Consider the following 144179-nt stretch of genomic DNA (forward strand, 5'->3'; position numbering starts at 1 on the left):
ATCAGAGACCTGCTTTTATTGATCCAACTTCTGTTGATGAGAGATACAAGCTTTTGAGCTTATACAGAGCTCTCCTAGGTGGATGGTGTGAGGCTTCAATAAATGAAGGTTAAAAAGTGCAGAAAGTTTTTTTTATAGCCAGTCAACAGAACATGTGGACACAGATCTCATGACATCCTAACTCCCAGTTCTGTGCACAATCCTGTGGGCAAAGGAGTAGGAGTAAGACCCTTTTTATCAGACACTATATTTCACTGAATCATTTGGAAAGTGATTCTGATTAGTATGGAGCAAATTAGAGGACTAAAGAATTACAGCCTGATTCTGCCACCTATCTCACATTACATTTGGAGCTAGGGATACAATCACCAGGTCATGTAGATACAGTCTTGATAGCTTTCATCAAGATAGCACACTAAAAATAGTAGAGTAGTGTTATGGGATGGATAAGCCCCACACAGGGGAACCAAGTATCTCTGGGCCCAGAAGTCCCTGCCCAGGCACACCTGCTAGGAATGCTCACAGTGGATGCAAACTTCAAACTCACAGTGTCCCTGGTCAGTCAGGGCAGACAAAAGAATGGAGCAGTCCTCCACTGTTAGCTCCTGCAGAGAGGCTGCAGGAGTTCCACACTTCCTAGATAAGACCCCACTGCCAAACTGCTGAAGGCCCTGTGGAAACCAGGGATGGCAGGTCCAGATTCATGGAGAAGAGCCTCTAGACCACAGACAGGGAGAACCCCACCTCCTTGTGGGTGCATAAGAAGTTCCTGTTGTCACTTTGGAGTGGCAGAGGCCATGATAGAAAGTGACCCAGGGAGCAGACTTGGTGGTGGTTGGCCACAGTCTGGATACCCAGTCTGCCAGTCAAAGGGCCCTGGGTTGGAACCCTGTCAGGCAGGGAGGTCCCGGGTTCCCTTACCACCAGCCCCACAGGCTTTCACCACTGGGCGATATCATCGCAGACTCTCTCTGCAGGGCAATACTACTTAGCTCAGATACCGAACCCCCTTACAAGTAGCCATGTTGAATAGTATTAAATAGTAGGTCAGGTGAGCCATAGCACATGCTAGCCGCCCCAAGTATGTACCCATTTGGTACAGGCAGATTTATACTAGGGATGACTAGTCCATGCTGCTGCTGCCCATGCTACCACAGCTACACACTACTATTTTTAGCACACTAGCTTGATGAGAGCTAGCACGAGTATGTCTATGTAAGCTGGGAATCACATCCCTACCACCAAGTGTAGACATATGCAATGAGTAATCCCTTACTTAGTACATAGTCCATTAAGTAGTATTATGCATATTTTTACAAATATGTAAACTGAAACACAGAGGGATTAAATGGTTTGTCCAAGATCACTCCACAGATAGAAATGATGAGCTCTGACTCAGTCTCCTGCTCTTACTATTATTATTTATTTATATTACAGCTGTGTCTAGAAACTAACTTTGATCAGAGCCCCATTCCACTTGGCACTGTACAGAGTGAGAGACAGTCCCTGCCTCAAAGACCTTACACTCTCAATAAGCACATGAACTCATTTGAAAAACAGCTTCTATGGCAAAAGATAGCACAGTGTACACAGTATAAAAACTGCATGTCGTGACTAGAAGGAGCCAAAACACATACTGAATGTTTAGCATGTATTGTAAATTGTGAGGTATCTCACCTGAGAATGATGTGTTCCTGTTGCAAGTACTTCAGAATGGTGGATTGCACGAGCTCAGAGCATGTACTACAACTTTTTTTATCGCAGAGCTCTGCATGTGCTTTGTTTAATCCGAGATTTATTATGCAGAGGAGTAATATAGAATTGTTGAGTAATGAATAATGAATAGAGGACTGACACCATTTTGTAACAATGATAGAAAATAGTCAGGATGTGTTTATGTAAATTAGGAATTCTAGAGAACTCATCATCATGTGTAGTCAGCAGCCATGAGTAGGCATCAAACCCGAAGGTAGCGGAAGGATAACATACGCTGAATTAATAAAACAAACATATTTCTTGTATCCTAGGTGACCAAGTTCATTTTTGCTAATCTTCTGTATTTGCTAATAAACTGAACCTATCTAGCACCAAGTGTTTTGGGTGTGGAAGAGCTTGATATCGATACCGGATGGGAAATGTATTCGTGATGGTGCTTCCTGAAGCAGTGTGTTGAAATGGATCATGAGGGAGAGTCTCAGAGTGGAGTGTGAAGAGTACTGTTTGTGTGCTGGAGCTACAGTATGATACATATACATTCAGCTAAAACAAAAATGATTTTTAATGATCTTATTCTGACATTTGTGGACAAATGCAGTTGTTGCTGTATTTTTAAATGTAATTTTTAGAGCAAGGCAACTCTCAAAATATTTGCCATTTATTCAAGAAATTCCCTCTTTGAATAAATATTTTTTGCCTGTGTTTACACTCCTTTACAGTTTGCTTTCCATAAATATGCTAGTGATCTATTTACTGGCTGAGGTGTTTGCAGAAACAGAATTTTAAGTGAATATTAGAGTGTTCATGGAATCAAAATCTTGGACTTTATAAAAATTAGTACTCTCACAAGAAATCAGATTCAAAGAGCTAGGTTCATCCAATCACAAAGAGAAATAATACCATGTGGCCTCTGTATCTGCTCACCAAGACAATTCACATTTCAAACTTTGAACAATTAATATTTGCATTAAAGTGTTCATGAACAACCTGCAAATCAAGAAGTACTCACAGAAATTCTTCAGTAAATCAGACTGGAAAATGAATGCATTAGAGGAAATTGTAATCTGACCCCAGATTATTTGTGAACAGAAAGCAATCAAAATATACATTACCAATCCTTTTTTCATCTCTAGCCATTTTTATGTATCGAAGAACAGGTGCAACAGTTGCATCACAGTCTAGAAAAAAATAACTAACGCCCCAATTCTGCAAAAATTTAAGACTTAAGCTTAATTCCCTGCCTATGAGTAGTCTCATTGTCCCCTTATCATTCATTATTTGTATTTTGGCAACACCTATACATTCCAATCAAGGATAAGGGCCCCACTGTGCTTGGCAGTGTTCAAACACAGCACAAAAAGATGTTCACTGCCCCAAAGAACTTTTGATGTTGAGAGACAACAGGTTGATGCAATAATAGACTGGAAGAGCCCAAGGAAACAATAAGGCTTCAATTGAACTACTCAGTGTGTAAAGTTAAGCAAATGCATAAGCCTTTGTGGGATCAGGTCCTAAACTACCTATACTTACCAGGAGCTACGTTGAATTTTGCCTACCGTTTAGCTGAGTTTATATTTCAGATAAGGTCAGGAGGACTTCTTCTTTTATAAAATGCAGCCCTGGCAGAGAAAGTACAATTTATACCTTATGCATTAACAAATAAAATATAATTAAATGGGGAAAATAAACAATTTTCCTTACCATATGGCATGTGAATACTCTGATACAACCACTGCAGAGGCCCTAAAATGTGTTGTTGCTGGGTCCTTTAAAGTGAATTGCAAAAACAGTGAAATGATTGACTTTAATCTTTTTCACAAAGCCAAATTGGAAAATTTGTGTTAGTGTAACTTCAAATGATAATTTGTAATGAACTATATTTATAAACTGTCTCATTTCAGTGTCACTGATGGTAGGGTATTTTTGTAGTTAATCTGACTTGTAGACCCATTCTGCATCTAAAGGCAAGTGGTTGGTAATTTTGGGACAACCACAAAAAGAAGGGTTCCTCGTCACACATATGACTGATCCCTGCAATATGTCTTGACCTATCAAAAGTAAAAATGAGGTCAGCATTGCAGGTAGGTCTAAAACTCTTCAGAATATTCTTAAAAGCTTAAAAGAATAGGTTTTTTTCATATCCAATACTTTTTCAGAATAATCTGCATTTGATGTAGCCTAACATACAATACAAAAATATGAACAACGTAATAGTGAAACTTAGTCGATGAAAACTCGATGTGAAATCTTAAGTTCTGCCAGCACTTGAGAAACTAATTAAAATGTCCCTTTTAGCAATTTAGGACTATAATATGAGAACAAAGTAAAGAATTAGCACGACAAATAAAAATCCTCTAAATAAAAAAACCTGATTTTAATCAAAATTTTCATCCATCTCTTTGCAAAGGATGACAAAATACACTTTTTAAAAATGATGTATAAAGATGTTCTGAAAGGGTGCTTTAAGTTCGGAATTTTTGTTTTGCTGATTTCTGACTTTAGATATGCAGGTTTTTCTTTTCTGGAAGACTTTACATTAAACCGAAGACCACAAATACTAAAGAAGTGAAACCTGAGGGGAGAGGGTTTTTTTTTTTATTCAGGCTCCATAAAATTTTGCTTTTTGTTAACATCTACCTCTCTAAAATAATAAGGAGCAATTATTACCCCTCCCTCTTCAAGTAAGAACAACAACAACAAAACCTCCCAGTATACATTGGAGTCATCCAAGAAGTAATCCAAAAAGACAAAAAAAGAAAAAAAAAGAGAGACAAGATATGACATTTGTGACATATCGAAGGAAAACACAAGTAGAAGAAAAGTTAGTTATATTTCATTATAATGTGTTTATTTTTAGTTAACTGTTTCGGTAACCTCCAACACAATTGATAGCACTTATAGTGGTGGGAAACCTAAGCCCCAGTTCTATCGCATGCACAAAGACCCATGCAGTTGAATGGTGCCCCATTGAATTCAATGGAGTTTTGTGTGAGCACTGGGGTCTGCACAGGCAGGACAACTTGCTCGACTGGAGCCTAGTCATACATCATTCTCTCACAAAATGTAATGTAGTTAAAAATAACTTTTTCCAAGTATCTGTCAAGTTCAAGGATTTCATCTCAAACCCGTTAATAATATCACTTCACTAACAACCACGGTGTAAATGGGTCCATTATAAATTGCAAGATTTTTGATATTTAATAAGAAAAAAATGCCCTAATTGGCACTCTATTAGCCTGCCCTCTTATGCACACTATCTAGTTCGAGTTCGGGGTGTTAAGACATTTTTACTCCGAACAGCCTGAATTGGAGGTTACAGGACTAGAATGGTCTCCACTCCAGGACATACACTGAATCCTAAGAGTACTTTCAAATTCTAAATTAGTTTCTTTCTTTCAAACAAAGTCAGTCTACTGGCTCTATACAGTAATAACTTTGACTCTATAGAGTAAGAACATTTCTTTTAACACTTTCTCTCATTCTTGCTTTCTTACTGACACTTTTTTCTTTTAAAATATCTAATTAAACTTGAAGCAATCCTGTTATTTACTCTTGTGAAAATGCTTGCAGTCTTTCTTTCACTGGGCTTAGTCATAGGTTGGGTATAAGGCACTGAAGGGTATAAATGATTATTTCTTGATCATATATACTGTAAGGTAATTTGCTGAAATGGTTAATCAAAGGCACTCTAGGGTGACACTTAATTCAAATAAAAAGTGATGTGATAAAGATAAGAGAATTTGAAGTGACTGTCAGAAAGGAGAATAGTCTTGTGGATCAGTTCTACCCTACCACTATGATATATAAATCAAGTATGACATCTAAAGCATAAAAGACACAGATAAATCATGCAATCAAGAATGCTAAAAACAAGACACAATGGACTGTGAATGCCAAGTTTTTCTTTTGGAAAGATGATAAATATAAGGGCATGGCTACACTTGCAGACGTAGAGCACTGTGAGTTCAACCAGCCCTCGGAGAGCACGGTATGGAAAGCGCTGCAGTGTGTCCACACTGTCAGCTGCAAGTGCACTGGCGTGGCCACATTTGCGGCACTTGCAGTGGCATTGGGAGCGGTACATTATGAGCAGCTATCCCACAATGCACCTCTTCCCATTCTGGCGCTGTGGCTTGTGGGAAGGGCTGGAGGGTGCGGGGCATTCTGTGTCCTGTCCCAAAGCCCCATGATGCATCACTTCGCATCCCAGCAATCCCTGTGCTTCCGTCCACATTTGGTGTCATCTTTCAACGTTTTTTGTACTGTGCTTTCTGTCTTACCTTTTGTTCTGCTAGAATGGGTTCCGAAGTGCTGAGGAATATGCTGATGGGTCTTGCCAGCATGTCCCGAATGGCAGTCGAGTTACTTCTTCAGCTACAAACTGACAGTGAGAAGTCCGACGATGATGTTGACTCGCGTAACGCATATGACATAAGATTGCTTGTGGTATTCATGGACATGCTCACCACTGTGGAACGCTGCTTTTGGGCTCGGAAAACAAGCACCGAGTGGTGGAACCCATTGTCGTGCACGTCTGGGATGTCAGGCAATGGCTGCAGAACTTACGGATGAGAAAAGCCACTTTCATGGAACTGTGTGATAAGCTCGCCCCCACCCTGCGGCGCAAGGACATGAGATTGAGAGCTGCCTTGCCGGTGGAGAAGAGGGTGGCTATTGCAATCTGGAAGCTGGCAACTTCAGACAGCTACCCATCGGTCGCTACCCAGTTTGGAGTGGGAAAGTCGACCGTTGGAATTGTGTTGATGCAAGTTTGCAGGGCCATTAAATGCATCCTGCTCAGAAGAACCGTGGCTCTGGGTAACATGCATGACATTGTGGCTAGCTTTGCACAAATGGGTTTCCCTAACTGTGGAGGGATGATAGATTGGGATGCATATTCCAATTCTGGCACCAGCCCACCTAGCCTCCGAGTACTCGAAAGTGGTATTTCTCTGTGGTTCTCCAGGCGCTTGTGGATCACCGTGGGCATTTCATTGACATTAAAGCAGGCTGTCCTGGAAAGGTTCATGACGCACGCATCTTTCAGAACACTGGCCTGTTCAAGAAGCTGCAAGCTGGGACTTTTTTCCCAGACCAGAAGATCACCATAGGGGAAGTCGAACTGCCCATTGTGATCCTTGGAGACCCCGCTTACCCTTTAATGCCGTGGCTCATGAAACCCTACACAGGGAGCCTTGACAGCAGCAAGGAGCAGTTCAACAACAGGCTGAGTCGGTACAGAATGACTGTGGAGTGTGCTTTTGGCAGTTTAAAGGGCCACTGGCACTCTCTGTTTGGGAAGCTGGACCTGACCAATGACAACATCCGTTATATCCGTGTGTTGCACCCTCCATAACATCTGTGAAGGGAAGGGTGAAAGATTCACTCTGGCATGGAACTCGGAGGTTCAACACCTGGAGGCTGAATTTGAACAGCCAGAGAGAAGGCTTATTAGAGGGGCCCAGCGCAGGGCTGCAAGGATGAGGGATGCCTTGAGGGAGCAATTCGAGGCTGAAAGCCACCAGTAATGTTTGGTGCCCTGCACGGGAGTGAAGAGCAGTGGTTCCAATGTTGTTAGGAATCTGTGTTTGCTACACTGACTTGCAGTGCCTGTTGCTTTCCTGGGCTAAAGTATCTTTTACTTAATGCAGTAATAAAGAATGTTTTCAAAGCCAAAAAAGCCATTTATTTAAAAGAAAATTCATTTATTGAAAAGAGACACAACTGCTTGGGAAACAGAAGGGGCAAGGGCGTTGGGTGGGGAATGTTCCATCACAGATTTGCGTATGTCCTGTTCTCATATTCAGCCTTCCTGTCTGGAGTGCTGCGCAATGAGTGCTGCGCTTCAGGCTGGCTAAAATGCATGGTGATGGGGGTTGAGTGCAGCAGGTCAGGGTTGTAGTTGGCGGGGCTGGGTGGTGAAGCTACAGGTGGTGGCGATAAGACCCCGGCTGTTGGGGAAAGTGGGTTTGAGGTGACATGGGGGCACAAGGGAAAGAGTTTTGGAACAAGGGCTGTGGGGGGGAGGGAGGGGTGGGCGTGGAAGTGCTCTGCCTGCATGGCTACGACCTGGATCGAGTCCTCCTGGTGTTCCATAATTCGTATCAGCTGCTCCGTGTTTTGGTGCCGGCGCTCCACATTCTGCTGGCGGAACCTCCTTTCACTCTCCCTCTCCCTCCACTCCTGCGCTTTTTGATTTGCATGAAGGGACTGCTGCATTACTTCATGCAGCATGTCTTCTTTGCTTCTACGTGGCCTCTTCCTAATTCTTTGGAGTCTTTCGGCCGGTGATAACACGGACGGCTGAGATCTCAAGGTTGCATCTGTAAAGGCAAAATGCAGCACTTAACAGAGGCAGCATTGTTCACACCAGACAGAGCAATGATTCACCCGTACTTAAAGGCAAGCACAGTCTAAACAACAGCAGAATTTGCCCATCCCAAAGCGAGCATACATAACCCACAAGAGCCCCAAAATGGTGAGTAAGCACAGGGTCAAGGGGGACTGATTGTTTCAGTGCAGTACTGTCCTCTGGGGTTCTGTGCCTTGGGGAGAGCCAACAGCTGCAGGGGACCCCTATACTGAACACTGTCCCCACATTTTCCACAGGAGTTTGTCCTGGAAGATATCTCGCTGCTGAGGATCACCTGGGAAGCAAAGGAGAGTCTTCTACTACAATGCGGCTTCCACCCTGTCCCATATGCAGCTTGCCTGTGTGCAGCAATGGTCCCCGCACCCCTCAAGGCACAGTGGCATGGACATGTTAGCCTGACTGGGACAAGGAGCACAGTAGCACTCCCAAGCTCATTGCACAGCTTCTGCATGAGACCTTTGAAGAGATCACTGAGGCCGATTACCAAGATGTGAGAGAGCACATCAATGCCCTATTCCGCATCTAGGCATGCATGCAGCCCTAACCCTCCTCGCCCCAAGACCCCGCACCGAATAACTTTCTTCCCCAAATAAAAGCCGCTTACTGGGCACGTCCTCTGGTGTTTGTCCTTCCTCAAGCACTGACCACTGCGACTGGCTACCTTCCTCCTGGCTTGAGAACAGCTGCTGGCTGCATGCATCTAGGGGTGCTGGGGGTGTCTTCCTCCTCCTCAGCACCCTCGCTCCCGCTTTCCTCCTCCTCCTCCTCCTGTCTTGTTGATCTGGGCTCTGAAGTGTCATGGTGGTCCTCAGAGTGGAGGTGGGGTCGCCCCCAAATATTGCGTCCAGCTCTTTGTAGAAACGGCAGGTCATGGGGGCAGCACCGGAGCGGTGGTTTGCCTCGCAGGCTTTGCGGTAGGCATTCTGCAACTCCTTCACTTTAACCTTGCACTGCAATGCGTCCTGGTCATGGTCGCTTTCCATCATGTCCCTTGATATCTGCCCAAAGATATAATAATTCCTACAGCTGGAGTGCAGCTGGGACTGGACAGCTTCCTCCCCGCAAACACTGTTGAGGTCCACCTCGGCATTGCTCCATACTGGAGATCGCTTGGCGCATGGAGGCATGATCACCTGGAAAGGTGTGCTGAGAGCACTCCACACCTCGCTGAGCAAACAGGTCAGGGATTTTCAAAATTCCCAGAGAATTTAAAGGGCAGGTCTGATGGTTGGTCACCTGAGGGCAGGGCAGTAGAGTTCAAAGTGATGACCAGAGTGGCTAGAACAGGCATTGTGGGACACTTCTGGAGGCCAATCAGAGCGCACTAACAGACTAGGGTGTCCACACTGGTGCCAGGGAGCACCAAGCGTTATGCCTCTTGTGGTGGTGAATTACCAGGAGCGCTCGAGCCGCAGAGTCAAGGCGCTCTACATGCCTTGCCAGTGTGGATGCATCGTGAGTTAGGGTGCCCGGGGCTGCTTTACTGCACTCTAACTCGCAAGTGTAGCCATACCCTAAGTCACTAAATTGAGTTAAAATGAATGGTATTTTTAATAATATACAGTATTAGGAGTTGTGTTTTTATTATGTGTACTTAATCCAAATAAAACACAGTTATATACTCTATCATAACACAAACTAATATTGTATTGTAATACACATTCTAAAATAGAGATGTATGATCAAATTACTTGGGTTTGTCATAATTATGCTATAATATTTTATATGCCTCAGGTTACACTTATAGATCTTGCCTATGCATCATACAGCCTTGATGTAGATCAAGTAGAATTGTTGAAGCAGACAGTATTTATCCTGGCTTGATTAATACTGGGTTTAATAAGGGAACACGTTTTGCTGATGGCCATACAATGCTTCTCAAACTAACAGCAGTTAATTGTTTCAGATTCATACTTGCAAGTTTATTCCGAAAATATTCTGCTGAAAGCTCATAGGGATAGCTTGGAGACAGTTGTGAATTAATGTGTTGGTGTTAAAGATTCTCATTGAGTTCATGTAAGTTGCAGTTATCTTTTGGACTTACATTCTTGACTGCCAGCTTTTCCCATTTGTTCCATCATTATTTAGCTAACATCGATATTTCCACCACTTTTACAGGATGGAAAGGTCATCAACTTTTGAAACTGCTCATTTTAACATGGGATTTTGTTCCCTATCTTGTTGGTAGTATCACATTGCCCTGGCTGCCAAGGCAAGGTGTGGCACTGTGAATGAGCCCTGCCTTTCTTTCCCCACAACTCAGCATCAATAAATTCTCTTGCACAGCTCAAGGGTAATGAGAAGCCAAAACAAATTAATCAAATATGTGTCGTTTAATGAATACCCAGGGAAGAAACATTTGGAATTACAGTTCAAAGACCATTACTTCAAGAGCCTGTTCAGAGCTCCCAAACTCAGAATCCAGAACAAAAGCTTGTGCATGGTCAGGCTAGTCTCCTGGAGCTGGAGAGAGATAATCCCCTCTTGCAAGATGTTCAGCTTCTAGTCTTCATGTGGTACCTGTCCATTCCAACAGTATGAATTCATGAAATGGATGTAGGTAATTTCTAGATCCTTCCTTCAGCCAGCATTCATGTTTCACATGTTACAGAGAACTATAGACTCATCTCAAGACATTTACATCAATATCTTGTGACTATTACTATTCTTGAAATTTGGTCTTGTCAGCATCATGCCTGGTATAAATGACCATCCTTGTGTCCGCAAAAAGAAAAGGAGTACTTGTGGCACCTTAGAGACTAACCAATTTATTTGAGCATGAGCTTTCGTGAGCTACAGCTCACTTCATCGGATGCATACCGTGGAAACTGCAGCAGACTTTATATATACACAGAAAATATGAAACAATACCTCCTCCCACCCCACTGTCCTGCTGGTAATAGCTTATCTAAAGTGATCATCAGGTTAGGCCATTTCCAGCACAAATCCAGGTTTTCTCACCCTCCACCCCCCCACACAAATTCACTCTCCTGCTGATCTTCTTTATGTAGGCATTGTAGGGTATGTCTAAACTGCAACTAAAGAACCACAGCATGGCCGCAACTGGTCTGGGTCAGCTGACTCAGGCTTGGGGGGGTTGGGCTGTGGGGCTAAAAAATTGCAGTGTAAATATGTAGGTCTCAGAGTCACGACTTTAGCCTGAGCCTGAATATTTACACTGCAATAAGTGCTGGCTCTGAGACCTGCATAGTTACACTGCAATTTTTTAGCCCTACAGCCTGAGCCCTGCAAGCTCAAGTCAATTGACCCAGGACTCTAAGACACAGTGCTGCAAATTTTTTATTGGTGTATAGACATACATGTAGACTGATATGATTCTCAACACTAGAAATGGAAAGTAAGACACTAAAAAAAAAGTCTTATTAATGACGTGAAATACTCCACTTTAGGTGGGTTTTTTAACAGAGAAATAATACTCCTCCATCTTTTATATTTCTCTGTCCAGTTTGATTCTGTGTTCTAAAGAGAAAGTATTGTTAATTGTCTCTCAATCTGGGTCGAGGGAATGCATTACTAAAGAGAGCAGCTAGCAAAGATACTTGATTCTTACTTCTTTATTATTTCAATCTCCTTCTCTTCGCTCTTTCTGTGGTCTTTCTATGGGAACAACATAGTTCAGGTTTCTATTAATTAATGGAAACATTCACTTCATCTTTTGCAGTGATAATTTCTATGTTTTTAATGTGTCTTCTTGTAGGTATGTGTAGAGCCAAATTGTGATTTGCTTTGCTATGAAATTATATATCTAACTGATAAATGATTGTAGTGAATATCTAACTTTTTTAACTATAATATGTGACAGTCTTGTTTCTTGCAATTTTCTTCTGCTCCATTTTTTTTCATTGATTGAATACCCTCTTTTTGGTTACAAATAAGAAAAAACTTTGTAACTACTGTTAAGCAATGTACAAACTGCCAAAATAAGTTGTGGAATTGCCATCATGGGAGATATATGGAGTGAGGATGTCGGCAACCCCAATGTGTTAGGGATAATGAAAACAATTCTACCCCAAGACTGGGGGCTAGGTTAGATGAACCACAAGAGGTCACTCACAACCAAAATGAGCCAACGACAATCAGCTCTTCCTTCCACGTGTAACTTTTAGCTGTTTCTTTGTGGTTTATTTCTAGTTTTTCTGCAGCATCGCTCAATCGCTAAAAGCATATATCACAACAATCTTATTTTAATATAACAATATTACTGGAAAGTTTTGGCAGAATAGCTCGTACTATGTTTGGAATACCAGTTGGTAAAATGCCCAAGAATTTAAGCCTCAGTTCAGCAAGGTGGTTAGTTATGTGCCTAACTTTAAGCACATGAATAATCCTAATGATTTTAATTGGAACACTCATGTGCCTACAATTAGGCATGTGCTTAAGTGCCTTGCTGAATCAGGGCTACAATCTAACCCAGATTCAGAATCAGTCTGGAGACCTCTTCATTATGTGGTAAAGTAAAGACAACAATAGAGTCTAAGAAGTTATCATTACCCCTGCGATAAACATGGTTGACTGTCTGCTTAAAAGCAGAGACAGAGGCAATTTAATTTGATAAAGCATCATTCCGAATTTTAAAATACACGTATGCTGCTATTGCTGTGAAAACCTCAGCATATTTTCAGTACTAATGAAACCCAAACAAGGATAATTCTGCTTCATCAGGCAACGTGCTGATTTGTAGAATGGACTGTAGGGTAAGTATGACAGCATAAAAACAAACCATTTTTGCTATTGTAAACATCAGTATGGTCCTCATATATGGCATTATGAGTCCAAACTAAAAAGTCATTCATAACCAAGAATGCAATTTCATCAACCTTCTGCTTTAATGTGATCCAATCATTTTAGCTGTACCAAAGTTCTTGTCAGAAATGATGTTAGTGCTCTTTCATTCTGCTCGGTAATTCATTATAGTTAGCAGCCTCATCTCTCTGCTTTCCTGAGAGAAATTTTCTCATGAAATTCATACCTTTGAAGAGAAGTTTTTTTTTTCCTTACTGTTTTTTTAATGTTACTGGCAGGAGTCAGTTCCAGACTCATAAGAGTCCAACAGACTGGTCGGTTGTATTGAAACCTAAGTATTCCCCAAAGAATATAATATATTGTGCCTTTCTTTCTGATCTCACACTGGTGTAGCTGCGTTGACTTCCAGGCTGTTAGTCCTGATCCCGAGTGGCATGAAATTAGAATCTCTTGACTGTGAAATTCACCAATTCCTTCAATAACAATTAAATCCACTGACAATACACTGGCTTATTCGCTTTTATACAAAATGCTCCAATTAATAGCAAACCACAGCATTTTGTAAGGGGAAGATCAATAGATGGCAGGATACAGAAACCATGTCAAGGAAACAGTTTCCAATTCATTACTAAAATGATTTTACACTGTGATATGGAATTGGTGATTCAACCTTGACAATACAAAATACTTATCTGTGACATTACAAATGAAAATGTCATGGGTCACAAATGAAATTATAATATTTTCAATTAAGTTCCTCAAAAGTCTTTCTCCATAGGCCCATGCTACCAGAAAATACTGATGATCTGTTGGTAAAAGTGTAGCGCTGTCAAGGTGGATTCATGTTTAATTTCTGGTCCTTGTGTTTGGCTTAAAACTGCAGACAACGCTACTGCACTGAGGTCTTGTCAGGGATTTGACCTGATTCCCACCATTGGTAGCCTTAATTGATCCTGGGCTATAATCTAACCCAGGATCAGCTATGCTGGTACAAATAGCAATTGTTTTCTCACTGTATTGGTGCAGCTACACCAGTGGCTTGTCACACTCTGGCTAATTAAGCTATTATCACTTTTTCTTGATCTAAAAGATTGTAGCTGTAGCATGGGGTCATAACTGTGAGAGTGAGAGGGCAGAGCAAAATTATGGCTATTCATGGATTTCCCCACTTCCCAAGGTGCGGCGGGGCGGGGGGGGGAATACCAGATACCAAGACTTCTGTAAGACATTTGGCTTGGTACCTCATGATATTTTGATTAAGAAACTAGAAAGATACAAAATCAACATAGCCAATTTTTAATCCATGTAATGTGTGCTAACTGATAGGTCTCAAAGTAATTATAAAAGGTGAATCATCACTGAACAGTTGTGTTTCTAGTAAGATCGTGCAGGGATAAGTTCTTGTTCCTATGTGTGACCTGGTGTGCTTGGGGCAGCCCTTTCTGAAAATGCCAAGGTCAGGACAGGCTACAAAAGGAAGAGCAAATACTCCCAAAACTGGTGGTTAACACTGAAGTTAAACTCACCAGTCACAAACTGCTCCTGATCCTCCACACTGGTTATCAAGAAGCTAAAAAAAACAATCACCCAGTCCCCTATATTGCATTCCCGTTCTCTGGCTCCCAATCAGCACCTAGATCCAGTACAATGAGAAGTTATTTAAAAATCCGATGAAGTGAGCTGTAGCTCATGAAAGCTCATGCTCAAATAAATTGGTTAGTCTCTAAGGCGCCACAAGTACTCCTTTTCTTTTTTAAAAATTCTGCTTACTATACAAAATGTTCTTCTGACCCCCAAAGGGTCAGCCACATTATCAGGTCAATATTAGTTTGGATTTTACCCAAAATACCATGCTGCTAGCCAATCCTTTAATGTCTAAAACTAAAGGTTTATTATAAAGACAAAAGAAAGAACAAGAAGAGAGTTGTTAAATGGTAAAACACTCAGATATGGACTTTGAAGTCTCTCTGTGTATCAGGTTCTTAGCAGCATTGGTGAGTTTGCTGGCTTGAAAGTCCCTCTGGAATACATCTACAGCTTGGATGGGTCATTCAGTCCTTTGTTCAGAGCTTTGTTTGTAGAAAAGTTACTCCAGAGGTAGGAAGCAGAAATGAAGACTAAATGGAGATTATGCAGCTGTCCTTTATATTCCTTTTGTCATGTGGCTTGTATTTCCTTTGTCCCAAACACAAGCTGCCCAGCACATGGCATGGAAAAGCATTAGATTTCTCTGTCCACGGGCATATCACGTGCCTTGCTGAATCATAAGGTGTATCCCCTGGTTCCTTTCAGTGGGTTCATTGTACAGTTGATGACCCTTGATGTGCCATCAAACAGGCTAGGCAGTGCTGATGCCAATCTGTCTGGGGGTGTCACTCAGAAACACAGCACAAGTTCTGAAATACAGATGTACAATACATATCTATAACTCATAATACAAAGGTGATAAAACATATAAACAAGATCATCATACTTGGCCAATCATAACATTTTCACAGATACCTTACATGGCATATCTGGTCAGATTCCTTGCAATTTTATAATACGGTATCAACAATATCATAAATTGTCTCCCAGATTCCATACAGCGTCACACTATGCTATTTAACATTTTTTTTATCAATGGCCTTGAAGAAAACATAAAATCACCATTGATAAATTTTCATATGACACAAGATTAGGGGAATGGTAAATGATGAAGGAAACAGGCCACTGATACAGAGCTATCTGGATCACTTAGTAAGCTAGGCACAAGCAATATGTGTTTCAGTACAGCCAAATGTAAAGTCATTCATCTAGTAACAAAGAGTGCAGGCCACATTTTCAGGATGGAGGACTCTATATAGGGAAGTAATGACTCTCAAAAGTATTTGGGGAACCTGGTGGATAATCAGAGGTGCATGATCTCCCAGTGTAATGCTCTGGCCAAAAGGGTGAATACATTCCTTAGATACATAAACAGGGGAATACTGAGGAGGAGTAATTTGGCACTGATATGACCTCTGCTTGAATACGGTACCTAGTTTTGGTGTCCACAATTCAAGAAGGGGATGTTGAAAAATTGGAGAGGGTTCAGTTAAGAACCACGGGAATGACTTAAGTACTATAAAACATGCCTTATAGTGAAAGACTCATGGAGTTCAATCGATTTAGCTTACCTAACAGAAGATTAAGGGGTAAAGATACAGATTAATGCGGCTACCCCTCTAATAATTAAGGGGTAAATTGATCAAAGTTTATAAGTACCTGCATGGTGAAAAAAAAATTGATAATAGAGGGTCCTTCAAACTAGTAGACAAAGGTATCATAAAATTCAGTAGAAGTTAGACAAATTCAGACTAGAAATAAGGCACAATTTTATAACAGTGAAGATAACTAACCATTGGAACAATTTATCAAGGGTTGGGGTGGATTCTTCATCAATGGCCATTACAAAATCAAGATGGATTTTTTTTTTTAAAGATATGTTCTAATTCAAACAGGAATTAATTACGGGAAATTCTATGGACTGTTTTATGCAGGAGATCAGAGTAGATCACAGTGATCCCTTCTTACCTTAGAATAATTGAATTTTTGTGTAATAGATTCTTTTCATTTTCAAGTACAAATTAATGTATGAATAAAGTTATAGAATAACAGGGGTTTAGGTAACTTTTCATTTCCAAGGTGCATCAGCAAAGGTGCTTAGGTACGAATGCAGTGTCGCTCACAGCGGCAATATTTCTAGTTTTGGTCAGTGCTATTAATACTCTATTAATTCAATTATTTTTAAAATAGTTGGTCATGTAACAGTGCTTCATCATACCCTTGGTGCAGTAGCCTTTTTCCAAATTAATATTGGGTATATTAATTCTGTGAAGATTCTCTTTCTGAATTTTTGTACATCCAATTGTCCAGGAAGCTAAACCCCCTCATATGAGATGAGATGGATACTATTGCTCCTTTTTTAACCAAGCAGCTGGTCAAAGTTCAAGGCTTTGGGGCCATTCCAACTGGAAGTAGAAATGGATGGAGTCTGGTATTTTCTTTGCTGCGATCTTGTTTATTTACAAAGAGATTACAAGTCCTGCTTTTCTGAAGAAACCAAGTACAAAAGGAGCAGTTTCTCAACTTACAACCCCAATCCTCTTTAGTCAACAGACCAAAAAGCACTCTCTAATTTTTTCATGGGTCACATTGTCCTTACAGGTTGCTAGTTACCCATCTGCCTTTTCCCCGCTCTGCCTCTGTCTCTGTTCTTGTTTGTTCTCGGTTTCTGTATGTTCTGCCAACACACACACACAAAACCACAGATAGTACTGAGCAAAACTCCACCCAATCCAAACTCCTGGATGGGTTCACAACCATCTTAGGGTTAGCCTTAGGTGGGGGAGCTTCTCATTAACTCACCATGAGAGTCACATTAATTAAAGGATGCATTCACAACCTATCTCAAAGAGATTTGTGATCTAAGTAGTCACCAGTACCTCTCAGTGTAACAATCCCTGTAAAAATCACCATATCACCATGTTCTACAATGCCCTAAATAGGTTATCTGGCTGTTCAGCTATATTTTAAAACCACACAGAGCCCAGAATGATTGAGATTTATAATGGATTTTGGGGGAGGGGTTGTTTTTGTTTTGTTTTATTTAAATAAGGTGATAAATAACAATGACTAACAAGATATGTCTGAATGGATTATAGGAAAGTGGCATTACTCTTTTTATCTATGTGCTACAGACAAGTCTGCCATCCCCAAATAAGCTTTTATTTGGTAAAACCTTTTTGGAGAGAGATAGAGACATATGATCTAATACACTGCATGTACTTTCATCTAATTGAAAATAAGCCTTTGGAAATGAGCTCCTTGGCATTTTAGCAGGGATTACATTTGCCTACATCTTTCAGATCTTCATTTCAGAGATTGACAGCAATGAATCGCACACTGATACAAATCTTTAAGTTCATCACTCAGTTCTCTGTATTATTGTCATTTTACAGGCAAAAGCAATATCCTCCTCAAAGCAGTCTAATAGCATTGATTTCAGCATTGTGTTGTTGATTGTTATTTCAGAATTTCTCAGTTATCTCTTTGAAGCTAGCAGCCAGTGCAGATCATTTGAATGTTTCATGTGATAACCTTTACCTAACATCAATTTCAAAAATATGTTTTGTGAATTCTTAAGTGAAATCCCTCTTCTTCTTCCTGAAACACTTCTCGTGTAAATAAGGCATTTGTTGCAATAATCTTTCTGACAATGATCATGATACACGATATCAGAAGTGAAAGTATTCTCAGATGTTTGCAGATACTATAGATATGGAAGTAATCCAAAGATGCAGAAAGCCGTTAGCCGGGCAACAGAAGGATGACAAGCATTAGCCAAAAAAAAAAAGGAGAGAGAGATTAAAGCCCTTCAGCCCTGCATCCCAAAAGCAAATTATAATGGAATGAGAAGGCAGCAATGATTAAATACAGAGCATAATCTACATAACCACCATTATGTTCACACTCTGGTTTTCCTCTATAGAAAGGACAGAATTCCATTTTATTGGGAATTTGCAGAGTTTCCAGGAAAATGCCCTTGATGTTGTGCTGATTTATATTTGCTACCTGACATCTAAAACAGGCACCACTGGTACTAGAAAATCTGTCTACTCCACTGACAGACCTGATGTTGACCCATGCACCCCTAAAATTAGATGGCACTAACTGAGGCCAGTCTCTTTATGTTTACTTCCTATGGAGCAACTGTATTTTAAAGCTGCCCTGCCCTCGTGGAACACCTGGGTAAGGCAGGTGATGGCACTATCATGTAACGGACTCTGTTGATGTAATGGGCTTAAATTTACATCCCTTGTGCCAACAGAGATGATTTGAGTCCACTGCCTTTCACTTATATTTTGCAGTTTCTTAAGGAGTTCTCCTGTAGTTTATCTGTTGAGTGTGGTGTAGACACATGAAACATTCATAATAACCTCACATTTCCTGCAGTATCTTCACTATAGTCAACCTGATTCTGATATTATTTCTGCCAATTGAACTTTGGTATAATTGTGTTGACTTCAGCAAGGTTACTCTTTATTTAGGCTGAAGGGCAGGGCTAGTACTGTGTCTGTGTGGTGGGGGGAGGGGTCTCCTGCAAAACTTGGGAATTTTTATGGTTGTTAGATGCCCAATTCCAGTTGAATTTTGATAGGATTTGGGTGCCTAGCTCTCTTAGGCTTCTTTGAAATCCCAGCTCAGTGAACAGTTTTGCATGTTTTCAGTGTTTTTACCTGACCTGGGCAAAGCATGCAGGAAATTTACCCACATTTCACTCATGAACATATTATCAACCTTGATTCTGCATAGCTATGCTGATTGGACTATTCATATGTAAATAGTTCTCTTGAGATACACCTTTTAAAAGTATGGTACAGATCATTTTTAAGTGGAAGCTATAAAAAGAGTAACTGAAAAAGAATAACACAGATTCTAAAACTGCTTTTCTACAGTAGGGATTGAAAGATTTGGCACTAAATTCAAATTTAGCAATATTCATACTACTTACTGTTAGAGAATTATTTTTCTTATTAGTTAACAGTGAGATTCAAGTACTGTTAAATTCCCAGTGTTACTCTGAAGTGGCAGAGCTTCCTGTCTTGAAACTATAGTAGCCCAAATTCACACAAACTACAACCAGATGTGTTCTAATTAGTCTACTGGTGGTTACACAATGGCCATGAACTGCTTTGTAGGTGCAATTGAAATTTAAATAACGTAGGGGAATAAAATCCCAATTTCACTTAAAAATAAGTAAAATGTTTTAAAATCTATGCCTTAGCCTAGTGGACTAGAAGTAGGTGAAATGATATTAAAGATATGGGTCAGATCTTCAGCTAATGTACATTGACAGAGCTTCAATTACTGTAATGAAGCTATGCTAAGAATCTAGTCCTGTTTATGTTATTTTTGTCAATAAAGGAAAATTGCAATCTGAGTTCTACTGTTTGCTCTTAAAGACAGTCTGCTGGTTTAAGAAAAAGTATGTTATAATAGCCAGTTCTACAGTTGAAAACTGCACGGGTAATGTGTTTGTTGTTCTATTTATTTATTGCCCTGCTCCTGCAATTACTAGCATGTGCTCTGTACATGATCTTAACAATGTTAATTGACAGACGAACTATGGTTTGTCAGTAAATTGATTCATTATTTATTATTTATATTATTACTAAGGAACACAAGGTTATTTTTAGCTTTAGAAAAAACTCCACCCAGCCAGACTGAATTTCCTTCCCTGATAACAATGAATCGGTCCCATCAGCAATTTGTCAATTTGATGAGTTAAGCTGATACTTGCAGAACAACTGGAGAGGTAGTATGCTTAAGAATGGGAAATAGTGAAACCTCCTGAGGAATCAAGACTGTCTAGCTCAGATAGGGGCAGGGCTAGACAGATCTTTTTGGGGGAAGAAAAGTGATCTCCCTTTTTATGGTAATCAGCTCTGTCCCCTGTCACTTGGAAAAACAGATTGGGTGAGTGTAAGAAGCTCCCCTCTTTCGCTGAACGTCATGAGGCTGGATGTCTCACAGGAGAGGTCAGAGCCAGGATTTGCTCTCTGAACAAATAAAATCTTTGTTTATCTTCTGTAGCTGTAGCTAAATTAAGGATACTTCTTATCTGATTTAATTTTTGAGAAGAGCTAATCGAGATCTTTATTTCTGACTCCAAACCTTCATACTTTGATTTAAATCAATTTTATCTCTCTTTTTTTTTTAAATAAATCTTGTTTAAGAAATTCTACTGTTGTGAGGAGTGTTTTACGAACCCTCCAACCTGAAAGGAGAAATCCTTAAGGTAATGAGCTTATGGGAGCTACATTACCTGCCAAGTCTCAGTCAAAAAGCTAGGGAGAAGCCAACAGGACAATGGAGAAGACATGAATTTAAGGGTGGTTGAGTCACAGTTATCTACTGAGAAAAATGGCTGTTAGGCTTTAGAATGAAGGATTGGACTCAAAATGGCACCCAGATTTTCAGTCTCCAAACTAGTGTAATAAATTGTAAAGATGTAAATTAGTAGATTATTTAAAAATTTCTGAGGGACCCCAAAACAAGAAGTCTCTCTTTCTCTATCTCTCCCCTCTCTCCACCCTCAAACCAGCATATTTATTTAGAGATTCTGAATTTTATATCCATCACAAAGATGGGTAAACTGATATTAAACTTGAACAAATATAAAACAAGGAATCATTACAAATGTCTCATTTGAAAAGGATAACTTGCTTTAGCTACCTGTAAATTGCAAATGAGTAAAGGGCGGAAGACTATGAGGGCGCCTTCAAAAAACATCAGCAAATAGAAGTAAAAATTTCCTAGTGATAAACTGAAGAATATTCATTAAATAAGAGTTAACCAATTCAACCTTAGCCCAGTTTTTTCTCCACCAGCCTGCAAAATGTTATGATCTAATTTATTAGAAGCACTGCTGAAGGCCTGAGAGACTAAAATAGACAAACAACCAGAACTGGGCAGCATCAGTAAATCTCTAAAAACCATGACTAATGTAATCTGAGTACAATAGGATAAAAAATAAACAAACTCTGAAGCCGGAGAGAAACTCCCCATAAAGATTATCATTTAGACTGATGCAATTGATAAAACTTTGTTCAAGTTTCTTAGATAAAGTCAAAATTAAGAAAGCACTATAATTGCTTATGAAGTGACCCAGAATCCAGTGTTGGTCCTCATTTACACAGTAGGAAAGAAAAATTCCCTCTCCTGAAGGAATTACTGAGTGAGGTTCTGGCTGTGTGCAGGAGGTCAAACTAGATGATCTTAGGGATTCCTTTGGCATGGTAGTGGAAGTATTTAAAATGTATGAGGCTTGAAGACAAATCTGAGACTGCCTGTTGTTGCCAGTGTCTGGCATGAATGGACAGCTTCAGCACTTCTCTCATATTGCGGAAGGCAGTTGTCTTATAAGGGCTGAGTGGCATATAAAAAATAAAGTAGAAACAATTTAACTATGCAAGTAGCTAGAAGTGCTAAGGAAGTCCTTACATGAGAATGGGCTATTGTCCGGTTGGCAAAGAGTTTTCTTACTTGTGGTTTGTTAGGGAGGATCTGCTCCTTGATATGTACTTGGGCCTTCAGTGAAGCAGGATTAATGGGGCCAGGATCCTAAGTGAGAACATGAAGGAGGAGTGCAACTTTATGGGGGTCCCAGAGAAGGAGTAGTGCTATGGGGAGATGAAACACTGATCGTTATTTGTGAGCCAAAATCCCTGGTCCCATTGATTATAACAGAACCAGACTTTGGTCCCATATAGAAATACTATCACTTTTGATATATACACATTGGTTATTTAGGATAATGATGGAGATAATAGAGCTGTGGATGATGGAAGGATAGTAGCTGAGGCTGAAGAGAAGTGATGAGTGGAAACAGCTAGCTTGAATGGCTTAACTGCTCATTTTCTTGCATTTGTAAAGTTCGTGTAATGAGCTATGGAGTCAAAATTAATAACTATTTTGTGGGGGAGTATTGTAAATATTTTTCATAGATGTACAGTTAATGGAGATGCATGAATAAAACTGAGGGCAAAACTTGGCCAATAGTTGTTCAGCATTGTTTAGTGATCCATACATGTGAATGCTACACAAATATCTTCTCTAGTCAATTTACCGGCAAATATATTAAAAACATGGATTCCTTAGAAGCTGTGATTATGAATCCTTCATTATACAGGGCTTGATTTGAAATACTACGTAGGTGAGAATAAGGTCAGGCAAGATTTGCTAATTTTTTTAAAAGGCCACTTTGAAAGGATTTATAATCAGGAGTATGCATAAAAATACAGTTAAAATTGAGACTGCTATAAACCATGAGCGTGTGATTTTGTTAATGATAATAGATGCTGCAGTATTGCAGATTTTTATACCTAAAAAGCACATGTGAAATATTCCTGAGATAAGCAATAGTGAAAAGAGAACACTTTGGGTTAAAAAAATTGTCCTGAGAATTTTAGACAATACTAAATAGTTAAATTGCTTTCTATTGCAATGATACCATCTCCATAATAATGATACCATCTCCACTGCAGTTTAAATAGAAATTCCACACTTTTTTTTGTCTTATAGTGTTTCAAGATCGTTCCATAAGAGATGATAAATATATTCCAAAAGAACAAAAGCAAAGATCCAATAACTTGCATAAATGTGATATCAGCAATACTGAAATCCTTTTTTCATATCCCTTTTGACAATGACTACCAAAATGAGTGTCTCTGTTGTCACTTTATAAGATGATAGAAATAAGGTTTCCTTTGGGTAGGTAATCTGGATAGAGCACTGGAGTGAGACTAAGGTTTTCTGAGTTCTAATCCTGGCTCTGACCTGGTCAGTGTTTTTAGACAATCACCCCCCCGCCCTATGTTTCAGTTTCCCCCTCTGTAAAATGGGGATAATGGTCCTGATTTCCTTTGTAAAGTGCTCTGAGATCTAGGGCTGAAAAGCACGTATCAGAGCTAGGTATTTTTGTTGTTGTCCCACCATTTTAAACACACACAGAGCATTACAATACCTGAGAAAACAACCAGTTTACAGAACTGAAAAACTTTGAGTGGTATGGTTTTCGTGAATAACAAACTGTAGCTTTCAGAGTGGTAGCCGTGTTAGTCTTTATCAGCAAAAACAACGAGGAGTCCTTGTGGCACCTTCGTGGGCTAAAACCAGTGGGTTTTAGCCCACGAAAGCTTATGCCCAAATAAATTTGTTAATCCGTAGTTTGTGTTGAGAGGAAAATGGTGATGTGTATAAAATGTTGGTGATGCTAAAACAAAGTGGCAGAAAGTGGTTAAAAACTCAAGACCCAGAAAGTTCTCTGTTATATGTTGTATATATATAAGTAAGCGGAGTAGTAGATTGTGTAAGAGCTCAGAGTAGTACATTGTTAGGGAAATAAAAAGTCACAAGAGCTTGTCTCTTCACTGACCTGTGGTAAAATTGAGTTTTCTCCTGCCTGGTTTGGAAATACACAATTCAGAAAAGTAATTCCAGCAGTATTTACAGATGTCAGCCATCTGACTTTCTGCCATTAGTCATCTCAAAAATAGGCTTCTGCCATTTACTGATGGACTTGGTATTGACACTAACAGCTTGCCACACAAGCCCCAATCCTGGTTATGCTGAATGCCTGCAGCTCCCACTGATATGAATGGGAAAGACAAGGATTCTGTAACTTACAGTAGAGAGCTCAACCTTTACTATGCTTTGTACCGATATTTCATTACAGACATTTTATAAAATGACACTTAAATAAAAGATGAGCTGAGCATAGTCTTCCACCAAAACATACAACATAATTGGGGCGAATGTCATATTTAGATAAATACACTATATAAAACAATAGATAAGAGTTACCCAGAAAGTGTTCAAAACAAAAATTAAAAAAATAAAGAACAATGATAGGCCTAATTAGAGTTAAAATCTCTAAAAAAGAGAGAGAAGGAGGGAGAAATAGGTAATCATTTAAGAATAAAAGGTGGGGGGGGGAGAAAAGAGCCAAATGGTTAAGGAGTAATTGGGTTGGGTAAATAAATTTAATAATAATAAAAGTTAGCAAGCCCTGTTGTCCCAGGGCAGCACTGACTAACACTGCCTGATCCTACAAAGCATACTGGTAGGACATATCACCTGTAGCCACATGAAGCCCCACTGAAGTCCTTTCCTCTGACACACCTCTTTATATATTGCCTTTGGCAGTGGTTTCAAATTGCATCCTGTAAATGCAAGGAAATGTGGTCTGCACGATTGTGAAAGAGAGGTGAAAATCTCTCTCAACAAGAGATCCACACTCTAAAAATCTGAGTAAGCCAAGTCTATGTTCTTAGTGTCGTAAATTCTGCAGAGAAAGGTGTGTCCTTACATGTTTTTATATGTCCACAAAGTGCTTAGAACAGGACACATTTGGGCAATGTATAAATAATACAAAATATTATACTAATGTAGCGAATGAAGCTAGGGTTACCATATTTGAACATTCAAAAAAGAGGACACTCTATGGGGGGGGGTGGTATTTGCTTCCGACCCCCCGGTCCCGCCCCAACTCCACCCCTTCCCTGCCCCCATTCCAACCCCTTCCCAAAGTCCCTGCCCCAACTCCTCCCCCTCGGACTTCTTCCCCAAATCCCGGCCCTCGGCCCGCCTCCTCCCCTGAGCACGCCGCATGCCCCCTCTTCCCCCCTCCCTCCCAGCTGCGCGAAACAGCTGTTTCGCGGTGAAAGTGCTGGGAGCTAGGGGGGAAAAGCGGGCACTCTCTCGAGTGATCAACATTCACTCTCTTTCTTGAATGATCAACTATTCTTTGGGGAAAAATAATAATGGCAAAATCCCAGACTTTTTTAGATATTTAAAAATTCCTCCCAGGTGGCGATTTAAGAACCAAAAAGCCAGACATGTCCGGGAAAATACGGACGTACGGTAACTCTAACGAAGCTGACGTGGAAGGTTCAGAAGCAGTTTATACAGTACATTCAGAGGTGAAGTTCTAAAAGGATTTGTAATGGAATGTAACTTTTGACTTTCACTGTTAGGTCACAGGTTCACTGGATCCCATCTAGGTTTATCCATAAATTAATCCGTAAGTTACTGTCTGACGCTTGCTGGCCTCCGTGAAACCAGTTGATGGTCTCTGTCTACTGCTTACTAGACAGTGCTCAAAGCACAGAAATTACTGCTACAACAGGCATTAAATTGAATGTTTGTTAGTAGTCTCAGTCGAGAACGCACCCAAAGATTAGAGGCATAAGACTTAATTAATTTCTCATCCCAAGAGGTTGTCATAAGTTACCCATGCTGTACCTGTTCAGTGGATAAATAGAGGACTTGAAAATCCTGTGTTGTCTTTCTAGCTCTTTTTGTGAGCACTCAACTCCTAAAAGCTCCACACACTCATTTGTCTAAACATACTTGAAAAGAAACACTAGAGAAAGGCTCTTTGAATCGCTTGAAAGTCTTTGGTACCCCTGTTGTTTCTTTTGTGTCCATGTGACCATTTGTCTCTAACTCAGAGATGTGCAACATTATGAAAAATCAACCATTAAAGAAAATTTTGGAGAAATGCATTTTTATGTTAATTGTTTGTTTAGGGATTTTATACTTGAGAGATTTTGAAACATTTTGCTAATGCAGTGCTCAGCTCATTTCCCAGTGTTTACATCTGCAGCTCTCTGATAAACCATGAAGGAACATTCTCATTTCACAAATGTTCAGTTGGTAACATTTAGAAACAAGTAATCATGTGAAGTTTGTTCAGATGGCTAGCAATGACACAGTCTCAAAAAAACAATCTTCCCAACTGGTTTCGAATCATTTCTAAAAGTATAATTAAAATAGGTGCGCTGCAACACTAAAGTAATCTTATTTGACATCCTATAACTACTCAGCTGCTCAGGAGTGTTTTAGATATTGGGGTTTTTTTGTTTTGTTTTTGTTTTTTGAAGGCTCACCCTGTTTTTTCAGTAATGCTATTTTTAACAGAAAATAAAATTAAATTTTTTATGAGCTTACCTGTCGAAGATTTATCTTGATGAATGTGAGTAACTCCCATTAGTGTCTGTTTGTGCAATCCTATAATCCTCTTGCATGCAAAAATTCCTTAAAGAGTACTGCATACATTGCAACAGCAGCAGAAGTGGATCCTAGCTACTTAATCGAACCTATTTATGAATTTCTAGAATATCCTACACCAGTGGTTCTCAAACATTATTTTTTTGGTGGACCACTTGAAAATTGCTTAGGGTCTCGGTGGACCACTTAATGGTCATTCCAAATGTTGTTTGTACCATTAGCTAACTATTGTAAAGTGCTTTAGATAAATCGCTATATAAAAATGTAATAATTAACTTTTTTTGATCTACAAATAAAAGTACACTACTCATATTTTAATAGCAGTAGGCTTACCTTTCTAATGCAATGGATGTGCCCTCTCTCCCACACTGCGGCAGCCCCGAGCTGGGGCTGGGAAGGAGCGGGGTCTCTCCCCCGCCACAGCAGCCACAGAGCTGAGGCTGGGAAGGAGGGCTGTTTCTCCCCAGCAGCCACAGCCCTGGAGCTGGGGAAAGTTGCCTCTTTCTCTGGCTTCCGCAGCCCTGCACATCCCAAATTTCCCCCACCCCCTCTTCTTACCCCACTGCCCCCTCCCGCCTATCCCCTATTCCCCCCAAGGCCACCACCTCACCTTCCATGCATGTCTTCGCCAGCGTCCAGGAACCTAATTAGTGGAGCCACACCTGCATGGCTCCACTAATCAGGTGGGTGGCTCTTCATTCTCTCATGTGCAGCCACCCAGGTGCACACCTGAGAGGAAACTATCCACGGACCACATGAGTGGAGCTTGGGGACTATTGGTGGTCCATGGACCACAGTTTGAGAAACACTATAGCGTCTTAGTACTGTATGGCTGAGATTCTGTGCACTGCAATCTGAGGTGTCATTTACCCATACTAGACTGGCTAAAAACAGCAGTGTAGATGTGGTGGCACAGGCTTTAGTGCAGGCTATACAAGCGTGCGGACCCTGGTACTTAGTCACATCACGAGCCAACACGGGAACCCTTGACTCCGCATCTACATTGCTCTTTTTAACTGTGCAAGAGCAAGCAAAGCTAGTGTGCATGCTTCAATCACAACTTGAGTAGCACGGTAGACCTCGTGTAACAGGGGCCTATCTCCGCCCCCGTCCTCTTCTCTGCAGAAATCACACAGACTCCACCAGCTGTGCTCGTAGTGCCACTTTATTGCAATTTCCCTTCACCAATATCATCATATCCCCCCATGCACCTGCTCAGGTAGCCCAGTTTCTCTCCCCTTTCCCACCCGCTCCCCGCTCTGCCTTCCTGTGCCTCTTTTATCAGCCCTGGGCTAATGCGGCCAATGCAGTTTTTATCCCATCCAGCCCACCAGCCTAATTAGGTCATTACCTCCAATCAGCTTCCCCTGGGCACTAATTCACCTCTAAGTGATCAGGGTGCAGAGTCACCTACTTGCTCCCCGCAGTCTGTCACACCTACTTTCAGAGCTTGCAGCACGTGCAGCATTTAGGTAGCTTTAAGCCACTTTCCTGTCTTTCCAATCCTGAGCTATTCCCCTGGCTTAATTTAAACGGCACTGAAAGCCTGTCTAAGTAACAGGACCCCTCCTAATCCCTCCCAATAGAAGTTCTGCACATGTTTTGAGAAAAGAATGGAAGACAGCTTTCCCAAACATTTCAACACCCACAATAACCATTGTCTTCATACACTGTGAGCCTAATTCTGTCCTCAGATACATGCGTGCAATACATCACCTTTGTATGGGAATGCAGACCTGGCGTATAACCCTGATCCAGCAAAGCACTTAAGCACATGCATGTGATTATTCACATTGGAACAAGGGGATTCTTTGTGTGCTTGAAGTTAAATGTGTTTAATTGTCCAGCTGGATTCGGGTTTATCTGAATAAAGGGATTACTCTAACTGGCCCATGAAGTTTTGGAATCACACGGACACCAAATTATATTAATTGGAAAGCATTATAGAAAAATACTCCTTCTCCTTTGCTTATTGAAGGCACTTTTCTTTCAGCTTGCTGCCCTTCAGGACTCCAGGACTATCAGGCATCCTGGTACATCTGAGCAATCTAACAGTATAATATTAACTATATATTATGACAATTTCTGAGTGCTGTGATCAGGGGTCCAAATCTTCCCTGGTTCAACTTTAATCAATGCTGTTACACCAGGGTTAAGCTTGGCTCAAAAAGCAGGCTATTTTCTTTGTATGTTATTAAAAAAAACAAACTGTATGCAATCTGGGCAGGAACTGTCTTCATTTTGTGTTATGTACCACCCTAAGCACATTGGCAGCACTCAACAAATAATAACAGAAGAGAAATTAGTGGACGTGGACCCAGGATTAAACACCTAGTCTGTTTACAATCTGTACAGTTAGTAGAGAATATAGCTTTGAACAAAGATGAGTATAAAGGAATGCTGCACAGCATAAGTACGGTATATTACCTTTATAAGCATACGGTAAAAAGTGGTGAGTAAGACAGAAAGTGAAGGAGAAATAGATTCTTCATCAAGGCCACGTTACTCCTGGCTGATACTAGAATGAGAAGTAAGCCAAATATAGTATGACTTCCTGTCATCAACTATGTTTCCAACTCTCACAGCATTTGATGCTTTATTTAACCCCCCAACTCCTGCAAACAGTTGATTATGTGAGGATCTCAGTTCTCATTTTAAACCCCTTTGTGGTTGCAGAGAAAAGCCCAAACATTTGACCCAAGTGCACTCTGAAGGCCTCAGAAACCAAATTCATTTATTTTTTTTAAAAAAGTCATGATATTTTAAGTCATTCTTATGTCTTTGGCGGGGCCTGGTTCACAATTCTTGAACATCTGGGGCTGGCAATACTGTCCCAGCCTCTTCAAAAGAAAATAAGTGGTGGTGTAGATGGCTCTTGTTGTTTCAGTGTAGGGTGTTTTTGCAGCTATATTTATATTGGCAGACATAATGGTACTTCTGTCATATTTTCTTTAGCGGTTTTTTCCCCTCTACATTTTCATCCAGTCCATTCACACACTCCCTCAGCTATATTAATATTTCACTCTTGTGTCAGTGAGGCCTTATGGTTTCTTTATGCAAGTAATGTTCAGATCAACATCTGTTTCAACATGCTGTGTTTCAGCTTTGCTCTTCCACTCCATCTCTATGTGAACCACTTCGTATGGTTTAAAAGTAGGTTTATGCTTCTGGGAGAAAAAAAATGCTTTCTTCTAGTAAAAGTGGTCCTTTGGGTTTAATCCAGCAAAGGTCTCAGTAAAGTTAACAGTTGAACAAATTCAGCTTGGTTAGGAACCTAGGAAATGAGTAATTCTGTCTTTGTGTTCGCTATGGAAATAAAATAGTGTGCTGTGTATGCATACTTGTGTTACAAAGCAGGGACCCCAATATTCCTCTCTATGTGATTTTAGCATGAACAATTGTACATGGGGCACTCTTTACCTCTATATGTGTGTAACCCTTCTGCCCGTCAGAGTTGGCAGCAACAAGGGCCGGGTTCAATATCTAGGGGATCCATTCCAATAACACAATGCAAACCGGCTCGAGCCCCCACCCAGTGACCTGGGACAAATATATACCACCCCCGCTGGGCGCCTCCAAGAGGCAATACTTCCCCTCTCGCAAGCACATAGCCTGAGTGTAGCAAAAGCCTTTTAATAACAGAGAGAAACAATGTGGCATTATGTTGGGGAAACACCACCAACAGGATTCATAACACAACCCATGAGCAAAAAAAACCCACCCCAGGCAAATTGGGGCATGCCCTTTTCCCTTTGGTTCTTGAGTCCAGCAACCCCAAATCACCCAAGGTCCCAAAAGTCCAATGCCCCAAAAGTCTCTGTCCCTGGTCAGGGCAGCCCCAGAGTTCGAAAGTTTATCTGCGGAGCTTTACCTCCCAACCTGGGTGGAAATGGGACGGGGGTAAGAGGCACCTTACATGATCTGAAGCTGACCGCCCCACAGCTCCATAGCAGCGCTCCGCTCCGCCAGCCGCCCCACAAACTCCTTCACTCCGCTGCGCTCCGCTCCGCCAGCCGCCCCACGAACTCCTTCGCTCCGCCAGCCGCCCCACGAACTCCTTCGCTCAGCTGCGCTCCGCTCCGCCAGCCGCCCCACGAACTCCTTCGCTCCGCTCCGCGACCCACAAGCAGCTCCTGCCATCCACACACTGCTCCGCGTTGAACTGCTTCACCAGCCGTGCCGCAAACTGCTCCACAATATATCTTCAGGCTCCCCCACTACTTAACACAACACTCAGTGATTTCAGCTCTTAGGTGAATTCAGCTTGTAGTAGGGGAGCCCCAGTGCTGGTGCACTGTCAGCCCAAAGTGAGCTCAGCAGCCTATAACTAGACTTCTAATGAAATCAAAATTAGCTCTGATATTCCACAGTGGAGAGAGGAGGAAGTGCAATTAGCATGTAAGGCCCTCACCAAGGGGCCCATGCCACCAAGTATTAATACTTGTCCCCAGCCTCTCTCTATTCACACAGTTTTGGAACCCATGACCCTTGCCTAGCGAGTGCTACTTAGTTGATGGTGAATCCCTCCATCATAACAAAAGGCCACGTACAGTTCCAAGAACAGTTCCCATAATCAGGGTAATAACAATTTATTCTTCCTGCCCCAATAACAGAGACGCTGGGGATCCCACAGCAGCCAAAGTGACCATTTGAGCAGCTATGGTCTCATTCTAGGCGTGGTGGGTGTGCCTATGCAAATGACATCGGCCCCTGAAGTTCTTTTCCACAACTTGCCACACCTCACCACCAGATGTCAGGGTGGAGCTCATCCTGACACTGCTTACATGTGTTGGTCACTCCTTTACCTATATATGTGTGTGTGTGTGTGTGTATTAATTAACTCATTTTAAAATATAAGTTGCCTATCAGTTGGCTGTCGGGAAATAAAAACAACAGCAGGCCTGTGGCCAATCCTCCCCTCAGCAACAGAACAGCCATTCAGCAGAAGACATAATAACAAAACATTCCTTCTCAATTCTCACCAAACTGCTCCAGTCCAACACCTCTATAGACCACTAACCTCACCGCATTCCAGCACCAAAATGTAGTGTTTGCAGTGTGTCCAGAAGGTCAACAACATTCTGGTGTGTCAGATCACGGTGAGGAGCAAATTCCAATGCCAAGATGCCATCCAGCATTTTCTTCTCATGTAAACTGAGGGGCTAGGCACTTTGACTGATCACAACTTGGGCAGCTTCAAATGGGGACAGAGAAAAGCAACAGGAAAAAATAGGACTCTGGAGTCAGTGGACTGGATGCATCCAATGAAGTGAGCTGTAGCTCACGAAAGCTTGTGCTCAAATAAATTGGTTAGTCTCTAAGGTGCCACAAGTACTCCTTTTCTTTTGGCGAATACAGACTAACACGGCTGCTACTCTGTAACCTGTGTAAGGTTGCTGCTTCCATAACATGTTATTAACAACTCCCTGCACTCAAGCTCAGACTATCCAATTAGAATTTGTTGTGTTGGTGGGTTTTTTGTTGTTGTTGTTTTCCTTTTTTGATCTAACTGATTTGTAACTTGATATTTTGCTGGGGATAGCTGGTGGATGGTATTTCTCCAAACTGCAAAGAACCAATTTCTCTCCAGCTCACTTCCACATTTTCATTTAAGTGTATCCGAAAGAAATCTCTTACATAAAAATTGCTTGTTTTCCTTTCTTGCTCCTAGACTCTCAAATACTAACTGTCCAAGACCAACAGACTTGAGTGCAAATTTTGGTTTACAATATTTCATGTCCAACAGTGAATACTAATCTTTGACTATTTTTAACTTTTTTTGCAGGGGGCATCCATAGTGCTGTCACTAAACTTAAAAGACTGTTTTGGATTTATGTTGGTGGTATGTGTCTAGTCAGACATACTCTATAATGTTTGTTTGCTGTTAGAAAATTTGACAACATTCTGAAAATTAATATGGTAGAGAAACAAGACAAGAAAGAAAGGGACAAGAGGGGACACACCTTAAAACTTAGTCTTTTAAAATGTCTGCACATCTGGGAATACAAAAGCCCTAGGATCAGAGCTTTAGCTGGACTCTTTAGAGGGGTTCAGTATAGTTTGCTGCCTATTAAACAGGAACCTCGGGCCAAAATAAGATCCTGAATAAGAAACAAACATTTGAAGGTTCACATGTTCCAGTTCTTGAACGTTTTATGAAATTCAAATAATCTGTTATTTCCATCTATTTATTCAGTATTTGGATTTTCTTTTTTCCATTCTCTAACATAAGCCTCAAACACTTTTCATCTGTTTGACACAAGCTACCAGTGCTGATGATTATTCATTTGTGCTAGATGATAGTGATAGTAATGAAATGTTGACAATACCTTCGGGTAATGCTTTCAAAAGTGCTTTTTAATAAACTGTGGTTTCAGCAGTTGGAAAATAATTAAGAAGTAATTTTGAAAGCAAACAGAAATCTTGAGCACATAGTCAAGCCATTAAAATGCACTCTCAGAAATTATTATATTCACAAACTAAAAAAAAGCTACATTTGAATAAGGTTATTGTTATCACAAACTAAGAAAAGCAAGAACTTTACTGTTAAAACACTAACTACTCATATGTCTCCTCAATGCATAACCATCATCGATCAAACAATTAAGGATCACTATGGCGGTGCTTAGTGTTCTATGGATGTGAAGATGTAAGTTCCATTTTTTCCTTAACTGAGCATTTTCTTTCTTTATGAGTTTGTACTATAACCGCAGTGACATTTAAAAAGGGGGGTGGAGTTGTGTCTTTGTAGTGTGTTGCATATCTTTGAAATGTATAGAACATATAGAACCCCTGTCCCTCTTAGTTAATATAATGGCTCAAATTCAGAAGTCACACGTTAATATAAGTTACACTTCAGTAAGTAAGATGATATAATCTTCCTGAACCTTTCTCTTGGTTGCTTTTTCTGCTTCAACTAAATCCTTGTTCTCTATCAGTGTGTGAATTACACCAGTTTACATTCAATAGATGAGGTTCTCTCAAATGTTTGCACCATCAGGAACCTGCAACAGGGCCTATAATATCAGAAAGTCTGTTTGGAGACTGTCTGGAGAGGTTAGAGTGGTATGGCAGACAATCCTTGGAAATCATCAAATGCTGAAAGTATACCTATGACCCAAAGACTTCTTGGCAAAGGGTCCCCTGTTCTTTGCAAAAATTCTCACCTCAGACTCTGAAAAACTCATAAGAACATAAGAATGGCCCTACTGGGTCAGACCAAAGGTCCATCTAGCCCAATACCCCGACTTCCAACAGTGGCCAGTGCCAGGTGCCCCAGAGGGAATGAATAGAATGGGTAAATAACAAGTGATCCATACCCTGTCGCTTATTCCCAGTGTCTGGCAAACAGAGGCTAGGGACTCATTCCTGCCCATCCTGGCTAATAGCCATGATGTACCTATCCTCCATGAATTTATCTAGTTCTTTTTTGAACCCTGTTATGGTCTTGATGTTCACACCATCCTCTGGCAAGGAGTTCCATAGGTTGACTGTGTGTTGTGTGAAGAAATACTTCTTTTTATTTGTTTTAAACCTGCTGCCTATTAATTTCATTTGGTGACCCCTAGTTCTTGTGTTATGAAAAGTAGTAAACAACACTTCCTTATCTACTTTCTCTACACCTACAGTCATGATTTTGTAGACCTCAATCATCTCTCCCCTTGGCCATCTCTTTTCCAATCTGAAAAACCCCAGTCTTATTAACTCTCCTCCTACGTAAACCGTTCAATACCCCTAATAATTTTTGTTGGCCTTTTCTGAACCTCTTCCAATTCCAATATATCTTTTTTTGAGATGGGGTGACCATCTGCACACAGTATTCAAAATGTGGGCATACCATGGATTTATATAGAGGCAACATGATATTTTCTGTCCTATTATCGATCCCTTTCTTAATTATTCCCAGCATTCTGTTCACTTTTTTGACTGCTGCTGCACATTGAGTGAATGTTTTCAGAGAACTATCCACAATGATTTCAAGATCTCTTTCTTGAGTAGTAACAGCTAATTTAGACCCCATCATTTTATATGTATAGTTGGGATTATGCTTTCCAATGTTCATTACTTTGCATTTATCAGCATTCAATTTCATCTGCCATTTTGTTGCCCAGTCACCCAGTTCTGAGAGATCCTTTTGTAGCTCTTTGCAGTCTGCCTGGGTCTTAACTATCTTTAGTAATTTTGTATCATCTGCAACTTTTGCCCCCTCACTATTTACCTCTTTTTCTAGATCATTTATGCATATGTTGAATAGGACTGGTCCCAGCAGAGACCCCTGGGGGACACCACTATTTACCTCTCTCCATTCTGAAAACAGACCATTTATGCTACTCTTTGTTTCCTATCTTTTGACCAGTTACCAATCCATGAGAGCACCTTCCCTCTTATCCCAGGGCAGCTTACTTTGCATAAGAGCCTTTGTGAGGGACCTTGTAAAAGGCTGTCAAAAATCTAAGTACACTATATCCATTGGATCCCCTTGGTCCACATGCTTGTTGACCCGCTCACTACATCAGTCACGTCTTACAGGATATTTGTGTATAAAGAGTTACTCGTAAGGTATCTATAGAAAGCTCATAACTTGTCAAGACTCATAATCATTTTGAAATATATGTACGGATAACATTTAAGGAATAATGTATTTATACTGAAAGTATGATTTATGGACTTGGAGTAAAAATTAATCACTGGGTAATGTGTCTCAGTGATGACCATTCAAGCAAAAGGGAGTTGTTTCCCCTCCCTAGCCGGCTGACAAGGTAATGCAAGGTTCTATATATCTCTATAGAAGGATTGGAACAACTTGGAAGTGAAAAGGAACATTATAACAGGTAGGAGATTTCCCTGACTATGAATAAAGACAAAAGACTGTTTCAGTATAACAATAGTATAGGGGAAAGTACTCTGTATCCATTCACTGAGGCAACCCCTTAAGGAGCAGGTTGGGGGCTTTTATGAACGATTGGATCCTGGTTCTTGTGAAACCAGCCAGTTCTGCAATGGACTGAACTTTGAGGGATAGGCCTACTTTGTTAGATATTGGAAAGGTAACAGTTGGTAAGGGTTTGCATTTTATGATTTTATTTTGTATTGTAACCAGTGGTTTCATCATGTTCTTTCACTTCTAGTTAAATATTTATTCTCTCCTAAACAAAACTACTTTTGTTTTATTATAACTGCTCACAAGTTCTGTGTGGTTTACAGGAGAGGTAGTTTAAGTAAAACTGATAAACTGGGGCACTCTGCAGCTTTGGGTGCAGAGGATCTGCAATTTCTATGAGTAGCTAGTATCAGGGGCTGGATATCACAGGGAATGATTCAAAGGGACTCAGGATTGGGATGCACTTATTGTTAACCTGCAAAGTGCAGTTAGGGCTGGCATACCCCAGAGGAGAGTACTTGATAGGCTGAAAGGCTGGTGGTGTCAGGGAGCTGACACACCCAACTACCACAAGAAAGACTCCATCTCACTGGAAGCTGGGTATAATAAAGTGACTCCCAGTCCTGGATGCCCCAGAAACCATCATAATTCCATTTCTGAAAAGAAAAGATGAAATAGCCTCCAACTCTGGGCCTGCTCCTTTTTTTAACATGTATGGGTCAAGATAAGTTTAAAGATACGAGGTCAGATTCTTCATTTTATTACACCAGTTTCACACCATTGAAGTCAACACAGTCAGACTGCCATAAAAATGATGTGACACAATGGAGTATCAGGCCTACGTACTGCTTCTGTGTATGTCTGTGTGTGTAGATAGATAGATAGATAAAGAGATAAATTGATAGATGTCATGAGTATATAGCCATGGAAATACTTCAGACTCAATGTATAGTATAATTAGTGTGTTCTGTTGAATTTTTACTGCATATTACTAAATCAATAAAATGCTATTAAAATACAGGTTATGCCCAGTTCATGTGCCAATATACAAGGATATTGCTTGTTAAAAATTCAGAGTTTGAAATGCCCACAGTCAAAACTTAATAATAAAAATCAATGGCATAACCAATCATAAACCATGTCCATTGTGACTGCTGCTTAGAATAACATTGATTGTAAAACCACATCTAACCAATGAGATGTATCATGATAAAAAGAGTGATTAATAGATATTAGAAAGGAGAAATAGAAGCAAAAACTATTTGTGAACATTCATCCTCCAGAAACAGGTATCTGAGCCTTTCTTGATAATAATATTCAAAGCTCCAAATGGCACAACACTCCTGGAATCTCCTGTGGCTGCTGGTCATCCATATTTGGACACTTTCAGTGAATAATATTCTGGAAATCTAGAAGAGGATGATCCTGATCATGTTTAATAATATTACAGATGTATAGGCACATATTATCTGCAATTAATTCATGCCAACAAAGACACCACCAACTGCAAAGTGAGAAGTGGTCTTAATTCCACTGTTGTCAAAGGGAATGGAGAGTCCTCAGCACACTGCAAGAGACATCTTGCAGGATTAGACCTGTCATAAATATAAAGGGAAGAGGTTAAGAAGCTCTGATACAGTACTATAAAATCCTTTTACCTGTAAAGGGTTAAGAAGCTCAAGTAATCTGGCTGGCACCTGACCAAAATGACCAATAAGGGGACAGGATACTTTCAAATCTGGGGCGGGGGTGGGGGGTAGGCTTTGTCTGTCTGTCTGTGTGATGCCTCTGCTGGGGACAGATCAAGAAAGCAAGCAATCCAACTCCTATAGACTTAATAAGTAATCTAGCTAGTAAATGCATTAGATTTTCTTTTGTTTTTGGCTTGTGGAATTCTCTGTGCTGAAGGGAATGTGTATCCCTGTTTTTGTGTCTTTTTGTAACTTAAGGTTTTGCCTTGAGGGATTCTCTATGTTTTGAATCTGACTTCCTGTAAGATTATCTTCCATTCTAATATTACAGAGTTGTTCTTTTATCTTTTTTGTTCTTCTAATAAAGTTCTGTTTTTTTAAGAATCTGATTGGGTTTTTAGGGTCCTAAAAACCCAAGGCTGGTCTGTGCTCATCTTGTTTATTCTCAAACCTCCCCAGGAAAGGGGGTGTAAGGCATGGGGGGATATTTTGGGGGAAGACGTCTCCAAGTGGTCTCTTCCCCAATTCTTTGTTAAATCACTTGGTGGTGGCAGCATACTGAATACCAGATATGAGGAATTTTGTGTCTTGGAGAAGTTTTAACCTAAACTGGTAGAAATAAGCTTAGGGGGTCTTTCATGCGAGTCCCCAGATCTGTACCCCAGAGTTCAGAGTGGGGAAGGGAATCCTGACAAGACCCGTAAGTCATCTGAGTCTGAAAATGTTAGGCATTTATCCCAGTGTGTCTTGGGAAAAAGTGCACTTTTTATGGTTTTTATTAGATGATTTTGTTGGAATTAATGAGGTTAAGAAACAGTAAAACAGCTTCAGTTCTCAAGCTACTAAAAAGACATATAACTGGTCCCAGGAGTGAGACAGGGAGAGGGAGTGAATGAAACTGTTGTTTAATCACTAAGATCTATGGAGTGGTTCTTTTAGTCATTTGTAATTTTAGTCATTTAGGTAATTTCTTTAAACCTGCAGGGGTTACGACAGGAATTAATCTAATTAGATATTTGTCATTATGTTTCCTAGTCATTCAGCAGCTGGAAAACTGGACTGGAAGCTAGTCCACAAATAACATGGGTATTTTATTATAGTTTATCCTACTGAAAAAAAAAACCATTGATGTTTCTTAGGCATGGTATACACTTAAGTTTTATCAGCATAGCTGTGTCAGTCAGGGGGTGATTTTGTGCTGACATAGGTATGGCCAGGAAAAAGATCTAGTGTAGACACAGTTATATCTATATCTATATAAAACTGCTTATACCAGAATAGTTTATGCTGGTTCCCCAAAACACTTTATAATGCTAGAACTATCCCTACACTGGGAGGGTTTTGCCAGTTTAACACTACCAGCATAGTTAAACTGGCAAAACTTTCTAGTGTTGATCTGCTCTTAGAATGGATATTTTTGCTTCCTGGCTATATAGAAATGGTATACAGTATTTTGTTTGTAGGATGCCTCAGAATACAGTATTTTATTTATCTAACAATCATACTGCAACCAAGTCAGAGCTCCATTGTGCTATACACTGCACAAATGTATAGGAAATGATAATGCTTGTCCCAATGTGGTTCCAGTCTCAGAGACAAGCCATAACCAGTGGATGAGACAAAGAATAAGATATAAAGGGGTGGGACATGGAAGATGGGGTAATAAAAATGATAGGATGCTATAGCACAGGCTCTCTGTGTTTGCAATTCTTAGCCTATCCTTGTAAGTAATCCTATTCTGCGTATCACCTCTCGACACTTGGCATTGGGACCATACCATAAACCATATCATCAGGACTAAGTTCAGACAGGAGCTGGGGATGGGAGACAGGGACTGTCTGTGCAAGGTGCATTGGGAGTAAACCGGGAAGAGGAGGATGGGACTGGAAGCAAACGTTGGGGAAAGTCTGGGGTCTCCTAACCTCAGGTCTGTTATTCTCTTGATCTTCATGAATCTATGCTGAATTTTTCAGTACAAAAGTGATCACTTTTCGAGGGCAGTAATATAAGAAGAAATTTAAATCAAAATATTAGCAACTGTCATAAATATAAAGGGAAGGGTAAACCCCTTTGAAATCCCTCCTGGCCAGGGGAAAGCTCCTCTCACCTGTAAAGGGTTAAGAAGCTAAAGGTAACCTCGCTGGCACCTGACCAAAATGACCAATGAGGAGACAAGATACTTTCAAAAGCTGGGAGGAGGGAGAGAAACAAAGGGTCTGTGTCTGTCTGTATGCTGGGTCTTGGCCAGGGATAGACCAGGAATGGAGTCTTAGAACTTTTAGTAAGTAATCTAGCTAGGTATGTGTTAGATTATGATTTCTTTAAATGGCTGAGAAAAGAATTGTGCTGAATAGAATAACTATTTCTGTCTGTGTATCTTTTTTCAAAAAAAGAAAAGGAGTCCTTGTGGCACCTTAGAGACTAACCAATTTATTTGAGCATGAGCTCACGAAAGCTCATGCTCAAATAAATTGGTTAGTCTCTAAGGTGCCACAAGGATTCCTTTTCTTTTTGCGAATACAGACTAACACGGCTGTTACTCTGAAACCTGTATCTTTTTTGTAACTTAAGGTTTTGCCTAGAGGGGTTCTCTATGTTTTTGAATCTAATTACCCTGTAAGATATCTACCATCCTGATTTTACAGGGGGGATTTCTTTATTTCTATTTACTTCTATTTTTTATTAAAAGTCTTCTTGTAAAAAACTGAATGCTTTTTCATTGTTCTCAGATCCAAGGGTTTGGGTCTGTGGTCACCTATGCAAATTGGTGAGGCTTTTTATCCAACATTTCCCAGGAAAGGGGGGGTGCAAGTGTTGGGAGGATTATTCATTGTTCTTAAGATCCAAGGGTCTGGGTCTGTAGTCACCTAGGCAAATTGGTGAGGCTTTTTACCAAACCTTGTCCAGGAAGTGGGGTGCAAGGTTTTGGGAAGTATTTTGGGGGGAAGGACGCGTCCAAACAGCTCTTCCCCAGTAACCAGTATTAGTTTGGTGGTGGTAGCGGCCAGTCCAAGGACAACGGGTGGAATGTTTTGTACCTTGGGGAAGTTTTGACCTAAGCTGGTAAAGATAAGCTTAGGAGGTTTTTCATGCAGGTCCCCACATCTGTACCCTAGAGTTCAGAGTGGGGGAGGAACCTTGACAGCAACTATTTCTTTTCCTGAGATGTATGAATCTCACTGCTTTATTGGGAACCATGCATGCACAGCCAAGAGGAAAATTTGACTCTGTAGATGTATAGAAATAAATTCTTATTCAGAGAGCAAATCTGCATCAAATTCAATGGATACAATTGCCAAAAGAATTAGTTGGGTGAACGATTGTAATACAAAGGGAGAAATATGGTACAGTACGTTATTTTTTGAGTTGAACTTCTTCCTAATACATAATGGGTGAAACCCTGGCCCCATTGAAATCAATGATAAAATTCTCATTGACTTTATTAGAGCCAGAATTTCACACAGTGTTTCAAATTTTTCCCTGTTGTATCTCCCATTAACTTCAGAGGAGCTGCACATTTGGTGCAGTATTTTCATGAAGAATTATATTTTCTTATAAAAGAAATAAGCATCTGAAGCATCAAGTTTTAAATATTTTTAAATGCAATACACTACATATAAAAGCTTTGTGTACTCTTGTCCTTATCTCTTTTATTAAATTAAAAGCAATTTAGTTTATTTGTTTTTAAAAAAAAGTATTTTGTGCTGATTCATTGGTTTTGCTATCTGTCATGCATTAAAATCCAAATCAGTTCACAGCCTTTCTATATTTTACTTTGGTGAATAATTTACGAATGCTAATCTTTGTACAGTATAAGAAAAGGCAAAGCCAGTGTAATAGACAGGTCTGTCCAAGTATTGGAATAATCTGCAAAAGAGAAACATAACCAACCATGTACAATATTTCAAACTGAACACATGGCAAGATGAATTTAATGCCAGACCTTTTATTCACTAAGGGTCCAATTTAATAAAATATATATGCCCAGCATCTTCATGGTGAAATCCTGTGCTGACAGAGCTGTGAACATGATATTTTCCATCATTTCTGCATGCACCTCCACATATGTTTCTTATTGACTCAAATGCAAAGTAAAAAGAAAAGGAGTACTTGTGGCACCTTACATCGGATGCATACTGTGGATGTATTTTCCAAAGTATGCATCCGATGAAGTGAGCTGTAGCTCACGAAAGCTTATGCTCAAATCAATTGGTTAGTCTCTAAGGTGCCACAAGTCCTCCTTTCCTTTTTGCGAATACAGACTAACACGGCTGTTACTCTGAAATGCAAAGTAAAGGCCCTAACTGCATGTGCAGAACAGAAACCAAATAGCATCCCCAAACAATGTCTTAAGAACCCCACAGCTATTCCCTGTGTCTTTAATTCAATCTCTTCTCTGTGTTTTTTTATAAAAGTTGTTGCAAAATTACTAGAGGAAAATGGTTTCAGAGTGGTAGCCGTGTTAGTCTGTATCAGTAAAAACAATGAGGAGTCCTTGTGGCACCTTAGAGACTAACACATTTGTTAGTCTCTAAGGTGCCACAAGGACTCCTCATTGTTTTTAGAGGAAAATGAGCATAAAGTTGATTAGTCTTTCAAAATACTGATATAAAAACCACTTAAGCTATAGCAGTTGCATAAATATATGTTTTATCTGCTGAGATTGGAACGATGCATGTGTGTTTCTATATTTGGGCCAAGTTCATCTCTCAGACAAAATGTACCTAGCTTCCATTGTAGGTAGTTTAATTTTTTCAGTACAGTAATCAGTAATTACTTCCGCAGTAATCAGTTGGAAGTGTGTGGATGGGTAATCACATGTCAACTGTTGCAGTTTTTTTGTTTGAATTTTTGGAAATATACCCACGTCTCATAATCAGAATATGATAAACATTTAGTAATACATTATATCCATGTATATATAAATAACTGTCTGTGTATGGAGATATATATATATAATTTATTACAAAAAATCTATGCCAGTATCTTTAGACAATATTAGTTACATTGTTGTTTTTAACTATACAGAGGTGTGTGTGTGTGTGTGTGTATATATATATGTGTGTGTATATACACATTACATGTGTATGTAGATTTATATGTATATTTATATGTACACACATAAGTAAAACAATGCAACCAATGTATTTTAAATACACTGACATACATTTTTAGTCTCAGAATTGCAACACCATTTTACTTAGGCAATGGGGTCTTAAGGGAAGCAGCTGTCTCTTTGTTATGTAGTTTACAGTGCTAAGCACAATAAAACTCTGCCATCTAGGAACTACTGTGATATAAATACTAAAAATCTTCCAATAAAATGTTATAAACGCTTATGACTCAATAAAGGTTTCTAGATGGATTGTTGGGAGATGGTGCACAATTCAAATATTAATTACTGGATACATGTTCACTAGCAGTCTCTGATTCACCTCATGTTTCTTGACAATGTTCATCCTAGGGGCTATCCCTGCAACTTGGCTACTCCCTCTGTGGTCTTAAGTTGTTCTAACAGCTCCAGCAGCTGCATCCCTTGTGCCTGAGGACCTCTGGCTGCTACATCACGGCTACCTCTTGAATAGAGCTCAGCAAATAATTGATTTTTTCATTTTGGTGGCCAACCTGAAAAATCTGGGGCTGGGGAGAGAGAAATGTTAATTTTGAACTGAAATGGAATGTTTTCTGTTTTCTCACTAAAAAAAAACAAAAATTGTTTGGGTCAAATGAAGCATTTTGAAGGTTAAATCAAAACAGCATTTTATTTTGAAAGTGTCATTTTGACATTAGATGTCGAAACAGTTCATTTTCAAAATGATGAAACAATACGATTTGACGTTTTTTGGGGGGAAACAGTCAGTTTTTTTCATCTGAAACTATTAGCCAAATTCAACCCAAATTCATGAAAAGTTTCAGTGCCACAAAAATGCATTTCAGTGAATTTACTATTAATTAAAAATCTCAACCAACACCAGCAGTTCTGGAACTAGGGGTGTTGGAGTGCAGCAGCACCCCCATGGCTTAAAGTGGTTTACATCCTATACAGGGTTTACAGTTTTGTTCAGTGGCTTTCATCACACCCTCTAGAAAAGTTGTTCCCACGCCATTGTCCTGCACACTACAAAGCAGAGTTCTTGTACTTTAAGGAGGTCATTTAATTCCCACTAAGAGACAAGAAGTCAAACCTTGAAAATGCTGTTAATGCATTCACTGTACTTGATTCAGTGGTAGGGCACTGAGATCACAAAAAATATATGCAATATAGTACTAAAGAGAAAATTGATCGACAATGGGCTATAACATTGTGTGTTCCATTCCTTTTTCTTAACAAAGTCCTTGTCAGTTGCCAATAATCATATCAAAACTTTTTGCACCTACAGACATTGACAATAAATACTCCTGGCCTAGGAATGAGCGACCTTTTTCAGAGGTAACAAGGTAAAGGTGTGTGATTCAAAGGGTTGCAATCCTGCATCTTAAGGAAAAGTCCTACAGAATTTAAAAGAAAGTCATACTCTTTCTATCGGTGTTTTGGTTTTGTTTTGATTTAACTATTCTATAGAATTGAATAGAGAATTCGATCCATTTCAGAAGATGCTTTATTGTTCTCTAGTGTATATTGTAGGTTTTCGCAAAAAGAAAAGGAGTACTTGTGGCACCTTAGAGACTAACCAATTTATTTGAGCATAAGCTTTTGTGAGCTACAGCTCACTTCATCGGTTAGTCTCTAAGGTGCCACAAGTACTCCTTTTCTTTTTGTGAATACAGACTAACACGGCTGTTACTCTGAAACCTGTCATTGTAGGTTTTGAAAAGTGATTTCTCTAGGAGTCTATTCATAGTCACATGTACTAAAGCCTTCTAAATTATTTTACTGCATTAAACAGTCAGTTATACCATTTTCTTAATTGAGGTAGTGAATGCATAAATTGCCACATGTCACAAGCAGAATAATCCTTGAGAGGCCTCTTTCTGACTATCTTACTTATAATATGATGTAGCTAAACAACACTATAATTTGTGATCATCATCATGCATTAAGTATGGTACTTTCTGGGACAGATAGCGGCATTTATTTTTTTTAAAAACAGCATAGTTACAGTTTTTTACTTTACCTTTTCTGTAGCAAATTCTGATACTATCTTCTGGGCCAATTATTGAAGCATTATGGGGTAATTCAACTGGCAATTATTTTAGTTGTCTTTAGGTAAACATCCAACTGGTGAACGTTGATAGAAATAGAAAAATACATTTGTTCCATCTGTGCTCAGTCCCTTTCCTGTGTGCTGTCTGCAGATGTTCTAGCAAATGAGTTCACTGGAAAGAAAGTTTGTGGAAACAACAAATTTTGAGCACATTCACCAAAAGCAAATGTAAACTTGAAAATGGGTATTCACACCAGTATGCTGAATTGAAGACGTATGATGGAGTAGTCTAATATTAGAAACACTACTATGAAGCATATGTATTCAATTAAAACTAACCAACCTACCTCATATCTTGAATATCAGATGCTCAATTAAACTGAATAATTGATAAATTTTGAGGAAATAATAATCTACACACAGACAACTTGCAAAGTTATCTAAATAAATCTTTGGCTATGAATTATCCATTCAGGTATACCATTGCTAAAATTCAGAATACTCTATTAAAGTTAAAAACAAACATAAACTTCTATAAAATATATGTTAATATCTCTTTAACATTCTCTTTGAAGTCATGCTATACAAAGGAAATAGATTTAAAGAGGTATTTTTTTATTGGCTAAACAAAGATGATATTTTAACATACCAGACAAATAGAATGCAAGATTTTATCTTTATGTTAAATATATTTGGACATCTCTGAACATTTTTATACCATACTACTCCTGCCTAAAACCTAAATATGAAATGTGGGCTTTTCATTTATTATAAATGAGCCTTCCCATGTATGGCTAGAGATTGAAGGCTCATCTTTTCGAAGTTGCTTTTCTCCTGTCCTTATGTCTTACTCTTGTTCTAGGTCTCACTCATTTGCTGTGCAGAGGTTATTTTGTATGTTTATGTACTGGCTGCTAGGGTACTCTGTATTAAGCTAGATGTTTTGTCCATTAAACATTCTGAATTTGAGATATCACCTGTGAGTAAATGTAAATTTTGTGGCCTCCTATAAAGTGGATTTTAAAGTTTGGATTCCTTTTTGTTATCCTTTCTGTTTTCATTTCTATCCAACTTAAGATCCCTGTTACTGGTGCAAAGTCAGTCTTATATTAGCCAGCTATCTGCCCCGTATTCTAGTGAAATCAGTAAAGATATCAGTTACCCCTGATCCTAAGTGTTTCTTCTCCACTCTCATGAAGTGTTTTCCATACAACCTACTCATGGACTTTGCCCTTCCTTGGGTTCGACAACTCTTTGCTCTCCTAAACAGCTTCAGCTTTACTTCTCTGGCTTCTCCTTCTGGTTCAGTGCTGTCTGTTTCAGGGTTCAGGGTTCTTTCCTTGGCTCCCTCATCTTTTTCAGATAGACAGTCTTTGGGTGATCTCCTTTGCACTCATGGCTTCTACTGCTGTCTTCATACTAATTACTCCCATACGACTGGTTGAAAAACACAAACATTTTTTGACAGTAATTTGAAAAGCACCTCTTCTACCCTCCTTCATCACTCTTGATATCACTCATACACTAATGATCTATGATAATACTATCCCTGCAGCTTTTCTCTTGCTCTCTCCTTCCCCTCCCATATCCAGGCTGTCATTAAATGGTATAATTTATTTTCATGCAACTCTAAAATATACCTCTTATTTTCTAATTCTATGGGTAAGATAGTTGTTTTTTGGTCACCTGCCTATAACCCCTTTGAGGACTGCAATCACCTCCTTTGTTTTTCCCACCAACTCCAGGTTATCTAAACACCACAGCCAAAACATCATGCTTTCCCATGGCTTTTTGGGCTATGTCACTCCCCCTCTTTGAATCCCTCTTCTGGCCTCCTTCCACATCAGAGTTCAAGTTGCTGCTGAGCCTCTCTAAACAGAGGACAATTGTGGTGCCTGGGCCTCTTTATGTATATAAATATGCTCATAAAGTGCATGCTCGTATGACAAAGTGGATTTGAAACAGAACTAAAAACACGACTCGTTTCACACTAGCTGTCAGTAGCCCTCAGATGCCAATGACTTTCAGCCATCATTGATCTGAGGCATACAATTTTCCAACTTACATATTTTTGGGATAAAATTTTGGACCTATTAATATCACATCAAAACTTAATTAACTTCAATGAAAGCAGGATTTGGTCTTTCACTTATTAGTATCTTCTGTTTTATTTTATTAAATGCATAAGTAAGAGTCAGGTATTTACATTGGTAAAATGTTGACTGACTTCTTTTTAAAATAAACTTAAAACAGTGGTTCTATCTCTGTTGACCTTGCTTGGAGCGTCAATTGATGGAAAACAGTGGCTTGTTCTATCTCTGTATTTTCCCCTCCTCCATAGAATTTGCCTTATCCCTCTCAATAACAGGGACATTTATACTGTCATTTATATGAAATGTTTTGTGAAAACCATGTTCTGTAACACCTCATCATTGCTGAAGTTTTAACCTTACATCACACTAATGAACAGTTTGCAGTTAAGGATGTGCACTTAGGGTCTGATACAAAGCTTATTGAAGTCAATGGAAAAACTCCTATTGACTTAAATAGGATTTGGATTAAGCCTTTGACGTGCAGAGATGTGCATATCATTTATTGCCGGAGCTGCAATGGATAAAGAAACCACCAAATGCTTAAGGTCATCATCTGAAAATAAATAACTAGTACCCTATCCAGTGTGCTTTTAATTATATCTGATCAGATAGAACACTATAGCATAATGGTTAATAATAATAATAATTGGTTAGTCTCTAAGGTGCCACAAGTACTCCTTTTCTTTTTGTGAAGACAGACTAACACGGCTGTTACTCTGAAACCTATAGTATAATGGCACAGCAAAGCTGTGGGTTTGTATTTTTTGTGTTACAGCAGCACTAGTTATACTTTGTTGAGAATACTCCTGGATTCTTATTTGTGAAATACAAAAAAGGTGAGACAATCCTGTTCACTTTTCTAATACAAGTAGTCCTGTTGATAACAGGGCCACCTTTCATTACCTCCTACCTTATTACAGCTCCGCAATATGTTGGGCTGTGCTTTCATATATGAGAAAAGGCCTTCTTGATACATGTGGATTATTTAGTCTGCTCATTTTAGGTGACATAACTATGTCTCTTAAATGCTGTATAATTATCACCACTGTCAATTTGTGATGCTCCGTAGCATAAGTAAGCACAGTAACATGGGAAAGAGAAAGGCCAGAGCTACCTAGATAAAGTTCTACTACCGATTATTTTTTACCTGAAGTTTCCAGAGAATCCAACTTAATGACCATGACCCAGTAAACTTAATGACCATGACCGAGTAAAGTGCTGAAACAGAAGAGAATTTCTCACTGACCCCTTTGGAAATAAGCAATTTCATTAGTTTGTGGGATACCCAGCAATTGCAATTATGATTATTACTGTACTAGCCTGAGTAATCTGTAATTTGCTTCCTGGAGACAAAACAACCAAAGTCATTATTTTATACAGTATCATGAATCTGAAACTGATTGATTGGAAGTGGCCACTTGGCTTGCACGTGTACCTAGTTTGTGTGCAGTTGTTCTAATTGCACAAATATATCAGATGCACGTGTTCATGCATATGTTGTCTGATAGTTTGAAAGACAGAGCCATCAGTGTTTCAATATACCTCCTACACCTGTGTTAACAAGTAAATGTTTTCAGCCCTTTTTAGTGACAAAACTATGATATTATTTATTAGTTGTAATTACACACAGTGCTTGAATCAGACATCTCTACTATAATGACTCGTGATAAGATAATGCAATCTATGTTAAAAGTTGTCACAGTTAGAGGGCATGCTGTGTTCTAGACCTCTTTGCAGTCATCTCGAGTGCACTCCTCAGGTGACAGACTTGGTTTCCTGCACATGTCTCAAAGGTGGCACCCCATAGTTAACCCTCTCTTGAACTAAATCTCTGGTTTGGAGCCGTCTGTTTCTCACGAGAGGCCCAAGCAGGCACCTGCTTCTCTCTGGGAGCCTCTGGCCTATGGTGATTTAAAATAACCACAAAACTGCTTTTTCAAAACAAATGTGTTTTATTCATCCAAGGGTACACAATAATCAGAAAAAAAGGGTTAAAATAACAAAAGTCTATATGCAGATTGTCTCATCTAAAATGTATCCTTTCCTTGGAAGTTTTTGTTAAGTTCCACCAGTCAGGTCCCCTACTACTGGACCAGAGGATGTAGACTATGCTGCTGCTTTCTCTCACTGTGTCTCTTTCAGAATCTTTGCTCCAGCAGCTGCTGCCCGCTCTACTGCCTCCCACCCACCCCACTTCCTTTCTAGATCAGGTGTTTTAATGGTGTAGTTTTCCTTTATTCCTAGGCGTGGGCCTGGGCAAAAATAAACCTGCTAGCATGGTTAGAGCCATGCACCTGGGCATTTCCCATTTAATACCTTCCTCACTGTTTTCTTAAGGATCCTGAGTAATCTCTATGGAGGTACCTTATATCTGTTGTTATTTCATTTCCTGCATGATCCCTCCTACCAGCCTCCTTTGATTTAACTCCATGCAGTCATAAAGAATAATATCAAGCAGGTAAACTGACACACATATGATATTCCTAATTGTATCTCCTTCAATCGCCACAAAAATATGTACTCAGTGTACAACTGGTGATTAAAATTTATTCAGTTTTAAAAGTATGATGTGTTAAGAGCAGAACCATGGCATTCTTCTGTAAAGTATTATTAACATTAATTTTCTTCATTAATTTGGTAGTGTCCATATTGTTAATGATACTTGGAATTTAATTTCTCATATTTCAGTCATGTCAGTCTGAAATAATTTTTCTAACAAACACTTATGGATATATAGAATATACGCAAAATCCACCCAATATTGTCTTGTAAGAAACAGCAGTCTTTTGAAGCTTTTTCCATTCTGAGAGATGAATATAAATAAAACCCCCAGATCTGAGCATTCTCCAGCATGAGGAGTCAATGTTCAGACCAAAACTTAACCTTCCCAACACTGGGGTATTTCAGCTTTCTTTGACATAGAGTGATAGTCATAACACTAAACTTATATAACACTTTTGTCCACACATCTGAAAATGCTTTACAAAAGATGGTAAGAATCGTTATTCATATTTTATAGATGGGGAGACTGAAGCATAGATCATAATAGTGAATTACCAAATTCTCACAACTCAATGACAGAGCTGGGTGTGGAACCCAAGTTCCTTGGCCCCAGGCTAGTGCTCAAGCCAATTCACCATGCTGTCTCCAAAAAGAGTTAGGAGTGACCTGCAAAGTCTGATCTCAAACTGTTTCTGTATAAAGTTTAATTCCAGGTTCTTGGTTTGAGTGAAATTTTGTAATTTGTTTTAATATTTACGTTTCAAATTACATTTGTTTTAGTTATCCTGGGAACTACATAATTCAGATATATTTTTTATTCCTTTGTGTTCACAATTTGTATTCCTCTTACTATTTGGAAAAAAAATAGAGAAAAAATAGTCCAGATTGGATATTTCACAGATTTAACAATAGCATTAATTGAGCAATATAATCTATACAGAAATACAGTACAGGAATATGCCATAACTCTTTCAACTATTATCAAGGGTCATCAATGTATAAAAATAAATGCCCTTAGGAGAATACAGCAAAACCCCATTCAAAATCAAACATCTTATGATTTTGAGATTTTTATAACCATAGTTTCTCAGGCAAATAATATTTGAAGAAGATCAGAAATAAAGATTATTTTATTCAATCTAAATTCAAAAGCAATTGAGTTGAAATGAGCTTGGAAAAGATAACATAAAAAGAATTAAAAGACTGATCATTAAACCCATTTTGTATCCCTACATGTCAGCAGTTGGAGATCTACCATTACGAACATGGACAACAAATAGTGTCATTTACTACTACATGATGCCATTGTACATATCTCATTAGCGTCAAAGAGCAGTTCATGTCAATTTAGGGCATACATGTCTGCAGATATTCTCATTTAGGAACAAAACAGAATCAAATGGAATCAGAACATAACTGAAAAAGTCGGCTCCGGATCACAATCATTTAGCATATTGCAGAAATGGGAGATATACTGTGATAGAATTTCGCTTGTGGTGATTGCGTAAATACCACACAAGATATAAGTGATTGGCAAGGTAAAAGGTTTCCTGAAAGGGCTTTATATTTTCTTTATGTGTTGGTGTTTTTGCTTCTGTTTTGTTTTAATTATTTCAAATTGAATCAACTTGAGGCTGTCAGTGGAAGGAGAACCATGGCTAGGGTTCATGGCTGACACAGATATTTGCAGGGGTGACTCACCTTATCTTACCCTCATCTAGCTTTCATATTTTACTCTCCTTATTTAGCAGCTGTTTTTTATTAATTATTATTTTTAATGTACAAACTCAAGTTTTCTCCTTATAAGCTCTTGAGAGCTTAGTGAATGTTACTTGAAGATCAGATGCATTCTCTTTATGTGTGAAATACATTTAGAGCAAGATACGCTCTCTCCTCTTCCCCGCCCGCACTGCCTCTGCTCTCTTTCATATTATTATTCTGTCAGCTTGAGCTCTGTTAGGGGGCTTGAATAGAGTTCTTAGATTGTTATTTTTGTTTTGTATTCTCAGACAGGTCTCATGAAAGGGGTCAAGCTGTTTGTGACAAGGCTCTATTAACATTGTACTCTTGGAAGTTTTAGGCTGACATATTCCTTTGCATGTATACAGAATCGTGTCTCCATTTCTCACATTAAAACTCAATAAGATATATATGATCAAGATAAAAATAAAATAGGTGGGTTATTTTGCTAGGGTTTTAATAAATCTAATCATTTTAAAGGTTGTCTTAATTGTATACAATACATAGTCTTTCATTTATACACATTGGTTGGATTTAACCTAAAATTTGCTTTGCAGCTGCATGAGAGCTTCAGGAAACTGCTGCTGTGGATGTGCCTGGAATACAAGAGGGAGCTACTTTGTTATGAAAATTGCCCTAGGGCCATGGTCAAGATGTTCTGCCTGAGAAAATAAGCTGTCCAGAGGAACTCTCACTGCACCATTTTAGGTAATGTTTCTTCTTTGCGACTATGGAGATCATTCTTGGACAATGTTCAGGTGATATTGCCTGGAAAAATACCAAAAAGTAAAAACAGCATAAAATCTGTGTACTATATTTGTATCAGAAAGCTGTTGAGAGCTTTGGCTATGCTGCATGACCTACATTTATGCTTAGCTGACTGTTAAATTTACATTGATTTATTTTGGTTTTCTAGAGGTGTTATAATAGGTACATATATATGGCTAGACCTCACAAATCTTTTTTCCACAAGTAGTCCCACTGAAGTCAATGGAACAACTTATATAAGCAAACTGAAGGATCTGGCTCTATGGGTTTCGGTTTGATGAGTGTGCTTTTTCCAGAGTTATCACTTCACAGGTACATGAGTAGTTCTATTGAAGTTAAGAAGGAGCTTTGTGGAATTGGAGCCATAATGCATACTAGTATCTGTCTTCTGCAAACATTCAGTGTGATTTATAGGAAGTAAAGAATGCAATATCTTTCTGAAATTACAGGAAAATGAAATGTAATTACCTAAATTGGAATTTGCCCAGAAACTGAGGTTAGTACTGTAGCCTGGAAGAAAGTGCCTTAGGATTTTTTTCTAAAAATTGGTCAGGACTTTGGTACTCTATTTTAGATGAGACATAAAATCAAACATCCAATTTTGATTTAAAAGTTGTCAGTGATGGAGAATCTACCACATACCTTGGTAAATTTTCCAGTGGTTAAATTATTAACTGTTAATATTTTATGACTTATTTCCAGTCTTAATTTGTCTATCTTCAACTTCCAGCCATTGGACCACATTATACCATTCTACGCTAGAGTGAAGACCCCAGTATCACATTTTTGTTCCTCATGTAGGAACCTATAGACTATGACAAAGTCACCCCTTGACCATCTCTTGTTAGGATAAATAGACTGAGCTCCTTGAGTCTATCACTATAAGGCAGGTTTTCTAAACCTGTAATAATTCTCATAGCACTTCTCTGAAACCTCTCCATTTTTTTCAACACCCTTCTTGAATTGTGGACACCAGAACTGTACATGATTCCAGCAGCGGTTGCAACAGTGCCAAACCCAGAGGTAAAATAACCTATCCACTCCTACTCAAGAGTCCACTGTTTATCATCCCACAATCCCTTTTTGGCCACAGTGTCATGCTGGGAGCTCACGTTCAGCTAAGTATCCACCACGACCCCCACATTTTTCCCAGAATCTCTGCTGCCCTGGAGAGACTCTCCAATCCTTTAAGTGTGGCCTACTTTCTTTGTTTCTAAATGTATACATTTACATTTAGCAGTATTAAAACACATATTGTTTGCTCGCATCCAGTTTACCAAGTGATCCAGATCGCTCTATATCAGTTACCATCCTTTCATTCTTTACTACTCCCCTGATTTTTGTGTTGTCTGCAAAATTTATCAGTGATGATTTTATGTTTTCTTCCATGTCATTGATAAAAATGTTAAATATCATAGGTGCAAGAACAAATCCTTATGGGACCCCCATTAAAAAACACTCCATGCCCCCCTTTTTACCCAAACAATTTCCTTTCATGTCCCAGCACATTTTATTAGTTTTGCTCAGAGGTTTCAAAGTGGTTTGGGACCTCTAAACCCATCTAAACCATGGCCCACAATCTGAAACTTCCTGCTGTGAAATCAAATACACAGAAACCATTTGATGGAGTATTGGTAGAGCTTGTCAGTGCCTCTGATCAGGAGAGTAAGGTACCAGGATTTCTTAGAGAAGCAATTTCTAGAAGCCTCTTCAAGGAATCATCTCCTGATGTGTCAAGTATCAGGGGGTAGCCGTGTTAATCTGTATCCACAAAAACAACAAGGAGTCTGGTGGCACCTTAAAGGCTAACAGATTTATTTGGGCATAAGCTTTCATGGGTAAAACACCACTTCTTCAGATGCATGGAGTGAAAATTACAAATGCAGGTATTCTATAATGACACATGAAGGGAAGGGAGTTACCTCACAAGTGGAGAACCGGTGTTGACAGGGCCAATTATTCCACCTCCACGAGAGGCGGAAACTATGTCATCGGGAAAGCGTCTCCAGTCAACATAGAGCAGGTGTGGACAGCGCGTAGGTTGCTGAAACTTGAGTCGCTCAGGGTGATGTCTTTTTTCACACCCATCAGTGACACAAATTAGATAAATTTAAGTGGTAGTGTAGATCTGCCCTGAGAAAATAATATACCCGGAAGGTTTTTTATTGTTGTTCTTTTTCAAAGACAAAACAAATCTTATTTGTATTCCATGTTTTTTTTTTTTTACTATCTGTCAGGCCCTTAAGATACTGATTTATGTATAATTGCTGAGTAACATGATATGACCCAATGAACTCTGAAGTAATTAGAATTACTCTGGAAATTTCCCTGCATTTTCCCAGTTGCTAGCCTAAAAATTCACTAGAACAGATTTCCTAACATCAGCAAAGAAAGACTGCTTTAATCATTTTAAATTTTCATTTCTTATTACAAGGATTTAGTTTGTGCTATATAGCCTATCACTGTAATCCTTGCCATAAGAAATGAAAACATAAAATATTTAAAAATAGTCTCTTTGTTCCTGTTAGGAATCTGTTCAATAGATATTCCAAGGTCACAAAAGTAGTTAGATAGCTTTGTGACCCTGTCATATCTATTGAATATCTGTGTCTAAAGAGTTCATGAAGCCGACATCCTGTGGTAGTTCAAAATACATCACTAAAGGCCCTACGTGAGCTGGTCAGAAAAACTTTATCGGAACTATTTTCTGTCAGAAAATGCAGTTCCATCAAAATCGAAATGCTTTGCAAAGTTGTATTTATTTCATCAACATTTCACTTTAGAATAAAAACGGAGGAAAACACATACAATAATGTCAAAAATCCCGTCAACATTTTTTGAATGAAACATTTCATGTTTTTATTTTAAAACTGTTCAGTTCAAATATTTTCTTAAGTTGAAACTAAACTAAATTTCAAAATTCTTCACAAAATGGGATTATCATTCTCTGGCCAGCTCTAGGCCCTATCAAATCAAAAATAGGTGTCACCCTTTGTGGAATTTGAGCCCAGAAAATAGTAAAGGTATTCTCAATAAGTAATGGCCAAATGTATCCAAAAGTAAGGCTGAATCTGATGTACAATGTCAATTACAAATTAATTAAACTTATATGCAATAGCTCTGCACAAGTTTTCTGTTGTTGGATGGGAGGCTGGAAAGAATCTGAGCTCCTCACAAGCCACCAATCCAATGGCAGACACTGAGAGCTAGATTCACAAAGAGATTTAAGTGCCTACGTCTAAAATTTAGATCCTCGAAAACCCTGCTTAGCTGCTGCCTTACATAGCAGGCACCTACATTTCCTAGGTGCCTAAATTTCTGCTTGTGCACAAGCGTGAAGCCACCAAAATCCAGATGCTGTCAAGCTGCTTGGTACTTAAAACCTGCTGAGATTTGTGTCACAAACTAGGCATTCTCCCACCTATCTTGCCTGTGGGGCCTGATCCTTTAGGTGTGCTCTAAGGCAGCCTCTGAACATGTTTCTCAGATAGGGCCCTGCACAAAATAAAGTGGAGGAGGAAGTAGCAGAAAGGGTACTAGGCCAAATCCTCATTTAGATGCCTAACAAGCACAGACATTCAAATCAATGGGAGCTACGTTTGAAGATCTGAGCCCTAGTAGGATTTTCAAAAGCACTTATTCCCCTGACTCCCATTTAAATCAAATTAAAGAGCCCCCTATCACCAGAATTCTTCTCCCCATGCAGGTACATATAGACTACTCAAGTCACGTTTTAACATTCTAACATTCAAGTCACATTTTAACATGCGGGAAGCGGCGCTTGCCGAGGGACATACTGGCCGCCGCTTCCCGCAGCCCCCATTGGCCTGCAGCGGCGAACCGTGGCCAGTGGGACCTGCGATCAGCCGAACTTGCGGATGCAGCAGGTAAACAAACCGGCCCGGCCCGCCAGGGGCTTTCCCTGAACAAGCAGCGTCACAAGTTTGGGAATCATAGAATCATAGAATCATAGAATATCAGGGTTGGAAGGGACCCCTGAAGGTCATCTAGTCCAACCCCCTGCTCGAAGCAGGACCAATTCCCAGTTAAATCATCCCAGCCAGGGCTTTGTCAAGCCTGACCTTAAAAACTTCCAAGGAAGGAGATTCCACCACCTCCCTAGGCAACGCATTCCAGTGTTTCACCACCCTCTTAGTGAAAAAGTTTTTCCTAATATCCAATCTAAACCTCCCCCACTGCAACTTGAAGCCATTACTCCTCGTTCTGTCATCTGCTACCATTGAGAACAGTCTAGAGCCATCCTCTTTGGAACCCCCTTTCAGGTAGTTGAAAGCAGCTATCAAATCCCCCCTCATTCTTCTCTTCTGCAGGCTAAATAATCCCAGCTCCCTCAGCCTCTCCTCATAAGTCATGTGTTCTAGACCCCTAATCATTTTTGTTGCCCTTCGCTGGACTCTCTCCAATTTATCCACATCCTTCTTGTAGTGTGGGGCCCAAAACTGGACACAGTACTCCAGATGAGGCCTCACCAATGTCGAATAGAGGGGGACGATCACGTCCCTCGATCTGCTCGCTATGCCCCTACGTATACATCCCAAAATGCCATTGGCCTTCTTGGCAACAAGGGCACACTGCTGACTCATATCCAGCTTCTCGTCCACTGTCACCCCTAGGTCCTTTTCCGCAGAACTGCTGCCTAGCCATTCGGTCCCTAGTCTGTAGCGGTGCATTGGATTCTTCCGTCCTAAGTGCAGGACCCTGCACTTATCCTTATTGAACCTCATCAGATTTCTTTTGGCCCAATCCTCCAATTTGTCTAGGTCCTTCTGTATCCTATCCCTCCCCTCCAGCGTATCTACCACTCCTCCCAGTTTAGTATCGTCCGCAAATTTGCTGAGAGTGCAATCCACACCATCCTCCAGATCATTTATGAAGATATTGAACAAAACCGGCCCCAGGACCGACCCCTGGGGCACTCCACTTGACACCGGCTGCCAACTAGACATGGAGCCATTGATCACTACCCGTTGAGCCCGACAATCTAGCCAGCTTTCTACCCACCCTATAGTGCATTCATCCAGCCCATACTTCCTTAACTTGCTGACAAGAATACTGTGGGAGACCGTGTCAAAAGCTTTGCTAAAGTCAAGAAACAATACATCCACTGCTTTCCCTTCATCCACAGAACCAGTAATCTCATGATAAAAGGCGATTAGATTAGTCAGGCATGACCTTCCCTTGGTGAATCCATGCTGGCTGTTCCTGATCACTTTCCTTTCATGCAAGTACTTCAAGATTGATTCTTTGAGGACCTGCTCCATGATTTTTCCAGGGACTGAGGTGAGGCTGACTGGCCTGTAGTTCCCAGGATCCTCCTTCTTCCCTTTTTTAAAGATTGGCACTACATTAGCCTTTTTCCAGTCATCCGGGACTTCCCCGGTTTGCCACGAGTTTTCAAAGATAATGGCCAATGGCTCTGCAATCACAGCCGCCAATTCCTTCAGCACTCTCGGATGCAACTCGTCCGGCCCCATGGACTTGTGCACGTCCAGCTTTTCTAAATAGTCCCTAACCACCTCTATCTCCACAGAGGGCTGGCCATCTCTTCCCCATTTTGTGATGCCCAGCGTAGCAGTCTGGGAGCTGTCCTTGTTAGTGAAAACAGAGGCAAAAAAAGCATTGAGTACATTAGCTTTTTCCACATCCTCTGTCACTAGGGAAACACTGGTTTAAAGGGAAAAACAATAATTGTGTTACTCCTTTTTGACCCAAGCAGAAAGCCAAAGTTTGGAGCCCTGCAGCTTGTTTCCATTCGAGGGAGAAATTGATGATGGAGTTAGGGGTGTTTTATGTCATTTTGTTTATTTACAAAGAATGTACAAATTCCTCTTCCCCGAACACAGTTACACAGGAAGACTCAAACGGGAGTTTGTTTCTTTGCTCAGAGCTCCAAGCCACTTTCAGCCATCACTTGGCCAGAAAGCTCTCCCCTTAGGCTTTTCTCAGGGTCACACTGTCTGTGCTTGGTGAGGCTGGGTCTGTCTTTCTACTCTCACTCACACACACACACACACACACACACACACACACACACACACACACACACACACACACACACACACTACTCAAAACAATACCTAGCAAAGCTCCTCCACCTACATAATTGGAATTCCTGAGTAGCTTCACAAGTGCCTCTGTTTTGGTGCCTGTGTTATTGTTTGTTCCTGTCAAGGTTCTTTCTCCACTCTGAACTCTAGGGTACAGATGTGGGGACCTGCATGAAAGACCCCCTAAGCTTATTTTTACCAGCTTAGGTTAAAACTTCCCCAAGGTACAAACTTTTATCTATATATATATGTATATTTTATATACCCCAAAATATCCGCCCAAGCCCTACACCCCCTTTCCTGGGGAAGGCTTGATAAAAATCCTCACCAATTTGCATAGGTTAACACAGACCCAAACCCTTGGATCTTAAGAACAATGAAAAAGCAATCAGGTTCTTAAAAGAGAATTTTAATTAAAGAAAAAGTAAAAGAATCACCTCTGTAAAATCAGGAAGGGAAATACCTTACAGAGTAGTCAGATTCAAAACATAGAGAATCCCTCTAGGCAAAACCTTAGGTTACAAAAAGACACAAAAACAGGAATATACATTCCATTCAGCGCAACTTATTTTATCAGCCATTTAAACAAAACAGAATCTAACGCATATCTAGCTAAATTGCTTACTAACTCTTTACAGGAGTTCTGACCTGCATTCCTGCTCTGGTCCCGGCAAAAGCATCACACAGACAGACAGACCCTTTGTCCCCCCCCCTCCAGTTTTGAAAGTAACTTGTCTCCTCATTGGTCATTTTGGTCAGGTGCCAGCGAGGTTATCCTAGCTTCTTAACCCTTTACAAGTGAAAGGCTTTTGCCTCTGGCCAGGACGGATTTTATAGTTCTGTATACAGAAAGGTGGTTTCCCTTCCCTTTACATTTATGACAGTTCCATTTATCCCAAATGAAGGGCAGCTGTGACACTCACTAGTCTCAAAGATGTTCTACCCAACCTACAACCACAGAAATTATTTAATGTATAGTTTAGCATCTTTTAATGTGGTAACAAGGATGGGAGCCAACAGCTTATGACCCAACAGCTCTCCAGGGACCATCAGGAAGCAGTCTATGTAACACATTTTGAGAGTGGAAATATGAGTGAAATCAGTCTATCTCAGAATGCTGTGAACTATCAGTAATATAAATGTCTTCCTTATCTTTGTGTTGACTATATGAGTTTTTGAAGATTCAGCAGGTATTCAGCTCAGTGTCACAGACCTAAGTAAAGGGTGCCAAGTAAGCTGTATCAACCCAGAGGCAGTGTGCCACAGGGACTTCCCTCTGAGACAGAATTTCCTCTCTGCTTCCATCTTTATATAGAGTGGGGAGCAATAATTTGATGCTGGCCTATACCAACAGCAAACTGCACCTGCTCAGTTGTGCTAGCCAGGAAATTGAACTATGTCCATTCCTCAACCCTTCCGGCCAATTCCCAGCCCACCTGCTTAGACGGCGATGATGAGGAGGTTGCTACTACTGTATGTTCAGACCAAGGCTGGTAGCAGAGAATCTTACTACTTCTAACTCTCTCATCTGAACATGTAGTTGAAGTCACAGTCTAGCCCAGTGGTTGTGTAAAGGTCTGGTAACATACTATTGAAAAATAAAACACTGAATAATCTCTCTAATATCCCTTGCCCACTGGGAAGACCCAACATCCACTAACGAAAAAGGTTACAATGTACTTTCTGATTCACAAGTTAGGAAATAACTCTAATTTGTTTTATTCTCCAGCTGTTCCAAAAACAGATTTGGTAGGGCAAGGCAACAGTGTTGGTCAGTTGTTCTTCCAGACACTAATTCCTGCTTCTTGAATTCATATACTGTGAATTCTCCCTTAGCCCTTATTCCTTCTCCTGGAGATAATGGCCTAAATTCTCATTTACATGCAGATCCCTTTCTGGCAATGTAAAATGGGTGTAAATGTACCTTACACTGGCTTTAATGCTCCTTTTTCTGCCACAGCCATGTAAAAGGGTTTTAGTGTTTCTGGGAATCAGGCACTTCAAAACAAGTCAAATCATATAGAATAAGATAGGCAATAATGCCTTTCTCTAACCCATCTTGAAGGTTGGATCATTATTCTGGAGAGGCAGTGGGGGTAGGAGATCTAAAAATCCACAGTATCTGTTTAGCAACTCTTTCTCATGCATCTAGCATCTGCTATCACCAAAGCAGGTGTTCTCAAAGTATTCCCATATAGTCTTGCACAATTTTTGCAAGGGTACTTTTAGTCTGCAAGACTAAGAGGGGGGCACAAATGAGAATGAATGATGTGATACGGTAAGATCTTTCATTTAATATTCTGGTGGGATTCTGAGTTGCAGAGGAGATTTAAGTGTTAAGACAGTGAAGTGTGGGTGGATGGCCTAAAGGTCCCCAGATCCCCTCACTTAAAAGTATTTTTAGCACCAGGAAAAGTGCACAATGTCCCTGACTACAAGCAGTTATAAGTGCCATATTGAACTTGCTATGGTGCTATTAAATAAATAGAACTGTATATTAGAATATCTGTGTATATAATTGTAATATATGTGAGCTGTATGGTTGTCTTCCTCTATCTGTGTCTTTTACAATTCTAATCAAAATGTTTTGCCTGCTTTTAAAATTGTCTAACTAGAGGAATTTATATTCCTATATTCTTGTGCATAACTTGAAGTTAAGGTAAATCAGAATTTTTTAGAACCCTGACATTATTGTTAATATCTGAGTACATTGTTTCTCCACAGGTCAACCTTTTTTAAATTACACTTATTTATGTATTTATACTGCTACATCCCTTACATGCTTTATATGATAATGAAATTACAGCAGAACATGAAATGGTAGGCCTTAATAATTTGTGTTGCCTTATTTCTCATTCTTACTCTGAAATTACAGTGAATGAGTGCAACCTGGATAATGAACACTTTGCCAATCTACTGAAAACAATTGGCAGTCTTCCTCACCTACCAGTCGAAGTTTTATGTGAGAATATTGTGATGATGTCTCTCAGATATCATTGATATATAATATAGTATTGTACATTTATTACTGTAGTAGGATGTAATATCATAAATAATTAAAACTAAACTACTGTTATAAACATAAATGAAAAACTACGTTTGGAAGAGGGATGATTGTTTTTATTAACAAGATTTTTCTGTATAAGAAGGTGCCATGAGTGCATTCTTGTCTCTGTCATGAACATCCATGTCTGTCTTAATACTGACACATTGCAGTGATACACCCTGCCATAATTTCACCATTACCGTGTGAAATCTTATGCACTTAACCTTAAAGTTCTGCAGTAATAAAACTATACTTCCAAGATGTAGAATAAAATTAATACAATGGCACCAAGTCCCATAGCACCAATGATAATTGTTCATGTACAGCATTTCATTTCATACCTTTAGTGTTTATTATAATGGTTTCTTTGTGTTCGTTAGATAGTGTTGAGAATTTGAGTGGAAAGGGGGGACTAGCTTTAGATCTTATTTGCCATCAATTTTAAATAAAAGAGGAACACGGATGCTTTAAAACTACACCTATTTTAGGTATATTTTTCTATTTTGAAACAGTCTATCAAACATTTTGGTGAGTTTCACCCAATTTTAAAGAGTCTTCATCTGATTTTTTAACATTAGTATAACTGACAAGCTTCTTTAATTGCACTCAAATCTGTGAAGGTGATTAAAATATAAGAATCATGTACACTACCGCCTTCTATTTATTCCAGCTGAACAAAAAGAAAAGAGAAATAAGAAAAGTGACATGATTGAAATGCATGTTTTTATAACTTTCCAAACATTGTGCAAATTGACATTTCACCGTTAAGCAGCCTACCAATATGAATTCAGGTGGTGGGATAAACTGGGCTGGAGTTATTTCCAGCTCAGATGAAAAGTTTTGAACACAATTGTGCTGACTCTTTTATCAGTGATGGTTATTAGTATTAATTATTTACAGTACATTTACTTGTTACAGTGCTGTTCATCCTAAAAATCTTTATAAACTATTAGCCTGCTTCTGCTCCCATTGAAATCACAGATAATTCTTGAGGCAGGGGCAGACCCTAAATATCACTTCACCTGTCACTACACTGCGTCCATCTCTAGGGTGAAACATGACAGCTGTTTGATATTGCACAGCCAAACAACACAATAGTTTTGTCAGGAAGTGAAGTTAACTAACTAAAGCTACAGGGGAGGGATTTAGGTAGTCATAATGCAATTACTCATATATGGCTATGTCAGGGTTCCCTCCCCACTCTGAGCTCTATGGTACAGACATGGTGACCTGCATGAGAGACTCCCTAAGCTTATTTCTACCAGCTTAGGTTAAAAACTCCCCAAGGCACAAATTCTCCCTTGTATCTTGGATTAGGTAATGCTGCCACCACCAAGTGATTTAGACAAACTCAGAGAAAGGATCACTTGAAGTTCCTACTCCCCCGAAATATCCCCCAAGCCGCCACACCCCCTTTTCTGGGGAGGCTTGAGAATAAACAAGATGAGCACAGACCCACCGTGGGTTTTTTTAGGACACTAAAAAAAACCCCAATCAGATTCTAAAAGAAACAGAACTTTATTATAAAGAAAAATGGTAAAAGAATCACCTCTGTAAAATTAGAATGGAAGATAATCTTACAAGGCAATCAGATTCAAAAACACAGAGGATTTCCCTGTGGGCCAAATTTTAAAGTTACAAAAAGAAAACCAGGAATACACCTTCCTCTCAGCACAGAGAAATACACAAGCCAAAACAAAAATAAGCTAACACATTCCCTTGCTAGTACTTACTAATTCTAATGGAGTTGGATTGCCTGCTTCCTTGATCTGTGTCCGGCAAGCACGCAGAACAGACAGACCAAAACCTTCCCGCCCCCCCAAGCTTTGAAAGTATCTTGCCCCTTATTGGTCCTTTTGGTCAGGTGCCAGCCAGGTTACCTGAGCTTCTTAACCCTTTACAGGTAAAAGGATTTTGTGCCTCTGGCCAGGAGGGATTTTATAGTACTGTATACAGGATGGTTGTTACCCTTCCCTTTATATTTATGACAGGCTAAAACACTAATGCTAACAAACCTCCTCTTGCAAAATAAAATGTGACATGGAATCTCTAATGACTTCAAGTCGTCCAGAGCTTAATTTTTCTTTCATTTTAAAGATATCATTTCCAGAATTATATTATCTTCAAGCACCCGGCTGGGCATTGGTTTAATACTAACTAAAAGGGAAGAATGAAATCTGTTTAGTTGCCAACCCCTCTGTTCTGAAGCTACTAGCTTCCCCTGATAATTTTCCGTGCAAGTATTGTCCCTGATGAAACCCTATTGAGGTCCCAGGTCAAGGTTGTATGGATGCCACACTTGATTACAGTAATTACTGGGTCATACATTAATAATTAATCATTGCCATATTAACTTCAGATAACATGAATGGCATATTTAAACTTCATGCCAAAAAATATTATTTTTATTGTGGAATTGAAAATGAGATAGAGCAGGAGTATGTCACTTAGAAAATTCTACATGAGTAAAGAAAGAACTACAAGGAAATTTGTTTTCGTTCCTTTTTCCTTTTGTCACATACTTCAACATACCATAGCTGCCATTTTCACTCTCACGTTTCTTGGAACTATTTGGAAATACCACATCACATGTGATGGCAGAAGAGGTAATCTGTGCCTTGTGGGTGAGAATCTGACCTTTAGGGCCAATATTTGCAATGTATTCCAAGTTCTTTACTAGATATTGTTGTTGTTGCCTGTAACAGGGTGGCTTGTCCCATGGGCTGGGGAAACAGGGCTAAGCTAACACTGATTACAGGTTGAGCTCCATCTGAAAGGGATAAGGTAATTCCCCCATAAAGAGCAACTGGAGGCTGTAGTGAAGAAGAGGGAGAGAGATATGAGATTAAACAAAATGAAACTAAACTAAACTGCTAGGAGTGAGCAAGCTTCAGCAGAGTCCTAGGATGTGGGACTAAGATTCCAGTCAGGAAAGGCTGGGAGTATCATGCTGAATCAAGAGAGATCTTGAGAAAGCTCTCCAGGCAGAGAAACCTGGGAGTAGGAAGAGGAATATTTATTAGTTGGAATTTAATTTTGGACTTTTGAGTTTTATTTTGTTATTTTTTGTGAATAAACCGAGACTCCAAGGAAAGGTATTTTGACCACAGAAAAAGTGTGTGGAGTCTGTGTAGGGGGCCCTGAAGAAGAGGAAACAGAGGCAAGGTTCTGCAGAGTGACTTCCAGCCATGAAGGGGACACTTGGGAGGTGGCCATCTCATGACTTTGCCCCTTTTGAACTGAGTGGTTAGTCAAAGTTTGGGTCCCTATGGGAGTTTGAGAGTAGAAATTGGTGGTAGTCAGGTACTTTTATGCAGTTCTTTATTTACAAAGAATGTACAAAGTCCTGTGTCTCTGAATGCAGAAGGAATCAAATAACAGGAAACAGCATCTTTTGCTCAAAGCACCAAGAGTACTCTTCTCAGCCTGAACCCCTGAGTGTACCCCTTACCCTCAAGGGTTTCTTCACACAAAACAATACTCAGCAAGAGCACCTGGCTGGATTCATGCACTCCTTTTGCCTAGGTGGGGCTTATGCTTACAGCTACGTTAAGTGAAGGGTGAGTTCATACCTATCAATCTCAATCCCATAACAAGATTTCGCCCAGCTCATAATATTATCATTTACTGATATTCTAACCACAAATAGTACATACGCTCCCATTTTTCTTTTGTATTTTTTGAATGGTATAAACTCATATCTCTGATATGTGGTACCATTGTTTATTATATTTTGGTTAGCACGCTTAAAGATGCAGAAAGAGTAATCTGTGGAAGTCATGCTTCTGAAAGTTTACAGAGTGAAGAACTGGCACTGTTCACAGGGTTGGCAGCTGAGTTGTAGAATTTAGCTGCAGCTAATTGCTAGCCAAGCTATTGCTCAGATCCAGTTCTTGCTGGCAAAGGCACCTACCTTTTGACGTTGTTCCATAAGTCATATGATAGGCTTTGAAGAAATTATGTGCAGTCCCACTGTGGGCTGACACACTATCTTTAAATATCCATACTGATTCTAAAAATGATTATTGTACGTGTAAAATCACATTGAATCTGCTCCTTTTTTTCTAACATGTATTTAGTACCTGATCCTGCAGTGAACTCAGCACAGGTGAATCCCTGAGCTCTCTTGAGATCATGCGTGCCTTGCATATCCTGATGCCTTAAGATTAATAATAAAATATTTACCAGGTATGTAAGAATTCAGGTTAAAAAATTGGGCTCTGAGTCTGAGGGGGAAGTTAAATGCTGTGAGGAGGGACAGCATAAAGCTCTTGCAAGAGTGTGTAAGTGACACATAAACCATTCCACACATGAGGTGAATTTAATCATATAAGCAGAACTTAGTAACACATAGTTCTGTCCTAGAAGACCTTATTTTCATTTGAAAATGATTACAAATTATGAGAGTGTTTGATAATCTTTTTTCATAGATTTCTGGATTTTATTTTGTGACATTCAATATGGCGGGGGGGAATCACATAATTACTTTGAAAACACATTGGATATAAGATAATCAAAGAATATTCCTCGTGTAACCTGCACACCAACTGGGGAGGACACGTAATTTACAGGAATATGTTTAATTTCTTGAGCATATTTTTCAAGTCACTTAAATTTAGCCCTGTGATTGATGAGTGATAATGCTGTTAGAAGTCTTCAATGTGTGTATGCATGATAAGAATGTTGTTTTTACTATGCTGCCGTAGACTATTAAAAAGGCGTATTTATGAGTGACACAAATGCATTTTATTTTTTGCTTCTTATTTACATAGCTAAATGTCTAAAAGTCACCCTTGATTTTCAGATGGTATAAATAGCAGTTAAAGCCTATCAGGTGTAGCGAGCTGTTGCTTTACTTCAACAGGTGTGTGTCCCAGTCATAACCAGGGCTGGCTCTAGGCACCGGCAAAGCAAGCACGTGCTTGGGGCGGCACAATTCCAGGGGCGGTTGCGCTCGCGGTGCTTGGGGAAACAATTTTTTTGCTTGGGGCAGCAAAAAACCTGGAGCCGGCCCTGGCCATTGCCTTCCTTCACAGGAGAGATACATTCAGAATCACTTTGAAAGCATTCTGTAGGGCAGGGTAGCAGCAATACCAGCAATAGAAAGGTGCCCTATTGTAGCTCAGACGATGGAAAGCAAAGGTCACTTTAAGAAATGGCTAAGCACATAGGTCTGCAAATGAAAATACGTGGTACATTGGTCTCACTTATGTTGTATTTTATTAGATGTGTTATTCAAACAGTATAAGGTCTGGCCTAACTTAGATCAAAGTCAATATGAATTGGATCGGCCCCATATTGAGGCTTATTATTTGAGTTGATGACTTAAATAACGGTAAGTAAGCAGACACCCACGGCCTGATTTTCAGAAGTATTGAGCCTGCCCAGCTTCTGCTGAAGTCCGTGAGAGCTGCAGGAGCTCATCCACTCCAAAAAAACCCCAGGCCATTAATTTTAAACATGAGAGACCAAATTCTATTCTCAGTTACACAGGTACAATTAATTTAGCCCAATGATCGTTAAGTATAGTGGTAATAGAAATAAGACCAATCCAAATCTGAATCTGAAACCCCTGCCATAACCTGCAAGGAAGTTCAAATCCAAAAGTAGACCTTGTGGTTCTGGCCCATCTCTGCTTGGTAAATGTTCCTAAAAGTCTGTCTTCTTCAATTGTTTATGGCGATGGCATGATTTTATTCAGTATAATGAATGGGATCCAGGAAAGACCTAGATGGAAGGGGGTTGTTGGAAAAGAAAAACAGTATGGAATTATGGGAAGCAGTATCACTGTTAAATAAAATATAGGGTACAAGGTTGATAACCGAGATTGAACTTTATTAAAATCTGTGTGTACAGAGATTGGCTATACCGGAAGAAGGAGAGGAGGAATTGGATGTTGTTTGAATTAGGCTGCAACTTTTCATAAACATCTGACTCTCACTCCATTCCCCACATGTCCCCACTCTTCCTGCTCTAAGTACCATTCTGTGTTCCCCCTCCTCCTTCCCAGTCTTACCACCCTGTTGTGAGTGTCCTTTGCAGACATGGAAACAGAGATGCTGCTGCTGCTAACCTAGTCCAGATTAAAGAGGATTTTCCAAGAACTGCCCTGGATATAAGTACCCCACCCTCCCATGCATCTTCGGGTTAGATGGGGGAGGGGGCAGGAGGGAGGAAAGAACAGAGTCCTTTCCTGCTGATCTGATCTGACTATACTGCTTCCTGCTTCTTTACCTGGAACAGGTAATCCTTTTGGGGGGGGGCAGATTTAAAGGGGGAAACAACCCGCTTCCTACCAGCCTGCCAGACAAGCCCCCTCCCTGCAGTTAAAGGGAGCAACTCATCTTTTCTGTCAAGCTTTTCTGACAAAGGGCCCCACCACTTAATATACAGTGAAGACATTGGAAAGGACTGAAATGGCAGGTGCATGATGAAATCTTAGTGACCAGATGCCAGATTTCTGGAATGGATCAGGGGAGAAATTGGAAGGAAAACTGAGTAATGGCAGGAGGGAAAGAAATCAGATTGGCCTAGGGTGACAAAAACATGAAACAAAAACAGATAAGGGTGGTGATACTGACAGTTCAGAGATTAACATAAGGCCTAGCACAGGGAGCACAATAAAAGAATGCCAGTAATAGACTGGCAAGGCCCAGAAAGAATTAAAAGGAGAGATTAGAGAGTAATGGGGTGGGGGGGGGGGAAGCCAGGGACAGGAGGGGTAGGACCTGGAGTAAGAAGAAATTGAGGGACAAGAATTTAACAAGATATAAAAAGTGAGTGGACATATATAAGGCTAAAAAGAATATCCAGAATTGTGATAATAAATGCTAACCATTTTTGGAAAGTTTATAAATGTCATGCTTCAGAACATAAGCAAATCTTTAATAGTAGGAATTAAGTTGAGCCTTTTATGGGGGCAGATTATCCCAGTGCATACTACTGGGTTTCTTGCTCCTTTCTCTTAAGCATCTGGTGCTGGCCACAGCTGGAGATATTATAATGGACTAGATGAAGTGTGATCTGATCAGTGTGGCAATTCCTATGTTCTTAAAAAAAATCCCAGAGTGACAAATGGGTGACAGTGGTTTGGAACAAGGCCCAGAACTTCCGAAAGGAAATAATTCAAGGACAGATTTTTGCATTTGCCTAACAATGGCATACAATTCCTGATCTTTTAATAATTTCCTTTCAGATCACCAGCAGCTTGAATAATTTCCTGAGGCTCAAATCTGACAGGGCAGGAAGGTAAGGGTAAATATATGATCAGTTTTCTCAATAGACACATTTTCCTATAGACCATTTTTGATGAAGGCACAATAGTACACATAAAGGAATGTGTACTTAAAAGACCCTTGGTACCATCAACATATATTTCCCTCTCTCATCAGATACTAGTTAAATATGTATATTGATACCAGCAAAACATCTTAAATACTTGTCTCTAAGACTATAATCCAATGAATATATTAATATAATATATTTCTTTAGTTTTAGGTAAAGCTGTTTTTCTGCAAACAAACACTAAAATTTAGCCCCCCCCGCCCCCCCATAACTCAGCTGCGGCTATACAGAAAATGTAGCAGAAGCAGAATGAGAGCGGGCACATACTAACTCTGTGGCAACAGGGCTTAATAAAATGAGTATGTGACACTGAGTGAGAGTTATTAGGATTATAATTGGTTTATGGTTTTTCTGTTGCTGATCTGAGTAAAAGAAGGTATAAAATAGCGATAAAGTAAAATAGGTTTATTGTGAACTATATTAATAGAAATTGTGAGGAAGACTTTTGGCATATAATTTATACTGAGTAATTTTTTTCAAACATTTTATGCAGCTGCTTATATCTAAAATACTTTTTCAAAGTAAACTTGCACTTTATTAAAATACAAGAAGAAGGCTAACGTAAAAGCTTTTCATAAACATCTGACTCTCAGCAGATTTTAAAAGGTATTTAGGTGTTGCTGCACTCAGCATTGCAAGGCCTAAGTCTCATTTTAAAAAGGAACTTAGGCACTTCAGAGCCTAAATCTCAATGACAAGCACTGGGATATAGGGTCTAAGTGCCTAAGTCCCTTTTAAAAATGAGACTTAGGCTCCTAAATAAATGTTTAAATACCTTTAAAAATCAGGTCCTTACCATTTAAATTTAAGAAGGCTGATAGGTTGCTTTAAGGTATGTAAAGTGAATTCAGATCACATATAGTACAACCTTCATCAGTGCAAGATTGTTCCCCACTAGGGACCCCCAGACCCATGCATTAGGGTGGAAGCAAGAAGAGGATTCAAGACAGCTTTCTCCCTCCACCTCAAATCAGAGGCTAGCAGAACAGGAGTGCTCAAACTTTAGCTCCTTTCAAAAGGGTATTCGAGGGATAAGGGGAGACATACCCATGCTCCCCTTGTGCTTCCTGGATTTCCAGCAAGTATTGTGCCTCAAAGCACAACCACAGTTCTGTATTGAGGAAACTAGTAATCTGCCACATTCCAGCTTTATAGCTCTTCTAGTGTTTTGTGGACTAATGTTTTGTTAACAGCTTGGTGTTCCAGTACACCAGTCCTGAACGGCTCTGCAATTCTGCCATTTATCCCATGGTTAGCATGAGCAATGTGACCATATTATACTCATGAAAATGAGATGTACACACCATATCATTATATGTTCTATACATAGCTGTCTGAGTTTATAGAGTATATAATTCAGCCATGTATTTGTGACTATGCATATAATTCCTTTTCTGACTCTCACTCTTTTCTGCATGAAACCAACCTTTGAAATATCTTGCAAGTATTTGTATTCTAGAAAATAGGGGCAAAATTTCAACAGTGTGAATGTAGATTTCCACCTGCGCGAGAGCAGATTTAGGATTATAAATTTTTGAAATGTTCCAAATGATGTCATATAGGAATTGCCATTCTTCTCTGCAGTGGCCAGGAACAGATGCTTCAAAGTAAAGTGAAAGAAACCTCACACTAGACAATAATGAAATAAACTCCCCATAGGGTAAGTTTCTTCCTAACGCAACAATTCATGCTTGGTTTATTCACTGAACCCTGACTGTTTATACCCATTATATATAATGTATTTTTAATCTAATCTAATCTAATCTAAATATTTAATAATTTTTTAAAGTCTACTACACTCATGACCTCAGTAATACCCTGTGGCATTCAATTCCGCAGGTTAACTATACCTTATGTACAGAATATTTCCTTTCATTTGTTCTTTAAAGGTGCTTTAAAATTCCATAGAACATCCCCTTGTTCTAGTATTAGGAAAAGGAGTAAATAGTGGCACACAATTTACCTTCTTTATGCCATTTGTTGTTTCATGTACTGCTATCATGATGCCACTTATTTCCATTTTAAATAAAACAGTCTCAATCTTTTTAATGTATATTCATGTTTGACCTTTTGCATTTCTGCTACATCTAGGACAGTGGTTCCCAAACTTTAACAACCTGTGAACCCCTTTCACTCAAATGTCAAGTCTCGTGAACCCCCTCCTAAAAATGAATATTTCCAGGGATTTTCTCCTTTACCTGAATATAAATTATAAAAGCAGTGATCTCAGAAATATAAAATTTGTTTTATTACATGCTTATTAAACATTATTATTAATTATTATTTATCATTACAGTATTTTTATTACATTATGCAAACGGCAACACTCTTCCAAAATCTCACTTTTGTAGCTTATATCACTTTGAATAAGCCTGTTATAAGACAAAGCTCCTATGTTTCATCAAGGAGTATCAGATGTGAAAGAGCATGAAGGTATTTAAGAAGCCAACTCAAAGAATTCCTCCTACACAAGCTTTCAGGTCTTGAGCCGCCCAGGCAAACAACACACATTACAACAAAGCTTAAACTTGTTCTTCATAATAATTTTAAAAATAATACTCGCTGCCTATTTAATTTTAAAACCAGCAAAAAATATCCACCTCCCTTTCCATTTCTTATAAGGAGTCTTGAAGTTTAAATCTCCTCAGTGTGATGGATGTGCTTGCTTTGATCTGATTAACTCTTGGAAGTCCAGGGCCTCTAGGCCAGTGGCCCTGTGCTGCCCGGGATCCCGAGGGACAGCTCTGTCTGCCATTAGGGAATTTTTTCCGGAGAATTCCCTGTAATATTTTGCGAACCCCAAGGGTTCATGAACCCCAGTTTGGGAACCACTGATCTAGGAGGACCAAAAATGAACAGGTGAGGTGAGGATGTATTGATTTATATAATAGCATTATAATATTGTTTTTAGTTTTCTTTTCTATCCTGTTTTTTAAACCTCTTAACATTTTGTCTTGTTTTTCTGACAACTGCAGAGGCTTTCACTGAACTATCCACAATGATGCCCAGGTCTTCTTCCTGACTTTTAAAGTTAATGTAGAGCCCTGTAGTGCACAGGAGTAGTTCAAACAACTACTTCCAATTTGCAGTGCCTTGCATTTGTCAAGGCTGAGTTTCATCTGCCATTGTGCTGTCCTTTCATCTAGCTTTGTTAGAGCCTTCTGAAGTTCCTCATGGTCTGCTCTAGCTATGACACACTAAATTAGTTTGGTTTCTTTGAATTTTGCTACCTCAGTATCCATGCCTTTCTCCAGATAATTCAAAAATATACTATACAACATTATCCTGAGTTCAGAATATTGGGTCACACTACAACTGACCTCATATCATGTTGAAGATTGACCATTTATTCCTCTCTTAGACAACCATAACAATTCTTTACTTCTCACCCTAGGACTATTTAATTTCCTAAATACACTTTTGCGCACGACTTTGTTGATGGCTTTATGACAGTTCAGATAATTATATTAACTGGTTTATATCTCCTTTCTTCACTTTTTCACGCACAGAGAATTCGAATAGATTAGAGAAGCATAATTTTCCTTTGCAGAAGCTATTCTTTTAATCTCATGGTGTCCTTCAGTGGTGAAAACCACTGCAAGTAAAATTCTTAGTTGCCATTTTAGCTTTTTGATAGTCCAGCAGAAGCACCCACTTTCACATGACTTGCTGCTCCTGATATTTCTTGGTCTTTTATGTCTTTGGATGTTTGCATTTCAGCTTTCATCCTAGCCTTCCTAATAGCCATTTTACCTGCCATAGTTTGTATTCCTTTCTGTTGACTTCACAAGGGATGGATTTCTATTTTCCATTAGAATATCTGTTTGGCTCAAATGACTTCTTCTATCTTGCTATTTAACAATATTGGGTATTTTTTTACCTTCCTGATCCTTTTTTTTTAAGGGGCATACATGATTTCTGGGGCCATTACCGTTTGCTTGTATAGTCTCCATGCAGAGCCAAAGGGCTTATTTCCTCAGTTTTGACATCAGGGGCTTTTTGACTAACTTCCTCTACTTTATTTAAATACCCCTTTCTGAAGCTTATTGGCAACTATGATATATTTTGGTAGTGTATGAGTTCTATGTTCTATCATTTCTACTAATGTACAATATATTACTCCCCATGGGTATGACATATGGTATTGAAACTGCACACACTTGAAGTTGGAACATTTTAATTGAAAGCATGCACAGAAACAGATTTTCACACATTTTTTGAACAGGCTTTTATCTTTCTTCAAGAAAGATATTTAGGCCTTGTTAAAATAACAGTAATCTCACCCCCTCCACACACACACACACACACACACACATATAATAACAAAAACAATGTGTGCATTTGGGAAGGGGTTAGCATTACAAATTTTGGGTGCTGCAAACTCATACTAGCATGCACTTTGCCATTAGTTAACTCATTATTCAATTTGTCTACTACTAACTGACCAAGCCCTACGTATGCAAAATGCTAAGAGGTCCAGAGCACCTGTTAGCATTAAGTATCTGCAACTCCTATTGATGAGAGTTGCAGGTGCTCAGTATCTCTCAAGATTTGGTCCATCATAAGCACAATCTTTCTGAAACTGAAGTAAATGGGAGTTTTCCCCACTGTGTCTAAAAATGTTTTCATGTATTCTTTATTTAAATTCAGTAGGAACATTCCCTTGTTATGTGATGACCTCAGCTGTGTGTTTACGGCATAAGAACCACAAAGTGAAAGAGACTAGAAACAATGTGAAGCTGTGACTGGTCAATCTGGTTTCATTGCTCAAGCCGAGTGAAATGGAAAAATATGGAAACAACATCATTTTTTAAAAAATATTTCATTTTAAACAATTTTAAGGTATTATTAGGAACACAGATAAGAGATTTTTGAAAATATTTTGGGCCAGATCCCAGACCTTGTAACTGCCATGTTGTGCCAGAAGGCTCCTGATTTGGAGAGAAGCGGAGGAGGACCCTCTGGTTGCAGGCCTTCAAGTTCCTAATCATAATAACCCTGCCAGGAAGACTAACCATAGAAATGTTGTCTAGAGCAGTGGTTCCCAAATTTGTTCTGCCGCTTGTGCATGGAAAGCCCTTGCCAGGCCGGTTTGTTTACCTGCCCAGTCCGCAGGTTCGGCCAATCACGGCTCCCAGTAGCCACGGTTCGCTGCTCCAGGCCAATGGGAGCTGCTGGAGGCAGCACGGGCTGAGGGACATACTGGCCAGCACTTCCAGCAGCTCCCATTGGCCTGAAGCAGCAAACTGCGGCCCGTGGCAGCCGCAATCGGCTGAACCTACGGATGCAGCAGGTAAACAAACCAACCCGGCCCTGCAGGGGCTTTCCCTGCACAAGCGGTGGAACAAGTTTGGGAACCACTGCCCTAAAGCAAACAAATCCATTTTTAGGAGTTGAAAATTAAGCTTATATTCGATACGTGCAGATCACATTTTGAGAAGGCAGTTGCTTCTCCCTAACATCCTGAACTATTCATATAAGGAGTTTACTAAATACTCACTTTAAAGCATGTTCACACTGTAGCTCAAAGTTTATAATGGAGAGGATTTCAGCTATTGTGAAAACAAAAATAAATGTGTTCTCTTGATAAGAGCTCTTCTAGTATGAACATAGCAAGAGGGAAAGAGGCTGAAGAAAAGGTCTAAAGGGTTGGAGGAAGGTATGATACAAACGATAAACCCCAAAGCTAGGGAATGGCACAAGTCACTTTCACCAGCTGTGCAGCTTCTAAGATTCACAAAAGAGAGGCTTTCTCCTACAGTTGCCTGGGTAAGGGGCTTTGTTCTTCAATCCTTCTAAACTTTGTAGGACAGGGTCCTCTGGTGGTTTCTGATCAAACACTTACAGATTGTGGAATTCCGACACAGTTTGATTTTTAAATTGTATAAGTGCCTAGATGGCACTTGAATTGGATGACAGATTCCATCACAAATCAAAATAAATAAATCATCATTGCAATTTTCCCCCAAAACAACAGACACCAAGGTTTTGAAATGAACCTCTTTTTTTCCCCTCTGTGTTTTTGACTTTTTAAAATATTATTTTTAAAATAAATGCTTCTATGGAACACTAAAATTTCAATGTTAAGTACGCAGAAGTCAGAAAATGCCAACACAAGTTTGCAATGTGCAGTACCTTGACTCTGTGATGCACACTCTATGGGTAGAGCTGTCTGAACCCCTAAATATAAGATTTGGGTGAAGGTCTGAAAATGTTTAAAAATATATATATTTTAGGTCAACCTGAAATGAAAATGTTTTGAATTTTTGGTGAAATAAAATGTGGAAAAAAGTTTTAGTTTCATGTTAAGCAGTGACACCCCAAAAATAATGCATTTCAATTTCAAGGTTTTTAAAAAATGTTTTTAAATTTAAAAAAAAAATGAGGGAAATTCTGACTGAAATGTCTTTTGGAAATCAAAAGTCAAAATGTTTAGTTTCAGAAAAAGCAAAGCGATTGATTTTTTTGCTAAAATAATTCACCAGACTTGACTCAAATCTACATTTTTTTTTGTTCAATCTGAATTTGCATTTTTAATTGAAAAAAGGGTCTATCCAAAAAATTCTCACTTGGCTCTGCCTATCAGATAATATTGAACAACATACACGTTGTCAAATAATACAATATAACTTTATACATTTTTTTCTGAACTAGTCTATATAATAGAAGTTACATTTTTAGTGCAGAGATTTGGACTAACATAGACAACCAAAATATTTACCTACTATTTATAGTATGAGTGAGCAGGAGTTGCAAACAGTAACAGGGCAGCTTCAAAAATAGAGTCAGTCCTGATTATGTGACTCCCATCAAAAGTAATGATGCAACTAAATTTCTTGCATATCATGAAGACGACATACTAAGTTTTATGATTAGCCCTCTTTCAGATACTGGGTCTGATTCACCTCGGTGTTGCTCCAGCTTTGCCCCTGTCCAAACTCCATTGCAATAAAAGTGGAGTAACTCTCTGGTGAACCAAGCCACCATTCCTTAATGTAGGACCCTACAGCTTTATTAATTCATGTGTCAGCACAGTACATGTCCTGCTGTTTTAAAAACAGAAAAAAAGCCACAATTACAATGAAAAAAAAAACAATTATAGTTCCAAAGGCTGTTTCACATTAATGGTTGTCTAATGTGCTCACCCTCAATTATCATAAATATATGGTAAAAATGGGTGGGGCAAGAAGTATTCTGCCTGATCCCTGTGGCCTTCTCACTGCAGTCCTATCATATACAATTTTCGAAATCTTCTTTTATGGGTTAACACAGTGACAGACTTTTTATTTATTATAAATGAGGTAAATGGGAAGCCTGATGTGAAGAAAGAAATATGGCCACCAGGAAGAAACTGCAAATTGAGCCTTCAATTAATGCAGCTGTTGCCTGGGCTTCATTTACTCTTCCTCCTAGTTCCTCTTCTACAGCTGCTGCTTTATCTGACAGGAAATTAATTAGACTCGGGGCTTTCATAAGCTAAAAGAAAGAATAATGGTGGTACTTAAGAAACTGAAATCCTAGCTCGCCATATTTCCAAGCACTGGAATTTAATATCTGATGATGGACAGTGCCAGGTAGAGCCATCTCCTTTATGTAGGACCACCATCACAATCAATCACCTGGCAAGTTCAGGCAAAAGAGTGTTTCATGATACAGATACCTATTAATGAAAAGCAGCACCTTCTTATAGAGACCTTAAATTGCCCATTATGTCTTTAAGAGCTTGATTGAGCCACGCTAAAAGATTTCTCACTTGCTGTTAGATCTTGTATTAAAACATTTGATTCAGAGAGGCATGCTGTAAACATTCAGCCCTGAATCTTTTATTAATATTATCTTTTACTTCAACTTGACAAAAGAAAATCAACACTCAGTAGTACCAAAATCCATTTGGCAAATTCTAACCCATAAATGTTTTACACTCAATTGTGGGTATTTATAAATTGTTGTCACCATTAGGCTTTCTCAGTAAATTCTCTTCATTTTATCAGAGAGTTTTGAAGTAACAAATGAAGGAAGTGGCTTTGCTGAGCTGGGTCAAGGAACCTATACTTAAATTGAGCTCATTTTGAAAATTAAAGGTGAGATTTTCAAAAGCACTCAGTGTTGAACTCTCATTGGTAAGTTTTTCATTGACTTCAATGGAGCACTGAGAACTTTTGAAAATCCTGGCTTATATGCAATATCATGATTAGAGATGGGCCCAATCTGCATATTTCAATACCAGGCCTGAACTTACTCAACTTGGGGGTAGTCAGATCCAGGGTTTTGATTCAGACGCTCACAATAAAGGTCATTCATTAATATCTACCAGTTAAAACATCATCTTAGTATGACAACCAAGTTCAGGATTTAATCGAGCTGTATCCTTCTGTGCCTGCAAGGGCTGGGGGGGAAGATACCAGCGAAAGGAGGACACTCAGACCTAAGAATAATAAACTACGCTTTACTGAAAGAAGGAAGAACTTACACTCCAATTGCGTGGGGAGCCCCTAGGATGCGTGGAGGAGCTGCAGGGGACTCTGGCCGTTCAGAACAGCTGACCAGGCAGGACTCCGCCAGGGGCGGGGGGGGAGTCCTCTGCGGCACTATATTCTCCACGCTTATCTTGGGGTTACATGAGGTCAACAGCTGGTTACATTCTTATATATATGATTTATGCTCATTACATAAACTGACTTATTTACAGGCAAAAATATACTGAGCTATGCTACAATATCTTTTGGCAGGATCTGTCGGACAAAGTTCATTGAAACTGCCTGCATCCTCCGCTTACATCCAGTCACATACTCAGTCCACCACTTAGCTCCTCGCTCCTCCACTTAGCTCTTCCGCAACCTTGCCCCTACACCTTCCCATACTTTTGTATGGCTGCAAAACATGGACATTAGGCTGCACAGACTGGACAAAGCTGGAGGCTTTCCACACAAAATGTCAACATCATATATTGGGCATAAAGTGTAATGTAGATGTTTATGATCATTCGGGTCTACAGACTACTAGAGCCATTGTTCGCAGGCAGCACCTTAGGCTTTCTGGACATGTTGCAAGGATGCCACAAGATGTTCCAGTGAACGTCGTTCTACAGGTGGCTTATAACATCCGGGATAAAATTCCACCAGCCGAGGGGTGAAGGCGGCTCAGAGGCAGACCCCCTATTACATGGGTTCATCAAGTCTGTTCTGATGTTGGACTCTCAGGCTGTCAAGCCTTTGCAGTTGCGCAGGAACAGACCAAATGGTGAACGATCGCTATGGCCGACTGTCTGGCTAAGCGTTGAAGAAGAAGAACTGTGCTTTTCTTGTAATGAAAACTGAAACACCAAGAGACAGATTCTTGCAGGGTGCTTCACTACTAAATCTACTAAAAAACCAACACTCAGAAGAAGGTAAATAAAGCAATTGCACAACAAGGCCCACAGTGTAGCATTGCTTTGTGGCTCTAGGAATCTTAGTCCATAAGTTAGCTTTATGAGTAACACACGTCCACTGCCATGATAGCGTTGTTTCCTGCCCACTATAAATTATTCTTTCTTTGGACTGGGATAAATGGCCTAGGGAGTATGTGCAATATGGAAAGAACACAAATATCTGTCAATTTTAGGGAGCTTTACTTGTTAGGTCAGAATTTTGACTTTAAAACACTCAAGGTAAATTTTCAAAGTGAAACCTGGAAACTCTATGCCCCCATTCATGTTACATGTTACCACTTCGTGAATGTCCCCATTTATGCCAGGATTTCTGTTCCTAAAAGCACCCAGTAAAAGTGAACAGTCATAAAGCTTCTTATAGCCACAAACATGTTTTTGTCAGTGGTAGTTCAGCATCTTCTTCATTTTGATAATGTCTAATTATTTTGTCCACTAATCCTTATAATTTTCTTTTAAAAAAATGAAGTATTTTTCAAATGGTGCTGCATATGGAATCAGGAAGAGATATAATACCTCTTTTGTTCATGGATCCTGGAATAGATGTCCCATGGATCTGATTCAGTATGACAATACCTATATTCCTAATCAGCATGAGTCCATTCTTATGAAGCAAAGCAGCAGCACCTACCTGACAACTATACATCAAGGCTGAGAAATCAGCTCTTAGTCAAAATTCAACACGGCAGATCTAGAGTTCTGAAGTCAAGATGACTGTATGTAAGCTATTTCATATGTGCTATGTGTGCTTTGGTCCTGACATTCAACCTGGATTTTTATTTATTTTTGTTCTTGTCCTAAATCAATACACAATGTCCAAACCAGTTAAAACCAAAGGGGGTGGATGGAACCTTCAAGGGAGACCTTATACCCACCAGCATCACCTCTGTCTTCCATGGATAATCCTCGCCCTTCCTGAAGACTAATATTTTGTGGGGAAAACAAGTACTTTTATTGTAGTTGGAGAAATAATCAGTCCCACAGGACCCAATGAAATCTGTCTACAATGGACCCCCAACATCCACTTGCAGCCTTTAGTAGCTGAAAATGTTCCTGCAAAAGAACAAGCTACATATGGTGTTTGTAAAGAGGCAATAAGTAACCAAACAATTTCTAAAGTTTTAATACTCAGGTATTTTCAATTAAAAAAAAACATTTAAAAAATCCCTTAATTTCATTCCCCTGTAAAAATGTGTGAAGTTTTCCCAATTTTTAGACAGATTTTAGTCTGCAGTTCATTGATTTACCATTCATCATTACAGCAGACTACTGGTTTCTCAAATGTCAATAATGCTGTATGTTCTCTTGCCATCCTGTTTGTTTTTCTATCTTTCATTCTTTTCTTTTTCTTCACCAGGAAAAAAAAAGTCACACAGCTTTAACAGGTTTGTGATGGAGCCTTTAAATCTAGTGTCAAGTTAACATGAACAAGTAATGAATCCTGTTTCTTAAGCCATGTTAGTGAACATAAAGAATGTTATCTGAAGGATTTGTTCTATCTGTATACAGAGCTTAGCAAGTCTGTATCGAAAGCACAGAGTAATTCATGAAGTGCTGGGGCTATGTGTTTGTCTGTATATCTAAGCATTTATACCAAATCCATGTAAATAATATGGAATCTCCCTAGGCTGTGGCACTATCATAGAGCAGGATGAAGCAGGATGAAGGACTGAGTTGCATTGGTATGCTGAGTTAAGAGGGATATATGGTTATGAGATGGGTGGGAGCAAGGTAAAACAGCCCAAAGTTGCCCAGAACCTAGAGCTGGTATCTTCCGTATGGCTCCTGTCATTATGCAATGGGACATAGTAAGGTGTGTTGTCCCATTCTGCATCATGTTCAACTGCAACCACACAAACCACGTCAATATTCAGCATGACATTTGTCCTGTTCAGTCTTAACATCAAACAAACCTTACACACAGGCCCTAAAGAATTAGCTTTAAAAAGATAGTAAAAGCATTCAATAAGCTGTATTACATTTTTAGAATAGAAAGCAATCCCACACAGTAACATTAATCAAATAATTTAGTTCAGTGATTAAATTATATTAAATATACACAGATGAAATTAATACAAATCTTTTTTCCCCACTAGCTTTTCTTTCCAAGGTCATTGTTTTCCTTGTTGGACAAGTCTCCTTCTCTCCTCAGTGAATAAGTTCATTGTTCGTTCACCACCTCTCTTTCCTTTCCTGGCTGTGAGAAGAGGGTTGTTGACTTTTATATGTAAAAAACCAGTTCATTATAAGTTACTTCCAGCTGAACCATATTGCTGAAGTAATCAGAAGGTGACAGACTTAGCTAGAAATGAAATGCTGCAGATATTCATGTCAAGGGCAATACTGTGAGAAAGGCCCATATATGGTACTTTTTATTTTTTACATCTAAAATGGACTAGAGACAGATGGCAAGAAAAAGGGAAACCAGTCCTAGATAAAGTGCAGTGCTGGGGGAGCCTTTCTAGAGTGAGAAAGGACCAAACATGAGAACAACATACTAGGTTGAATAGGGTGCCAGAGGAAGGTTTTAGAAGACAAACATAAGCAGTCAATATTGGGATCATATTGGCCCACATCCATTAGGAATAGTATCTTTGTGGTAGGTTCCCCATGTACCAGATATCTTCTTGCAGTTCTGCAGACAGCTGTTGGAAATATACAAAGATTGGCTGACGATAACTTCTCTTTCCCTAGATGGAGGAGGGCAAGGGCTGAAGAACCATCAAGCAGTGGCAACAGTTCATTTCCTGGAGAAAGAGAGGAAGGGCTTAGAGTGTGAGTTATAGATGGCTATTATTATGCATTATTTATTATTACAAGCCTTCATTTGGCACCCATTACCTTGGTGAAAAGCCACTTTGCAACGATAGAGGGTCACCTCAAGTCAGAGAGCAAAGTTACCATCCAGGGGCCAGAGTTACAGAAGGTGTGTGATTTCTCTTGAAGAACTGTTTTAGGAATTTTGATACAAGTTTAAGATGGTTGAAAAACTGGACAAAGATTTAGTGAAAGTGTTCTCTTTTTTTTTCTCAACATTTTAAATTTGTCTGAAAATTTTCACCAAAAATGTGAAATGTTTCAGCCAACCCTAGGACAAGCATTTGTATTGCCTTAAAAAAATTGCCAAATGTCTTGGAATAAAGTGTAGCATGCGCTGGAAGAAGCTAGCCTCCTGCTAATAACTGAGAGTGAGGGAAGGCACACATCCAGAAATCTCTCTTCGTTGCACTGCTTGCAGCATTAGCTGTGTCCCCTTGTACTCATGAGGACTCACTTGCCTGTCACTTAACACTGGTATAGCTCCATTTGCTTCATTGTGGTTGCTCCTGATTTACACTGCTGCAAATCAGAAGACCAGGTCCATTGGATGCAGGTATCTACATTATGGTGATCTCCTGCCCAGGTACATTGGATGGAAGGGGCTTCCTAAAATCTTCATCCTAGCCAAGCTCACTCCCACAGTGGCAGCCATAACTTGTAAGTGTACACAGTGCTTTACAATGTGAAACACAACTAGACAAAGAACACAGTCCTTGCCCTAAAGACTTTTGTAGCAAGAGGGAAAGTGTCTGCCCTACATGAGAGAAGAAACAAACTGAGGAAAGAGTGAAGAAGACAAAGGGAGCCCTCAGGAACAAAGCATGGGTGGAGTAAAGGAGACGGAATAGCAGAGGATGTTGACGATAAAGTAATATGTAGAAGCAGTGTTATGGAATACTTTGGAAGTCAGGAAAAGAAACTTGAACTACATGCAGAAAAAAGTGAGAAGCCTATGCAAAGAAAGACCTCAGAAGAGGAGAGATATGATTAGACTGATGGGAGAATAAAATTATCTTGAGAGTTGTGTTTTGGCTAGATTGGAGAGGTGGGACTGGAATGAAGGAGGATATAGTCTTTGATGTGGGAAGTTACCAGAGAATATAGTATTGTTATAGTTGTATGATCAGAGGGAAAGTGGGGAATTTGGGAGATATCTTAGATGAAGAAACAACAGGAATTGACTATAAGACCTGAATATGATGGTATTGTTGCCTTTTTCTGACCCAAGCAGCTAATCAATATTTGAGCACTAGAGATGTTTCAGTTTGAAGTAGAATTGATGGTGTCTAGTGTTTTCTTTGTTTCAATCTTGTTTATTGACAAGTAATGTACAAAGTCCTGCTTCTCTGAAACAGAAGAAGCCAAGAACAAAGAAGCAGTTTCTTAGCTTACAGCCCTAAGCCTCTTTAGCCAGTAGACCCTGGCTCTCTCTCTCCAGCTTTTTCCACACTGAGCTCACTGGGTGCTGCTTGCTTTCTTGCTTTTTGCCTCTGCATATCTCTCTGTTCTGTGTGTTCTCAGTTTCTGTGTGGCCTACCTTCACTTACCCACAAACACCAAACAACCCACAAACAGCAATCAGCCAGACCTCTCTTCCCACTTAGTCCAAACTTCTGTGGGGGTTGACAACCTCCTCCTGTCTTAGATATGTGTGTGTGTGTGGGCGGGGGGGGGGGGCACTTCTGATTAACTCATCCTGACAGTTTTGCTAATTGAAGGATATGTTCACACCTAATCTCAAAGAGGTTTGTGATCCAAGCAGTCATCAGTACCTGTCAGCATTACAGTATGTGTGGTTATGTTGGGGTCACCAGTGTTGACAAATGTTCGGCTACGTGAGTTCTCTCCATATGCCATCTCAGCTCTGCACAGGTAGCTGGCATAGCAGACCTCGAGCAAACTGCCCAATGACCACAAGATTGGTTAAGGTGCAAAGGCACTTGGTCAGGTTTAATGTCAACGAAGCATGGTCCTAGCTCCCCGGATCAATGTCTACAGTTATAGTAGCACATATATGCCCATAACAATGGACACAGCTCTGTGAATGGCGGGACTTTCCATTCCCACCTCGGCTGGCCAAAGACACTCCCTCTGAGATACCTCTTTATACACCAATACAAACAAGTTACGTATTGCCTCTCTGACATATCCAGGTGCCAGCCCTGACATATTTGGGTATCAACCATTGCCCTGTACCTGTTGGTTTAATCAAAACATCTCTATCCATCATGTTGTCATCCTGACCTTATCTTTAAGATGGGTCAGCGTGTTCCTGTTATCTTTGGGGAATGTGCTAGTATCGGGGTGTTTTGGTACCACTCTTCTGGAATGTGTTTGCGTGTATATTCTTGTACCTAGCACTATTTAGGAATGTGTGTTTCTGCCATATCAGCCGTGTTCTTGCCAGATTCTGTGAGCAGGGCATGCCTCTTGCTCACAACTTAACTTTGCTTTATAGCAGCAAAGCTTTGACCACTAGTTTAGTTCAGGCCTTAGGCTTTATACCAGGCCTCTGATTCAAGGGCTTATGTTTCAGGCCTTCTTCCTACTAAAGTATGAAAAAAGAGAGGTGACAAAGCTGATGCAAAGATAGTGATCAGGTGACAAGAATGATGATGGTGGAGTTAGCAATGCTACAAAACAGATAGGAGAGGGCACAGGACATACAGGCAGACCCCTGAGCTAGTGGACGTGGATGCAGGATCAAGTTTTTTAAGTTTCTGACTAGAATCCAGATCTTCAGCTGTGGGAAAGTGATGAACTTCAATAGAGCTACACCAATCTATGCCTAGAGAAACAACTTTTAAACATCAAATGTTGATTCTCATTCTGTGATAGGCCACAGTCAGGAGGACAGGATACAATAAAATCCCCTCAGAATGCATGTTTCTAGGTGTGTATATATATATATATATATATATATATATATATATATATTCCTCTCTCAAATTAAAAACCTGCTGGAAATCCACTACCTACACCTGCTAAAAATAGGAGTGTTTGTATCACAGTGATTACTGTAATATTGATGAATCCTATCAGTTTTTAGCTAATTCAATATCACTGTTATTGAGAAAGGTGGAAAATCTCATGAGGCGTAACTCTAAATCATTTTTTTAATGAAACATCATGAAAAAATGAAGACAAAATATTTTTCTACATGTTTATTAGACCTTCTGTATATACCCTAATATAGGAGGCACACTGGCAATAAAATCTTAAGAAATATACCACAATTATAAGTAAACTTAAAATCTTGGCAAAGAATAGCAGGACTTTCATTTTTAAAGAGAATTCAGGCCAATGAAAAATGCCAGCAGACAGAATTGGTAGCTTAAAGAGTTTTTTTATAGGCAGAGCAGGCAATTCTAGTGTTTCTCCAAGCCTCTGTATCAGTGGTGGCCAGCCTGTGGGCCGCACACCACCCGTCAGGGTAATCCGCTGGCGGGCCGCGAGACAGTTTGTTTATATTGAACATCCACAGGCACGGCCGCCGTTCCCGGCCAATGGGAGCTGCGGGAAGTGGTGCAGGCTGCAGGTTGCCCACCACTGCTCTATATTAACATGCTTGAATCCTGTTAAATTGGAAGGATTGTTTCTCGGGGAAGATAGTAGTTTAGGCCCAGATCCATTAATTTCAATTGAAGTTATGGACCTAAATACCTTTGAGAAGCTGGACCTTAGTCTACAGGCAAATTAGATCCTTCAGTCTTCCAGGCGCACTAGCACTATTTAGGAAGGCAACATGATATAGTCATTAAGTGTTTGGGACCAGGAGTCAAGAGATCTGGGTTTTATGCCTCTCACTGTAAGACCAGACAAAGGTCTCTTCCTGTTACTTTCTACATATGGAGAATGTAGAAATAATTCTCAAAGTTGGTAAGCTCTATGAGACTGTCTAGTTCCATGGACTTCAGAGGAGCTGCCTATAAAGTAAGAGTCAGATTCTCAAAGGTATTTAAGCACCTAAATCCCATTAAAATCAATAGATCTTAAAATCAAGAAGCTACTGTCTTCCCTTACAGGTAGTTCTTCCAATTGACTTCAGTGGAGCTATGTTGACTTACACTAGCTGAGGATCTGGCCTTATGTGATCATCACATAAAAGCTGATTGTCTTTATAGGGAATTATATCATCTGTAGAAAAAATAAATGTATGAGGTATGATAAAGGCATGTTAATTTTTAGAACAATTTTTAGTCCCATATTTTAAGTCTAAAATAGCATGCTATCATAACATTACGGATTGAAAATCTTGAATACCTATTCACTTTAATGGCCACAAATGCTTTTATACAAATAACTTTGCTTTGCATAATTTATTCAGCAGGATTTTTAGCTTAATTTACCTGCATTTGCCCACCAGCTGATAAGAAGAAGCTCTTCCCCATTAAAGGAGTTTAAGAAGAGGGATTAATCTCCTACTGCTGAGTCTGAAAAATTGGAAACATTGTGCCTATTCTACCTGGTTGCTGTTAAATACTGTGTTTGGTAATTAAGAATTATTGTGGCCTCGTTTTATAACACTCAATATAGCTATGAGGAAAAAAATTCAACTGTTTTCATTCTATTATATAGCTACAAAACTTTTTACATGTATGTCTCCATTAAGGACACTTGGGAAACTCCAAGAACAGACACTAAAAAGAAAGCTGAATTGCAGGGTTAGGTGCTGCAGTATGTGTGTACATATACACTTCACAGTGATCAGATCAAATTCTCCAAAGATACAAATATTCAATTTAACTGTAAATCCAGTATAATGACAAGCAATCATTTTGTGAAAGGTACAAATAAGGCTTTACACTGTGTAATAAATTCTTCTCATTTCCATTCCCACTGCAGCAAAGAACTATGGCAAAAGTAGGACTGAGGTATATTTCAGCAATCTCAGCTGTTATGATCCAGCCCAATCAGAAAAGCTTTGGTTCATTTTGAACGGAAATCAGATATAAATATCCAGAAACTAATGAAATCCTTTCCAGTCCCAGCTCAAAATAATAGCTATACAGAATATGGATATGTGTGAACAATAATTTATCTACCCTAGACCTAAACCAAACACACAGCATAAAGTCAGCTATTTCACACATTTACCTAGCCTGAGGCAACTGTATTTTAATTTTCTGGTCTTCTTTTATTTTAATTTGTACCTGATTATGACCTTGGGCTATGTTTACACTTAAAACTCTACAGTGGCAGAGCTGTAGCACTTCAGTGTAGACACTTACAACAGTGACAGAAGGGGTTCTTTCTCTGTAGTGAATCCACCTCCCTGAGAGGCAGTAGCTAGGTCAATGGAATAATTCTTCTGGTGACCTAGTGCTGCCTACATGGGGACTTAGGTCCTCTTAAGTACGTCGCTCAGGTGTTTGGATTTTAAGACTGGTATTAATCAGGAGTAACTTCTGTTTTACACTGGTTTAACCAAGTGCAGAAATTGGCTCTCTGTGAATATTTCCTTGCTTATATTATGTGTTCCTCTCACACCAGTTTTACTCTAGTATAACTGGTCTGTCTTCACCTAGGTTAGTTTTGTGAGTGTTAGTTAACATGAGTAACAGTAGCAGAAACTGTAGTAGAGGTAGATTAACACTGTCATTTTTTTTTAATTTTATTCTTAAAATTTTAAATACATTCATTTAGAGCTAGGTTCTATCACCATTGTTCATACTGAGTAATATCTTACTCCTCAAATGGTATTTCAAATGGGACTACTTGCAATGGTAAGGCACTACTCAGTGAGAGTAAAGAAGGTAGAATAAAGGTGGTAGAATCTGGCCCTTTGGATGTGATAGTACCACCTGGGTGTTTGCATTTCTAATCAACTAATTTGTTGGCAAGGGTGTTGGTGGAAGCAGGACATTTTAACAAATATTGAAGAGTATTAATGGAAAGTGAATGTTAAATATGCACATCAGGGTCCACACAGGAAACCAAAATGTTACACTGATCCAGAGGGTGGAATCAAAGATAAGCACCAAAGCCTGAACATTAAATGTCACATTCAAAAACTGCTAGCCCTAATCTTCTATGATTTGATGCTTCAGCTTTATGGACAGAATTCAACCATCTGTACTCATGCTTTATTCTATGATTGGTCCCATTGATTTCAATACAATTTTTTAATAAGCACATGTTCTTATTGACATGTCACTCATTCAGTTTTATGAGGAATACATTTTTATTCTCCATTTATTTTGTAAACTTTTTTCTCCACAGTATATTGTGAATTTTGGAATGATCATATCGTAGCAGTGTAACAATTTACAGCAAAACTATCCATTGTTATTATCAAACTATTTGCTTTGCCCATATCCATATGTCAGTGGCTACTGGCTACCCTGTGGCTACCACTCAAATCAAATGTACTTTGTTTATAATGGAGAATAACACATAAAGGACCCAATTATTATTTCAGCAAATTGAAGACAATAGAATTGCTATACATCTAAACTTGTGTATCCGAGAGTAGATATTGGCCTGTAACCTCTGGAAAACTGGATAAAGATGCTTATAATTTTCTTCTCAGTAACTGATACATTAAAATGAGTGGTTTCAGAGGAGAAGCCGTGTTAGTCTGTATCCGCAAAAAGAACAGGAGTACTTGTGGCACCTTTGGAATCTATTTCCTTAAGTTAAGTATCCTCACACCTTCTTGTCAACTGTCTAAATGGGCCATCTTGCTTATCACTACAAAAGTTTTTTTTTTCTCCTGCTGATAATAGCTCATCTTAACTAATTAGCCTCTCACAGTTTGTGGTAACTTCCAACTTATCTGTATGTGTATATATATATATATATATATCTTACTATATGTTCCATTCTATGCATCCGATGAAGTGGGCTGTTGCCCATGAAAGCTTATGCTCTAATAAATTTGTTAGTCTCTAAGGTGCCACAAGTACTCCTGTTCTTTTTATTAAAATGAGTTTTTTCTTGAGTGGGCCTATAAATATTTTCACCAGTGCAAAAGGAGCTTTTCATAAATTCACTACACCTCCAAAGTAAATAATAAAAGAAATCTATTTTATTTTATCAGCCGGATCCTCAACTGGAATAAAAGAGCATAACTTAACTGAAGGTAAGGATCTTTTCCTATATTTCTAATAGTCCAAATCATGGGAAAGAAATCTTTGTTCTTGGTGGGACAATTGCAATATGGACCACGTCAGCTGCTGTTGTTGATGATCCTGCTGTCATTGCTGTTAAAGCTTCCTGTGAATTTGGCTAGGTTTTCCTTTTGGGGTGAATGTTGTACCCTTGTGGCTAATGCTATTGTTGCGTGGAAAACTTGTGTTCACTCCATTCCATTTCTCCTTGGAGTGGTGCACATTTAATTTCATTTCTGTCTTTGAGTATGAGAAATATTATTTAATGGAATTCAGATGCCATTACGGATAAAGCTGACACAAAGGAAGATGTGCCACAGTTAAACCAGAGAAAAGATGGATGGTTAGCAAGATACAAAAGTGCCAGAATGTGTCAATATCGTGATCATTCATATCTAACCATTTGAAATGCATTTCATTTAGCTGAGGACTTCAACACAAGGCAGAATATTCCAACATATCAGAAACGGGTCCATTTAACTGTCATGTTATTTTCATTATTTTGTTTGTTTTGCTAATTAGCAAAGATGTTGGTGTTCAAACAAGAGCTTCCTCCTACACTGCCCATCATCCCCTTTTGTTTGATTGATTTCTCTGTGCTGAATTTGTGGAAACACATTTATTTCCATTTACACAGATGCGATTTCATAAACTCAGATGCCCTGATTGTTCACCCCACCCCCCAGATCCATGGATAGAGGGGAAGGCAAAGGAAGGCGTCAGTCATTCCATATCCTCACTTATTCCGAATCCAGCAGAGTTTGCATCATAGGCCCAGAGTCCAGCAGGAGCAGGAGGAGGAGGCAGCAGAGACTAGCTTGGAAGTTGTAGCTTGGGCTGGAGCTGAGGCTCTGAAGCTCACCCCACTCCCTAGATTAGAGAGCCTGAGTTCCAGCCTGAGTCAGAATGTCAAAGCTCTGTCTACACAGCTATTTTTAGAGTGCGGCACAAGCCCCATTAGCATAAGTCTGTTGACCCAGGCAGAGAGGTTCACTTCCACAGGCTGTATATACAGATCCTTTAAGGCCAAGGGTGGAGCAGGAGTTGTCTATAATTTTTTTCCTCCAGCTTTGCAGAGTTTAGACTAAAAAGATACTCCAGGGATGAAGGATACAGTAGCCCCTGAATTTTCATGCACAGTGGTTGTACTTTTACTTGGCACTTACATAGGCCGTGCCATCACTATAACAGTCTCAATCTCAGCCACACATGTTTGTGTATGTGTATATATAATGTTCACATACTGGGTGAAAAACTTGCCCTTTGTCCAGCTATACCGAAAGAAGGACAAGAGACACATGATATGGATTTAATCAAGCCTCAACTTTATTATATATAGATGTCTGGGACTACCTGGCAGATAAGGTGTACAGTGCAGGCAAATCCATGTTTATTCAGATAACTACCTGGGGCTTCCACCAGCTCCCCTTCATTTTCCATCCAGATCCCCCAGCCAACCCATGGCTTGGACTTTACCGTCCATCCTGCCTCATAGGAGGGATAAGATGGGCTACAAGAAAGGGGGGTTGGCTCCCTGCTGTACCAATCATAGGAGTCCCCAGCACCCCTCCCCCGTTCCATTCTTTTATCCAGCACCTCCTTTTAAGTGCTTTACCAGGTCATTTATCTGGTCACTGGATACCTTCCCTACGGAATACCTGCACTGCACATCCGCCACAAGAAGGCACCAGTAATTAGCTTGGCTGCCTCCCGCCCAACCCAGTCAGGTTCCCAGACATCTCCCAATGGCCTTTTTTATAGCAGCCCAAAAGTGTGAAGCTCCATTGTCCCAAAAGACCCCCTTGCACTATGCCAGGATCATCAAGGATGCCAGCAGCTGGGTTGTCAATGGCCACATACCACTACTGAAGTCAGTGGCAATATTCCCATTGACTTCAATGGGACCAAGATTTCAGCCACTATTATATAACAGTAACAGTAAAGAGAAATGAAGCAAACTTGAAGAGATAAAATTCATTTTAGATATCTATATCTATTATCTATCTATAAATGCATTTTATCTCTTCAAGTTTGCTTCACTCCTCTTTACTGTTAGTATATTTTATTCTTTAGTTAACATTTGTAAATCACACATGCTTTACATTAGAAAGTGTGTATTAACTCACAAAAAGAGACTTTCTTGTTTCATTTTAAAAGATGTTCACATTTGAGTGTTAAAGCTCCACAAATGCCTACAAATATAGCAGAAAGTTTATTATTTGTAGACCGCCAAAGAAAAGGTACATTCTCTCCTTCAGGAAAGCTTCCATGATGCATTCACTACACTGTAAAGTAACTACCGAAAAGGGAAACATGTCATAGAAAGATATATCACTGCTTTTTTCCCACCTTTTTGGATTGACAGGATGCATGTATCCAGTAACCTCCCAAGTGGATTTCAAACTGGATACAGAGAATCCAGGACCTATGTACAGCATAGTTGAACATTTTCTGATTCTACGCATATAAGACAACTTACAAGTTAAGGGGTATTTTGTAGTGGGAAGGTGAAATGCACTTGGTTACCATATAAAAAGTACTGTTCTCTGCAAGAGCAAATCATGATTTGGAGAGTTTGCAGCGAAATGTCAGAGCACAAATTCGCTCGACATAGCACGTAAACTTGAGTATAGGTTGCATTGGACAGACATTAAATGACAAAAGATAGCTGTTGCTAGATGAAGAAATCCATTACCAACCTGAAAAGATGTGAACTTTAAATGTGCAATATCAATCATCTAGTGCTTTGGCTGTTTAAAAATAAAATAGCAGAGAATGAATGATTTGTCTGAACCAGCCAATAGTACTATAATTTGTTTAGCTGTATATAGCGCATCATGATTGTACATCTTTGGTGATTAAAGAAAACCGTTTTCCAGAATTTGACTTAGGGTATGTCTACACAGCAAAGAAAAACTCAACTCACAGGGCTCAGGCTGTGGGGCTGTTTCATTGCTTTGTAGACTTCCGGGCTTGGGCTGGAGCCCAGGCTCTAGGACCCTGCGGGGAGGGAGGGTCCCAGAGCTCGGGCTCCAGCCCAAGCCCAGAAGTCTACAAAGCAATGAAACAGCCCTGCAGGCCAAGCTCTGTGAGCCCGATTGGCTGGCATGGGCCAGCCGTGGGTTTCACTTTGCTGTGTAGACATAGCCATAGACAACATCTTGAATTTGATTATTTAAATCTTACTAAATTATCAGTGCAATTATCACACACAGACAAAACAAGTAGATTATTATTCTGTGCCACTCCTATGACATGAATGGGAAAGAGATAAAGAAAGAGGAAAAAACATGCTAATCTTCAAAAAGAAGTTCCCAGTTTATTTTCTCTTCAGTATTTATCACTTTTGCACAAGGTGAAAAATTTATACCACCTTTTTCTCGCCAGCTTCTATCCCTTGTTTTCCTGTGACCTTCTCTTCATTTTGCTGTCTATATGGACAAAAGATTCTTACTTGCTTTAAAGTGGCAATAATGGTGTAACACACAAGATTGCTGCTAAATAAAATAGTATTTATTTTGTGCCTTCAGTCACTTAGCATTGGACTGCATTACAAAGTGCATATACCCCTTCAATATAGCAGGGGTCAGTAGCCACTGATTCCAGAAGCTACAAAAGCCATACTTCAAATATATTCCTGGTGAATATACAGATGCTCTATGAGATGAATTTTGTTATACTGGGAAAACAGAGAGGCCACATTACGCATCATGAGGGGAACAAATGTGGCTGTGTCAGAAGAGAACTGCATTGCATTTGCTTTAGACATCAAAACACACTACTCATTTAAAGCTACCAGTAGAGGCTGGGGCAGAACTTAAGATGAACGGTTGGCCAGCAAAGAGATTTCATCTTGTCCTTGAAAGCTTTTTTGTTTATAGAAATCTACTACTGCAAGCAATATTAGCTGCACATACCTTACTAAGTACTGTTATGTTTTCATTGGTCTTCAGGGTAATGACAGATGTGGGACATATATGGGATAGAAAAAAAGGACCTGAATTTATTTTAAACATTCATATTGTTTGAGCTTAAATGTACTGGATAGTTGAAAAGCAATACGTGACTCACAAAATCATTCAATGGCATGGTAAACTGTGTTTTTAATAATTGTTTCAAATACAGTACTAGAAATGTAAGCAAAAATCTACCTACCTATGTAGACTTACAAATTGATAATATGGAATATATAGCTGTAGATAGATAGGTCTTGGGAATCATATTTTAGTGTGAGAAGGATTGGTTCCGTAGAGCATCATTTTGGTGTTTAATGACTGTATTACACTTGCAGAGTTTAGTATCTTTAGACTGTTGATCATTGTGTTCTTGGGCACATGGTGCTAGGATGAAGAGCATACTGTTTGTTAGGTGAAGCATTACAATAGCACCAAGAATAGATAAAGGAGGTGTGTCCCTTTGACAGCTTCACTGCTGTGACAAATAAGGGGTGTTTGTGTGTGTGTGAGAGAGAGCTCAAACTAAACTGAAATCAATTTGAAATTCCTTACAAACAAGTCACTTTAACAGTGCTTGATTTGTATACTACATGCATCCTTTCAAATGCAGACCTTGTGATTGTCACCCATGTCCAGGTGCTGAATCAATTTTTATAGTGGGGTTGCTAATGATGGAAACCATTTAAGTAGTTTGTTATTACTACCTCATGCCAGGGGTGCAGAAGCACCCCCAGTACCCTTAATTCCAGCATCACTGCCAATGCCTTTGTCTCCTCAAGATTAGACTACAGCAATGTGCAATACTCAGGGCCACACCTGAAACCCAGAATGAAACTGAAGCTAGCTCAGAATGGTAAGTGGAATATCTTGCCACAAGCATATTAGAGCAATGCTCCTTGACTTGCACTTCCTGCCTGTGGGTTACTGGGTGAAGTTTATGTTGTTGAGTTTCACCATTAAAGCCCTCAATGGCTCATGGCCTACTTACCTTAGGGACCACCTCTTTCCCCATTCCTTACCCCTGAGATCAGCAGTGGTGGTCTAGATGGAGCCCAATGATATAAACAAGAGGTGCTGCTGCAAGACATTCTCTGTGACTGCCCAGGGTTTCGGAATTTACTCTCCTAACCCCCACTCTCCTTAGTCAAGAATAGCCCCAACCAAAATAGTCTTCAGTGCACATTGCAGCTAAACTTGCCCTCCCTCCCCCCCGGGTAATTGAAAATGAGAGGAAGGGGGAGGAAGGAATATTCAAGGGGAAGTGGGATTTGAGATTTGAAATTGCCTGTTTTACTAGCGATGTGTTATCTTAAATTATACTGCTGCTCTTAGGATGTATTTTTATGTTATGTCAAGGGCACCTAGAGCATATGGATAGACATTTCTATACAGCCAAACCTAATCTAATCTACTGTAAAGGAACATTAAAGGATGCTTTGCAAAAAGTTGTGTGCATAATGGGAGATAAAAGCTACCAAGAAGCACTCTAGGTTGGCATTAACTGTCATTGCTCATCTCACTTTATGGAATTTGCACAAAATATGTGAAAGTTCAGAGATGCACATTTTAATTTGAGCTTTATGATGTGTAAGGTTAAAGACTCATATCAAAAAGCTGTATGTCATAAATAAGGAGAGCAGTCCAAGGGGGTCTTCAGAGTTCTATTTTTCCATTATAAATGGAGAAACCTGCAATAATTCCTACAGTCTTCATGGGATGTATAAGGGTGAATACGTACAATATAAAGTTTGACAAGCTCGCCTTGTTGATTGTATTTTTTTTCTGAGTGAAGAAGTGCTGCCAGAATATTGTTTATTTTGTAAGATTTAAGTGAAATCCTTATTGCTGATGTTGCACGAACAGATAGTTCTAAAACAACAGCCACTTAAGTTCATCCTAAAACAAAGCTAACACAGGGGTGGTCAAATGTAGTTGGGAAATAGTTGATTATGTTGGCTGCAGTTTGCAGAACATTGATGCACTGGTACTAAGCAAATGGCATAGAACAGAGGGGAAAAACCCTCTGGTCACATATAGCAAATAGGCAATTCAATTACAATTTACTACAAATTAATTTCTTTAATAAAGAGATTTGGTATATGCTTACTAAGTGATTTATTTTCTATACTATCCAATGTATACTGTAAAGAAGGAAATGCTGATTTTATATATATATTCTATACTTCTGGTTTTCAAGTACTCTATCAGATGAGGTTCCATGGTGGATGTCTGAATACCTCATTTGCAATCTTATTTACCTGAATGGTACAGTAACACTTCTATTCTGCTAAAATTGTGTCAGAGCCTACACTTTACTTAAATAAGCACTGCAGACTCAAGTCAATTTATGACACAAATTTGCTAATTTATACTAGCTATTTTTATCTTTGAATAATTGTAACTCTTGTTGCAATATGTTGGGTAATCGATGTTTTAAATGGACACTTTGACTAATTTACTACGATTTGTCTCAGTTATTCTCAGATGTAATTGTCAAGTGGCCTAGTTCCTAGTGTGTTGGATGAAATTCAAGTTTTAAAAGTTCAGATTAGTGGTTTCATCCAAATTTAAATGAACTTTCATTTTCCCACCTCCTTTGTCATATTCCATTAATCGTCTAATCCTTTTAAAGTCTACTCATTTCCTTGGCTAATCTTCTGTTTCTGCTGACACATAGCCATCTTTTCTCACTGCTCAGATTGTCCAAGAAGCACAAGAGACAACTTTTCCCCAATCCTTTATTTGACAAAAGTGCATTGATTTAATTTCATGTCTTGTACTCTCTCCTCTAGGGTCAGGTTTAGAACCAAATTACACCTCTGTGCAACAGCCTCACTCAATGTGCCCATATAAACACATATAATAAAATATGAATATATATAATTTTGAATATAAACATTATGGACCAGATCCAGGGGTGAAAGTAAAATGTGTCTCTTACCAGTACAGGGGGCTTCCCCCCCCCGGAAGGGACGGGGCATCGGGTGGAAGGGGCAGGGCTGGGGGGTCAGCGTCCCCCAGCCAGCCCGCTCGTCCGCCTGGGGCTCCAGCCCAGGCCCTTTCAAAATCATGGTCCCCGGGGTAGCTGCTCCTTTTGCAGCCCCCATCAGCGGCCCTGCCAGCAGGGACCTGGCAAGGCCGCCGACAGGGGGGCACAAAAGGAGCAGCGATGTTAAAGCGCTGCCGGGGCAGCCATACAGGCTGTACTGCCTTACTTTCACCCCTGACCAGACCTTTGAACTGAAATCAGTCCTCTTTGCATGGAGAAAAAACCACCCTTACAGTGCAGCTCAGGGTTCATCTTGTGTAGTGGAGTCCCAACGTGCTGGCTTGGCTGACTCTTCACTAGCCACTCCTTGCCTCCTGCTGTAATCAGTATTCCAGTTAATTTGTGTCAACTGTAGGAGGCGATGGGAGGAGAGGAGGCTGAAGTCTGCTGCAATTAGATAAACCTGGTCTGGAAGATTGTCAGTCCTTCTGGTTTCAGAGTGGTAGCCATGTTAGTCTGTATCAGCAAAAGCAATAAGCAGTCCTAGAGGCACCTTAGAGACTAACAAATTTATCTGGACATAAGCTTTTGTGGATTAGAGCAAAGGCTTTCAGTTACACCGGACAGCTGCTCCCTGTTTTAGAAGTGGTGGAAAAACCACTTAGACTCCCATTCTGAAGTACTTTGAGCAGAGCTCAGATACATGTGAGGGTCTGGCCCCAGAGGATCATTTTCACCTTGAAAACTGGACCAAAGTTCAAGTCATGTATTTTATTCACCCCTAACAATTATTAGTAAGTGATGTGCGGATATTCTTCCTAATGGTCTTTCCACCTGCTACGTGCCTAGTGTTCACATCCATCTGCCCTGCTCACCATGCATACAATATGCATTTCACAGTAGAAGAAAAGACTTCCCAGAACTCCCTTTTTCATTGTTTAAATAATAACCAAAACCTTGAGTTCACCCTTGGAAAGTAAATACAGTATAAAACTATATTTCATGCACCTACTGTAACAAATCTACTTTTAAAGAATGAACCCTGTGTATATACAAGTGAAGTTTTTTCCCTCCTCATATTTACCAAGCGGGGAAAAAGTCACACTGTGGTGTATCATGATGACAGGTTCTTAAAATACATAAGAATTTGACAACTAAGCCTCTTTCTATCAGTTGATGGGAATTCTGCATTAATAGTGTGAAGAATTTTACAGAGTTTCCAATTTTACAGCACTTTGATAGAAAATGGATAGGATGTCAAGGCCAAAATGCTTCAGCTTTCGCAGTGACACAGACTGTACTCAGAGAAATTTCATCACACCACTTTATTGTATAACTCATTGTTTGGCATAAAAAAACCCCCTGCAGATCAACCATTCTGGCAGACAATTTTTAGCCAAGGTTTCTTTTCCTTTGAACATGCTGCTGAATTATAGGGAGAATGAATTTAAGCAAGAGTTAGTTGATACTTTAGAATTAATAGCTCAATTAGCTGTTCAATGTAAATGCCCAATGAACTGCAGCTTATCATTGAAGGGTTGTTGTTTTTTTAAATCATAAAAGTATGTACGAGAATATAAAACATTTAGGCTATTTCCAGCACATATAAAATGTGATGATACATTTTTAGTGGTATGATCCATTGCTATCAGCAAAACATTTAGGGTTAAATTGACATTGTCCTGGGTAGTTGTGCTGCTCCAGAACCACACAAGGGTACAGATTGCAATTCTAGCGGAGAGATAATCTGCATCAACTTTATGCGACCTCCTTTGTGATGGTTGACCTGTGCCACTCCTGGCCATCCAACCCATCAGCCTGCACAGGAAGGGGAGCAGTGTAGTGGCAACTCCAGGGAATGAAGCTACATTGTGAGTAGTCCATGAAGGGTGGTAAAGGGCTCCTTTATTTTCCACAAGCTCCTACATAGGTGCACAGGGCAAGTTACCATTTCCTCCTTTGTGCGGGGTTTGGGTCTTCAACAAACATGAATAACTCAGAAAAGTGGGTGTAAGCTGCACCACTTAAAAGAGTTTAGGCCCCCCATCTGCATGCAAATTCCTTCCCTGAGCTCCCCTGGATTGTTGCAGCACCTCACCACTCCCTATGTAGGCCTATGCGTAAATGGAACTACTGATGACCTAATTTTTATCATTCCCAAATACTCTGTATTTAGTATAAATATATACACACATTTGTATTCAAGAAACAAACTTAATATTTATAATTATGGCTAATGTTCATGTGCTTCATGCATATAAATTTGTATGTGAACTAAGCAAAGAACATTATGGAGTTCTGTAGCTCTCGTATCCATTTTTAAAAATTAGTTTTTCTTATAATGCCAATAATTGGATGTTCCCTTATATGGCTTCATTATATTGCCAGGGTTACGAGTTCAAATCCTCTTAAATGGGTATTGTTATTAAATTTCTATTAACTTTTTTACATCAAAGCAATTATATATAAAACAATTCTCATCACTTCCCTAACGTAAAACGAAAGTGTTTCCAAACTATTTCATTTGTTGAATGAATGAAAAAATAAACAAATAAATGAATAAAACAAACCAAGGCACAGAATAAGTAAAAATTCAGTCATATAAAGATAGGGCAAACATATTAGCAAAGTGTTATTCACTTATGTGACTAAGTTAAATAACATATATTTCACGATAAATTGGTTTCCTCCGCCCCTGAGTTTACATAAACTGACACATAAAAGTTCTGAAGTGTGGAGAATATAATTTCCTCCTTATTATAGTTACTCATATTAGATTATGCTTGGATTACTTAGTAAGCAAAGATCACCTATATTGGGCCAGAGCCTCAGGAGGTTCATTTAGTTTCATGGGCTGCAATGGAGCTACACTGATTTACACCATCTGACAATCTGGTCCATTATATTTAACACAAGTGGGAAACCTCTACAGATGATCACAAATCTAACTGATGTGTCTGAATAGTAGATTTTCCATTTGCATTTTAGTTGATGGATGAGCATAATGTAATCTAACTGGACAGATCCATTTAGAATAAATACCTGAGGAGGCCAATGGTGTTGTTTATTCTAGCAAAGGTCTGGAAGAAGTTGCATTCAAAAAATTTGTCCTCTCTCTGATGATTTTTTTCAAGTGGGTATATAAGAATAACTATATTTTGAGTTTTTGTGGCACCTTAGAGACTAACCAATTTATTTGAGCATAAGCTTTCGTGAGCTACAGCTCACTTCATCGGATCCGATGAAGTGAGCTGTAGCTCACGAAAGCTTATGCTCAAATAAATTGGTTAGTCTCTAAGGTGCCACAAGTACTCCTTTTCTTTTTGCGAATACAGACTAACACGGCTGTTACTCTGAAACCTGTATTTTGAGTTTAACACCTTCCATTTTGAATCAAGCCATTCTCCTTTTTTAGGATCTCTGTGCACAAGTAAATTAGACAGCACTATCTGAGTGACCAAATAAAGAGCAACAGTTTTGTATGTAGGCGTCTGTTGTTCCATCCTATACAGGAATCGTTCCAATTGTGTTGATATGCAGCTATCACCTTAACAGCTATTACTGGTTCCTGTGAAGAGCGCTTGCATTAATGGGGCTGACAAAGTCTGAACCCAGGCAAGACCGAAGTGATACTGGCAGGAAGAGAGAAAGAAATCAAATAATTTGGTTCTGCTACAATATCCCTCACTATTGAAGGCATCTACTGTCCTTAGCCCAGAGGTCCTTTGAGAGTCCTGTATCTATTAGATTCTCAAATAAACATAACAGCAAAAGAATATCCGCTTTAATCTCTGACTGGCCAGAAGGTTGAGTCCATCCTCTTGACTGTGGTAGTTATACATGCATAACCTCCAGGCTGGATTATTGTATGTTACTGATCCAGAACCTCCCAGGTATTTTGCACTGCTTCAGCAGCACAGTGCAACCCCAAAGGCACCCTAGCTGCCACTAGAGCAGTGGTTCTCAATGCACGGCCCCATCAACAAACAGCTGCAGCCCATGGGACATCCTCAGGGGCAAATAGGTAGTATATCTATTTTGTGGATGTGGCCCATCTATCACAGAGAGCTGCATATACAGCCCACATAACACAGAGAGAGCTGCATGTACAGCCCACAATGGGAAATAGGTTGCGAACCACTGCACTAGAGCATTGCCCCGTCAAAGAAGAATCTTTAGGTTGCACAGAGCTGCTTCCACTGTAGGCAGTCGGAGTAGTTCTGCTGAAAAAAAGAATTAGGATTCTCATGGTACAAAGGACTACTCTACGTAATGATGACCGAAGCAGGCTTGAAATAAGTAACTTAAAGCATTACTCACATACAACATTTTGTGCGCAGGTGCCACCCAAACTACTTCACTCTTCTCAGCAATTCATTCTGATCTATAATATCTAGTATTACCATCCCAAATCTGGTATATAGGTTGTCACTTCAGTCACATGGCATTGTTTCTGATTGGATGACTGACATTTTTTAAACTATAGAAAAATCAACAAAAAATGATTGTTGGCAAATAATGAACAACAAAAACTCTTCTTCCCACTGACTTCAGTGGTTTTTAACATGTGCTTAAATGCTTTTCTGAATCGAGGCCTACTTTTGCTATTCCTGGGTGTGTTTTTATGCTATTTTATAGCTGTCTTCTGTTTATTTGAAGTAATCAATTTAATTTGAATTTAAAGTGACTTTAAAAAAATTGTGAAATTCTTCTATACATGAAAAACTTGTTAAATATATTTCACACATTTTAATTGTCTCACAAATCCTTCATCTCCTATTAGATTATTAAAACATTTGAAGTTTTGTAGCTTTATTAGTATACAGGTAAGATTGAAATTAATGACTAATTCATTAGTGGATAAAAATCTACTGAAGTCAAAGTATATACTATGAAATGAGACAAATACTCACCAAAAGTTATTAAATCTTAATAAATTTATTCAACTGATATTTCTCTAACATGCAATAATTATCCTATTAAAGCTAATTAAATGAATAATTAATTAAGTACATTTAATTCATTTCATGTAAAGCATTATCAATTTTGAAAGATTTATTGGTACTTTAAATTTTGAGACAAACCACCTGGTCCAAATCCTGGTCTCACTGAAGGTAACAGGATTCTACCAATGATGCCAATGGGAACAGTGGTGGTTAATGCTTATACAGGTTGTCATAAATATAAAGGGAAGGGTAACCACCTTTCTGTATACAGAACTATAAAATCCCTCCTGGCCAGAGACAAAACCCTTTCACCTGTAAAGGGTTAAGAAGCTAAGATAACGTTGCTGACACCTGACCAAAATGACCAATGAGGAGACAAGATACGTTCAGAGCTGGAGTGGGGGTGGGGAAACAAAGGGTCTGTCTGTCTGTGTGATGCTTTTGCCGGGAAACAGATCAGGAATGCTCTTCATAACTCCTTAAGTTAGTAAGTAATCAAGCTAGAAATGCATTAGATTTCCTTTTGTTTAATGGCTGGTAAAATAGCTGTGCTGAATGGAATGTATATTCCTGTTTTTGTGTCTTTTTGTAACTTAAAGTTTTGCCTAGAGGGATTCTCTATGTTTTGAATCTGATTACCCTGTAAGGTATTTTACCATCCTGATTTTACAGAGGTGATTCTTTTACTTTTTCTTTAATTAAAATTCTTCTTTTACGAACCTGATTGCTTTTTCATTGTTCTTAAAATCCAAGCGTTTGGGTCTGTGTTCACCTATGCAAATTGGTGAGGATTTTTATCAAGCCTTCCACAGGAAAGGGGGTATAGGGCTTGGGGGGGTATCTTGGGGGAAAGACGTCTCCAAGTGGGCTCTTTCCCTGTTCTTTGTTTAACACGCTTGGTGGTGGCAGCATAGGGTTCAAGGACAAGGCAAAGTTTGTACCCTGAGGAAGTTTTTAACCTAAGCTGGTAAGAATAAGCTTAGGGGGTCTTTCTGTACCCTAGAGTTCAGAGTGGGGAAGGAACCTTGACACAGGTATTTTGACCAAATGTGGAATCAATAAATGGATTTTTTTCAGTTTTATTAAATTATTCCCTGTACAAAATAATATACATTTTATTGTGGGCAAAGGTGCATAAGACACCTGGCCCCCATGTCTGCAGTACTGGAGTATTTGTCAACAGCCAATAAATCCAATTTATTTTTCAAATTTAAAATCATTATAGAGTTGAAGATAAATTTCTCAGTGTACATATATAAACTAGAATGCAATTGTTACCAATGTCTGTTGAAGTAGTGTGATTACCTGCAGAATAGAAACATGCCAAAATTCACATAGTTTCTTTTCAAACTGTTAGAGGACAGTTATAAAAGGCACCATTTCTGTAAATTATTCATGCTTAAGCATATATCTCTCACAAAGTGAACTGAAAAGCTTGCAAAAGCTGCCCTTACTCCAAATGTCATTTATTCCCTGAATTTTCTTGATTTCATTCTCCATTAAAAGACCATTTAATTTGTATTTCAATGGTTGTGAGAAGTTACTGTGTTGTAAAAGGTTATGCAAAAATAGATCACAATAAATCGCATTGAGACTTGAGGTCATTTTCATGAAGTATAGATTCTAATTTGATTGCACTTCCTTTTTCATTATACAAAAACCCCACACAATAATAATAAATAGTAATTATGTGGAGGATGAAAATTCTATTTTGCAAAGGATTTTGAGATTTTGGCATTTGTCTTGGCTCCAATTAGCAATGAAACTCTTAAATTTCTGAATTCTACATGAAAGACAAAAAAATGTGGATTGATCAAAATATTTGATGTTGATAAAAATATTTCATTTTGATTTTACTGCTTTGAAATTTTATTCTATTATAATATATAACAGAATATAACATTAAAAAAAGAAAACTAATTTCAAAATGAAAAATTGAAATGTTTTGTTTCCAAACTCTCAAAAAAACTGTTTGAACTTTTTTCTTAATTTTTCCTCCAAAATGAAATTTTGGTGCAATCAGCATGATTTCATGATGTATTTTGACTTTGACAGAACTTCATTCACCAATGGAAAATGGTTGCAACAAAGTTCTTCCAACCAGATCTTAAAAATAGGTGATCATGATGATGCCAGAGAAATTCCCCAGACTCCATTTTGCATTCCTGACCCCCATTTTGAATAAGCAAGAATCACTCCACCATTGGAAGCTGCAAGTCACATGATATTTCTGAGCATGTGCAGTACAAAAGTAGGGGAAAGGTCAGCAGATCATAACTCTGAGCTAAACAACTGGCAGTGAGCATTCATGGACCGTTTGTAATGTTGGTACTGGGCATGTGTAAGTATGTGCAGTAAAAAAATCTTTCAGAAAGATGTAGAAAATTCTGAGAGGACAATATAAAGGTTAGTGTATCAGTAGGCAACAGACAGTGCTGGCAAAGGAGGAGCTAAGGCGAGCGAAGCAGAGAAGAGCAGCTGAGAGTGAAGTAGAGAAAGGAGAGCTAGAGAAGCGAGCAAGAAGGCAGAAGCAACAGCAAGCAGCAGAGGGAGTCTTGTCACTAGAGCAAAGTCAGCAGACAGAGTAAGCTTGTCAGTTAATATTATAGTTTCGTACAGTATAGTGTTTGTGTATGTGTGAATTAAAATAAAGATGTATGTATGTGTGTTAATGGTGAAAGAAATGTATAAGGTTTAAACCATTTAGAAATTGCTGTCAGCAGCCTGTGACAGTCTGACCATCTGTGATAGGGTGCAAATGTTTCGAATCATCCCATGTTACCGTGGTTGGGGTGCTCTTTAACTTGCTGAAGGGATTTGTGGATTTAGATTACTACTCTATTAGGGATTATTATTTGCACCAGTAAAGAAGTGTCTTGTTTTGGAAAGAACACTGTCTTCGTGTTAATCATTTATCAGAAGGTTGTATCTATGTCATCCAGGTATTTCCTTAGCCACCCTGGAGATCCATATTTTAGGAGAACAGATTGGTTGTAAAATGTGCTGTTTTGAGGGAACCCCTTCATAAACCTGGGAAGGGGTAATAGATTAGTCATATTCTGGGGGTATCCTAAATCTGTTTTCAGGGTAACAATGATTCTTCAAACTCATCTAAAACAGAGATTTTACTTAAGTCAACCACAATCTCATATGCAAAGGGATTGTAGAATTGGGCCCATATTACTTACATAGCTCTTTTCATGTTCAAAGCACTTCCTAAACATCACCTAGTTAATTTTCAACTCACCTCTGTAAGATAGGTAGGAAAGTACAATTCTCCCCATTTTACCTATGGGGAAACTGAGGCGAGGGGGTTAAATGATTTGCCCAAGGCTACAGAGGAGAGCAGAGGCAAACACAGGTTTAGAACTTAAAGCTAAGAGATTTCAAGTCCTTTGCTTACACTCTTAGCGCACATCCCTCTATAGAGAGATAAAAATCAAACCACTGTCTTGCCAAAATCAACCCTGGAACTTCAATATTTACATGCAGAAATTAGAGCTTAATTGAACTATTTTCCCATCTGTGAAAAGAGGCATAAGTAAACTTTATTTAGCAATGGCAGGAAACACCAATTGGTATCAACTTTTAACTGCTATCACAGTCTGCACTAGTAGCTTTTTCACTTTGCTCATTTCTGTGGAATAATTCATTAGAAAATACACTTAGTCTATGATCTATTCTCAGAGGCTTTTCAGCTTCTGGAATATGAAACAAAGTTCAGCAAAACAGACCTTATTTTTCTGATGTTTTATTTCCTGCTGCTACAGTACATCCAGTATCAACAGGAAAATATCCATCTACTGTATTGTTACTATGCAGCTGCTCAGCTCCTCCCACAGAACAGCATAGGACCCAGAGGTACACGTCACAGTGAGTTTATTACACCAGAGCTCTCTGATCTGTACTGACTGCCTCTTGAAGAATCAGTTTGATCTGGAAAGTTTGCAGGAGCCTGGAACTTCTTTATCTTAGAGACCACATCTCTCCTTGTGCAGTGCTGCCACAGCTGCATTGTCTGGCTATACCAAAAGGAGGACAGGAGACACTTGATATGGTTTTATGATTTAGTTGGGGTTGGTCCTGCTTTGAGCAGGGCGTTGGACTAGATGACCTCCTGAGGTCCCTTCCAACCCTGATATTCTATGATTCTATGAATCAGGCTGCAATTTTATTATTAGTTGGCTGTGACTATCTGGCTGATAAAAGTGTACAGTGCAAGTAACTCCATGTTCATTCAATATCTACCTGGGGAGCTTCCACCAGCCTTCATGTTTTTCCATCCACATCCCCCAGCCTGTCCATTACTGGCACCTTACAATCCCACCCCCCACCCACAAACAAGGGTTAAAGTAGGCTATAGGATGGTTGGCTCGCTGCCGTACCAGTCATAGAAGCCTTGAACCCGTTCACCACCATGCCACTCCTTTAACCAACACCTTCTGTTTAAGTCCTTTACAAAGCCATTTATCCAGTCACTGTACACCTTTCCTGTGGAGTACCTGCATTGACATCTGCCCCATACTTACATAATGAGTTGCGACATATGGCCTATCTCCCTTCCCTACCCACCGTAACAGAGCTCCCCTGAACACACTGTGTGGCAGGTGAACCCCCCCATCTGCCACACGCCAGCTTGGCCATCTGTTTAACCTGTTTATGAGATAAGTAGGAGGGTTAGTAAGGAGATTTGGACTCACATATCTTCACTTTGACCCACAACTTAATGATTTAAAATTGTGATATCATCATCTAATTTATCTACCTTGACTATTTTATTTAGACTTATATCTTAAGTGTAAAAATTTACTATGTCTGTATATTAAATTATATAATTCCTAAAGGGCTGAAGAGAGCCATTCAAGAAGTTTTGATTTGTTCAGTCTTTGTAAGTTTAGAAATCTGTGGTCATGGAACAGAGACTTTGGAAAGAGAGTGCATTTTGTGCTTGAAAAAAGTGTAAAAGCCTCTAAAATGTTTAATACCATAGATCCTGAAGGACACAGAAAAAGAGGAATGGGGAGGGAAGGCTATGAGGAAGAAAGGGGAACTAGAGGAGAGAGATGTCTCAGAGTAGAGAAATAAAGTGGCTTGGGTTAAGTAAAAAATCCCTACAAGTCTAGGGACACAAGAGAACCGTGGGGTAAAAGAAGAGAAGAATTAGAAAAGCTATGTCAAAAAGTTGAGGTCACTGACCGAGAAAAGGGAGATAAGACTGGCATTCTAGAGACAAAGGACAAAGGAGAGGGAGAAACCAATCTAGGTAGGTCTGGTCTGTCTGAAAAGGCTGCTTTAAAAAAAAAATTCCATAGTCCTTTCTGACAACAGGATATAAAACATTTCTTAGGGAAATGTTTTATTACATTCATGCAGGAAAAACAGAGTGTTTTCAATTTAAATTTTTTGTTTCACACACACAAAGCATTTTGTAAAGTTCTGCAGCACAGGCAGACCTTATAACCTTTTAACATTCCCTTAGTTAATATTAGTGTACATAACAATAGTTGTAACAGTTCCCACTACATTTTAGCAAAGAGGCTTTTTTATAGAGAAATATTTCAGTTCATTAAGCAGCATATTAGCCCTTCAACAGTTTTGATGGAAAGGTAGGAGAGAAAATAGAGAGTGGAAACAAGCTTGTTTCAAGTAAATGACAAAATTATGGAAAATGAACATTTCTTGTGTGAGGTTGCCAGAAACTGTTTTTCTTTTTTACCTATATTCATTCATCAGGAAATATATGAAATTGCAGCTAGGAAAATATTTGGAACATTTATTACTCTTGTCTGAGCAAGGCCATTTACATATTTAATAGGGATGGTAGGGTCCCTTTCACAGTTCAAAAGTGCAACCACCCTTTAAAATGCAGTTTTTCTAATGTTTTCTGGGGAATAGACTATATGATCTACAACAATAGGTCTTTTCCATCTCTTATTTCTATAATGATATGATTCACTACATTGAAACATCCAGAGAGTTGGGCATGAAGGACTTTTCTGATTTTCTCAGGGGGAAGGAGAGTCCTTGAGTTCAAATAGATGTATAATCTTTAAATGGCACCAATGTCAAGCAGTAATTTTTCCCCACAGCTGACATCTATACTGCCATTCCACTTGCTTTAGACTTTTCAATGTGAAAACAATTATAATCATCCTTTGAAGTTATATAGGAATTATTGTTGTACAGTTATTGAGAAGATTGAATTTGCCTAGCTGGGGACTTCTCAAATGAATTGGTAAGAAAAAAAGGCCAAGCTAGCCACTTTTAAGTTTTTCTTGCTGTTTCTAAATTAATAAATTTACACTTTCACAACTATCTTTTCCTTTTCTACACATTCTCAAAAAGACTGTGCCACAGTCTAATGTAGGATATACCGGTGTCAACCCGGAGTGATTCCATGGGTGTCAATGCGTTTCCTTCAGTTTACTCTAGTGTAACTGAGGAGAAATTTGATCCATTCTTTATTATGACATGTTATTGGCCTAGAAGCTGAGGCAAAGTAAAGAAACTTATATGGCCCTTATTCCTTTGGTTATAAGATTATCTTCTAGTGTTTTGTTTATAAGACTATCCTTACAGTGATTAATAGAGAGGAAGGATGAGCCAATGGTTAGAGTGATGGTTGGGATTTGAGACTTGGGTTCAGTTCCTTGATCTACTCTAGACCTTCTGTTTGAGCTTGAGTAAATCATCTAGTCTCTCTGTGCCTCAGTTCCCCATCTGTAAAATAGGGACCATGGTACTTCCCTACCTGTATGCATGAGAATAAACACATTAAGGATTGTGAGGTGTAATGGGGGGTAATATAAGTACTATACATAGGGATCCATAATGGTTACCCATGCCTTACTTCTTAATTCGACTAGAAGCTAACTGGCCCAATCCTGCATTCCAGCACATCCAAAACTCTGAGTGGAATTAATGAAGAAACAGATTAGAGGAATACGAGATCCAATCTAAAGTTAGAAATGCAGAACTGTACAAGTTAATGCTTTTGGTTTATATCATCTTTCAGTGGAAAGAATGAAATCAGTCCGCTTGTTATATCTGCAAGCAAAAGTGTTTGAAAGTGGAAGGGAAGGAAGAAATATGAATGTAAGGAGAATAGAAGATGGAAAATATTTTTTGTCCTGCTCAAAAAGGAAGAGTAAACTACCAACTAAGTTTGTAAATGATAAGATTTTATTACTCTAAAGAAATAAACAACCCAAGCAGGACCACAGCCCCAGCAGCAACATTACCATTATTATTAGCAGAGGACCTTAGTAATAGTTGCTTCCATATGGCACATTTGTAGGTAGCACTCCTGGAACCTTAGATATTTGGTTCTAAAATAGATCCATCTCTTTAAAGAACAAAAGGCAGAACATTTCTCCTCTCCAGTAGCCCTGGTATTGGAAGAGCAGCAATCATAATGCCTACTTCTGCTTCTGAGTAGGTGTTATGATTGCTATTCTTCCCATATCAAGCAGTATGGGATGGCATCTTATGTTATAGAAAGGCTGTCTGCTGTTACTATGTACACCATCTGGTCCAAATGACATCGTAGAATGACAGGCAATAAATGTGAATGAGCTTACACTGATCAATGTCTACAAGTCTCCGTCAGTTATCTGGCCAACCCTCACTCTGCCCAACTTTCCACATCCTTCCAACTGTTGCTTCAATTCACATCATGTCAATAGGAAATACCCTGACAACATAAAGACAGAGAGAATCCAATGGAGTGGCATCAGTCGCTGATGTACAACTCCTCTACAAGCCAGAGCAAACACCATACTTTTACGGTAGCAGATGGGCAAACAGGGTCTTCACCCATTTTTGATTTTTCATCTTCTGGGCAACTGTTACTGGTGGTCATAGAGTGAAAAGTGTTTGCAGCTATCCCAAAGTCTCAGCATTGGCCATATTTGATCACCAGGAGGCTTCAGATACCAATAATAAACAGCTTACAGAAGGCCCAGTAAAATTTTCAGAAATCTTGGTGGGAGGTCTTTCAAGAAGAATTAGAAATTTCTGTCAAGGATTTGGTTGAGTTGTACTTGATATGTCCACCCAATATAAATGACTCTTACCAATTTTTCTATGAATTAGTTCTGACAGCTGCTAGGTAATTGATTCTTAGAGGCTATCATGAACAGTATATACCTGGATGGCCATCAGAAGTAATTAAGGTCTACCAGGAATTAAAATACTTTAGTAATGAACAGGTGGCTGTTAATAAGAGCAAGACACTCACTCAACTTCTGGATCAATCCAGACATAGTGTGCACAAAGATGCACTTTACTTATTCTGGCTAGAAAACTGACAGACCATCAAAAGACCTTCTGAAAAGACCAGCCTCATCAAAAAGGAGTTTCTGGTCACTGCATATGTTATTGCATCCCAGCTAGTGAGTAACAGCCGTACACAAAACTTGGATAAATCTTTCAGACATGCAATTAAAACTGAGGGTACAGAGATGTGTCAGGGTTCTAGTGTGGATTCAGACTTGAAGCCCCTTTTTTCACCTAAAGAGCTCTATCAGGCCAAACTTATGAAAGCAGGAAAGGCTTCAGGTGTGGATTAAAGAACAAGAAAGTTGGTGCCATTCTGTTGGATCTGTCAGCTACATAAGCCATGGGTGCAGTTTATCATGGAAATTAATAGAGAATGAGCAGGAGGACCCAGAGGCGGATTGAGTAGATGGGCTTCTTTATTGCGGTACTTGTTCCTCTCAACCCAATTGTCGAGTAAGCACTGAATTAGTTACAGCACACTATTTTTATCTAAGTTAGTATGTAAATACCTACATTTACTACAACACCCCCAAAACCCTTATTGAGTAATATTATTGAGTAATATGAACGTCCATACAATGAATATTAATAGCTATATACTGAATATAATTATATCCGCCCCTGTTTACTGTTTAAAGCATTACGCATATTATACAGACATTTTTACCTTGAAGATACATTTTTTGCAGTAATTGTAGCCACAAATTCCCTTAATCTGCAGTTCACAGGGGAGGGAGGAAGGGGCCATGACCCCGAGCTCCTTTATGTAGCTGGGAAAGGAAGAGAGGGGGAGATAACAGTGCTCTATACAAAGAGTATCTTTAAGATCCCCACATTCCTTATGCAGCTGCAATGCTTATCAAACAAAGAGAAGGGAAGGGAGAGGGATAGCACTTTATCTAACAAGCGAAGAGACAGTGCCTACCCCTGCCTTCCTCCCTAATACCATGTTAGTGGTAACACAGGTCCTTACTTAATCCTTATATATCCCAACAGAAATTATAACAAATCAGAGCTTCACCTTGCAAGCTGGAGACAAAGTCAGAACCCACAATGATCTATTTTAGCTCCTCTCCTTTTCAGCATATATTCTTACAGCCTACCAGCAACTGAAGCTAATAAGTACATATATGCAGGACACAGCTGTCTCACTGATGTGGGTAACTGTTTACCCAATATCAAAGGGCTACCCAGCCAGGACATGAATGATCTGGACACTTGCCTTTGTCAGTGGAAACTTACATTAAATGACTCTAAGACAGTTGCCACAATCTTCCATCTTAACAAGTGCCTGGCCAATCAACCCCTTACAATGTGTGCTGAGGATCATCCACTCCCTTTCCAGGCAGTTATCATTTATTTAGACCATAGTCTAACATACTGGTTCCATTCAGACCACGTAGAGAAAAAATCCTCTCCCACATGACCTTGGTCCAGAAGCTAGCAGGATCTCCTGGGGAGCAGAGGAAAATGTTGTACTAACCTAAGTCCTGATGCTGGTATTTGTTCCAGCAGAGAATTATTCAGCAGTTTGGGGCAGAAGTCAGCATATGCATCTTGTTGATACAGAGCTCAATTCAGCCACCCATATCATTAGTGGTTGCCTTAGCCACACACATGAATAGCTAATTTTTGTGTGTTGGCGCATATAGATCCCCCACAACTTGGATGAAATACCATCACCTTTAAAACTGCCTGGGGAACTATTAGAGAGACAAGGTGGGTGGCCAACTTCTGTTGGTGAACTATGTTGGGGGACTACAACTGATGAAGAAAACAACCTGCTGCACACAAGGCTGACAATCATTCCGATAGGTGCAAATTAACAATGCAAACTTTCCACAATAATAGCTGTCTGTCTCCAGAAGAAAACCCATACACTCACTGTCCCTTCTGACTTGCCACAGCTGACTTTGCATCATCATTTTGCAGTGGCTGTACATGCATTCGTTCCAGAGATGCTAATCTCAGATGAACAATGGAATACCAGAGCTAACAGCTATGTCCTCCCAGAGTGGCAGCAACTCTGGCATAGAGAGAGGTGCATGCTGATGAACATCAGAAGCCCTAAATCACACTAACCTGTTTGCAATCTGAGACACATTTCCTGGACTAGATATAACAGGCTGCTGACTAGAATGGCCAGCATGGCTGCCACACTTCAGAAATTTGGCTTTGGCCAATCTTCACAGTGTGACTGTGGGACAGTGATGCAGACAGTGAAATATGTTGTGGAGGAATGCACTATGAGAAAATTGGATGGTGAACTAACACCTTGCTGCCCTTAATGATGCAGCAGTTAGATGGCTGAACAATCTAGATATCAACTTGGGACATACAAAAGAAGAAGACTCATAATGGCAGTTGGAGTCTAGTTTCAGATCTAATTCTCTAAGGAAAGGTCTATGCATCCACATTACTTTATTAGTGCCACCTACTACACTTGTCAAAAGATAAGCTCTTGGAGTGTACACCTGAAACAGCAATGATAATGTACTTCTGCTGTAGAAAGTGTGATAGTAAAACTGATGATAAGGCAAAGTGTGACATTGTAAAACAATGGCAGCTAGGTGACATCAGCATTAAATACTGCCTCTCTCTAAGCCAATGGTTCTCAAACTTGTTCCTCCACTTGTGCAGGGAAAGCCCCTGGCAGGCCGGGCCGGTTTGTTTGTCTGCCGCGTCCACAGGTTCGGTGGATCGCAGCTCCCAGTGGCCGCGGTTCACTGCTCCAGGCCAATGGGAGCTGCTGGAAGCGGCGGCCAGTATGTCCCTCGACCCACACCACTTCCAGCAGCTCCCATTGGCCTGGAGCGGCGAATCGCGGCCACTGGGAGCAGCAATCGGCCGAACCTGCGGACACGGCAGGTAAACCGGCCTGGCCCACCAGGGGTTTTCCCTGCACAAGCAGCGGAACAAGTTTGGGAACCACTGCTCTAAGCAATGGGCATAGAAGCTGCATACAGGATCATAATGAGCAATGACCATTTCTGAAGGCTGGCTTTTAGTTTTTAATATATAGTTCTAAGAGATATATAATAAATAACATGGTTTGTGTCAGTGGTATTAAAAATTAATTACAGTTGCTGTAATTACTGTACTCCCTTTTGAAAAAAAATAAGTAAATTTAGTGTTTATTAAATGTACTTAAACTGATGATGCTGGTGATTAAAGTCGGTTGTTTATCTACTGAGCAGGAACAGCACAGGCCATGGCAGTGGAAGATTTTCCTGTGTGCCTCAGCTCTATTTTAGGAGATGGACTGTATCCACCAACTAATTTCAGTAGACCACCAAATGCCAATTATAGTTACAGTGATTTTGCTAATAGTGCAATGGACTAGATTAGAAGTGGTAGCAAAAAGTGAAACGTTTCCTGTCCACTTTCATTTGGGTGTTCTGCTTGAAATCCCAATTGAAGGGAGTCAAAATGAGGCTTGAGGGTTGGTAAAACATGATGGGCAATGCTCTTTAAGGGCAAAAGTATGGCTCTTGTGATTTTTGGAAGGTTTGGGTAAGAATTCCTATAGGAATGGAGCACTGGTGAAGGGAAGCATTATGACTATTTCAGTCTGATCCTTGACTGGTACAGTAACTCCTCACGTAAAGTCATCCTGGTTAACATGGTTTCATTGTTACGTTGCTGATCAATTAGGGAACATGCTCATTTAAAGTTGCGCAATGGTTCCTTATAACATTGTTTGGCAGCCGCCTGCTTTGTCCACTGCTTGCAGGGAGAGCAGCCCATTGCAGTTAGCTGGTGGGGGCTTGGAACCAGGGTGGACCAGCAGCCCCCTATCAGCTCCCCGCTCCCCTAAGTTCCCTGTGCGGCAGCCACCCAGCAGGCTATCAACTGCTGGCAGTTCACTGTCCCGCCCCCCACTGCCATGTGCTGCTCCTGCCCTCTGCCTTGGAGCTGCTCCTGGGAGCCTCCTGCTTGCTGTACGGGGGGAGGGGAAGAGGGGGGCTAATGTCAGGGTGCCAGCAGTTCAGCTGTTCCCTCCCCTCTACTCCTTCCCCCCGCTTACCCCTTCTCCATATAGAGCAGGGTGGGGACATGGCAGGGCTCAGGACAGAGGGAGCTTGCTGGCTGCAGGTGCTGTCTCAACTTCCTGATATACTTAAAAAGGCAATGTACTTAAGAGTGGTGTCAGCGTACTTAAAGGAGCAATGTGCATCTCTCTCTCTCTCTCTCTCTCTCCCACACACAGGGTGTGTGTCTCTGTCTGCCATGCTGTCTCCCCTCCCTCCATTCGTACTGCCTTGTAGAGTGTGAGGCTACATTAACAACAATGTGTTAACCCTTGAGGGCTCAGCCGAATGCTAGTTCATCATTTAGCAGTAAGGCATTCCCTGGGAAATATCCCAGCCTCTTCCACCCTCTAACTTCACCACCTCAACCAAGCTTCACAATTATCATTGCGGTGTACAGTATTAAATTGTTTGTTTAAAACTTATCCTGTGTGTATAAATATATAATATAGTTTTTTGTCCGGTGAAAAAAATTTCCCTGGAATCTAAACACCCCCCCTTTACATTAATTCCGATGGAGAAATTGGATTCGCTTAACATTGTTTCGCTTAAAGTTGCATTTTTCAGGAACGTAACTACAACGTTCAGCGAGGAGTTACTGTATAAACTAGGATAGCACCAGTTACTTTGATGGAGCTACCCAATTTATTCCAGTTCAGGGTCAGGTAGTTTGTCTCTGGTTGTACTTGGGACTCAATTAGTTCTTGTTATATCTTTATACAAAGCGTAGCTTGCACCCACTTGCACTCCCTTCCAGTGCAAGACAATGGATGGGAGAGGACCCTATAACACCAATAATCTACCCAGCCCCCCCCCAACTTTGCCAACAGCATTAGCAGCCCCTTTTTGTGTCCATGGACTTCAACCACCAACATTATTGCTGCTTCTTCCAGAGGCAATGGGGAAAAGTGACTTGCACCTTCTCCTCCCCATCACACCACACTTTGAGAGCCATAGTATGGCCCTGAACAAGTAGGGGCAAAGGACAACAGAGATAGGATGAGAGTTATTAATTAAAGAACGATCTATTTCAAAGCTGGAGTGATTCAGAAGTCTTTCTGTGGCATTCAAATGTGCTAATGATGGAACCAGCCAAGGCCAAAACAAATTTTAGATGGAATTGGATCAGACAGATAACTAATGTTACAAATTACACTCTTAGGTCACGTGAAAGTTCGCTCCGAGGCTGAGAAGCATTAACCAAACAAGTAAAATGCAGTTAATTCCCAATAAGATAAGTTTAATAACACTTAAGCGTGGTGCCCCCTCGCTAGCCGGGGGGGAACCCCAAAATGCCAATTTACCCTTCCTTATATACACTGATTCATCACAACCCATCCTCGTGCCCGATCCTTTACATCCAGATATGTTACAGATTGTTATCTTCTACCAATGGTGTGCCGCCTTCATGCTTGTGTTCAGCTCCTGCTTAGTGCATTCCACAACCACAGGATGTATCTACAATAACATGTTTCTTTCCACTGCCTCAAAGGTCAAATTATGACCACAACAACTTTTGTTACAAAATTCACCTTACATACAGACTATTATGCATCAAGAATCGAATCACATGTTGAGACCAATTAACTTTTCCTTAATACTAATTAGCTTAAGGAAATAAACAAAGATAGTGATATCATTCTATGAAAAAATAGAATAAAAGAATCAAATGAATATCCTAGAGAAAGGGACAAAAGGGAACAGGATAATAAGAGGCATTTCAACCAACAAGCAAACCATTACCAAATGCTTTGCCTTTTACTGTGCTGAACAAGGGGTAGGGGCTAACATATAATAAATAAATAATCTAAATTAATTATACCCCTTACCTTATTAAAGAGAAAACTCATGAAACTCTCTGGGGTGTGCAGTGATTCTAAATTAGATAATTTATTTATCTGTCTGCATTCCTAAAGCGCCTATTACAGATAACAATGATTAAAGGTGCTTTTAATGATAAAAATGTATGAAAGAGCCACAGAGAGCTGTGGCTCTTTGATTGAATTACAGAACTCTAATATTACAATTTAGACAAGATCTATGTGCTATTTAAACAAGGCTTGAGGATTTAGTTAAGTTACTGTGAAAAACATTCAAGTCAGAAACTGAGGTGGATTTCCACTCACTGTTATGTAATTGGCAAGTAAACTGCTGCGTTTGGCAAAGCACAGAGAAAAACCAAGGCTAAGATGATGGATACTGGCTCGTTCATAAATTAAAGAAGCCAAACTATTTAAATGCAATAGTTAGCCAATAGGGGAAAATTCTGACCTCAATTATATACTGTTCTAAATTTGGAAAATGCAATAGGGCTCATTGCAGGTACTCCAGAATTACACCAAAGATCAGAATCTGGCTCTTATTGCTATATGAATTAACATAACATAACATAATGCAAAGGGTGTGTGTGTGTACACTAAACAGTAATGAAATTTCTTACAAAAAAGTAACCATAACATTGTAGTAGGAGGTCAGAACTACTTGGTGTGAAACAGAAGAAGGAGGCATAGTAAAAGGAAACAACTTATCAGAAAAAACAGCACAAGAATATGGAAATTGGAAACTCTGACCTTTACAAAACGTGGGAGGGCCCAGTGTCCAATTTTAGAGTGATTAAGTACTTAGACAATGCAGAGTGTACTGAGATTTGCCAGCATTAGTTCAGTCTTCCTGTTTTCCTTTGTTCAGATGAATGCAGCATGCCTAATATTAGGAGAAACACAAAAGTCCCAAAATTAAAAAAAAGAAAAGTGGGTTCATATACAAGCTATTTGTTCAGTGGACTGCTTAATGCTGGAGGCAAACAGTATAAAAAGAAACTCTCAAAGTCAGTAGCAAATCAACATGTCACTTTTAATCTATGCTTTAATAAGTTATGCAGAAAAGTCTGCAGTTTTTGTCAAAACAGAAAATAAATCTCTGTTATAAATCAAATTACCAAGGCTGTTATTGTCAAGTTAAAAAAAAATGCTACTTGGGTGATCAATAGGGGAGGGTGGTTGGAACAGAACTGAAAGTAAAGAGCAGTGTGCATTGTCATATATATTACAATTATGCTGGCCTACCTGTACATCTATCACTTTGCTATTTTAATAATGGTAGGTATCCTAAGCATATGATGAACTGACATGTTAACTTGTGATTCCCCAGACGGGTTGTTAGTGCTACCGGAAATGAGCACAGAATGGGCTGTGGGACAGCAGTGGTGACAATGAAAATAGACCTTTAAGATATTTGCAACCACTTTTTTCCTTTTGTGAATTCCAGGGATGTGTTTGTGAAAACACAAAACAGCTGTAAGATGACATCCTTGATCTACAAAACAGGTACAGGATGGCAGCAGGAGTGCTGGTTTGCCCACTTCATTCCATCAGTCTGCTTCATTACTAAGCTGGAGGTAACATACTTCAGTGTGAGCTGATTGGTCAGACTCCATGCCGATACATTCCTTGAGCTCACTGTTGAGACTGGTTCCCAGGTAGCCTAGTTATTTTGAGAATGAACATTTCATTGACATAGGGACTGTTCACTTTAAAAAGGAAATGATAGTTAATAAGACTCAAGCTACATAATGCATTTTAGAACACCCTTTGAAAAGGGGTGTACTCAAGATTAGACAAGCCTTAGCCAGTTTGGCCAGTAGAGAGTGACAGGGAAATTGCGTAACTGGATACAGAACAGATGAATCTGAAAATCATCAATTGATACAGATAGCGTAAACCTAATCCATTATTATATATTGATCATTCTTACATGTAGACCTGGGCTGGACTAGATTGAGGCAGGTGTTACCAGGTCCACTGGTGCATCTGTGAGAGATTCTGCAGTATATACAGTCAGTCACATATGGTGCTGCATGAACACTCACTGGACAAAAGAAGAGAGGTGAGTGAAACACAGAAGCCTTGAGACTGAGCCACCCAATGGCCAGATATGAGGTCCAGAAATGCCAGCCTTGTGCTAGCTGTCGTTGGTAAAGCAGGGGGTGAGGGAGAGGGTAAATGGAGAACGTTACAGGCATTACAGAAAGGGAAAATAAGGAGATTGGGGAAGGAGTCAATCAGTAAAAGTTAGAGGGACAAGAAGGAAAAAAAGGAGAGGAGAGTGAAGTTGTAAAATGCCAATGGATATGGCAGGGAACAGACTGCTACTACATTTTGTCCTGGGCCTTGCTGTTACCTGAGCCACACCTGACTACTACAACATGCTGGGACTGAAGGCCAAGGCCACACAAGAACTGAAAATAGCCCTTCGTGCAGTAGACCACTTCCTAAGTGGGACAAGCCAAAGAGAATACATATCACATGTTGTCACTTGGCTCAAGCCAACTCCATCAAGAATCAGCACTTGAAAATAATTCCAGGATTGACTAGGTTGCTGGAGAAAACTCACAGTCTGCTTAGGCTAGACTTTCTGACTCTTGTGTAATTATCTTGCATTAACAAGCATGATTGAATGTAAGTCTAGATGCTCCACAAACAGTTGTTCCAGGGTACAAACATATGTTCCTGGTCATTGTTCAGCCTAGACATTCAGCTCTCTACTGGAACTCTCTACTATGAGATATCCAGAAGAGTCCAAGTCATGCCATACTTTCTGCAAGTTCCATCTTTTTTTGTGAAAGCTTTCCTTCAATAGTGGAGTGGCAGATGGGTTTGACAACGTCTACCTGAATAACATAAACCAAAATGGCTAAATCAATGGAAATGAGAAAATGTATAGATCCTATTTCAAAGACAAATTATGCCACCCTTATTCATATGGAATAGTATCTTATTCCATGAGTAATAATACATAATAAGTAGTCCCACTTTAGTAGTCCCATTGATAGAAATGAGACTACACTCGGAATAAGGTACTACTTGGTATGATTAAAGTTGATAGGTTTGGGTCCAAAGTGATGAGTGCTTATCTGGATTTAAACTTCACACCTACAGCATCATATAAAATAGTAATGGTGATTAATAAAGAATAGACCAAGACATTTATTCATCCATATTCTGTCTGACACAGAGCTTTATAGTCACACCAAGAGTTATATCAAAATATATAGCTATACCAGTAAAACTGGCAAAAAACGACATCTTAGTTCATTAAAAAAGTGAAATACTTTTGGTCTTGGTCTTGCCAAATTTGTGGGAGAAAAAGGAATTTTAGAGGTGTAAAACAATCAGTTTTTGAATGTGAATATAAATTTAGCAAATACTGGTAGTTTTTGCCTTGCAGCATTCACTGAGCAGAAAGCAGTTTTCATTCATTGTGTTATGGTAATTTTAATGACCTTGGTTTTATGTCAGCTTGAAGACAACACCTCTACCAGCTGTGTGTTCCTTACCTACACACTGTGCTGATTCAGTACAGAGGGAAGAGCATCACCTCCTTTGCCAAAATTGCTAGCTGCATTTTTCAAGACCTCTCTCACTGAAGACCTAGCCAAAGCTTTCCCTATAGTGGGTCTGATTCTACCCACCCTGTCTTGTGTTTAGCAGTATCTCATTCTGGGCTAAATCAAAGCTCTGCAAGGAGCATTGTTGCACTGACACAGGAACAGAGCTGGAAATCTGTCTCCTGGCTTTCTTCAGAGTAGGAAGGAGATACACTGTATCAGATCTCTACCTGAGGCAACATACATCTCCCAGAAGACAAGAACTCATACGCTGGTTGGTGCTTTGGCAGGACTGTGACTTAATGGTTCAGTTGAGCTCTAGAATACCAATCTTTTCCCCTTGTGAAGAGTTGCCCACATTTATAATATTTTCTCTTTTTCATACCAATATGAAGACGCTTATATGACATTGAGAATATAATTTATGAACAGCAAAAAGAAAAATCATTTCATGTTTCTGAGAAAATGTGTCTTTCATAACAAAAAAAGTGAAAAGTACATTATTTCCTCTAAGTAAACTGACTCCCTGGTAAATACTATTCTATAAATACTCTGTTGACAGCTGAGGGCTGTATTATAGAACATTTACTCATGATGAGAGGTAGCATACTCAGTGAGTAATCCCATTGAAGGGTTGCAGAGCATGCCCTTAGGCATTGCGAAGAAAGTACAAAGCCCATGTTAGAATATTTTGTTTCATGCTTTTCTCTCTTGTGTTCTTGACACGACACGTGAATTGTTTGTTATTTATTTGCTATTTCATATTTATACAAAAAAGAAATATTTCTTTCCCCCGAGCAAATCAAAGACAGAATAACAATCTGAAAAAGGTCAGAATCTATCACTTTTGTTAATTGAATCTGTCTTCAAAGCCACAATTGTAATACTTCAAGGGCAACAAAAGGCATGGACATAATAATCAGAGCTAATGTCTCTGTATGAACTTGACTTGATAGCAGGTATGCTCAATAACAGGTATGCTCAAAACCAAATGAGGCTTGTGCTTCAAGTCCTTTCTTAAGAAACCATCAGTCTTCGGAAATTCTGTCATTTTGCTCAAGATAAATGATTCCATGGGATTGTAATCCTCAAAGGCTTGTCCTCTGGGTGTAAAATAATTGTTAATGCTTCAATTATTTACAGCCTGTTAGGCGCCTAACATAAAGATCCTCTAGGAATTTCAAAATATTCTACTGTATTAAAATTGTTTGTACTATTGTCATGTGCATAAAGTGTCTAGTTTTCCTGTTTGTACTGGCCTGCTAAAAAGTATCTCTGAAGGAAAAAAGAAGAAAATGCCATCTGATTGTGTGCTGAAGTATCTGTGAAGTCCTCACAAATGAGTGACTTCTCTAAAACAATATTCCTTTTTCTGCGGTGATACTTGTTTGCGCATTCCATTTGCACAGTATTTCTGAAATATTCTTATATTAATGACTAGGAATAAAACCTCCACTATGCTAATTTTGGTTTGTTTTGAAATGTCACTCCCCAAACTCACAAGGAAGAGGAGAGTGCAATTAAAGTTGGAGAAGCAAGTGGGCAAAGTTGGGAGAGTAGAGAAAATAAATGGGTATTTCAAAGTGCTCTTGCTGAGAGGAGACAGGGACCACCACAGATCAGATATGTCAGATCCTAGTGGTTATTTGGTCAGAAGTGAATTCTGTTCCTTTGAGTGTCTTCTTTGTTTTCTTTCTTTTGAGTTGTAGGGAGCAGTTTACAAATTATGAGAGCGTGCAAAGTGATATTTTGTGTAGTGGAACACACAAGTGGTGACTGAAACTGACTAGGGCATATAACATTCTGAAGACTAAAGCTAAGCCCAGTCTGATGCTCTTTTTCACAACGTAGCTAAGAAGAGAACGTGAGTGCATTGTGTAGTTGTGTATGTGCTGTTTTAGCTTTATTTAGTAGCTTTGGTATAGTTACATCTCAAGGTTACTAGAATTTTGCTGAATAGTTTGATTAGGTTTCATGCACACACAGAGTTTGTTGTTATTAATGTATTGTCCAAAATATGTCAAGGAGACATTGATCTAGATGCATCATGTCACACTGAACTACCACTGGATCTCTTTCTCAAGAAATGGATGGTGAAGTTTAATGTGCGGATTGTGTCCAGGTATCTTAAAGTCCTGGGCAATGGATTTATTATATTTCTTCATACTGTAGAATGTACATACTGTACTAATTTACTATAAAGGATTAACTTTAGAAAATATCTCTTTATATATCAGTCAAATGTATTCTGTATTATAATGACTGGCATAGACCAAATATATGTGATATAGGACTGGGCTTCAGAACCTTTCTAAATACAAGAAGAGATTTCTACAGTTACTTCTATTTGCATTGCTATTGTTAGTCACCATTATGGAAAAAAGTGCTCTGTTGGAGACCCAAACATTAGAGTTGTATGCAGACCTAACTGCTGTATTGGGTCTTTTCATGCCAAAGCCATGAATTGACCACTAATATCATAATGTACTTCCATGTGCCTGGGATATCTTTCTATGTCTACCTACTCTGTCTCTCTTGGTACTTACATAGCTTCCATTGCCACCTCAAAAAGAAATGGAGGACTTGTGGCACCTTAGAGACTAACAAATTTATTTGAGCATAAGCTTTCGTGAGCTACAGCTCACTTCATCAGACCTGTAGCTTACGAAAGCTTACGCTTAAATAAATTTGTTAGTCTCTAAGGTGCCACGAGTATTCCTTTTCTTTTTGTGGATACAGACTAGCACGGCTGCTACTCTGAAACCTGTCATCTGACAGATATTATTGAATTTATTTTCACACCTCCATTGTGGGGAAATATTATCATCTGTTTTACAGATGAGAAAACTGATGCAGTGGGAGATTAAGGTCACTTTGGAAGTCACTTGTAGGCACAGGAATTTAACCAGATCTCCTGAGTTCTGTGCTTTCAGAAACACAGATAGATTGTACAATCTTACCTGTGTATAAAAATCTATAGATCCTCAAGAACCAAATGGTGCATAAAATTGTTTTTAATTTCATTTATTTGATTATTTATAATTTCACATATTATACTAGGAAAAGCCAAAAACTTTTGATAATCTTGGATCAATTTAAAGAATAAGGGAAGTACCACAAGTGAGACAGATACTAGTTATTTGTGGAGCTGCTTGGGTGGCATGAAGCTTCTGAAGGAGCAGAGTCCCTTGAATGCAAGGTTGGGTGCATAATTACATGTGATAAAGCTGTGAGTATAAAATAAAGACAGAGCCTGTGATAATGCAGACTAAGCTTGATAAATTTATGGAAGAGATGATATAGAATATCAGGGTTGGAAGGAATCTCAGGAGGTCATCTAATCCAACCCCCTGCTCAAAGCAGGACCAATCCCCAATTTTTGCCCCAGGCCCCTAAATGACCCCCCTTCAAGGACTGAACTCACAACTTTGGGTTTAGCAGGCCAATGCTCAAACCACTGAGCTATCACTCCCCCCATAGTTCAACTCTTTCAGAGAACAAGGATATGCTATGCCCATATTAAAAAATATTTTTCTGACAATTTTGTTGAGACTGGGTAGTGCCTAAATGATTTGAAGCAATCACTGGAATTTGATATCATGGGATAGCCTAATTTTAGCAATTAATTGATCTTCAACTATTAGCGGTAGATATGCCCAATGGCCTGTGATGGGATGTTAGATGTGGGGGGGGGGTATCTGAGTTACTACAGAGAATTCTTTCCTGGGTGTCTAGCTGGTGAATCTTGCCCACATGCTCAGGGTTTAGGTGATCGCCATATTTGGGGTCAGGAAGGAATTTTCCTCCAGGGCAGACTGACAGAGGCCCTGTGGGTTTTTTGCCTTCCTCTGCAGCGTGGGGCATGGGTCACTTGCTGGAGGATTCTCTGCACCTCAAAGTCTTTAAACCATGATTTGAGAACTTCAATAGCTCAGACGTAGGTTTGTTACAGGAGTGGGTGGGTGAGTGAGATTCTGTGGCCTGTGTCGTGCAGGAGGTCAGACTAGACGATCATAATAGTCCCGTCTGACCTTAAAGTCTATGATTCTATTATTCTACCCCACTCACAGATACTTTAGAGTTTGTGTGAAATTCTGTTCCCAACCTCTTGGAGATTAACATAGGTTCAGATTGAGAGGTTAAGGGAGCCAGTAGATATGGCTAATTCTGAACTTGCATTTTGTTTTAAGGGATAAAAGTTTTAATTAAAGGAGAGGGGGCAAACGGCTCTGAGATATCTTGGCTAATTTATTCCATGTCATTCTGCACCCATATTTCTGTTTGAAAGAATAAACCCATTCTGTGTTGAAGTGTTTTATTTAAAAGAATAAGCAAGCAAATATTAAGGTTAAATGAAAATAACACTAAATCTACTATAAATTCACTAACCTAATTAAGATGAAAACAAATTAAGGTCAGAAGTGAAATTTAAATAAATAGATCAAGGGGTTAACAATGATGTTGTCTTGGATCATCAATTTATCAAAACATCAAATTAATATAGCAGGGAATTAAATTACAAGGTTGACCCAAGAAAGAATTGCCTTTCATTAGTTCTGTATCAAGAGACTGAAGAATCCAGCTGTTTTGCTTTAATCTGAAATTTCCCAGTTAAAAGATCCTCTCTCAACAGTGAAATAAATATAGCTGGTGTAGAACATACCCTGTCTATTTTGGTTTTAGGCCTTGACCAAGAAAGATTACACCAGTAGTAAACCTCAGCTTGACCAGTCTTAGGGAAATATAGAGACCATTTTTTTCCTTAAGCAAAACCTCAGTGCTACTACACGCTTCCTCTTTTAAATCTCACGGTTAGGGTAGCTTCTCTTCTACTCCTCTTATCCTCCTGCCCCTGCAGGCCATGCAAGTAACAAGTGATTTCAGAATAGACGCAGTGCTTATAGCTTCACAATAGCAACTCAGAATAACATTTCTTTAGTCAAGAAAACATTTTACTGACTAGGTGTCAGATTTAGGAGTTGGGGTTTAGGAAATCACTACTGGTGCCATTTCCCAAAAAGACACACAAATGCACCCAGTCCACATAGTCACACCTTAATAGAAGGAGGAGGCATTCTTTCCTTAAGATAAAGAGATTGAACTTTTTATTTGTGGTCTTGTGATCTTTGACTCACATGGCTGCAGTTATTGGAATCAGGCTAAGGAGTAACTTGGTCAGAGCATTTGATGCCAGTGACAGTCTCTCAGACGATAACAGATCAGTCAGGCTAGTATAGGCAAAAATCAGTCATCTCTTCTTATTCCTCTGGGTGGCCTTTCCTAGGGAACTAAGAGAATTACATTTCTGAGATGTTTGTGGACCAAGAGAGCAAACCGCTCTTCCACATGATCTTTACCATTATAAGAAATGACTCCCACTTACTCCACCTTAACACCATCTTCATAGCTTTGGAGCCTATTAGGTGGTCCATATGCTCTGAATACAGTCAAAGTAGTCCAATCCTGTCACAGTGGCAGGCTTCAAGCTTGAAGTCACTAGGGAAAGTCTTGCTCAGGATGGCTGGAAAGATGCACTGCTGCAATCACAAAGTGTCTGTTCTCTCAAAACACAAAAACAGGATTTAATTAGGGTCCCCTCGGGTTCTAGCTACACTTCAGGCTGGGAGGTGTGATTCCCATCTTGAGGAGACGTACTCAGGCTAACTCTGATTGAGCTAACACACTAAAAACAGAGTGGAGCTGTAGCAGTATGAGTCAAAGATCACAAGACCACAAAGAAAAAGTTCAAACTCTTTATCTTAAGGAAAGAATGCCTCCTCCTTCTATTCAGGTGTGACTACATGGACTGGGTGCATTTGTGTGTAGACTTTGTGGAGCAGTTCTTCCTTTCACCACGCTTCATCACCATGCACTTTTGTTAATATGTTATCCGCATGAAAGCACAAGGAAATGTAGCCTGGGCAATGACAGAGCTGTACTACAACTTCTCATGGGTTGCACCCTTTACTGCCGGCCTGGCACCTCCTCCTGGTACTCGGGGGATTAGCTCGAGGCCAATGCCCTATCTGTCCACGGTTTGCACACTGTCACCTTGGTCTCTGCTGTCCACCTGGGGCCTCATTCACTGGCTCAGGAACCACAGCTTCCTTTTAGTGGCTGAGCCCTCTGGCCATGTCCCTGTCCATGTCCCTCCCCACCCGCCCATCAGGGGGAAGTTTAGCTCCTCAATAGTCCCAAGTCCTCCTTTTCTTTTTGCGGATACAGACTAACACGGCTGCTACTCGGAATCCTGTCAATAGTCCTAGGCAGTCTTCCCACTCACTGTGTGAGTGTCACTTGTCCAGTGGCTGGTAGGGGAACCTGGACCTACCCTCTTCTCTGTGTTCCAATCCAGGAACCCTCAGCTCAGGAGTCTGGGCCCTCTCTCTCTCTCTCTCTGGCCTCACTGCTCTATCCCTGGGCTGCTTCCTATTACTGGCTCTACTTTTCTTCCTGGACCTACCAGTTCTCCAAAGTCTCTTCCCAGGGAGTGACTACAGTCTGCAATCTCCACTCACTCCTCCTTTTCTCTGGGATTGTCTGCTTTTTCCCAGCTGCCCCTTCTCTTTTCAGCTCCTGGGCTCTCCACCTATTCCTGCCAAGCTGAGCCTCCTTGATCAGCTGCCTAATGGGTTAATTGGCCCATCTGGCCTGCATTAAACCCTGCAGGGTGAGTGTGGGGTAATCATCCCATCATAAGCTGTAGGTGGACCCATTTTTAAAAAAAATTATAATAGAAACTGCCCCTCTGCCGGCTGTCACAGTCCATTTGGGCAATGTCAGTCTGGCACCATCAGACCAGGTGCTCTGCATATTGCAGTATCTGTTGCATGGGAAGCAGATACTGTTTTACAGATTGAGACATTGCACAATATGTCTCACAGCTGCAGAGGTGCTTTGGTGCTGACAGGTTGACATCATCCAAAGTGACTGTGACAACCCACACAGTGGCAGCACTGAGGCTGTGTGATGTTCAGTAACCTTTTCAAGAAAATCACAAAGAAGTCTTGTCCAGCACTGAAGACATCATCTGATAAGGCATCACACAGTTTGCCTCTCTCCTGTGATTTATCTTCCGTATCCTGTAAACTAAAATGATAATTTAACAAAATAAAAGGTCCATTTTTATGACAGAGGAATAGGGGTGAATGCAATTCTCTTCCTGCACTTGCGGGAACAAATTGATTGTTTTTCGAGCATTTGGTTTATATATAATTATCAATAATTAGTGAAACAGTGGGTCTGATATAATCAGAAGCTTTTTGATCTAGAGCTGTGTGAAATTTTCTGTTTGTGGTTCAGACACATCGTTCCTCTTCATCTTTGAGTTTTATTTTAAGTATATGAGTTCAAATGAACCCTGAAACACAGGTTTATAAAGGATGATTTTACTCTGGTGGCCGAATCAGGCCCTTAACACCTGCCATTAGAACACTGGGGATCTTTAAACAGAATGGTGGAAAAAATGAAAATACATTCATAATAATTAGGCTTGGCATTATTCAATTGGTTTTTGTAATTTTGACAGATAATATTGATTGTTTATTTTTAAGCATTTTTTAAATTTGATGTCAATTTAAATGTTCACAGTTGTATGAAATTATGGGTTTTAAGCATTTTTCCCCATTTTTATCAATTTAAATTTTCACAGTTATGGGAAATTATTGAGAGGCCAGACAATTGTTTAATGACTTTAGACACTGAGATTCAAACAGTTAAAGCTTTATAAACCATTATAGTGCAACTTGTCAAGATCACATGTCAAAACATACAAAGTAAATATCATTAAATCAACAAATCATATATGTTTTTACTATTCATTCACTAGTTGAGTGGTTATCAAACTTTTGTGATGGTGACCCCTTTCACATAGCAAACCTTTGTGTGCAACCCCCTTTTTAAATTAAAAACATTTCTTTACATATTTAACACTATTATAAATGCTGGAGGCCAAGTGGGATTTGGGGTGGAGGCTCACAGCTCGCGACCCCCCATGTAATAACCTCGTGACCCCCTGAGGGGTTCCGACCTCCAGTTTGAGAACCCCTGCACTAGTACATTTGTAAGAAGCTTAATTCAAAAATCTAACTGGATTTTGACTTTAATAAGTTCTCAAGCAGCATTTTTCTTACTTTGCCTATCTGTAATTTTCTATTACCGATAGGTCCTGTAGTACAGGCAGGAGCATACTTCCCCTTATGACCCTGTAAGGAGACATATAGTGGGTTACAGATATTACTTAGGGGTAGTCTACTTATTCAAACACATTTCAACATTCCCAGTAATAATAAAAATATTAACTATGTTTATTAACAGTTAAAATATTTCAGAAAGACACTCTCCAAATCCATAATCCCTGTTACAGTTCCTGATTATGAATAATAAGTGGAGACAATTATGTCAACATTATACATAATCCTATTACCTTGCTTTGAGCTTTGAATAGAAGAAATGAAAACATGGTTACAAACACTCAGGACTAAAAGGCAAATAAAATGTATTTTAACCAGATGGGACTACCTTAGAAACAGAATCAAATGTTTTCACAGTCAACCCGAGTACGAGGCTGCCCAACCCTCAGGTCTGTACTCGGGTGCCTAGCCCATGCCACCACCTGTACCACAATGTCCAAGCCACTATTTTTAGCATGCTAGCTTGAGCAGAGTTAACACATGTCCATCTACCTGGACTGGGAGACAGTCTCCCAGCTGCAGTGTTGACATACCCTAGGAATTCAGAATATGACTTGAGTGCTACTGAGCTTTGTTCTTAACTGAGGAAGGGCATAAAGTACAACAGAAGAAGTCCTGGTTCATTTCATACCTTTTGTATCTGCAAAGTATTTCTTTCTCAAGCATGGAAATGAAGTAAGTATAAATACAAGCTTGTAACATTGGTCAGAAGAAATATTCACTTTTAGCATGATTCTTCTCTCATATAGTTTTACATCAGTTTAACTCCATTGACATCCATTTAACTGAGAAGAGAATCAGGTACTATTTCTTTGGATATACCTGTTTATAGATTCATAGATATTAAGGTCAGAAGGGACCATTATGATCATCTAGTCCGACCTCCTGCACAACGCAGGCCACAGAATCTCACCCACCCACTCCTGTGATAAACCCCTAACCTATGTCTGAGCTATTGAAGTCCTCAAATCATGGTTTAAAGACTTCAAGGTGCAGAGAATTCTTCAGCAAGTGACCCATGGCCCATGCTACAGAGGAAGGCGAAAAACCCCCAGGGCGTCTTCCAATCTGCCCTGGAGGAAAATTCCTTCCTGACCCCAAATATGGCGATCAGATGAACACTGAGCATATGGGCAAGACTCACCAGCCAGATACTCAGGAAAGAATTCTCTGTAGTAACTCAGATCCCACCCCATCTAACATCCCATCACAGGCCATTGGGCCTATTTACCATGAATATTTGAAGATCAATTAATTGCCAAAATCATGTTATCCCATCATACCATCTCCTCCATAAACTTATCGAGTTTAATCTTGAAGCCAGATAGGTCTTTTGTCCCCACTGCTTCCCTTGGAAGCCTATTCCAAAACTTCACTCCTCTGATGGTTAGAAACCTTCGTCTAATTTCAAGTCTAAAGTTCCTGATGGCCAGTTTATATCCATTTACCTTCCATTAGGCACCTAAATCCAAGCCTCTTATTTTTTAGAAGCATTGAGCACCTTTCACTTCATTGAAAGTTGCAGGTACTCAGCACCTTTGATAATCAGGCCATGTGTTTAGATGACTAAATATGTATTCTGATTCCCAACTTTAGGCACCCATGTGGACCATGTTTGTCTCAGATCTAGTGGATGGTCCAAGAAAATATTGTTTTTCAGCAAACAAAACAGATCTTTTATTGTTTTATCATTTTGTTACTCCATCATCGTGGCACATTTGCTGTCTTAAATCAACAAAAATAGTCATGTAAAGACCAGCAACATGTTACAGAGTAATATAGTCATCTGAAATTAAATTAAAACAAATTGAAATTGCTGCTGAGCACAGAAGTTGAGAAGAAAGTTGTATGGGCCAGGGGAGCACTTAAATCTCATCACTGAAGTCCACTTCAATTTGTGTCTGTACAATATAAAACAGCTATGATTGTCAGGGTAGCCTTTACCGGAGCCAGTAGTGATTCTAAAAATGAAATCTCTCATTTCAATAGTCTCTTGAATTTATAGCATTTTCTCTCCAATGAATAGCAGAACAACATTAAGCACAATATGACTTTCATTGCAGTCAACATATAAACAATACAACTACTCTGACACCTTTTATTACAAATACCTGCAGGTCAAATGTAATTTTCCAAACCAATCTGGTCTTCAGCTATAAAAAGATGATGACACACAGTGGTGTTTCAATGATGACAGCTTTTATTTGAAAATAAAATAGCTAATCTTGGATTTTACAATGGGTCTGAAAGAGTTCATTTATGTGCTTCAGTGTGCAAATTAGCATGTACATGTTATTTGAATGCTTAGGGAAAAAAAGACTTTGTACTTTCAACCCCAAACATTTTGAGGGTTATAACATTTTAAAGAAACATTTTAAGTTTTCAAAAATATCTCTTTTAAATTAAAAAAGTATATTCTAATCTTAATTACTTTAAAATAGCACTCTGTTAAAAAATCCCTCTCTCTCTTTATTTTTATATGTAGAAGACTGTACTCAAAGAGGATTTGTGTCAACTGATGGTGTCTTCAGAGTGCAGCTGAGCATAGATGTGCCTAAACAGCCAGCACATTCTGACAAGGATCATTTCAAGAGTGCCCTGTTCCTATACATGCTAGCTTACCACAACAAAGTATTTGCAGGAAGGCAACAGACTGGCATACCCACCACTACTACTAGTACCGAGGTAAGTATACGTCTTCCATGGAAAAATCTTCAAATTAGTCAGGCTCTGAGACCAGTAAATCCCAGCCTCCGGGGGGCTTTGTGTGTATACTGGTGAATTATTTCAAAACAAATATTAATTTTCAGCACCTCAAACCTCCTGTCCTTGCTCTCATTTTGATCATCTAAAATAGCAGCACATACCTATGTTACACCTCTTGCGGCCAACAACTCCCATCTTCCCCAATTTGTTAGCTTGTGAAAAGTCTTCCCAGCCTCCTATCCCCCATCTGGAATATTTGGAGGTTGTCAGTTAACCTCTCTCATCTAGAGGGTTAGATGACATGTAGGCCAGGCCCTTCCAGTAGCTATAGAGAGCATCTTACTCCTCGCAAATCAATTTATGTATACCCTTGCCTCCAATTCTGCCCCATTTTAGGGGAAGGTGGCAATGGTCAGCTGTCAGAGGGCCCTTAGATGTTAAAAAAAAAAAATAGAAAAACTCAAAAACAAAAACAACAACCAAACAGTCTTTATTAAGTAGCAGTAACTATCAGCTAAGAAAGAAAGAAAGAAAGAAAGAAAGAAAGAAAGAAAGAAAGAAAGAAAGAAAGAAACATAAGTTTGGGAGGATGAAACAAATACCCTTCAGCATTGAAAACTAGCATAATCATGAGTATAATGTTCTGTCATTGTTGGGAGATTTATTGTATTTCCTAATGATGAGCTGTGTTGTGGAGTTTGAGCTGCATGATTTTTGTATTGATATATTCGATGTTGTTGTAGCCTTGTCGGTCCCAGGATATTAGAGATGCAAATGTGGGAGGTATTATATTTTATTGGACCAACTTTTGTGGGTAAAAGAGAACTTTCAAGCTTGCACAGAGATGTTCAAGTCCTGATAGTTAGGTAACATTGGATGAACTCGCTTGAAATACCAAGACTGACAGACATAGATATAATGGAATGTGGTTTTGTATTTTACAAAGAAGGATATTTTTCAGACTTCTCTTCCATTGGAATATTGCCTAGAGGTCTTCATCTTTCCAAAATCCTTTTGATTTTATTATTGAATAAAAGAAAAATGATCTTTATCAGGTCCAAGATGTAGAGCTGACACCATGCTGATACATCATTAGTGGTTTTTCTTTTGTTATCCTGACAGCTCCACAAGAGCTGTTTCCACACCAGGTTTTTGCTAGGTTTTGCTATGTATTAAGAAGATACATTGCATTGGTATCTCCACATCCAGTATGGCATATACCTGTTCATGGATAATAGGAGTATTATTTGTTTTGTGTACTATAAAGCCTTTAGGTGTCCTATTTGTCAAATAACATGTATTTTAAAAGTTATGAAAACTAGTTTATTGAGCACATACAGTGCTGCAGCTAATTTTGTAATCAAAGCTGAGTGGAGATGCACATTAATGCTGAAATGAAAAAAATTATGCTTTGTAAAAAGGTATTACAATTCTTTGTATGGTATCTGAATAGAATTAAAGCACTATAATTACACTACTTAAGTTTCAGTTGAATTAGAATTATAACTTTCAATTTTGTCCAGTAAGGAGCAGAGCACACACAGCAGACGTTTGTTTTCCCATTAAAACTGTAGTGCTAATTAAACTAATTACATATATGAGGCAGACAAATTGCTGGAACCTCACAGTGAAAAGAGCCTCATATCATTTAACAGGGCAATGATTTTTTTGTGCATAAAATAATTGGGGAAAAATATCTAAACAGAATGTAATAATCCATTAGCACAAATTACATTTTTGCTTTACTTGAATACACGACTGCTTCTCATGTCAGCTAGATATATTTCAGTTGTGTAAAAGGTTACAGAAATGTTGGAACAGAACTATTAGAATGCTTAAATATCTTTACTGATTCAGTTTCACTTTTCATATGTTGAGATTGCTAATGAATTCTGCCTTATTTGAGAAAAATATGTCCTAATTCTTTCAGAAAATAGAGAACGTATAGAATGCAAATAGAAAATGTTGCTGTATAGTAAGGTTTCTGTAAAAATACAGTATCACCAAAGGTTTTATGCTTATAATCAAGCAAACTAACAGATATGCTTGGCAGAGGTCTATTAATATTTATGTAGCAAACAGAGAACTTATAGGAATATATATTAATTTGTTATTCATTCATACCCAATGCTACATGCTGTTTACTATGTCTGAATGTCATTATTATTGAATAAAATAATAGAATGAGTCTGGATCACACCATATTAACTATTTAGGAATATATTTCCAGGGGTTCTTCACATATCAGAACAAAAAAATGTGCAAGCACAGTGATTTAATAGCATTGAATGTGTACTGTTGGGTAGATGCACTTACCACAATCCAATTCACTTACGATATTGTAACAGTTACAGTCTGCATGAAAATTAGCTCCTCTGTACAGTAGCTACATTAGTTACACTACACAATACACATTTTTCCCACTGTTTTGTCAGATTCAGGATGCCAACAAGTGCAGCTTTTTGAGCCCATATAATGTATTTTTTCAATAGCTACAATGCATTGGAGCTTCATATGTAATGTAGTTACACCTTTGTTTATGTATAGAAGAGTTGTATTTTACACTGAAAATGTTACATTCATAAATGTATATTGTTAAATTTGTTTTACTAGAAGGAAATTTACATTTTACTACTATGAATAAGCTGCTTCTTACTTACAACAACTGCAAAAGAACACTAAAGTTAAAGATAAGCATGTAATAGTTTGGAAAATCTGAAGTAAAGTTACCCATCAATTCTCATACATTTATATTTAATTTATGCCTAAAAAAATATCAGGGTCACACAGGGCTAGGCACTGTACACATATTAAGGGACAGTGCCTGTGCCAAAGAGCTTATAGCCTAAATAGACAAGACCAATTTAGGGTGGGAGAAAAGTAGTATTTTTAGCCCCATTCTACAAATGGGAACCCATGGCACAGGATGTAAGTGACTTAACCAAGTTCATATGGGAAGTCTGTGAGAAAGCTGAGAACTGGATGCAGGATTTCTGAAGTTTGGCGTTGCGGTCACTTAGCACAGGTGTAAATGATAAAAACAAGATACAAGGCAACTTAGAACCAGACCCAAAGATATGAAGGCTCACATTATTCCCCGACATTAGGGAAACTTTAAACTGCATTTCTGGTACAACACCAACTGTGAAGCCAAATCGGCTGGATGCTGCAGAACCATCCCAGTGTGGCATCCTTCCGTAGAATGCGGCTAGTATAGCTGGCATAGGTCAGCTGTGCCCAAACAGCCCCTGGCTACCACTGAGAACATTAACCCTGGTACAATTTAGAGCATCCAGCATAACGCTGAGTATAAAGGTTCCATACATTCTGTATGCCTTCCCCATCTTCATTAGCTTTACCGCAAGATTCAGAGTAGCAGCCGTGTTAGTCTGTATCCGCCAAAAGAAAAGGAGTACTTGTGGCACCTTAGAGACTAACAAATTTATCTGAGCATAAGCTTTCGTGAGCTACAGCTCACTTTATTGGATGCATTCTGTGGAAAATACAGTGGGGAGATTTATATAAACAGAGAATATGAAACAATGGGTGTTACCATACACACTGTAACGATAGTGATCAGGTAAGGTGAGCTATTATCAGCAGGAGAGTGGGGGGGGGGGGAGGAAGGGAACCTTTTGTAGTGATAATCAAGGTGGGCCATTTCCAGCAGCTGACAAGAACATCTGAGGAACAGCATCCAATGAAGTGAGCTGTAGCTCACAAAAGCTTATGCTCAAATAAATTTGTTAGTCTATAAGGTGCCACAATTCCTCCTTTTCTTTTTACCACAAGAGACTCCTGCATATCAAGATGTGACATTAAGTCAACTGACATAACCCTTATGGGCAGAAATACTACACACATTGAAGAGCATCCTTCATATGTGAATGAGGGTCAGCATGAATGATCTCTTTGATCCTGAAACCAATTGTCCTACAAAAGCAAAACTACAGTGTTGCTTCTTCTAATACAGTGAAAAGATACCCCCTTTACTGAGCCCCACCAGAGGGTTCTGGAAAGCAACTTGGGTGGCTAAACGGGGGTGGGAGAAATGGACCAGAACAGTCTTCTGTGCTTAGCCTGCTACAGCCAACCCATCTGTCAGTAAGTTCACCTGATCATCTCTCTACCTCTATCAAGAAGCAAACAAGCAATCAGGCGGTAGATTGTGATATGAAAGTACTGACTGCAACTCTTTCCCCAGCATAACCTTCTGAAAATGGGATATTGACACAGACACTAACAGCATTGTCTCCATCACGGTGGGAAACAGAGAAGCATTTTGAATGGAAACTTGGATTTTTAACTTTAAAATCCTTTGTGGTGTAAAAAATCACAAAAACTTAGACCACAGAATTCAGCTTTGGTATTATGAAGTATAATAGCAGTACATCAATGTCATACTTTATATTATGAACAAGAAAATGTATTGTGTTAAACTAGTGTGACCACATGTCCCGGTTTGGCCAGGACAGTCCCCCTTTTTCAGCTCTGTTCTGTTTTTCACTGGCACTGAGCATTTGTCCCAGATTTGTGCAGGCAGCCCTGTCTTCAGCACTGTCCCCCAGGGCAGCAGCCCTCTCTCTCTGGCGGCAAGGCAGAGCGGAGAACAGAGGCTGCTGCAGTGGCTCAGCTCTGAAGGCAGGCACCACATCCAAGAAGTCCGACTTTCAAATCTGTCCCCCTCGGCAGCAGCCCCACTTGCCGGCTGCAAGGCAGAGCAGAGAAGTAAGGGTGACATGGTCTTGCCACCGTTATTGCTGCGCTGCCTCACAGTCTGAGCCTTCCTTACTGTGCGGCTCAATACAGAATGCTTTGAGCAACTTGACCAGGAGGCTGTCTAGAAGCGCTAAATTAATTTTCCTGGAAGCTCAGTGCAAGATCAGCAATGAGAAGGTAGAAACCCCATTTTTTGATGGGCGCAAACCATGGCTAAATGGATTGTCAGCATCAGCAGGGTTGAAGGATGGGGACTAGTGGCAGAGCTCTAACTTGTAAACACTGACTTCTGTTGGTTAGCTGAGTTGCAGCTGCAGGCTGAAAGCAGCATGATGGTCTCTTCACAGAGCCAATGTTGGCCTAGCTTGGGAGCCTTAGTGATGAGACAGTTTGAAATAGGAAGGGTTTTTAATTGCACATTTTATGGTAGCTAAGCATCCCACTGAGCCAAACAGGCTGCTTGCCGTAGAGGCAAGAGTACTGTGTTCAGATGCAGGGCTGAGCCAGTGTTCAGAGAATGCCTTGTGAAGGAACACTTGCAAATAAATTCTACCCTGGTGTTTCAGTAGCAGATTTACCAAGCCATAGAGATCTCTGGTGTAAACCCTTCAACTTGGAGATTAACTTGGCCCTTAAAAGGAATTGGTTCAACAAAACAGAAGCAGGTTGTCAAGGGCTGGTTGTGTTAAAAGTAAGGGTGGCAATACCACCATGCTACTCTTACTTCTATATTGCTTCCAGAGGGGTTGTGTCTTCAGAGCTAGGCAATCCAGCGAGCAGCTGATGCTCTCCATTGCCCAGGTGTGAAGGCAGTGCTGCCACCAATCACATGGTGTTGCCAGGTGATGCTTTTGTTCCTTTCCTGAGTGTGGAGGGGGATGGGGGGTTGTGCATACCTGTGTCCTTAGAAAAATCAGTAGTTTGTGTGTGGTCATTTTTTGCTATAAAACTTCTAGGAAACGTCTGTGTAAAAACAGTTAAAGTTTTTTTAAAAAGATACTTCAACATTGGACAACAGCAAAGTTGTATGTGACACATGTGGAGCACGTTTCTCAATAGCCCATAATGATTGAAATGACATTACCCAGCACCTTCAAAGCAAGAAACACAGAGATGCAGATAAAAGTAAATGTTCCAGGATTTTTTCTGAGGCAAGGCACAGAAGCTGAAAAAGTTTTTGCCAGCGAGGGAGTGTTTGCTTACCACTTGGTACAGCATGGACAGCATTTCCGGTTTAGTGACTGTTCATCACAATTAATTAGGAAACTGTACCAACCTAAGTTTTCATCTGCTCTCACAAAATCTGAGGCAATTGTCTGCAAGGTTTTAGCTGCTTTATCCATTGAAGAAGGGATAGGATACAGAAGGACCTAGACAAATTGGAGGATTGGGCCAAAAGAAATCTAATGAGGTTCAATAAGGGTAAGTGCAGCGTCTTGCACTTAGGACGGAAGAATCCAATGCACCGCTACAGACTAGGGGCCGAATGTCTAGGCAGCAGTTCTGCGGAAAAGGACCTAGGGGTGACAGTGGATGAGAAGCTGGATATGAGTGAGCAGTGTGCCCTTGTTGCCAAGAAGGCCAATGGCGTTTTGGGATGTATAAGTAGGGGCATAGCGAGCAGATCGAGGGACGTGATCGTTCCCCTCTATTCGACATTGGTGAGGCCTCATCTGGAGTACTGTGTCCAGTTTTGGGCCCCACACTACAAGAAGGATGTGGATAAATTGGAGAGAGTCCAGCGAAGGGCAACAAAAATGATTAGGGGTCTAGAACACATGACTTATGAGGAGAGGCTGAGGGAGCTGGGATTGTTTAGTCTGCAGAAGAGAAGAATGAGGGGGGATTTGATAGCTGCTTTCAACTACCTGAAAGGGGGTTCCAAAGAGGATGGCTCTAGACTGTTCTCAATGGTAGCAGATGACAGAACGAGGAGTAATGGTCTCAAGTTGCAGTGGGGGAGGTTTAGATTGGATATTAGGAAAAACTTTTTCACTATGAGGGTGGTGAAACACTGGAATGCGTTACCTAGGGAGGTGGTAGAATCTCCTTCCTTAGAGGTTTTTAAGGTCAGGCTTGACAAAGCCCTGGCTGGGATGATTTAACTGGGAATTGGTCCTGCTTCGAGCAGGGGGTTGGACTAGATGACCTTCTGGGGTCCCTTCCAACCCTGATATTCTATGATTCTATGAAGTGTAGCTTGAGTTGGACAAGTGTTCCTTTGATCATGCTTAGTGCGGATGTGTCAAACAAAAAGGAGTAAAAACTATTTCCTATTCTTATATGGTATTTTCTCCCACTGAGTGGAGTTTGCACAAAAAATATTGCCTTTTCATCTCTACTCGGAGAAACATCAGATTTGCAGTGTGCATTCATCCAGCAAGTGACTGAGTGATAAGTGACGAGTGACTTAGTGATAAGATAGTTGGAATTTGTGCAGGCAACACCAACACTAACTTTGGGGGTGCCAGATGTGGGGAAAATAATTTGTGGGAAAAGCTCCAGGCCAACTTAGGAAAAAAGATTTTCAGCATTGGGTGTGGTGCAGATATTGTGCATAACTGCCTCCAAACTGCAGTTGCCTGTCTTTCTTTAGATGTGGAGAGCTTTGCTGTAAAGATTTACAAACACTTTCATATCTACACTGTGCATGTTGAAGAGCTGAAGGACTTATACCAATTTGTTGAAATCGAGTATATCAAATTACTAGAGCATGGCAGCATGTGATTCCTCTCACTGGGACCAGCAATACATAGGATTTTGTTGATTTTTGATGGGCTTCAAGTGTATTTTCTTTCTCAAAATAAATGCCCGACATTGCTAAAGAAGCTCTTTGTTGATCCTGCCACTCAACTGTGGCTTCTATTTGCCAGTAAACAAACTGCCATGTTTGAGATGATAGAGAAAAATGTTTTATCAGTGACAGAAGTTGCACTGCAAATACGTTCCCTGCACATTAACTTATCGGAGAAGCTTGGAGAAAGATTTGTCACAACAGAAGTGAAGAACCTATTGCACACTCTTGCAGAATGTGGGCAAATGAAAGAAAAGGAGTTTTATGATGTTGTTGACAATTTTTACACAACATGTCTGTCATACTTAGAGCACTTGAGACCTGCCTTTGAATGCACCAAAAAGTTTGCATGGGCTCTGCTGAGGAATGTGCCACACTGGGTGCAAATGCAAGACAGCCAACCTGCATGCCACACCAGAATTTCCACATTTGATGCATTGTCTAGTGCAAAATCAATTGTCTCCAGTTGTCTTTCAGACTGGAACCATCACTGAATGCCCGTCACTGAAAGGTGGCAGAAGATTTTTCGAGAGATAGATGGTAATGCAGTAAAAATACACAGATCTAGCCGAGGCTGTGGAATTCGTGCTGTATCTACCTGGTACTAACAGCACCGGTTGAACATGTCCTTTTAATTATGAATGATGTGTGGTCTCCTGAAAAATCATGTCTGAATGTCTCCACCATGAAGGCTGTCTCGTATGTGTGAGTTAACTTTTCTCTAGACCCAGGGGTTCCCAAACTTGGTTCACGGCTTGTTCAGGGTAAGCCCCTGGTGGGCTGCGAGACACTTTGTTTACCTGAGCGTCCGGAGGTACAGCCACTCACAGCTTCCAGTGGCCACAGTTCACCGTTCCCAGCCAATGGGAGCTGTAGGAAGCAGCACGGGCCAGGCCACCGCTTACCGCAACTCCTATTGGTCAGGAACGGTGAACCACAGCCACTGGGAGCTGCGAGCAGCTGTACCTATGGACGCTCAGGTAAACAAGGTGTCTCGCGGCCCACCAGGGGCTTACCCTGAACAAGCCGCAAACCCCTGCAAAGTTTGGGAACCCCGGCTCTACACTGTACTGCATTCTACAACAAGTTGTTGAAAGACAAGCAAACCCTCAGAAAAATAGCATCATCAGAGAAATACAATGGGTATCAAGCAGCTTCACACCCTAAAGAATGGCAAGACAAGGAACAATTCCAGTAAAATATATGAAACCATGAAATATATGAACATATATATAAAATATATATGAAACTGCCTTATCTTTTTTGCATACCGTAAGTAAACTCCCCTGAGCACTGACCATCTCTTACCCAGTGTCCCATTTTCAGTTTAGGGAAATATGGTTACCCTATGTGAAACACTAACCATGTCCTCAGAAACCAAACAACTATTTTTTCAGAGATGTAAATTATGAGAGGTTTAGCAGTGGCACTGTGTTCCAATGGTCTAATAAAATGCCTAGCGGATACTATTGATATGCTCATATTTTATCTGATTAGATATGCAGTGTTACATAATTTATTTAACTAGGCACTGGCAATTAGATAACAAGGTGATATGTGCCTAATTATTATGTATCACATGCAGCGAGACAAAGCTGAGAAGGCTCCCTCATGATGGACTCCCCAGTCTGTATGCGGAAGGGCTGAGCAGGCTTCTTGGGGTTGCTACTCTGAACCCCATTCATGTGGGCCAGAAATGGGCAGAGAAGGAGGACAGGCCGAGGGTCCCCCCAAAATGCAACACTCTCAACAAACAACCACAAATTGCTCTGAGCCAGCACGGTAGGAGAAGTAATTTGCTCCTGGCACAGACAAGGGGTAGATATTGGGGCAGAAGCTTGATTCCACTCACTCCCTCGTCAGTTTTTGCTCTGCGTAGAGCTTGCATTCGCCCTGCACCTAGTGGGACTATCTGAACAGATCACAAAAGGAGACTGAGGAGCTGTCCTACTCCCCCCATGGCCTATAATAGCTGTATTAGGCTGGGTCAGAATCTGGGCCTCTAAGTAACACTATTTAAATGTGGATGTGCATTCATTATAGTTTGGTGCCTCACTCTGTCCTTAAACTTAGTTGGTCTGACTGTAATTTTAGATAATTATGAAGTAGGCCGATGAAGCACACACTCAGATGATGACTCTCTTCCTCGTCTTCCTGTGCAAAATATATTGTGCCCTTTTCTAACTCTAAAAAACAACAACAACAACAACAAAAACCCTGAATTAAAAACACTTCTATAAAACAAATTTGTTCTTGGTCTGAGAACTTACACAATATGCTTCACCCAGAGCAGACTTATCAGCAAAGTTATAAACAACTGAAAAAACCTAGGGGCTGTAATGAAAATGCAGAAAGACTCCTTAAATAACTATATCATAGTTGGGTCCCACCATAATGTTCCCCATGGTACGGGTTGTATTTTTCCTGTTTTTCACAGTGACATATTAGGTTAAGCACAGCAAAGATGACAGACAAAAAGACAAATAAACAAAAATTCCCTTGTTAACAGTTTTTCTTTTTTTCCTTTCAGAGAAAGCAAGTCTGCTGGAAACAGAATTACATCTTGAGTATATATGACTGTAAGAGTTTAAAGATATTTTGTAGTTATAACTGTAAAGAAAATTGCCCTGCTATCTTTCCATTTCTCCTTGACATATCTTCAAACGAACATCAATATTTGTTAAGATGTTGGTATACTTGACTGCTGTGGTGTGGCTATTTCTCTTCCCTTGCTGTTAATTATTTTCTTCTGTTCTGAGCAATTTGTTTTTCCCAACTGATAAATATCATCAATTTAAAGAATGCTACAATAATGTAACTTCACAAAGATATTTAGCATGTAGAAGATTTGTTCTCCTTCATCATTATAATAGAACTACAATTTGATTTCTATTATTATTTGCTCCTACCATCAATTCATTTCTTTCAACAGGAAACTGGCAGGTGCGAAAAAGAAAATAGTCAATATTTGATATTACATCTTTTTAATTTTTTTCTAGCTTAAAATTACCTTCTTCAACCCATTGTGAAAAATTTAGAGATGGAATTAATGGGAACACCATTTCCCACCCCACATCCCAACCTCTGGATCCAGATTAGGATACAAATTTGGGCACTCTGATTAACTGCTAGAAAAAGAAGCATGTGGCATCTAATTTTCAGGAGGTAGTCTCTTGTTTGGAATGTACATCTTTGTGCAGATTCATGCACACAACACACACACCCCTGTATGTGCTAGGTTCCTATAGCCTGCCCATCATCATGATCATCTTGGAATGTGCCCAGACAACATTTTGTTTCAGAAAGTGGAGGAAATAACCAGGAGGGCAGCTATTTTACACTTGATTCTAACTAATAGGAAGGAATTCTGATGGCGGAAGGCAATTTCGTGAAAGTGACAATGAAATGGTAGATTTCATTATTCTAAGGAAAGGAAGGAGTAAGAGCCACAGAATATCGACAATACACTTTAAAAAAAATACTTTAACAAATTCAGAGTACTGGTAGGTATGATCGCATGGGAAGAAAACATCAGAAAAAGAGTTCAGGAGAGTTGACAGTTTCTCAAAGAGAAAATATTAAACTTATAGGATCAAACTATCCATATGCAAAGGAAAGGTAGGAAGAATAAGAGGTCAATATGGCTGCATTGGGAGCTCTTTAATGACCTGAAATCAAAAAAGTACATGAAGTAGAAACATGGATAAATTGCTAAGGCTGAATACAAGAGAATAGCACAAGCATGTAGGGATAAAATCAGACAGTCAGAAGCACAAAGTGAGTTGTTCCCAGCAGGGAACATAACAGCAGTAAGAACCAGTTCTGTAAGACCATTAGAAGCAAGAGAAAAATGAAGGAAAGTATAGGTCCATTACTTAGTGTGAAAGGAGAGCTAATAATGGACTACACCAAGAAGGCTGATATGTATAACTACTTTGCTTCAGTCTTCATTAAAAAGGTTAATTGTGACCAGGTGCTTAACATAGTAACGTAATAGGAGGAAGGAACACAAGTCAGAATAGGGAAAAGCATGTTAAAGAATACGTAGACAAGTTAGATGTATTCAAGTATTCAAGTTAGATGTATTTAAGCAGGGCCTGACAAAATTCACTTGAGGGTGCTTAGGGCACTAACTGAAGCAATCTCATAACCACTGGCAATTATCTGCAAGAAATCATAGAAAATAGTTGAGGTCCCAAAGGACTGAAGAAGTGCAAATGTAGTACCTAACTTTAAAAAAAGGGGAAGAAAGAGGACATGGGGAATTACAGACCAGTCAGCTTAACTGCAATACCTGGAAAGATACTGGAACAAATTATTTATCAATCAGTTTATAAGCACCTAGAGGATAATATGATAAGCAATCTTTGACAATTATTGGCATACTGGATAAGGAATGAAGCAGTAGATGTGATATATCTTGATTTTAGTAAGGTTTTTGTGTAGGGCTGTCAATTAATTGTAGTTTAACTCATGCGATTAACTAAAAAAATTAATTGTGATTTAAAAAGTTAATCGTGATTAATCGCAGTTTTAATCACACTGTTAAACCAATTGAAATTTATAAAATATTTTGGATGTTTTTCTACATTTTCAAATATATTGATTTCAATTATAACACAGAGTACAAAGTGTACAGTACTCACTTTATATTATTTTATTACAAATATTTGCACTGTGAAAATGATAAACAAAAGATATAGTATTTTTCAATTTACCACATACAGGTACTATAGTGCAATCTCTTTATCGTGAAAGTGCAACTTAGAAATATAGACTTTTTTTTGTTACATAACTTCACTCAAAACAAAACAATGTAAAACTTCAGCACCTACAAGTCCTCTCAGTCCTACTTCTTGTTCAGCCAATCGTTTAAAGAAACATGTTTGTTTACATTTACGGGAAATAATGCTGGCCGCTTCTTATTTACAGTGTCACCTGAAAGTGAGAACAGATGTTCGCATGGCACTTTGTAGCCAGCATTGCAAGGTATTTATGTGCCAGATATGCTAAACGTAAATGTCCCTTCATGCTTTGTTCAACATGTTTCCATGCTGATGATGCTCATTAAAAAAATAATGTGTTAATTAAATTTGTGACTTAACTCCTTGGGGGAGAATTGTATGTCTCCTGCTCTGTGTTTTACCCGCATTCTGCCATATATTTAGCAGTGCCGGATGATGACCCAGCATGTTGTTCGTTTTAAGAACGCTTTCACTGCAGATTTGACAAAATGCAAAGAAGGTACCAATGTGAGATTTCTAAAGATAGCTACAGTACTCGACCCAAGATCTAAAAATCTGAAGTTCCTTCCAAAATTTGATCGGGATGGGGTGTGGAGCATGCTTTCAGAAGTCTTAAAAGAGCAACACTCAAATGCGGACACTACAGAACCCGAACCACCAAAAAAGAAAATCAACCTTCTGCTGGTGGCATCTGACTCACATGATGAAAACAAACATGCATTGGTCTGCACTCCTTTTGATGGTTATCAAGCAAAACCCATCATCAAAACCCATGGATGCATGTCATTTGGAATGGTGGTTGAAGCATGAAGAGACATATGAATCTTCAGCGCATCTGGCACGTAAATATCTTGCAAAGCTGGCTATAACAGTGCCATACAAATGCCTGTTCTCACTTTCAGGTGACATTGTAAATAAGAAGCGGGCAGCATAATCTCCTGCAAATGTAAACAAACTTGTTTGTCTGAGCAATTGGCTGAACAAGAAGTAGTACACTACAGTACTTGTATAAAGTAAATTGAAAAATACTAAGTCTTTTATTTTTACAGTGCAAATATTTATAATAAAAAAAAATATAAAGTGAACACTGTACATTTTGTATTCTGTGTTGTAACTGAAGTCAATATATTTGAAAATGTGGAAAACGTCCAACATATTTATATAAATAGTATTCTATTATTGTTTAACAGCGCAATTAATCGTGATTAATTTTTTTAATCACTTGATAGCCCTACTTTTGACACAGTCCCACAAGACAGTCTTGTAAGCAAACTAGAGAAAGGTGGACTTGATGAAATTACTATAAACCAGATGCGTAACTGGTTGAAAGGTTGTACTCAAAGAGTAATTATCAATGATTTTCTGTCAAACTGGGAGGATGTATCCCATGGAAGTCAACCGTGGGCTGTCCTGGATCCAGTACTATACAATATTTTCATTAATAACTTAAATGATGGCATGGAAAGTATGCTTATAAAATGTATGGATTACATACAGTCTCAGATGGGTTGCAAGCACTTGGGAGGACAGCATTAGAATACAAAAGGACCTTGACAAATGGGAGAATTGATCTGAATTCAACAAGATGAAATTCAAAAAAGACAAATGTAAAGTTCTGTACTTAGGAAGGAAAAATAAAATGCAGAAATGGTGATTAACTTGCTAGGCAGTGATACTGCAGAAAAGGCTCTGGGGGTTATATTGGATCACAGATTAAATATGAGCCAACAATGTGATGCCACTGTAAAAAAGGCTAATACATTATGGGGTGTATTAACAAGAATGTCATATGGACTTGCTGATCTCTTAAAGTCCCTTCCATACCTACATGTCTATGACTCAGTACATCTAAATGCCCTTCCTGTTTATGCAGGTGATAGAAATAATGTGTTTTATTAAGTGATGGCATGTATCACCTGTGCATGCATGGTGAAGTTCACCATTATACACAGAGCTGGCACAAGCCTGTTGCCTGGTCTAAGAAATACTTAAGTAGTTAAGACAACTTGTGCTGGCTTTCTGCCCAGTAGTACAAAACAAACAGGTGTATGTGCATTCAGAGTTGTGTGTGCTCAAGCGAAGGTCAAATTCAGGCCTTACTGAAAAAGCAGGTCTATAATTTCCAGTGTATTTTTCTCAATTCCTCAGGGACTTATCCATGTTGAGAAAATATTTTGTGTGTGCATGTGGCTTGTCTTTAATGCTGTTTGTTGAAAGATATTTTGACTTTGCTTCATGATTTCATCAGCTGTCTTTTGATAACTATAATCCCAGTGCTTGCAAATCATCACTTCTTGTGATTTTTTGCATACTCTGTACTATCTATTTTTAAATGGTTCCTCTGAAATACCTCATTTATTTTTTCCTTCATCTTTGATTTTCTTTGTAAGTGAGGGATTTGATAAATGGGATTTTCATGGCTCTTGACTGCCTATTGAAAGTAAATGTAGCGTTTTTTGTGTTTTTTCAATAATGGCTTTTGTTTTCTGGAAATGACTCTCCAATCACAATTTACATAACGTTTAATCCCAAATCTCTTATTTATGCTATAGCTGTGTCTGCTTCACTTTTCTAATTTTAGATTTTTTCTTATGGAATATTGAAAAACTTCAGCGAGGGTACTCTTTTTCTGTAAAGTACCACAAATGCCGGCACTTGCTGGTTTTGTTCATTTATTCTGAACTATCAAAAGTGAGCCAAGGTTGCATTTTTAGAGGTAAAAAGTTTTTCTAAATAGCCTTGATTCATCAGGTAAGTATTTCAGAAGTGCTGTCCTTTAACAAAAATCTTGTTATATGTACTATGTCTAGGAGCAACCAATATGCAGCATGTATTGCACATTAGTACTGCATATTACTGAACAAAGTGTTATACTTTCTACTAAATAAATGCAAGCCCTTACACATGTGAGGAATGATCTGCTATGGTCTTCAATGGATTGACTGCTTGTGTGAACAAGGATTACTCGTGTCTGTAAGACTTTGCAGGAGCGGGCCTTATATACATTAATTACTCTTGTATCATGTTCAGACTCCTCAGCCTTGCATTCTGAGCCCTGAACGTCGTGGCCCAGCTCATCATGAATTGTCCCCTACTCCTGATTTGTGTACTGTATTCTGCCAGTTCATTTTGCCTTATTGCTTCCTTGGACTTGTTCTCCAATAAACCAAACTTCCTTGAGCCTGTGTTCCATACAGCCTCTCTTTCATCAAAACCCTGCTGCTAAGGCTGGATGGAGGTCAATGATAGAAGGCTGACCCCCAAAAAGCAAGGTTTTAAGGAGAGAGAAGTTATATGGCAGACCATGTCACAAAGGATGCTCCAAGCATACTTAAGGTGCAGAATCACTTGTATAAGACTCCAGGAAGCAATAAAGCAAACGAACTGTAGGGGACGCTAAGGGGTAGAGATGAGAGAATGCTTTACAGACAGATCCAAATGAAAGATCATTCATTGCCTGGGTGGCCTTAAAATCAGGCAATCTGATCCTCCAGTCCTTATTCATACAAGAAGTCTTTGTTCATAAGCATAGTCCGACTGGAATTAATGCAATTACTTGTTCACACAAGGACTCAAAGGTCAACCAAATGGACTAGGGAGAGTTTATTTATTTAATATAGATTTTTCACTGCCATGTGCCCACTTTATGCTGTACCATTATTCCAAAACAGCCCTAACTGTGGTATGCGGGGGCATAGGATGCTCATCCAGTGGTGCAAAGCTAGTGTAGTATTTCTTACTCCATCATTACCCTAGGCTAGCAGCTGAGAACATGGATATGGGAAAAGATAATGTTTCCAATTTATCTGATTGTCATATTGGTCCCTTAGATACTCCAACTCACATAAGGGAACTGGATGGCACACAACCAACCCAGGAATGCATAGTGCAGAGTTGATTAAACTCACATTTGCACCTCCTTTCCTGAGATGCACTCCTTGGGCATAACCGAGGTTCTTAATGCAACTGAAATATTATTACAGAATCAGGTGGTCCCTTTGGCTATCTGAATGATCCAAGCTAAATACTGTCACAGAATGTGAACCCACTGAGTTAAAACTGAAAATAGAAATGGCCAAAGGAGAATTTCAGTCTTGCCATAATTCATTCATTCAGAACAAAAAAATTGCCAAAAGATGCAAACAGTCTACCTGATTTTCACAGTGATGTTTCATTTAGTACAAACAGCAGTTCTGAAGATGGGAATTCTGAAATAGAGAACAATATTAACATACCTGATTTTATCTTTTGTTAAAGTAATGTAGACACAAGGGAAAAGTACATTTTTCTGTTATACAGTATTTGTGGTCTGTACATTTTGTAACACCATATAACTGTGCTGCAGCATT

The sequence above is a fragment of the Eretmochelys imbricata genome, chromosome 7, assembly GCF_965152235.1.
Source record: "Eretmochelys imbricata isolate rEreImb1 chromosome 7, rEreImb1.hap1, whole genome shotgun sequence".
Taxonomy (NCBI): Eukaryota; Metazoa; Chordata; order Testudines; family Cheloniidae; genus Eretmochelys; species Eretmochelys imbricata.